At 40.9% G+C, this 144,179-nt stretch overlaps 1 protein-coding gene and 1 non-coding gene across 2 annotated transcripts; one reads left to right on the top strand and one right to left on the bottom strand.

The window, feature by feature from the left end:
• Positions 1–35,559: 35,559 nt before the first annotated feature.
• PRKX (protein kinase X-linked) lies at positions 35,560–141,569 on the bottom strand. The gene is made up of 9 exons (XM_045002389.1): positions 141,157–141,569; positions 88,545–88,713; positions 75,762–76,025; positions 64,127–64,246; positions 57,477–57,572; positions 53,216–53,273; positions 51,069–51,146; positions 41,654–41,803; positions 35,560–39,808 (listed from the first exon to the last, which is right to left on the bottom strand). Exons 1-8 carry the CDS (start codon positions 141,335–141,337, stop codon positions 41,678–41,680), a joined length of 1,092 nt encoding a protein of 363 aa, XP_044858324.1. The 5' UTR covers positions 141,338–141,569; the 3' UTR covers positions 35,560–39,808; positions 41,654–41,677.
• Positions 85,845–85,917, top strand: TRNAK-UUU. Its single transcript has one exon. It is a non-coding gene; the product is annotated as a tRNA-Lys (tRNA).
• Positions 141,570–144,179: the final 2,610 nt, after the last annotated feature.

Raw genomic sequence — 144,179 nt, 5'->3', positions numbered from 1 at the left:
GTTCCTCATTGTTCTTCTTTAGAGAAGTGTTCTCAGGCTTGTAGCTAATATTTGGGAAGCACATGGAGATGTCTGGATGGGAAGCATTATATAAAGATTCATTGTTATTATTAGCTTTTTGCCTTAATTCCCCACTGTAGAGTCCTGAAATCACCAGAGTTTCAAGAAAGGTGACAGACAGATGAACCAGCTAATAAAAAAATAAGATGGCTAGCACCAGCCAGTTCCATGGCCAAATTTAGCAGCCTGTTTGTCAGCACAGATTGTTGTGTGTTATGCTTCTCTGTTCTGGATGAGAAATTGATGTTGTCTGGAATATTGGAAGCAGTATAGTCATTCTCAACTAAATTACAACAGGTACTGCTTGAAGTGTGTAAGGCGAGGACACATGGAAGAGCCATTGCCAGTGTGATGTCATCCTTAAACTAAAAAACATCTGAGCTTTTTTTTACTACATAAGGGTTTTTTGTTTACTAAGCCAAATGTCCTCCTCAGATATCCTAATCCTTCCCACAGAAAGATTTTTAGATGTCTAAGTTCTTTTTCTGCCAGCAATGAATATATTTCCTTCCTTGTGTGGTATGGTAAAATGCTAATCTCTGTTCCTTATTCATCAGTTCAATGATTTAATGCTTAATATTTTATATACAGAGTTCTTAAAAAAAAAAAAAAAACTGTCAGCATTCTGTAATAAAATTATCTCCAGCGGCCTTCAAAATGTTTTACAGCATCTCTTACTGCCATATAATTATAGCAAACTGTAAGAAACCTTTCAAGTTCAGTCAAGTCCTGTGAGTGATAACTGTGTGCTTCATTTCAGGATTGTTGAGGGTGTGTGGGGTTGTTGTTGGGTTTGTTTTTTTTTTAACATGTTTTGATGGTAACTGTGAGAAAACAAATGTTACCACAGTGGTTTAGAAAAATAACTTTAGCTTTATGCAAAGGTTAATCATGCAAATATGCAGTTCTACAAGTCTGTCAATATCTTAGATACCTGAGTTCTCACTCTGAACTTTACACATCTATTTATACATTCAGGAAAAAAAATCCATCCAATTGTTATTACACATTGAGCAGAAATTAGAATGTCTTGCTACCATACAGTATTGCTATTCCAGATTGCAATGTTAAAACCTTTTTTTTTTTAATCTAGGCATTTAATGCTTTCTCTGTGGCTTAGTTATTATTCACCATATTTCCCGAAGACCTGTTCAGCACATATAGCCATAAATCAAAGACTTTTGGTGAGAGACACAAAAGCAAGCATGAGTGTCTACCCATGAGTCCCATAAAAATGCATGCCATATCCAGATCTCATTCCAGAGACTCTTGCCTCTGAGAGGCAGGAATGTAAAAATTAGGGATGTCGATTAATCACAGTTAACTCACATGATTAATTAAAAAAAATGAATCATGATTCAAAAAAATGAATCATGATTAACTGCAGTTTTAATCACACCAATTGAAATGTATTAAATATTTTGGATGATTTTCTACATTTTTCAAATGTATCAATTTCAGTTACAACACAGAATACAAAGTGTACAGTACTCACTTTATATTACTTTTGATTACAAATATTTGCACTGTAAAAATGGCAAACAAAAGAAATAGTATTTTTCAATTCACCTCATACAAGTACTGTAGTGCAATCTTTTTATCATGAAAGTGCAACTTACAAATGTAGATTTATTTTTTTTGGTTACATAACTGCATTTAAAAACAAAACAATGTAAAACTTTAGAGCCTCCAAGTCCACTCTTATTCTGCCAGTCGCTAAGGCAAACAAGTTTGTTTACATTTACAGGAGATAATGTTGCCTGCTTCTTATTTACAATGTCACCTGAAAGTGAGAACAGGCATTCACATATCACTTTTGTAGCTGGTGTTGTAGCCAGGTGTCATACCAAGGTATTTACATGCCAGATATGCTAAACATTCACATGCCCCTTCATGCTTCAACCAGCATTGCAGAGGATGTGCTTCCATGCTGATGATGCTTGTTAAAAATAAATAAATAAATGTGTTAATTAAAGTTGTGCCTCAACTCCTTGAAGGAGAATTGTATGTCTCCTGCGCCATGGTTTTACCTGCATTCTGCCATATATTTTGAGTTATGGTAATCCTGGATGACGACCCAGCATATGCTGTTTGATTTAAGAACACTTTCACTGCAGATTCGACAAAACATAAAGAAGGTTCCAATATCAGATTTCTAAAGACAGCACTTGGCCCAATGTTTCAGAATCTGAAGTGCCTTCCAAAATCTGAGATAGATGAGGTGTGGTGCATGCTTTCAGAATTGTTAAAAGAGCAATATTCTAATGTGGAAACTACAGAACCCAAACCACCAAAAGAGAAAATCAACCTTCTGTTGGTGGCATCTGACTCAGATGATGAAAATGAACATGCCTCGGTCTGCACTGCTTTGGATCGTTATCAAGCAGAATCTGTCATCAGCATGGACGCATGTCCTATGGATTGGTGGCTGAAGAATGAAGGAACATACGAATCTTTAGCACATCTGGTACATAAATATCTTGCGATGCTGGCTACAACAATGCCTTGCAAACACTTGTTCTCACTTTGCGGTGACATTGTCTGAGCAATTGGCTGAACAAGAAGCAGGACTGAGTGGACTTGTAGGTCTTAAAGTTTTACATTGTTTTATTTTTGAATGCAGTACATAATTCTACCTTTGTAAGTTCAACTTTCATGATAAAGAGATTGCACTACAGGATTTGTATTAGGTGAATTGAAAAATACTATTTCTTTTGTTTTTTACACTGCAAATATTTGTAATAAAAATAAATATAAAGTGAGCACTGTACACTTTGTGTTCTGTGTTGTAATTGAAATCAATATTTGAAAATGTAGAAAACATTTAAATAAATGGCATTCTATTATTGTTTAACAACATGCTTAATTGCGATTAATTTTTTTCTAATTGCTTGACAGCCCTAGAAAATGTCATAGTATTGCCAGCCACAAGACATCAAAAATCATGAGTCAAACCCCAAAATATAGTGAGATTTTTTTTTTAAAGTCTATCTTGTGATTTTTACGGTCTACCTTTTGATTTCTAAACTCCCCCTGCTCATCCCCAGTGTGTGTGTGCGATAATTAGTTTGTTGGGTAAGGTGATTTTGGCTCCTGCTGAAGGAGCTCCATGCCCACCTCTGCCTGTCCCTGCCCAACAATTAATCCTGTCCCTACCCCACCCCCAGTCCTCTCATCAGTTCAGGCTTCCTCAGCCCTTACTTCCCTAGTTCTGGTCCCAGACTCACTTCTGCTCCTCCTGAGGTTCTTCACCCATCTATCCCAGGCCTGGGGCCTGAAGAGGTATCCCCTCCCCCCCCTCAAGGCTTCACCCCAATTTGCCCCTGCCCAGGCTGGGTGCTGCAGGGGGGCAGCAGGTAGGAGCAGAGGCACTGTCCTATCCATTTTTCTCATAGGAGCAGAGGGGAAATAATGGAGCAGAGACACCACCCTATACCAGAAACCCACTGACCGCTATACTTACCTACATACCTCCAGCTTCCATCCAGGACACACCACACGATCCATTGTCTACAGCCAAGAAAAGAAAAAAAAATAATTGGAGATATACCAATCTCCTAGAACTGGAAGGGACCTTGAAAGGTCATCAAGTCCAGCCCCCTGCCTTCACTAGCAGGACCAAGTATTGATTTTTTTTGCCCCAGATCCCTAAGTGGCCCCCTCAAGGATTGAACTCACAATCCTGGGTTTAGCAGGCCAATGCTCAAACCACTGAGCTATCCCTCCCACCACATTGTTACCAATCCCTCAGACAGAGATAAACACCTACAAGATCTCTATCAAGCATTCTTAAAACTACAATACCCACCTGCTGAAGTGAAAAAACAGATTGACAGAGCCAGAAGAGTACCCAGAAGCCACCTACTACAGGACAGGCCCAACAAAGAAAATAACAGAACGCCACTAGCCATCACCTACAGCCCCCAACTAAAACCTCTCCAGCGCATCATCAAAGATCTACAACCTATCCTGAAAGATGATCCCTCACTCTCTCAGTTCTTGGGAGACAGACCAGTCCTCGCTTACAGACAGCCTCCCAACCTGAAGCAAATACTCACCAGCAACCACACACCATACAACATAAACATTAACCCAGGAACCTATCTTTGCAACAAAGCCTGATGCCAGCTCTGTCCACATCTATTCAAGTGACACCATCATAGGACCTAACCACATCAGCCACGCCATCAGGGGCCTGTTCACCTGCACATCTACCAACGTGATATATGCCATCATGTGCCAGCAATGCCCCTCTGCCATGTACATTGGCCAAACCGGACAATCTCTATGCAAAAGAATAAATGGACACACATCTGACATCAGGAATCATAACATTAAAAAAAAACCAGTGGGAGAACACTTCAGCCTCTCTAGCCACTCAGTGACAGACTTGAAGGTGGCAATTTTGCAACAAAAAACCTTCAAAAACAGACTCCAAAGAGAGACTGCTGAACTCGAATTAATATGCAAATTAGATAAAATAAACTGAGGTTTAAACAGAGACTGGGAATGGTTGGGTCATTACACTAATTAAATCTATTTTCCCCATGTTAAGTTCTCCTCACACCTTCTATGGGTCATCTCGTTTATCACTTCAAAGGTTTTTTTTTTTCTCCTGCTGTTGATAGCTCATCGCAATTGATTGGCCTCTTATTTGGTATGCATACTTCCACCTTTTCATGTTCTCCGTATGTATAAATATCTTCTGTCTGTGTGTTCCATTCTATGCATCCGAAGAAGTGAGCTGTAGCCCACGAAAGCTTATGCTGAAATAAATTTGTTAGTCTCTAAGGTGCCACAAGTACTCCTGTTCTTTCTGAGCTGCTGTGTTCTTTAGCTCCCTCCTTCCATCCTGGAAGAATGGCTTTAGGTTGCAATGGAGAGGGGGATTGGCTGAAGCATCTCACATCATTGTAAGATTGGCTCCAGCCCAGCCAAAATCATGTCACTCACAAAAATTAAATAAATCAGAAGAGTTGGCAATACTGATGACCTAGTTACAGTGAATAGCCATTGACCTATCTTTTCCAGAAGTATCTCAGGAGGGAAACCCTCCAAATTGAGGAGGTAAGACGATGAACTAAAAGAATACAATTACCTCCTTACCTGACATTGGAGTTGGCCCATCATTCTCTTCTGCTGCAGTAGAGCCTGATTTTCAAACTTGGACATCTGTAGTTTGGATGCTCTTTTCTGCATTTGAGAGCTCAAATATCCATTTTGTGCCTCTGAGTGCCAGTTCTTTTATGCACTAATTTGTATTGAAAACTAAGCTCCTGGAATTATTTGATCTGTTTTTTTCCCCTCATTTTTGATGGAATGTCATTGTGATGGCACCTGGGGCAGTCAGACACCACCCAATGCAGTAAACAAGAAAGTTGATTAAAGATAAAATAATATCTTTTGATGGTTGTGATTCGCCAGCTCCTCTGCATCATTTAAGCTGATGATCTGTTTCAAAAGGCCCTCATCAACTCCCTAGTGGAATACAGAATGGAACATGCACAACCAATTCACTAGTGAAGTGAAGCTGAGGTCCTAGAATTCCAAAGGGATTTCTCTCTACTGCTGAGCTAACGCAGCTGCTCTGCTGGTTCACCCCAGCAAAACGCTGTCAGACATAAATCTGATTTCCTTAGACTTTCCTGTTGATCAAAGTGGCAACTAGTGATAATGCAGAGCAGAAATGGGGGCTTCTTAGCTACTGAATTCAGGCATCATGGCACTCAGCGTGAACAAATGTTTTTGCTTTATCAGAAAATGATCTTAGCTTTTTACACATTGCTTCCACCTACCTAAACCCCTTTTTCTACCTTTTTTTAAAATCAATGGCTCAGGCACAGCTGAGGAGCGTGGGCTGCAGGGAGACAAATATGGCCCTAAGCCACGTTCCCACTCCTCTGTTCCTGGGTCAGCCAGCAGTCTGAACAGCCTGGACATAATTTGGAATAGTTCAGCCCCCTCTTGCCGAGGCATTTCCCTTTCTCCCTATCCCTAGACAGAATGTGCATGTATGCAGGAAACAGCAGAGTGAGTGGCACAGAGATCACTATCTCCCACCCACCCCAGCTTTCTTCCACTGTGTTTTCAGGGCAGCTTTCAAGGCTGCGGTGATGCGTCAGCAAGGCAGAGGACCTGGATCTGGGACTAAGACTCTGGCCCATTATCCAGAAATACAATTTTGATTTGGACTTGGTGATGGGTTAGGGTGACAGGGTCTAACTTCCCTGGAGAAGAAAGTAGTGTAGCCAAAACATTTGTGGTACGCATCAAGTGCAAGCCCCAGAGCTAGAAGGCTTAGAGGGATGGCATTCTCTACTCTTTCCATAGAGGAATGGCAAGTTCCTGTCAGCCTCATTTGCATTAATTATAATGTTGTATACCCATAATTCCACATACTGTGTTTTGTTTTAGTTCAAATTTGTCTTGCTTATGATTATATAAATGGTAGCGGATTGTCACTGTGACCAAACTCTTGACAGGGCACAGGAATTTTGCAGGATGTGCCCTGGACTATAGGGGTCACCCTGATTGTCCAGGTAGTGAATTCTGGTTTGGCAAGAACAGGTAGGAGTCTCTTTCAACCCCATGCTTTGAGTGGATGACAGGGGATCGATCACTTGATGATTGAACTGTTCTTTTCATTTCCTTGGAAGCATCTGGCAATTGGCCACTGTGGGAAGATAGGATATTGGGCTAGATGGACAGTTGATCTGACTGTTCTTATGTTATGTCCTAGAGACCAGGGACTCTGTCCAGTGATCCTGTTTTTGTTCTGGGTTCCCCACCTGGAAATTCTGTGGGAGTGGACCAGGGGTAATGCAGTGCTGACATTGCAGAACTGGGAGATACAGTTGCATGTTGGACCAGAACTGTGTGGTGCAGACCTCTCTAGATTGCAACAGGCAGGAAGAAGAAAGCTGGCCCCTGACTACGAATGAATCTAATTGGACTCATGATTGGGGTTTTAGGTGGCTGCGGACTATGATATTAAGATTTGCAGACCACTACATGCCAGAAAATTAAAACCGGGAGCTGTGCTGTTTGGTCATCCTCCTGATAGACTTACGAGATTTTGTTCATTTTACAGTATGTTGATATTTATATGGTTGGGGGGTGGGTTCTCTTTACCCCCTAATAGAAAGTACTTGTGGTTCCTTATTCCCAAGAGCTTGTGAGTGGGGAAGAAGAACTAAAAAGATGATCAGGGAGAGTCTATTTTAATTTCCCAAAGCCAGAAGTGAGAAGATGGCTTAGGTGCCGCTCAAACCATTGTTTTATGTATTTTATAAAAGAATCCCTAGACCAGGGGTCAGCAACCTTTCAGCAGTGGTGTGCCGAGTCTTCATGTATACACTCTTATTTAAGGCTTTGCGTGCCAGTAATACATTTTAACGTTTTTAGAAGGTCTCTCTGTAGTCTATAATATGTAACCAAACTACTATTATATGTAAAGTAAACAAGGTTTTCAAAATGTTTCAGAAGCTTTATTTAAAATTAAATTAAAATGCAGATCTTATTAGTTTAGTGTGATCCTTGCCCTTGCTTTCCCTTGCTGAGTTTTCCAAAGTCTGGTGGCACCTATTTGGATACTTTAAGCTGCACACAGGCTTCTGAGTAATCAGCTGATAACCAGCTGGCAGGAGGTCAGCTGCTGGAACTCCAGATCGGCAACTGAGGTGAGTGGAGCTGGCGGCTGGTAGGGCTGAGCAGGGCTGGAAGCTTGGACCCTGTCTGGCAGGGGACCTGCACTGGAACTCCAACCAGAAGCAAGGTGAGTGGGGCTGCAGCGGAGACCCCGGCTGGCAAGGGGCCAGCAGCTGGAACCCCAGAGCAGCAGTGGGCTGCGTGAGTTCAGCCAACTGCGGCGTCCACTGGCTGTGGTTCGCCTCTTCAAGCCAATGGGGGCTGTGGAAAACCACAGCCAGCACGTCCATCATCCAGTGCCACTTCCCGCAGCCTCCATTGGCCTGGAGCGGCGAACCGCAGCCAGAGGGAGCCGCGGCCGGCTGAATCTTTGGATGTGACAAGTAAACAAACTGGTCCGGCCTGCCAGAGGGCTTACACTGGTGGGCCACATGCCAAATGTTGCCGATCCCTGAACTAGGGAAATGCAACCTAGATGGAGCTACTATAGGTGGGTACAAAACTGGTTGGAAAACTGTTCCCAGAGAGTAGTTATCAGTGGTTCACAGTTATACTGGAAGGGCATAATGAGTGGGGTCCCACAGGAATCAGGTCTGGTTCTGTTCAATATCTTCATCAGTGATTTAGATAATGGCATATAGAGTACACTTATAAAGTTTGTGGATGATACCAAGCTGGGAGGGGTTGCAAGTGCTTTGGAGAACAGGATTAAAATTCAAAATGATCTGGAGAAATGGTCTGAAGTAAATAGGATGTAATTAATAAGGACAAATGCAAAATACTCTCTTTAGGAAGGAACAATCAGTTGCACACATACAAAATGGGAAATGACTGCCTAGGAATGAGTACTGTGGAAAGGAATCTGGGGGTCACAGTGCACCACGAGCTAAATATGAGTCAATAGTGTAACACTGTTGCATAAAAAGCAAACATCATTCTGAGATGCATTAGCAGGAGTGTTGTAAGCAAGACACGAGAAGTAATTCCTCTGCTCTACTTTGGGCTAATTAGGCCTCAACTGGAGTATTGTGTCCAGTTCTGGGCCCACATTTCAGGAAGGATGTGGACAAATTGGAGAGAGTCCAGAGAAGAGCGACAAAAATGATTAAAGATCTAAAAAACATGACCTATGAGGGAAGATTGAAAAAAAATGGGTTTGTTTAGTCTGGAAAAGAAAAGATTGAGAGGGGACATAACAGTTTTCAAGTATGTAAAAGGTTGTTACAAGGAGGAGGAAGAAAAAAAATTCTTAACCTCTGAGGCTAGGTAGGACAAGAAGCAATGGGCTTAAATTGCAGTGGGGGAGGTTTAGGTTGGGCATTAGGAAAAACTTCCTAACTGTCAGAGTGGTTAAGCACTGGAATAAATTGCCTAGGAGGTTGTGGAATCTCCATTATTGGAGATTTTTAAGAGCAGTTTAGACAAATACCTGTCAGGAATGGTCTAGATAATATTTAGTCCTACCACGAGTGCAGGGGACTGGACTAGCTGTCCTCTTGAGGTCCTTTCCAGTTCTATGATTCTTCAGTGGAAGAACACAACAAAACCTTCAAAGTCCTAAGCCTAATGAGTCTGTCTCATATGAAGCTAAACAAGAAATTTTCCACCTACCTCAGTCCTAGTCCTGAGAAAGTAAAAGCAATTTGAAAACTGAATGCACCAACTAATGTACCAGAACTGAGATGTGTATTGGAGATGGTAAATTGCCCTGGTCAATACCTATAGAACCTTTCTACAGTGACAAAACTACTGAATGAACTCTTAGTGAAACGCATCTTGGCTGTGGGGGCCAAATCAAGAAATTGCCTTTTAAAAAAAGTTAAAGAAATGATCTGAACAGCTTCAGTTCTCAGGTATGATGATGTGAACAAACCCACAATAATCAGTGCGCATATAATTAGCTATGACCTAGTGGTGTATTATTGAAACACCAAGGCTCTGAGTAAAAGCCACTTGCATTTTATTCTTGGACACTCACAGAAGTAAAAAAAAAAAAAAAAAGATATACACAGATTGTTGGCAAATATGTGGGCATGTGAGAACTTTTACAGATATCCATGTGGATTGGATTAATCTACACTGATAACAGACCATAAATTGCTTGTAACCATCATCAATGGAAAAGACCTGGATCTAGCACCACTGAGATGTCAGTGTCTATTGCTAAGGTTAATGCATTTTAACCCACTTACTAAATATGTACCTGGGAAAAATCTGGTACTAGCAGACTAGGACAAGTCATTTCATCATAGAAGTGTATGATTGTCATGGTGAACACATACATTGTGTCATATAATCAATGTGTGATAAATAGATACAAGTAGGATAGAACTATAGGAGTATAAGTGACAAGTATTTAGGAGTGATGAGTGGGCATTGGGTATCAGTAAAACATGGCTTGTAATGCAAGGCCTAAAAGTTGAGGCCTGTAAGGTTTTGGTTTAGCCATATTAGACTTCCGGCTTAACAATGCTTGACATAAGAGGGTGACCAAATAATAACGCTGTGCCAGTAAAGTAAAAAGATTACTGGAAAGAATGGACCAATAATTGATGTTACAGGAAATATGTTGTAGCGTACCCACCTAGATCATAAGACACCTAATTATAACATCACAAAAAATTCTGTTCCGACTGTAGGCTACCCTGGAAACAGGTTTACCCAAATGTTAATGAGATGCTTATAAGACAAAGGGGAGCTAAGCACAACCTATGAAAAGTGGGGCACCCCAAAAGGAACTAAGATGTGGAGCACAAGGTGAATGGGGGTGCATGTGCAGACCACACAGACATTGCTAAAGAAAAATCGCCAGTCCTGGATGCATGCAGTGTTTGCACAGCCTGAAATGCTCTCCACATAAAGGACAATAACTTGAACTTCTTCATCTAGTGAAGTTGTGGTCTGATTCAGACACTTCTGAGGTTTGTACTTTAAACTAAAGAACCTTGAAATTCGAGATAAAGGGCCTGCAAATCAGGAGTTAACACAAATACAAGAACTGTTATGTTGAAATTAATGGAATTACACCAGTATAAAGTTGGTAGAAATAAGGAGAATCAGGCCTAAAATGTCTGACAACAAATTCAACTTTTCATTGAAACTCTCACAACTTTTTAGCAAACCATTATCCTTTCATGGGAACCTAGGCTCTGCCCCAGGAAACTGGTCTGTGCAAGCAAAGGGGTCTGGCCCATGTATACCAGCTTGGGAGATCAGGGATCTAGAACATAATTATATTGTTCTTGCTAAATAGATTATTTATTTCTTCAACTGAGAAAAGGGAAATAAAGCTCAGGCTTCAAGCCCTTTCAACCACATTCTGTTGCCAACTCATTTTGGCCTGGGACAGTTTCCTCTCCTCCCCCCGTGATACTTCAAACTCTTGCATGTTTCTTGTTTTCTCCCTATTAGCTGTCATGCCCTTCCTTATCTTTCTCCGCACTGAGACATCTCTGTGCATCCCCCAGGCCTCAATCTCCATCCTCCAGGCCTTTTCTTATCATGTGATTAAAGTCTCTCATTCTATTAGCATACAATGGGAAAGGACCCTCTCTATTTTGGCTTCCATAATCATGCTACTGGTAAAGAAATGTTGAAAGACAGAGCAGACTGATGTTTGTGTTTTGGACTGGAGAGGGGTACACTTCAGCATTTCATTACAGTTGGATCTATTTAAAATTTTCTTCTCAGGTTCTAGGTCTATGTATGATTAGCAGATTATGACAGGTCTAAGTAATTGTTCATATCTTTCAACAGTTTGTAGGCACATTTACTTATCTATCTGTTGGTTGTTTTTTTATATTCCCACCAACGCTATGGTATTGGAGGAGCACCTTCAATGGAGTTACATATTTCTAGTCCTAATCAGCCTACTTTCCCCAAATATTTTTCACATGTTAATACTTCCAAAAGCATATGGTCAGAAGAAACATCAAAGAGTGGGATTAGCTCACCAGACCTGCAACTGTACAACTTCAGTAATACTGACATGTGTGCTTTGCCAAGATAAAGTAATCAAAGGTTTCTAAATACCAATTTAACTTCAGAACTGCATCTAACGGGAACAATCATGAAAGGTGCTGAACAGCTATTTGCAAGATACTAAGCACTTTACTCCCACTGAAATAAGGGCACTCAGTACCTCACAGAACAGACCCTTTTCTTAGTGGTGTATTTGACAGCACACAGAAAATACATCATACTGTACACCTCAATCGTAATTTTACAGTGTACCATTTTGATGTAGTTTGGATATTGTGCTGGGAAAACCTGACTGCAAAAGGTTTACAGGATTTTTTTTTTTAAACACAAGACTAACATTACGCATGGGAATGATACATTGTTGGTTTGTTAAATCTGACTTTAAAAAAAAATGCTGACGTACAGGACCTGGATGTGAAAATAGCTAGTGGCTCAAAGGTTTTTCTGGTCTGTGAGGTCATGTATTGAAGCAGCCATATGAATAACAACATCCTTAACATATCTTCCAGCTACTCCTTTGGGAGAGTGATGAAAGTGGAAAAAACAGAGTCTGATTCATTGACAAGTTGTGATTTTTTTTTTTAGTAGTGTACTGTTCCATGTATCATACTGTTCTTTAAAGTCCCTGAGTTACTAACATACTCTAAGATTGTTTTATTTCAATTAATAAATGAACATTAGTATGTTCTCACCTTACTGCTGGCAATGAGACTAGCAATGGCTTTTAAGGGGAGATACCTTGTCTTCTTGTTTTAGTCTTTAAGAAGGCTGTAATGCTGTGCTCAAATATGAATCAAGTTTAAAGTGCAATTAATTTGGTGGTCAGTCTATTCTTTAGTGGATATTGGCCACATTAAACTTCCAAGCAAACAAAATGAATCAGCAGAGTGCATCAAGATTAGCATCCTCTTCTCAAAACAAGGTATGTCTATACTGCTGCTGGAAGTGTGCTTCCCAGTGTGGATAGACAGAAAAGTGCTAGCTCTGCTTAGCCACTAAAAATAGCAATGCAGCTTGGGACAAGATGGACAGAGGCTTGAGCAAGCTGTCCAAATATGTACCCAAGGTGTCTGAGGGGGGGGAAGGGGAGTATACTCAGGCCGCTAGCCCAACTCACCGCCCATGCTACCCTGGGCTACACAGCAATTTTTAGCGTCCTAGCTTGAAGTATGCTCCCAGCTGCAGTGTAAACAGATTTAAGATTCGATCATGCAACTTCTACCCACTCAGATAATCAATGAGACTAAGGTTTACTCATGCAATCATAGGCACGAACAGGATCCAGTCCTTGGATCACAGGGTTGTTGCAGATCAGAATTCGAGCTTATTGGAAAATTTCAGCAAAAACAAAATTGGGATGAAAAGCAAAATGAAATGTTGCAAATATTTCTGCAGTTCTTCCCTAGCATCATTGGCAACACTTTTTAGGGGACTTGTCCAGCACTCTCATTCACTAATCCTAATGGGATGCAGGGCCTCCCAGAGGATTCAGCAGGCCTGGGGTCTTCGGCAGTGGGGGCGCCGCCGAAGACCCAGCACTTTGGCAGTGGGTCCTGGGGCGGAAGGACCCCCCATGTGGGTCTTCGGGGCACTTCGGCAGCGGGTCCCGGAGTGGAAGGACTCCCCGCCGCCGAATTGCCGCTGAAGACCCAGAGCAGAAGAAGCTCCAGGGGCCCGGGCCCCGCAGGAGTTTTCCGGGGCCCCCGGAATGAGTGAAGGACCCCGCTCCAGGGGCCCCAAAAAACTCTCGTGGAGGCCCCTGCGGGTTCTGGGGCCTGGGGCAAATTGTCCCACTTGCCCCCCCCCACCCCCCCGGGCAGCCCTGATGGGATGCTATTTGCCACTTCTTTTCAGCATCATTAATATTTACAAAATATAAATGTTCCAGAACTGTTGCCTGCATTTCTAAATTACTTAGCTTATTACAAAAGAAAAGGTTACTGACCTGTAACTGAAGTTTCTTCAAGATGTGTGGTCCCTATCTGTATTCCAGTGTGGACTGCACACGTGCCCGGAACCAGAGAACTTGCAAGTAGCATCCATTGGTCCGTGCATGCCCCCTAGCTCACTTTGTACCTCTGACTGAGGGGATAGAGGATGGGGCAGACTAGCTGCCTCTCTAGTTCCTTTTCTATCGTGAATCAAATCTGATCCAAAGCAGAGGGGAAGGAGGGTGGATATTGGATTGCAGATAGGGACCACACACCTTGTAGAACATCCAGTTACATGTAAGTAAGCTCCTTCTTTTTTGAGGATGGTCTCTATGGTATTCCACTGTGGCTGATTGACAAGCAATATCTAAGTAGCAGGAAGGTGCGAGGATGTAGACAGTAGGGCTGAGAGGAATACAGTAGGGCTGAGTTGTCCCAAAGGAGGCATAAGCAGAAGGGTCCTGCACCAGACCATAATGTTTTGCAAATGTGTCATCGGAGCTCTATATGGCCACTTTACAGATGTCCAGGAGGGGTATCTCCTGAAGAGAGACAATAGCTGTTGCTTGTGGTCTGTGGAATGACCTCTTATCCTATGGAGGCAGGAGAGGTTCAAAAGCTGATAGAGTAGACTGCATCCAGAGATTCACTGGGTGGAGATGGCATGACCTCTGACTCTATTTGCTATAGCGACGATAGTCTCCGGAATTTCCTGAGTGGTTTTGTCCTCTGTAGGTAGAAAGCTGAGGCCCGCCAAACACTGAGGGAGTAGAATCTTCATTTCACTGTGGAAGCATGTGGTCTGGAAAGAACACAGGTAACTGAATGGATTGGTTAAGGTGAAATTCCAAAACTACTTTAGGGGAGAATTTGGGGTGTAGACATAAAGAAACCTTATTCAATATAGCATATGGAGAAACTGCCATCATCATTCCAAGTTTGATAACCCTTCTCACAGAAAATGTTGTTGGAACATACTTTTGTAGTCCTTCCACTGTTTGTTTGGGTTTTAAAATGTTTCATTTAGTGGGAGAACATTCTCTCCGCCCCCTGCAAATTGTCGAAGGTACAAAAATAATTCGGGTTCTGTTGTGTAACAGTGGCTGATCCCTTCTTGACATTGGCAAGCATCCTTTTCATGATCTGTATTTCAGACAAGGGAGGATGCAGGAGGAGATATTACCGATATACATAAATTGCTGCGCAAACAAGAGGATTACTAGAGGAAGGAAGGTACTTGGAAACAACATCCGTCTCCCAGTGTTTTCAGTTAAATATATTCCAGGTCAGTTAGTTTTCAGCTAACCAGGAATGATATGCAAACTCTGTAATAATAAAGGCCAACATATGTAGGCCAGTGATTTGCAGGGGACAGGCAATTCAACCATTTCTTTAGATCAGAGTTAATTAACCATTGCAACTCCAGAGATGAGCATCACAAAAAAACATTCAAGAGGGTTGTGAAGCATTGAAAATGTAATTACAATCTTAAAAAAAAAATCACTCTCTTCTCTCCTGACACACACTTGCCCTTCAATATATTCTCTGCCAACCTCTTGACACACACAAACATATAAAATTATATATTCTTATTATGACTGACACTTTTTTTTAGAAAATGTAAAGGGGTAATGAAAATTTCTAAATTCAAATAAGGGGTTGCCAACCAAAAAAGATTGAGAAAGATTGCTGTAGATGACTCATTGTGATGCTGCTTTCATCATTTCAGATACACATATTTGATATGAAAAATTTCATTTGGATTAGCCAAATTTGGAGAAAAGGAGATGGATTTACTGATGGTTGTGATGGCTTTTTGGGGACGGGGTAGGGGGAAGTTGTTTTCCCAACCGTCACTGGTTACATTCCAAGTTATTGACTTCCTCTAATTCAAGCCTGCAAGATGAGGATCTGTGGGTACATCAAACAAAAGATATCAATGGGACAAAATGACTTTATGTCCTCAGCCCCATGCTTTAAGAACTCTTACTAACTTAGTCATGGTTACTAGAAATCCATTAAAACCTGCCAGCATGATAAGGCCTTTTTTCATTTTTGGTAGGCTTTGGTCTGTTTTCTGTTCATGGCATTTTTATATTGCTTTATGAACGTATTGTTTCAGTCTGTAATTTATTGCTGTTCTTGCCAGAACACCTGGAGAATGAGATGTATAGATCAAGGATTTCCTGATAAAATAAACAGATTTGAATTCCACTGAATGTAGCCTTCAGGGCAACAAAGAAACACACTACAACTTGAATATAAAATAAGTACTTCCAAAATGAAATAAGAAAATAAAGCTTGGGTTTCTTTAAAGTTGAGCAGTTAAAAGGAGCCAGTAAATGTAATAACTTTCTGGCAACTGTGTTTCTATATAGTGACTCAAGCATGGTTTCAAGGTGGTTTGCATTTTTAGATCACATGCTATAGTGCATTCTTATTACTAATAAAAATGTGCAAGGGGAAAAACTTTTGGATAACACATGTTCTAAAACTCACTAGTTGGTTCCATAATCTTGAAGCTTTTGTCTTTTTAGCTCCTCGAAGTACTGCCAACCTAAAATCAACCAAGAAGATTTAGAGGGAAAAAAGCAATGAAAATGGGTTGAATTGTTCTAAATTTCAATGGGAGGGGAACACTGTGTTAAATTGATCAGAAGGCTAATAAGCAGAGTTTCTCCCCCATTCAGATTTTAATGATTGATTAAATAAATTTTCATGAACAGTTTGAAATCAGAAAAATAACAGTTCTGAATATTTATAATTATAGAAAACAGGCACATTTGGACTGAACAGCAAAATTCAATAATTACAAATGGAGTTGTTTATACAAACACTGTGCATGCGTTTGGTCCTAGGATAATACAAAATTTATTCATTATAGTTCTATTTTTAACTGTTAATAATAATTTAACATTAAAAAACCAAACTAAATGCTCTCCATTTGATGGACCTGCACATTTTGTACTCTAAAGTTAGAATAGAATCCTGTAACTGGAGTGTCTATCACCTATAACCCTAAGGAAACTGTTTTCAAGGTGAGTGTTATATCACTCATGTTAAACTGTTCTACTTCACCAATCTTGCCTGCTTTCCTATCTTTCTTACCTCAAACCTTATATATACCTACCTACATAGGAAAAGGAGAGGTTACCCACCTTGTGAAGTAAGTGGGGTTCTTTGAGATGTGTGCCACTATGGGAGCTCCACTTGTAGTCTCTAAGGCTAGCCTGCTTGCTTGCCTAAATATCTTTTCTTATGGGTTTGATTATGTTTTATTATAATAGGTTTATAGATTGATATTAGAGTATGTTTTGGCTGTAACACAAGGGACCTACAGACTACATCCTGTATGTTGAGATAAGGCAAAGTTAGTGTATATATGTTTGGGACCTTTCACCTAGATAGCTGGTGATGAGCTAAAGCGTCAGGTCCATATATGGTTGTAACCTTTAACATAGATAGATATAAAATACATTGAAATAGGTCGGTATGGGGGTCTACCTAGGTTCATACCCCCTTTTAAACTTAACAGGTACACCACAAAGAACTTGGAAAGAACCGAAAAAACTGGGTAGGACAAAAATAACAAATGTGAGAATGAGCTAATGTCATTAATATATATGTGTCATCAATATGTACAAACATGCCAGCCTAGAGTAAGCATACCTCAACATTTCTCTGGGTGAGGAAACTAAGTTTCGACATAGAAGGAGGGCTCAAGTGTTCAAGCTTTACAAGAGGAGTAACCACCATGCCAAGGAGGCTTCTTCAGCCTTAGTTCTTTGTTGATTATTCTTTTGTTTATTAGGCGATTCGTCTGTTAATTCTTAATTGTAAGTTTTAAGTCAGTTAGTTAAGTAAAACTCTACATTAGCCTCTGTAGTCTTCTATACCTCTCAGCTCTTTAGCGTTTCCTAAACTCTCCACCTCCCACTCAAGAATTGAGGAACCTGGACCTGAACTCTCTTGGCATGCCAGCGACAAGGCTGGTCTTTTGTCTCGTACCCCCAGGTAGGGCCCTACCAAATTCACGATCCATTTTGGTCAATTTCACAGTAATAGGATTTTTAAAATTGTAAATTTAATGGTTTCAGTGATTTAAACCTGAAATTTCAGTGTTGTAATTGACCCAAAAAGGACTTGTTGGGGGTTCTCAGGGTTATTGTAGGGGGGATTACCTTACTGCTACCCTTACTTCTGTGCTTCTGCTGATGATGCTGCCATCAGAGCTGAGCAGCTGGAGAGTGGCGGCTGCTGGTCGGGAGCCCAGCTCTGAAGGCAGAGCCGCCACCAGCAGAAGCAGCGCAGAAGTAAGGATGGCGTGGTATGGTATTATCACTTTTACTTCTGCATTGCTGCCTGCAGAGCTGGGCTCTCAGTCAACAGCTGCCACTCTCTGGCTGCCCAGCCCCGAAGGCAGCAGCGCAGAAGTAAGGAAGGTATGGAATTATATTGCCACCCTTACTTCTGCGCTGCTGCTCGCGGGGTGCTGCTTTCAGAGCTGGTCACCTGGCCAACCACCGCCACTTTCCAGCTGCCCAGCTCTGAAGTCAGAGTGGAAGTAAGGGTGACAATACAGTGACCTCCCTAAAATAACCTTGTGACTCCCCACAACCGCCTTTTGGGTCAGGACCCCCAGTTTGTGAAATGCTGGTCTCTCCCGTGAAATCTGTATAGGAGAGGGTAAAAGCACACAAAAGACCAGATTTCACAGTAGGAGACCAGATTTCATAGTCTGATGCATTTTTCATGGCCGTAAATTTGGTAGGGTCCTACCCCCAGGTTATCAAGGAAGGATGTGAGTATATTAATCAAAAGCTTTATAGTATAGTATATAATATCACAAATATCTCTAAAACAATATTATTGCCTTTGTAACTCAGATTATTTTACCATTTGATTACAATTTGATTTAATTCCATTTATCTCAATCCAAGACTTTAAGGCTACATTTGTCTCAGTGTGAGCATCCTTGTCATACATCCCGAGGGTCCTTGCAAACTCTGTGTAGCCTGATTCTGGAACAAGAACCTTATTGGCTTCTGATCAGATTAATTGGCAATCCCTATAACCCATATTATCTAAAATAATAACAACGTCCTAAATTAGGCAACACATTTCAGGAACAGATGTGCCCCCTGCACCTTTGATCAGAGATTTTTTGGTAGCAGTGCCCATTCACCAAGTGCGCACACTCTACACATCCTGAGGATTATAGAATCATAGAAGATTAGGGTTGGAAGAGACCTCAGGAGGTCATCTAGTCCAACCCCCTGCTCAAAGCAGGACCAACACCAACTAAATCATCCCAGCCAGGGCTTTGTCAAGCCAGGCCTTAAAAACCTCTAAGGATGGAGATTCCATCACCTTCCTAAATAACCATTCCAGTGCTTCACCACCCTCCTAGTGAAATAGTTTTTCCTAATATCCAACCTAGACCTCCCCCACTACAACTTGAGACCATTGATCCTTCTTCTGTCATCTGCTACCACCAGAGAACAGCCTAGCTCCAGCCTCTTTGGAACCCCCCTTTTAGGTAGTTGAAGGCTGCTATTAAATCCCCCCTCACTCTTCTCTTCTGCAAACTAAATAAACCCAGTCCCTCAGCCTCTCCTCATAAGTCATGTGCCCTAGTCCCCTAATAATTTTCATTTCCCTCTGCTGGGCTATCTCCAATTTGTCCACATCCTTTCTGCAGTGGAGGGCCCAAAACTGGACACAATACTCCAAAGGTGGCCTCACCGGTGTCGAATAGTGGAGAATAATCACTTCCCACAATCTGGCAATGCTCTTACTAATGCAGCCCAATATGTCATATACATATATATAATGGCTCCATGGGTGAACCACCTTCTCTCCCACAGAGCTCTTCAGAGAAGCCTCTGAAGTGGAGGGGAAGGAGGATGGTTAGTGGAGCACCCATTGGAGGACACATCTCAAAGAACTTCAGTTACAGCACAAGGTGAGTAACCTCTCCTTTTTCTTTGAATAGTGTCCCTGTGAGTGCTCCACTTCAGGTGACTCCTGAGCAGTATCCCCACAGGGAGGAAGAAGCTGCAGAACAAAGTCTAATACTGAAGATAGAATTGCATTGCCAATTGTAGCATCTGATTTTGAGACATGCACTAAACATAGTGGTTGGAGAAAGCATGCACCGAAGTTTCAGCTATGCAAATTTCAGCAAAATTAACATCCTTGAGTAATGCCATAGAAATAGATTGAGATCTTGAGGAATAGGCTAACATACTCTAGAAAGAAGTTCAATATTGGCAGAATCATAACAAGAAATAGTACACCAAGAGCTACTACTTGAGTGTCTCTGGGTTTAGGCTGTGAATCTCTTGGATTAGTCTGCAGTTGAAACAACCTGTCTGGGAGACTTTCAGAAAGATTTGGTTCTGTTCAGATAGAAGGCAAACACCCTTCTGACATACAGATTCAATACAGTATGGAAAGCAGATTCCTGCCTAGTCTGATGTGGTTTTGGGGGAGGGGAGACTGGAAGGATGAATGCTCTGACTAATATGAAATTCAGAAGAAACCTTAGGTAGAAACTTTGGATGTGATAGCAACAATATCTTTTCCTTGAAAAACACTGTAAAAGAGGGTCTACAATTAAAACCCCCAGTTGTCTGATCCTCTGGGCAGAAGTGATGGCCACTAAGGAAACTGTTGTCATGGAAGGGTGGAGCAGTGAATACCCTTAAAAAAGGTGTTTCACAAGGCAATTATGAACAAAATTGAAGTCCCATATTGAAGTCCCCTAATCTGTTGGAAAAGATTCATTAGTCACCTGAGGAATCTTGACATTCTAGGGTGAGCAAAAATTGAAAAATCATCCGCAAATGAGTGAAAAGATGTATAGCTATCAAGTGAACCTTGACAGAACGCACAGCGAGACCTGTTCTTTTTAATTCCCATAGGCTGTCCAAGATGGTGGAAAGAAAAGAATGAACAGGAAAGACTTGTTGATAGGTACACCAGATGTGAAATCTCTTCCATTTCTGAAAGTATTTCATGTCGAGGTTTTTCTGCTGTTTAACAATATTTGTTGTACCTCTGTTGAACAGGAAGTGTCTATCCCTGAGAACCATCAAGAAGCCAGATCTGGAGTTGCAGAATTTCAAGATTTGGGTGAAAAATTGTATTGTCATTCTGAGATGACGGATGGCAACTGATTGGAAGTCTCAGTGATAGAAGAGAAGCAAGTCAAATGAGGCAAGAATATCAAATTTGTCTCAGCCAAGTCAGTGCAATTAAAATGACTTTCACCCTGTCTTGTTTGATCTTGTTCAGTACTTTCAAAAGTAATGGTTTTTGTGTGTATACTCCTTGTCCATGAAATAAGAAGACATTCCCTGGTGGTGGACAATCTAATCCCCGCTTGACCAAAATGTCTTGCACTTTGTGTTGGCAGGGGCTGAAAAAGCGCCACTTCTGGAAAACCCCAAATCCCATTCGTAATTTTGGGAGAAGTACCTGCTGAGGTCATCAGTTGTGGTGTTATGTATACCTGGGAGTTAAGAAGCTGAGATGACTATCTGATTGCATACGTACCAGTTCCAGAGTTTTATCGCTTTGGCACAAAGTAAGGATGGGGGAAGGGGGGCATGTCCTGCCCTGAGAGTTGAGGCAAAACATGTAGGTCACATTGTCTATCAAGATATCTACAGATTTGGCTCTGATCAGGTGAAGGAAGTGAATGCAAGTATTTCTGACTGCTCTCAATTCTAAAAGGTTGGTAAGACACTCTTAGGACAATCATTTGCCCTGGATACTGTGCAACTCTAGATGTCAAGTATCAGAGGGGTAGCTGTGCTAGTCTGGATCTGTAAAAGCAGCAAAGAATCCTGTGGCACCTTATAGACTAACAGACATATTGGAGCATGAGCTTTCATGGGTGAATACCCACTTCGTCGGATGCATGTATTCACCCACGAAAGCTCATGCTCCAACTCTAGATGTGCATCCCTCACCCTAAGAGAGATGTCTCCTGTTATAACAATGGTAGGAAGAACTTGAACAAAAGGGACTTCTGCACAGACCTTGGATGGGTCCTTCCACTAGTTGAATTAGTCCAGAATCCAATGGGTAACAGACATCTGCTTGTTCGGTTAATAAACTGTCCTGAGCCATCCCTGGAAGCATTAAAAATGTAATCTGGCATATTGGATTATGAAGACATAAGCTTCCATATGATCTAATAGCTAGAGACAATTTCTTGCTGTGGTTTGAGGTCTTATCTGAATCCCTGAAATGAGATTTTTTTTTTTTTGTTAGGATTACAAACCTCTCCATCCGTAGGCTTCATGGCTTCCAGAGACACTCCTATGAAATCTATCCACTTTACTGGTTTCAAGGCAGACTTTTTAACATTGAGTTGGAGACCTAAAGTGTGGAATAGAGACCTTGTCATTTGTACTGCCAATAGAACCTCTTGGTAAGATCAGCCACTAAATCAAGATATGGGAAGAGGATTATCCTTAGTTGGTGTATGGTGCTATGATCTTTGACAATACCCTTGGAGCGGAGGACAGGCCAAAGGGGAGCACATGGTGCTGGAAGAGGTTGTGGTCAACTATGGAATGAAGAAACTTCTTGTGAGAGGGATGAATTGTGACATGAAAATACGTGTCCTGCAGGTCAAGAGTTGGAAAGCACTCCCCATAATCTAGAGAGGGAATTATAGCTGCCAGGGCACAATCCTGAATTTCTGCTGTTTCACTGTTTCAGGTATTTCTTTAGATACCTGAGAGCTAATATTGCTCTTCATCATCTGTTTTTTTTTGTTTGTTTTTTTTGGGGGGCGGGGGGAACCAGAAAGTACTTGGAATAGGATTCCTTTCCTCGCTGCTGGACTGGAACCAGTTTTATGGCCCCTATGATTAGAAAAGAGGTGACTTTCTATCCACAACAAACAAGTAATTAATATTCACTCTCATTAAGATCCTTATTTAGTGCAAACATGGGAATAAAAACCTATTAAACAAAACAAGTTAGAGGCACACAAGCTGTAATCAAGTAACTTACTGTACTGCTGTAATATAGCCTCTTCCTATAATTTTGACATGTTCACTTCTGGGCAGGGACTATATATCTTTCATTTAAGTGCCTACACATTTTTGAGTGATGTAAAATATATAATAAATTATAACAAATCCTGACTCTACTCTTCCTTCCTCCCCAACTCCATTACACTCTGCTTTCCTTGATCTGTTTTAGATTTGAAGTTCTTGTGGCAAAGACCTCTGTTTTTAAATTGTCTGAAAAGCACCATGCATATCTATGAAGCTATAGAAATAATCATATTGCTTCCTGTAGATGTTTTAAGCATACTTGCTAGACATTTTACGTCTGATACTTTCACGCTCCCCCTTCCCCCATTCAACTTAATTTTTTAATGGCATGTCTTTATTACTTTCACAGAAAAGTTTGAGATTTATTTGGGCTTCCTTTCTTAATACACCTTTCAGTCCATGTTTAAATCTTCACATAACAAAGAATGCCCAGCCACAGCTCTGGCCATGCTTAGCAAAGATTAGAAAGAGAGAGAGAGAGAGAAAAAAAGTTACAGAATAAAACCAAAGTGGCACCACCCTCTTCTCCCCAGACCTCTTATACAAATTGTGTTGTTCATTGTATCTTACATAGTAAATATTTTACCTCAAAAGCTTCACTCATTTTTAAAATCTCATTCTAAACCGAAATTACATATTTCCTTTGTTCTACTGCCAAGTCAGTTTATGAAAATAAGTAAAGTTTTAATGGATTAAACAACATACAATGTATTGTTTTAACATCCATCATCTTCCACAGGCAAATAAATATCAATGTACAAATAATGGCTAAAGTGAGGAGGGATGTTTATTAACTACTGCAAATCTATGTACTGGAAAATAACAAATTTCCATATCTAAAAATCTATCAGATCAAATGCATGTGTCTGCAGGAAGATTTGACTGCATAGTAAAAAGCACATTTCAGTAGAAAGACATACAGAAATAGCCTTTCTATGGATACACTTTATGCTCTTTATGGAGCAGATAGTGACATTAAGGTATAGTTTCAAGCTCTAGCAAAATTCTGCTTAAATGATCCATCACAAAACTTTGGGTCTTTGGCTGTGAGTGACAATTCATAGGAGCACTGGACAAGGACTTTAAAATGGGTTAAAAGTTTGCTGCTCAAACTTCACTTTACCTAGGAATATATTGCGACAGTTTTGCTCTCCAGTGGGTAGGTACCTCTGCTGAGAACATATGCACTAGTACTATTGACAGTTACTGGAAATGCTCTGACAGCTCAAGAAGTAGAGCTACTGCTTTTAGTCCAATGCTCAGATTACAGCAGGGATGATTTTCTTGTGCTTTAAGGGACTGATTTAATATTGCCTTGTGGATCACAGTGGCACTGCAAAAAGAAACTTACAATATATGCTGAGGTGTGCTTGAAGTTCCAAGAAAAATAAAACCCCTGTGATGGTGCACTAAATCTCTAAAAGAGATGGGTCTGAAGCAAAACCCTGACAGTAACAATTCTCATCTAGAACCAAAACTTTCTTCTCTGTTGTTCTTTAACATGCCCAGAGATGTGTGCCCACGCCAGTTTCATTAGCCTGAAAGGCACCTGAACTTATTTAGCATTATCCTATTTGATTAAATAGACCCTGGGTGCTAATTTTTGAGCACCATTTGTTTTGGTGCCTACTTACTATGACAATGAGTCATTTCTAAATGCATCAGGGCCCCAGTCATGGACAATGCCCATTGCATTAGTCATTGATAAAAATATACTGTCAAGGGCACTCCTGATTGGTGAAGTTTACTGCCAGTTTTCATTCAAAGTTAAATAATGAACGGAAAAATGATTGTATTTTAATAGAGTAATAATCAACTGCTACACCTCTACCCTGATATAATGCGACCTGATATAACACAAATTTGGATATAATGTGGTAAAGCCGCACTCCAGGGGGGCGGGGCTGCACATGCCGGTGGATCAAAGCAAGTTCGATATAACACAGTTTCACCTATAACACGGTAAGATTTTTTGGCTCCCGAGGACAGCGTTATATCAGGGTAGAGGTGTACTTGTCATCACAGTGAATGGTTTGATAGTGTATTTCAGTTTGCCTTAACCAGGATTTTGTTTTTTCTAGATCGGACCATTTCACCTAGTATAGAATAAGTTTTCCTCGTTTGTTTATTTTTTGGTCTGCATTAATACCTTATTTTCAATCATGTTTAGTAACTCATTACAAAGCCAGATTTCAGTCAACTTCAGATAGTCTTTATTGATCTGAAAATAGTCTACCTTTTGCGCCTCAGTATATTGGTGTTATCCATGTGCACTAGGGAGACAAGGAATTTGAGAATCTATAACATAAAACGCAGTCCAAGCATGACGTCCAAAGCACGTAGATGCTGTAGCAAGTTGTAGCCTTGAACTGGCTCTTCAGTTATACTTAATGAGGACCAGAATTCTCTGCTGAGCAGAGATCACACTTGCTGCAGCTGAGGAAAGGGGTCTTTCCTTTCCTGGGCTTGTAAACCCCGCCCCCAGAATAACTTTAAGGTAGTCTGAAGGCTGCTTTAAGTTATGCCAACTCCAGTAGTCTCCTGTTAACTGCAACTGCAGAAGACCCTCTGGAGTATTGTACACCATGGCGCTGGACCTTCCCATCCCTTATGGAGGAAGAATGGGTGTCACAGAGCTGGCTCTGATGACTGATTCATCTCAAGGATTCCATTTCACTATGTCAGTCTTCAGCTGCCCAGTGGGTAAGTTTCTTGGCCTTTTTTCACAGCTCAGGTAGCACAAAAACCAGAACAGAGGCAAACATATGGCCCTAAAACCTCCCAATTGCTATAGCAATGGAGGGGTATGGAAGCGAATACATCCTTAGCAAGATATTTCTGGAAGGAATTCCCAGTTCTAAGCTGTTTCCTTTTTCAATAATTCGGTGTTTCCTTTATACCTTCATCTTTTGTAAACTACAAAGAGTGAGCATCTTTATATCAGCAACATCCAGGAGATTAAAAAACAGGGAGGGGGAATTACAAATGATAAAAAATTAAAATAGTCTAAACTTTGAAAAATGAACAGTGATGTGTTATGATACAGCTGCTATAAGGGTCAGGTGGTACATTAACAGCTCTTTTCAAAAACATATCTAGGGGTCAGCAACCTCTGGCACATGGCTTGCCAGGGTAAGCACCCTGGTGGGACAGGCCAGTTTGCTTATCTGCCGCGTCGGCAGGTTCAATGGACCACAGCTCCCACTGGCCATGGTTCGCCATCCCAGGCCAATGGGGGCAGTGGGAAGCACTGCGGGTTGAGGGATGTGCTGGCTGCAACTTCCCACCTCCCACATTGGCCTGGGACGGCGAACTGCATGTCAGAGGTTGCCAACCCCTGTATTAACCCATATTTTAACAAGAAAGCATGAAGTAAGGAATTAGGATGGCACTTTTTAACTGTGTGGCACTATTGATAATGTAGGAAATGCCTCATACAGGCATGATAAAGGGGGATTAAATTATTATAATAAACTTTAGATCTACTATGTGTTAAGCTGTTTCACTGTACAAAAATGGAAGCATGAGCTGCAATACAGCACTGTCAATTCATTTAGAATTAAGGAATACATTTGCTCTAGTCCTAGGAAACACTTTTTTACTGTAATATGGTACTGGGTCTAATGTAATGAGAAAAAAAGGTTCTCAGACTGACTCTACATTAAAGTAGCAATAAAGCTATTTTTAAAAACCACTGAATACATTTATGTCTTTATGTAAATTGGGATAATTTTTCCCATTTTAAAGAAAAATTACAAACTCTAGAGTCACTATTCACTAGAAAGGTCTATGAACTTCTGCATTGTTCTACCTTATTTTAATACCTAACCGAATAGAGTACAAAGAGGAATATAAAAATAATGAATGGCATAGAGAAGACCAGTAAAACACTCCTTTCATATTTCTGAATATCACCTGTACAAGGAAACATCTCATGAAACTGAAGGGGAAAAAAATTAAAACTGAAAAGAGGCACTTCTTTTCATACAGCACACATAATTAATATGTAATAGGACATATAAGATAGAGGCTAATAATTGAGCAGTATTCAGAAAAAGATTAGCCCTTTACATGAATAGCAGGCTATAAAGTTACATTTGCTAGGATAAACCATTATTATCCAGCACTGCCACATGTGGCTAGCCCGCATCAGCTGACTCAGGCTCACAGGGCTCAGGCTGCAGGGTTAAAAATTGCTTTGTCAACGTTCAGGCTCAAGCTGGAGCCTGAGCCCCGGGACCCTCCACCCTCACAGGATCCCAGAGCTCAGGTTTCAGCCCGAGCCTGAACATCTACACAAGTTTTCAGCCCTAGAGTCTGAGCCCTGCAAGCCTGAGTTAGCTGATGTGGGTTAGCTGTGGGTTTATCATCGCCATGTAGACATGCCCATAGGTGGCGCAGGTAGGGCCACCTATTATTAAAGTTGCCTGACACTTTCTATTTTAAGACCCTGATTTCAGCTACCTATAACATTGTCACACTAACTGTTTGGGTTGAAATTTTCTATGCTCGGTGTATGCATCAGGCTGGTGTTTTCTTTTCTTTTTTATTTCAGGTAGAGCAGTTCAACCACTTCTCAGAACAAGATTAGAGAAACACATTGTTTCACTCACGTTAAAAAATTCTTATAGCCAATATTCCCAGAATGAATTTTGTTGTGTGGATGTGCACCACCAGTAGAAACAAAAACCTAGATATAATATATATTTTTAAAAAGTTACCATAGGGATAATTATGTCAGCCAGGACAAGTTAGGCATCTTAGAACTCGCTACTCAAAGAATTAAATTTAAGCATAAGAGAGAAATACAAATTAGGAAATGCACAGACCAGTCAAAAATCTATAACACACTTTGAAAGAATAAAGTTACAGAGAATATATGTGCATTACAGGAAGTATCAAGAAGTAACAACAATACAAGTGTGTGTGTGTGTGTGTGTGCGCGCGCGCGTGAGAGAGAGAGAGACACGCACACGCTGCCGATTTAAGTAGATCAGCACTCAACAGTCTGAAATCTGCTTGTTCAGACAGCAGCAGTAGCCAGCAAGCTCTATCCCACTCTTGAGCCCTATTGTGTCCCCCTTAGTGGAGATGGGGTAGAGAGGTGGGGGGCAGGACACTGACATCAGAGCCTCTCCTCCCACCCCATTCAGCAAGGAGGCACCTGGGAGCTGCTGGCCAGGGGCTCCAAGGCAGAGGACAGGAGCAGCACTGCAGTGGGGGGGGGGGGGGGGACACCTGAAGTGTGCAGCACTTCAACACCTCAATGCTTTTTGGCACTGATGTGAAATTTGGCCAGGAGGAGGTGGCATTGTCCTGTTGTAAGGGATGTGTCTTTTGCTGTTCCTGTGAAAACCTGCTCAAATGTGGCAAAGTTAAGAGCCTCTGAAAATCTTTTTAGCACATGCTCAGTAGAGACAGTTTGGCAGCTAAGTTCTCCTAAGATACTGTTTGCAGTTGGTACAGCCAAGGCCAGGAATGCAGAAGCTGAATAGGACTGACCTTGCAATTGCACCTCCTTGTAGGCAGCAGTCACTGTAGTGTCAGGGCTCTGGAATTGAGCGCAGGAGAAGAAGAGCTGATGCAGGAAAACCAGGACTGGGACAGCCTGGAGAAGCCAGCAGTAAAAGTGTATAAGCACTAGAATGTTCTCCCCTCAGAACTTGGATTAGAATCCAGGATTTCGGAGTCAGTACCCATCCGCTGTCAACAAATGACTAAAACCCACTAGCAAAATGTGTGCCTCATCTCCCTCTAGTGCTTGGCCCACACAGAGGAGGACAACCTTCTATTGCTATTACTCCATTAGCTTGAGTGGCAAAGGGTCCGTGCTTTGGATCTAAATGCTCCACTGGTGAACCATGTGGAAGTCAGTATGGTTCACTATGACAGAATGGGTTTTTTCAGCTTGCTTTTTTAAGACCTAGGAATTTACAGACAAAAAGCTATGTTGAAAGAACGTTACATTTGCAAAGTCAAATATGCAAAAGTTACAAAATGCCAGAACCTAAGGTTTCATGTGCAAGCGTAATTCGCTCCTCTTGTGTGTAGACACAAGTCTTTAATTGCATGCTCATATGCTACTTCCCCTGCTAGCATATGGATCGCTACATCTTTCAGTGCATAGGAATAACACTGCTCACTTAAGGAGCAGATATTCAAAATTTTATTTTATTCTCGTTGTTTCTATTTGTGGCCCCAGGCCTTATTTACTGTGTACTATTCAAACCCTGCTCCGAAGAGAGAATTAATTTCCTCATCTTCTTTTCTAGGGCGCTCATCCCTGCAGCAACTTAGTACTTCATAAGAAATGAGTAATTTTCACAACACCTGTGTGAAACAAAGGGATGGTATTATTCCCATTTTACAGATGAGGAAATGAGGCATAGGTATCTTATGTCAAAAGTAAAAGGGAAAGCTGACAGGTGCAGAGTAGCATGTGGGTCAGACAGAGATACCCCTTAGAGGAGGATCTATTAACAGAGCTTCTCTATGCCCTAGTAAGGAGGAGAGGATGGAAGATGATAAAATACAAGTAGGATCTGATGAGAAACAGTCAAATGAAAACAGTCCATTCAATTACATCATGTAATGGCAGACAGCTTTAAAGTTTTTAAAGTGCTTATATACCACTGCTAGATGTCTAAATAATACAAGTGAACTAGAGTGCCTCATATTAAATGAGGCTATTGATATAACAGGCATCATAGAAACTTGGTGGAATGAGGATAATCAATGGGACACAGTAATACCAGGGTACAAATCTTAAATGAAACAAACTGCATCATATAATCTCTATGGATAGTAATCCATGCTCTGATAATAAGAATACAGCAGTAGGGGTATATTACCAACCACCTGACAAGGATGGTGATAGTGGCTGTGAAATGATCAGGGATATTAGAGAGGCTATTAAAATAAAAAACTCAATAATAATGGGGGATTTCAACTATCCCCATATTGACTGGGTACATGTCACCTCAGGAAGTGATGCAGAGAGAAAATGTCTTGACACCTTAAACGACTCCTTCTTGGAGCAGCTAGTCCTGGAACCCACCAGAGGAGAGGCAATTCTTGATTTAGTCCTAAGTGGAGCACAGGATCTGGTCCAAGAACTGAATATAACTGGACTGCTTGGTAACAGTGACCATAATATAATTAAATTTAACATCCCTGTGGTAGGGAAAACATCACAGCAGCCAAAGACTGTAGCATTTAATTTCAGAAAGGGAGACTACACAAAAATGAGTAAGTTAGTGAAACAAATTAAAAGTTACATGCCAAAAGTGAAATCCCTGCAAGCTGCATGGAAACTTTTTAAAGACATCATAATAGAGGCTCAACTCAAATGTATACCACAAATTAAAAAAACATAGTAAAAGCACCAAAAAAGTGCCACTAGGGCTAAACAACAAAGTAAAAGAAGCCGTGAGAGGCAAAAAAGCATCCTTTAAAAAGTGGAAATGAGGAAAATAGAAAGGAGCATAAACACTGGCAAATTAAGTGTAAAAATATAATTAGAAAGACCAAAAAGAATTTGAAGAACAGCTAGCCAAAGACTCAAAAAGTAATAGCATTTTTTTTAAGTGCATCAGAAGCAGGCAGCCTGCTAAATCCCAACTAGTGGGGTCACTGGGCAATCAAGATGCTATAGGAACACTCAAGGACGATAAGGCCATTGCAGAGAAACCCGATCAATTCTTTGCATCAGTCTTCACGGCGGAGGATGTGAGGGAGATTCTCAAACCTGAGCCATTCTTTTTAGGTGACAAATCTGAGGAACTGTCCCAGATTTGAGCTGTCATTAGAGGTGGTTTTGGAACAAATTGATAAAATAAACATTAACAAGACACCAAGACCAGATGGTATTTGTAGTAAGAGGAGGTCCTGAGATATAAACCTTGATATCAGAGGCCTGGTATGAGGCCTAAGACCTGAACTAAAGTAATGGTCAAGACTTTGCTAACATAAAGCAAAGTTAAGCTGTGAGCCAGAGGCAGGCCCTGCTCACAGAAGCTGACAAAGAAAGGGCTGATGCTGCAAAAAGAGACATACCTAAAAGGTACTGGACACCAGATATCGGAACATTCGCATACTCGTACACGTCCCACAGATAACAAGGAACAAGCTGACCCATCCCAATGACAGGGCCAAAAGAGTAATATGATGGATAGAGTTGTTTTGTTCGAACCAACATGTACAAGGTGAGAGGCAGCACCTTACTACATAGAGAGGTTGCACCTCAATACGTCAGAAGTGATGTGCAACTTGTTTGTACGGGTGTATAAGAATGCATCCCTGGGGCAGTGTCTTTGTCCAGCTTAGGGGGCAGTGGAAAGTCCCGCCGCTGACTGAGCTGAGTCCATTGCCGGGGGCACATACTCGTAGTATGTCCTGTAAAGTCTAGAGGGAACTATCATTGTGCTTCGTTTGACAATAAACCTGGCCGAAGTGCCTTCGTACCTTACTAGAGTCTGTGGTCATTGGGGGTTCTCTCAGGATCTGCTGTGTCAGCTACCTGCACAGAGCTGGGACAGCACACAGAGGGAACACGCACGCAGCTGATTGATATCAACATTGAACAGAGCAGAGCACCCCACCGGTAGCATCTGACAACAGTATTCACCCAAGAGTTCTGAAGGAACTCAAATGAGAAATTGCAGATCTACTACTAACTGTAGTCTGTAACCTATCATTTAAATCAGCTTCTGTGCCAAATGACTGGAGGATAGCTAATGTGATGCCAATTTTTAAAAAGTGCTCTAGAGGTGATCCTGGCAATTACAGGCCAGGCAAGCCTGACTTCAGTACCAAGCAAACTGGTTGAAACTATAGAATCATAGACTTTAAGGTGAGAAGGGACCATTATGATCATCTAATCTGACCTTCTGCACAATGCAGGCCACAGAATCTCACCCACCCACTCCTGTATCAAACGTGCGTCTGAGCCATTGAAGTCCTTAAATCATGGTTTAAAGACTTCAAGGTGCAGAGAACCTTCCAGCAAGTGACCTGTGCCCCACGCTGCAGAGGAAAGCGAACCCCCCCCAGGGCTTCAGCCCTAGAGGAAAATTCCATCCCAACCCCAAATATGGCGATCAGCTAAACCCTGAGCATGTGGGCAAGACTCACCAGCCAGACACCCAGGAAAGAATTATCTGTAGTAACTCAGATCCCACCCCATCACAAGCCATTGGGCATATTTACTGCTAGTAGTCAAAGACGAATTAATTGCCAAAATAATTGCCCATTATACCATCCCCTCCATAAATTTATCAAGCTTAGTCTTGGATCCAGATATGTCTTTTGCCCCCCCCTACTCCGCTTGGAAGGCTGTTCCAGAACTTCACTCCTCTGATGGTTAGAAACCTTCATCTAATTTCAAGTCTAAACTTCTTGATAGCCAGTTTATATCCATTTGTTCTTGTGTCCACAGTGGTACTGAGCTTAAATAATTCCTCTCCCTCCCTGGTATTTATCCCTCTGATATATTTATAGAGAGCAGTCATATCTCCCCTCAGCCTTCTTTTGGTTAGGCTAAACAAGCCAAGCTCTTTGAGTTTCCTTTCATATGACAGGTTTTCCATTCCTCGGATCATCCTAGTAGCCCGTCTCTGAACCTGCTCCAGTTTGAATTCATCCTTCTTAAACATTGGAGACCAGAACTGCACACAATATTCCAGATGCGGTCTCACCAGTGCCTTGTATAACGGTACTAAAACCGCCTTCTCTCACCTGATGCATCCCAAGACCGCATTATCTTTTTTCACAGCCATATTACATTGGCGACTCAGTCATCCTGTGATGAACCAATACTTCGAGGTCCTTCTCCTCCTCTGTTACTTCCAACTGATGCCTCCCCAGCTTATAACAATAGTTCTTGTTATTAATCCCTAAATGCATGACCTTGCACTTTTCACTATTAAATTTCATCCTATTACTATTACTCCAGTTTACAAGGTCATCCAGATCTTCCTGTATGATATCCCGGTCCTTCTCTGTGTTAGCAATACCTCCCAGCTTTGTGTCATCCGCAAAGTTTATTAGCACATTCCCACTTTTTGTGCCAAGGTCAGTAATAAAAAGATTAAATCAGATTGGTCCCAAAACTGATCCCTGAGGAACTCCACTAGTAACCTCCCTCCAGCCTGACAATTCACCTTTCAGTATGACCCGTTGTAGTCTCCCCTTTAACCAGTTCCTTATCCACCTTTCCAGTTTTCATATTGATCCCCATCTTTTCCAATTTAGCCAATAACTCCCCATGTGGAACTGTATCAAACGCCTTACTGAAATCAAGGTAAATTAGATCCATGCATTTCCTCTGTCTAAGAAATCCGTTACCTTCTCAAAGGAGATCAGGTTGGTTTGGCACGATCTGCCTTGTGTAAAACCATGTTATATTTTGTCCCAATTATCATTGACCTCAATGTCCTTGACTACGTTTTCCTTCAAAATTTTTTCCAAGACCTTGTATACTACAGATGTCAAACTGACAGGCTTTCCCCTTTCTTAAAGAAAACAAAATTGCCAGACACATAGATGAACATAATTTGTTGGGGAAGAATCAACATGGTTTTTGTAAAGAGAAATCATGCCTCACCCATCTACAAGAATTCTTTGAGGGGGTCAACAAGCACGTGGACAAGGGGGATCCAATGGATATAGTGTACTTAGATTTTCAGAAAGCCTGTGACAAAGTCCCTCACCAAAGGCTCTTATGCAAAGCAAGCTGTCATGGGATAAGAGGGAAGGTTCTCTCATGGATTGGTAACTGGTTAAAAGATAGGAAACAAATGGTAGCAATAAATGGTCAGTGTTCAGAATGGAGAGAGGTAAATAGGGGTGTCCCCCAGGGGTCTGTACTGAGACCAGTCCTATTCAACATTTTTCCAGATCATTTTTGAATAAACAGTGATGTGGCAAAATTTGTGGATGATACAAAACTTTTCAAGATAGTTAAGTCCCAAGCAGACTGCGAAGAGCTACAAAAGGATCTCTCAAAACTAGGTGACCGGGCAACAGAATGGCAGATGAAATTCAATGTTGATGGATGCAAAGTAATGCACACTGGAAAACATAATCCCAACTACACATATAAAATGATGGCGTCTAAATTAGCTGTTACCACTCAAGAAAGATCTTGGCATCATTGTGAATAGTTTTCTGAAAACATCCACTCAATGTGCAGTGGCAGTCAAAAAAGCAAATAGAATGTTAGGCATCATTAAGAAAGGGCTAGATAAGACAGAAATCATCATATTGCCTCTATAGAAATCTGTGGTATACCCACATCTTGAATACTGCGTGTAGATGTGGTTGCCCCATCTCAAAAAAGATGTATTGGAATTGGAAAAGGTTCAGAAAAGGGCAACAAAAATTATTAGAGGAATGGAACAGCTGCCATACGAGGAGAGATTAATAGGACTGGGACTTTTCAGCTTGGAAAAGAGATGACTAGGGGGAGGATATGATTGAGGTCTAAAATCATGAATAGCGTGGAGAAGTAAATAAGGAATGATATTTACTCCTTCTCATAACAAGTACTAGGGGCCACCAAATGAAATTAATAGGCAGCAGGTTTAACAAAAAAGGAAGTGTTCACACAATGCAGAATCAACTTGTGGAACTCTTTGTCAGAGGATGTTGTGAAGGCCAAGACTATAACAGAGTTCAAAAAAGAACTAGATAAATTCTTGGAGGATAGGTCTATCAATGGCTATTAGCCAAGATGGGCAGGTATGCTTTCCCTAACCTCTGTTTGCCAGCTGGGAATGAGCAACAGGGAATGGATCACTTGATGATTACCTGTTCTGTTCATTCCCTCTGGGGCACCTGGCATTGGCCACTGTCGGAAGACAGGATACTGGTCTAGGTGGACCTTTAGTCTGACCCAGTATGGCTGTTCTTATGTTCTCTTCTAAGTATCCACTTATTTTTGATACTCAATTTGAGATATCTACAACCTGATTTTTCAGAATACTTACCATTATACAGCATATTATTTCTTTAGAGCACAGCCCTTATTGAGTTCAAGTGCAGCTGTGAGTGCTCATCATTGTGGAAATCAGATTTCTAGGTGTCCTAAGTTGGGCACCCAGAAAATGAGGAACACAATTTAGTGACCACCTGTGACATTTTTGGTTAAGTGACTTGTTGAGCATCACAACAGAACTCTGTGGCAAAGAGGGATAGAATTTCCAAGTGGCTGATCTAAAAGTATTTTGGTTGGTTCAGTTTTAAGTGACTTGCTAGGAGACCATTCTAAAACAGAATTTTAATTTGGATTTCCCCTGCCATTGTATATTATGATCAATGCAACACTAAAGAACTGTAGTCTACTCTAGCAGGAAGTCATCACAACCACAGAGAAGCAGTTTGATACCACACCTACATGAACATCTGTAAAACAGTATGTATTTTTTGGAGGCTCCTGAACACAGGAATATTTAGTTAAAAGTACTTGATTCAGTACATGTGTTTTCACACTTGATTAAATTAAAAACAGCATGGAATGAACTTGGGAAAGCTATAGAGCATTAAATCATGAACACACTGAACTAGATCAGTTTAATGAGAACTTTGCAGACTATGTTTTTTACTATTGAAGATATCCCTGACCAAACAGGAATCAGAACATTTTTGTTCTCCAATATTTCCTGTTAACTCTTCATGCCAGTGGCTACTGAAATATCCTTCCCTACCTGAGTCTTGTGCAGAGAAATCTCGACTTCTGCTTTAAAAAAGGACAGTTAAAAAAACAAAAACAAAACAATTAAGCATTTTCATTTTGAAAGCTGGTGCAAAAGTTATACCCTCTTCCCAATATAAATTGAAGCAAACTAGATTTTAGACACTTATAAAGATAGAAAGGTTTATTAAACAAATCCAGAGTTGACGGATATTACATAAATTAAACAGCAGTAAAATTTTACTAAAGTTTATGTACATATCACAGTGATTTTAATTGTGCAATGAGGGCTGACTTATGACTTTGAACAGTACTTATACATTGGATTTAGGACAAGCAACCAACAACATGTAACATTTGTCTAAGTTAACCTTGGAAGTCTAGCAGTTCAAATTGGTTAAGTAGTACACTGATGCCTGCTGCAACTACCACTACTTACTATCCAAATATTTATCAAGCAGTTAGGTTTGCCATAGAAAAGTGCAATACATGGAAATGTCTGTACACAGTACAGTACAAAAGGAATCATGCTACAGTTCTTGAAAGCTGAAAAATAATTGTATAGCATAGGAAGCACTGCATCACAAGCAGATGGGCTGAATAGTAGGCATATTTTAATTGCTTACAAAATCCCTGTTCATCCATTTAAACATAGTTTAGTACCTATATTTTGATCAATTAACAATGACTTTTCTACAGTGGAAGATCACATTAGTTAAAGCTCAGTAGCACAAGTATTAATCAATTAAGCTAATTTACAGGAAAATCTACAGCATGTTCTCCATCTAAATCATGAAGCATTTTAATCATTTGGTTACAAGGCAATTTAGTTTACAATGCAAGTTCATTCACTTAAAAGCTCATATTGGGCAGTTTAAAAACAAATATATGAACACAAAAATAAAGACAATTTTAATGTTTCTTTTGTAAGGTTCTTGTTCATTGAAGCTGAAGAAATATAAAGGTCTTATAGACTGTTGTGGGAAAACAGCACTAGTTTATATGCAAAAGCAACCATTATAAAAAGAACTTTAGAGAATAACACTTGAGTCAAATAATAAATGAAAAAATGTTTTAAATTACTGAAGAAATCAGAGTCCTTCATGCAGTGTTTCTGAGAACTCCTGGTTAAGCACTGATATATATTTGCAACAGTGTGGTGTGAAATCCCGATCAGCAAAGAGTTAAAATGAAACTGACCCAGCTATGCAAATAAATAAAATGTGTAGGCAGTGGTGCCTCTTAAATTCTATATTGTATAGGAAATAACTGCTCATAATTACAAAACAGTTTTCATTTAAATAATGTTATGAAATTGGTCTATGGTTAATAATCGTAAGTTACCAAAATGTGAAATAAGTTTTATACTAGAAAGCACAAAAAGAGATTATTAGTCTGTAATAATTAGAGCTCAGCAGTTGAGCTATATATGCACACACAATTCCAGAAAGATTGTAAAGTCAATCTATCAACTTAGTTTACCTGCCTGATAAGATTTCTCTACTCTCTGGCACAAAGAGTTTCAGTGCATCCATTGCCAACAATGGATAAATTTCACGGACAAAAATCTAACCCCTGGTGTGAAAACATTCAAGATCAATTACCACCACTGTGATATATGTGTTCAAATGTATTCCCCTCTTCTGGCTTTGAAGATGTAAATGAGGCCTTAGGCAGTTCAGTTTTTTAAATCTGCAAACTGAGTTATTGAAATTCAGCACACTCATTGCAATATGTACATTTTGTAATAAGAAACGGGTTTTGTAGTTCTCCATGAAATACTGTAAACTTACACATTAGAAAGAACTGCACTCTTTTGAAGATACAAGCTCTGTGTGCTGTGTACTTAATTATTCTATCAAATCAGCAAGATAAAGTTATGTCCCTGCATATAAATACATGCCAGATCAAACATTTTACAGAGATTGATATATTTTTACTAAGTAAAATGACTGTTCCTTATGCCAGTTCTGTGTCTTATTTTTATTTATTACCAGTTTCTACACAGTATTTAATGGGAGTGGCACTTGGGGCCTATTAATAACCAGCGACATGTGGCACTTGCATAAAGTTATCAAGATGTCAACAGCGACACAGAATTTCCCCTTTGGTGTCTCAGTTTACTACCAGATAAACACTGTCTGCCTTTCCGCAAGACACTTATGTAATCAGTCACACTCCTGTATTGTGTATAGGTCCAGGGATATATCCATCAATATAAAGCAGAAATTGGAGTTTGACATATGATTAATTCTACAAAATGATGAACATGTATCTGTCAGCTCAGTGCACTTGTGCACGGATGAGAACTAGGTGGGTACAGATGTCAGCAGCTTTTTACTGCTAGAGACTCCTGGCTGAAATTTAACTGAAGTCAGAAGCAGAATTATTTTACTAGCTTGGGTTATGAGCCAAGTGACTATTTGAATATCACATACTATATTGCATTCAGCATGCAGTTCAGAACAATTACCCAACTTAGGCCTAGATTTCAACAATACCTAGGGCACTGCAGGTTACAATTGAGGTGCAGAGATCTGTGGAGAAGTGTCCAAATCATCTGTTTTGGTATTCTTAAACTCTACTTAGAGCCATCAGTATAAGTAGTAAGACTCCAGTGCACAAATGTGCCTTTTAAAAAAATACTTTTGGCCTAACTACAAATTTATCTACAACACAATCATCGGAAGCATGTATTTTTTGTTTTGTTTTGTTTTTAAACCTTGATACTTCAAAATCAATTCCTTATGTTAGCGCAAATATCACAGTGTGAAACATGAAATCAAATATTCTTAAATTATAGCTAAATCTACCTCTGCGTGTATGTGTATACACACACAACACCTGTTAGTATTTGGTGTTACTTAAAATGGAGCATTATTGCAAATATTCCTAAAATACAGTGCTTATAAACTGATGTAGTCCACCTAGAAAACTGATCAGAGTAGATGAAAAACAGATTAGGTTTAAACCTGAAGCCCAATCCTGTACGTGTTAAACTCCTAATGGTGAGGACCTATAGGACAAGACCCTAATAAGTTTAGCCCTGGATTTTCAAATATAGGAGCACAAAGTTAGGCATCTAAACCCATATTTAGGCACCTGTCTGATTTTCAAAAGTACTGAGCACCCAACAGTTCCTACTTAGGTCAATAACAAAAAGAATTTTAACTATAATCAAAGTATGCTTGACACTGCTAGTACTCAACTTGGGGGAAAAAAAAGCTGCTAGGGAGAGCCAGGAAGTTTAAAAAAAAATGGAGCTATTGTACAGATCATTTCCACAAAGTTATTTAATTCTATGATTTTTAGGGAAAATATTCAAAGATAATTCCATATTTTGCAGCATAACCGAACAATAATAATGTTTAATAGCTTTTGGTTGTTTTTTTAAAATCCAGATTTGTTGTTAGGGAGGACTGAGTAGTCTTCACTAACACATTCCACTGTTTCTACTACTGTTCATATCTTTTAGATTACATGTTTTTCATATTTTCTTTGAGTAACTCATTTCTCCTACTTAAATATCAGAATTTGGATAAAGTAGAACACAGTGAGAGCAACAACGGATCTATCCCCAGCCCCTTATTAGCAGTATGCACTGCTTTATATGCCCTACAGTGATTTCACATATAAGGGAAACTCACTATACACAGTGTGTAGTCACCAAATATCATATCATATATATGTAAAAACAGTGCATTGTTTTAACCAAAGTTACTTATGAAGGCGTTAAGATGGTTTTTAAATGAACAACAAAACATGTCCTTTTTCTTTCTGCTTTCAAGTATTATGGTTGCAAATGTGAAGCACTGGAAGTTTTAGGTACAAATTTTTAAACTTAATTATTTTTATTTTTTACAAAGAATTATAAAATGCATATAAGATGATGAAAAACTCATTTATCCTTTTGTGATTTTCCCCCAGAGAACTTCTTGAAAAACATTATTTGAAAAATAAAAATCAGACTCTGCAAAGTACAAAAATTTACATCTTTGCACAGTTCCTGTGCTTTAGTTGTATGTATTCATTATATACATATATACTAATTTGTGCTTTTAATTACACAAGTTTAGTATAAACTTATAAAATTAAGTCTATGCATTAACTATGCAAAAAGGATCTGGGCATAGCAGGAAACTAACACTAAAACAAGTTAAAAAACAAGATAGAATTTTTCATGAGTCTACTTCAGAGTAGACTTTCAGTATCATAATTTGCTAAACTAATGCCAATTCCATACAGTTAAAAGGAGTCTCACTTGCCTGCCAATTGTTTAAATATTTATCTATTAATGTGCACATATGAATGTGATAACACTCTCCTACATGTCAAAGAACGTCTTCATGTATGTACTCAGTTCTTCTTTGCAAACTTGTGAATACCACTTCAATCTTCTTCCAGTTTCCAACATAAAACTAAAAGAAAAAAAAAAAGTTTAAAAGAATGCCAAGTTCCAGACTAGTATAGTTAAGATTACAATGCTGTGAAAATAGGGACATACAAATACTTGCACCACCTCATCTGTAAACTTATCTAGTATCTCTTCATCTACTATGCTACTTATTATTTATATATTTACTATACATTGGTTCAGCTATTCTTTAACAGCAATTCTCCTTACCCTTCTCCATTTTTCTCACCCTAACCAAATCTTAAAAAGAGCAAGGTAAATTTTATAGTGATGTGATTAAATAATCAGAAGCTGTTACCTGTCAGCTCTGTGTTCTTGGGGAATCAGGGCACAGTATACAGCCTGTCTGACTCACGAAAGACCTCCCCCCTCCAGCCTCTGCTTGAACCAAAGCTGATCAGAAGAAAGACTTACAAAAAGCAATGAAAAGGCAGTGGAAGACACACCTAAACCCCTGGGATAAGGGTCACAGGATAAAGGAAACTCCCCTCGCCTCATTTGCATCAAGGATGGGACAGGCAGGCATCCCCATTCACAGACTGAATGGAGAACAGAGATTCCAAGACAAGAACTGCACTGAACCCTGGGACCAGAAAAACTGAGAAGCACTGCATCATGGGGGAGCTCTGCTCCAGATGCTAATGAACCCACGCCTGCACACACCCAGCTCAGTAGTTATCAGACCAATTCTAGTAATAAATCCTTTATTGGTATCCAAAATACTGAAGCTTCCTAACTGCATTGTGAGCTCCCTTGAAGGAACACTGCCTACGGCCAGGAATGATCAGTTTCTATTGTCTAGCCTGAATAATACAATTTTGGTATACTCCCATGAGCCATCAGTTTACCCATAAATAAAATCTAGTGTTCTCCCTTGAACCATTGTTCTGTCCCTACAAAAATCCCACCCATGCTCAAGTAAGTGCTCTGATGCTTGGATCGAAAATCTGCATCAGTTCCACTGGGATTTCATCTTCTCCTGACTGATCATGATGGGGGCTCTGCCTGTCTCCAGCACTCCAGACCCTCAGCTACCATCACCACCTTGGACCCCCGATTGATTCAAGCTTCACATGGTGGTGAGAACCCAGCTCACTCTCCTTCTCTCTCTCTCTCTAGGTATAGCCTTCTGACGCTGACTTGTGTGATCAGTTATAGTTTTTTAAACCTGATTTAGATTAAATTTAATATTATAACTATTTTGTTTGTATGGTTATTACATGGCAATACATAACTTTCATAGTTAAGCTGGCTGCTTCTCTCTGCCCCCCCAGCGGGTGTTTTTTGGCTCCCTTATTCGCTCTGCAGCAACGCTCCTCGTACCTAAGCTAAAGATCCTTGCATCAAGTGGGTTACTACCAGAACAATTGCAACATGAAAGTGGGGATAGGCATGTGCTGAACCTGGGACATATGAGGGTGGCAGCTTGAAAGTGCTGCTCAACCCAGTCTGCTGAGTCCAGGGACATATAAGGGGTCAGCTTGGGAGTTCTGATAACCCAGTAATCTCAGACACATGTGTGTGTGTTGGTCTGATTCTGGGGCTGGAAGAAGGCAGCCCTGGTGAAAATAGGTCCTGCAAGATAGCTCCATTGGGAGGGAACTTGCAGAAGCAGAGCTCCATATGAGAACAAGTGACACAAACAGTACATTAATACAATTACGAACCCCACCCCAGAAGAGTAACGCTAATAAATGAGCATACCCCAAAGTAACGGGCAAATCTGGTAGCACTTTTTCTTCTGCATAAGGCTGTTGTACAAACCGACATTTCCTACTGAATTTCAACATACATAGTACATGCTGCTATTTTACTAAGGTTACTGCTGACAAAGATGAAGGCCAAATACCTTGCCGAATTTGGTTGTCCGCCCTCAGAAGTTCTGGAAAATTTCTAGATCTTTAGGGGCTACAGGAGGGGTTTTGTTCCAGTCATCTTCAGGATAAGCTTCAAAATTAGATGTATCTCCATCATTGGATACCTTCGGCACTATAGGAGGCTGACGAGAAATAAACAACACAAAAATGAAATAGATGTTTCATACCACAATAATTATCTCAATTAATTATTAGTCATCTTTTTGACCACATACTGTAGTAGTGCCTAGAGGCCAATCAGGTTGGTGCCCACATTGTAAACGTTGTATAAACAGTAAGTGACAGTCCCTGCTCAAAGAGCTTGCAGTCTAAAATACCAGACAACAGGAGGAAGAGAGAAAAATGCGGATGGGAGAGGGATGGGGGGTAATGAGGGGAACAGGATAACAAAAATAAGATTGGCTAAAAATTACATAGTCAGGGGCACGATTTACAACTGCCACCTGCATACTATTATCAGGGTGCAATTTACTCAATGCATTATGGAAGAAGTGATTTGTGAGTAGAGAAATGAAGGGTAAGATTTATGGATTCTCCCATTCATGAAGAGTTGGGATGGGAGTGGCTGAGGGAGAAGCAAGTGCTCTAGGGTGCTATCACTGGTAGAAAGAAGGCAGGAATCAATGGCTCAACAACCTAGTAGGCCTAATAGGTCCGGGCTCAATGCTGAAGGACCTTAAAGATGAAGACCAGGAGTTTGTCTAGGATAGGGGTCGGCAACCTATGGCATGCATGCCAAAGAGGGCACGCAAGCCGATTTTTAATGGCATGCTGCTGCCTGCCGGGACTCCAGTGTGCCATTAAAAATCCTGCTCAGGCTGGTCTGCTCTCCTCTGCGCTCCACTACCTCTGTGGGGGCAGGGAGCAGAAGCATAGGCGTGCGCATGGGTGGGCAAATGGCCCACTCTCCTGGCGCAGCAAGCCGTGGGGTCCACGCTCCTGGGCCAGAGCGCCCAGCCGAGCACAGCAAGCCGCTGGCCCCTCGCCCGCCTTCCCCCCTCCCCTGGAGCCCTGCCGCCGTGCACGCAGTGCTCTGAGGGGTGGGGCTCCCGGTGGGCAGCGTATCTGGCTCTGCTTAGAGCCTCATAGTAAGGGATCTGGGACTTGGGGAGTTGGATAAGGGGTGGGGGTAGTCAGGGGACAGAGGGCAGGGTGGGTTGGATGGGGGTGGGATCCCGGGCGGGGTGGTTAGGGGCAGGGGGGCTCTGGAGGGGCAGTCAGGGAGCAGGGGGGGGTTGGATGGGGCATGAGAGTCTCGGGGTCTGTCAGGGGGCGGATAGGGGTCAGGGTAGTCAGGGGACAGGGAGCCAGGAGGGTCCTGGGGGAGGGCAGTTGGGGAGGGGGGTCTCTGGAGGGGGTGGTCAGGGGACAAAGAGCTGGGGGGGGTTGGATGAGTTGGGAGTTCTGGGTGGGGGGGCCTGTCAGGAGGCAGGGGTGTGGAGAGGGGTTGGGACAGACAGGGAGCAGGGGGGGTTATATGGGTCGGGAGTTCTGGGGGTCCTGTCAGGGGGCGGAGAGTGGTTGGATAGGCATAAGAGTCCCAGGGATCTGTCTGAGGGCAGGGGTGTGGATAAGGGTCGGGACAGTCAGAAGACAAGGAGGAGGGAGGCTTAGATGGGGGTGGGGTCCTGGGGTGCAGATAGGGGGTGGGGTCCGGGGGTGGGGTGTTGGGCAGTCACCCAGCCCTCTGCCCTGAGCCCTGACCCCCCCCATACACCCAGCCCTCTGCCCTGAGCCCCGCACCCCCCCCCAGGCCTCTGCCCTGAACCCTTACCTCCCTCATACACCCAGCCCTCTGCTTGACTCCTTCACCCCGCTCCCCACAACCCCAGCCCTGACTGGCACCCCCACACATACCCTGGCTCCCCATCTGCCCTTACACCTGCACCCCCCTCACATGCCCCCAGCCCTGACTCTTGCACCCCCCTCAAATCGAAGCCCCCCGACCCCATGCACCCCCCATCCCCACTCCCACCCTGAGCACCAAATGGAAGCTCCTGCACCACCACCCCATTCCCACCTGCACCCCTCACATCAAATGGGAGAAGCCCAGGTAAGTGCCCCACACCCAAACCTCCTGCCCCAACCCTGATCCCCCCCTCACTCATTCTAGCTCCTGGCCAGACCCTTCACCCCCAGCCCTGTGCTCAGTGCACTCCCATCCTCAGCTCAGTGCACAGAGAGGAAGAGAATGGACCAGAACCAGGGAGAAGGTAGGTACCCACTGTATGTAGGCAGGGTTGTGACCCCAGACCGCCAGTGGGGTGAGTGGATCCGGCAGCCGGGATCCCAGCTGGCAGGAGCCAATGGATGGAACCCCTGAGTAGTAGTGGGCTGAGCCGCTCAGCCCACTGCTGGTCTGGGGTCCCGGCCACCAACCCCGCACAGCCTGCTGCCAGTCTGGGGTTCTGGCTGCTGGACCCTTGCCAGCCGGGGTCCCAGCTGCAGGCCCTGCTCAGCCCACTGCTGGCCGAGGTGAACAGAACCCCAGACCAGCAGTGGGCTGAGCAGGCCGGCAGCGTAAGATCAACATTTTAATTTAATTTTAAATGAAGCTTCTTAAACATTTTGAAAACCTTGTTTATTTTACAATACAACAATAGTTTATTTATACAATATGTAGACTTATAGAGAGAGACCTTCTAAAAAACATTAAAATGTATTACCATCACACGAAACCTTAAATTAGAGTGAATAAATGAAGACTCGGCACACCACTTCTTAAAGGTTGCTGACCCCTGGTCTAGGACAAAGCGACAGACATGAGAGTGGAAGAGGGCTGATGTGGTCTTTGCAATGAGACAGGAAGAGGTTCCTGACAGCAGTACTTTGAATGATTTTAGAGGGGGCATTCATATTTTCAGATATGATGGCTCTATTAACAGAATAAAATTTCTGTGATTTAATTTTTGATAGAAGGATGAGCAGAGCTAAGAAAAATGCTCTGGAATAATGCAGACTCTGAATTAAACCCAAAAGAACACAAAGATTACATAAAGGCTGAAGCTCCATCCTTAACTCATCTGTTTTCTCCTAGAGATTTGATCACCATCAATAGTCATATCTTTTAACTCTCTCTAAGGGTCAATGGGCATCTTAGCACTGACTCTATACCGGGTAATATCCATAAATAAAGTAGGGCCAATTATTACATATGGCAAAATGCCTTGCTCCTGTGGTGGTATTTCCTTAACATTAATGGGGTAACAGGGAAGGAAAAGCAGGAAACAAGAAGAAATGAATAAACATCATGAAAGAAAGGACGAGGTAAAGTAAGTAGTAAGGATAAAAACAAATAAATACTCTCCCGCACCCCTCTTAAAATAATTAGGAAAGAGGGGAGATGATTTTATAATCATTTGTAGGCATGCTCAAGGCGTCTCAATTGTTGCACAGTGCTTGTATACTATGGTGAAGGGCACCTTAGTAATACAGTAAAGAGATTAGATTGTAACAGAACATTCTTGGAAGCTTTGACTAATTGCTTAGTGACTAAAATTTCAGAGAGTTAAATATAATATGACTTTTTCCTGCTGAGTATTAAGAAGTGATTTGGTCACATTAAATATTAATCTATTTTTAATATGTCCTTGCCATGACATCAGCAGGTCCTTTTGCTGGCAACAAATGTGTCTCTTTCCAACCACTCCTCAAGAGAGATTTGTATATTTTGGCTTAGAAAACACCTCAAACCTATTAAACTGATTGCTTGTAAGTTTAAAATGTTTCACTCAGATACTGCACTTCATTAATATCTTATGCTTTTTCTAGTCTGGCAATAAACCCATGCAGGAGAAAGGCTTTCAGCAGTTCAAATTACAGCAGTTCAAATTACTTTTTATTTTAAGAAAAAGTAGCCACATCATAAAATGCTGATTTTACAATGTTTTATTAATAAAAGTATATATTTAATCCCAGTAGAACTTTTAAAGCAAATGTGGAGATATTGTGAGGAACCATCTGTTCTTAGCTTCTCCTGAAGGTCTTTTGCATTTCTAATATTGGCCTGGGAATCCCCAGTCTCCATAGCCTTCCCTGTCTTACATCTAGCACATAATCACCAGCCTACTCTCCTTCTGGGCCTGAAGTACAGAATGGGGCTCCCTTTATCTCTCTCTCATTAGCCAGATGGGTTTGTGTACAGCAAACAGATGTTGCCTTCTCTCACACAACTCCCATCCCCTACTAGCTAGGGAGCAAATTTAGCATTGTGAATCAAACCTGCATCTTTTGCTTGGTATTGCAAAGGCATTGGACTATCAAACCGCCTAATATAAAGCTTTATTCATATAATTTGCTCTAAGCCATTAACAGATCAGAACATTACTATTAATTCCTTCAGGGAAACTTATGAAAAAATTCTGAAATTAACATTATTCCTGTTAGATATGGGATATAGATGGTTTTCCTTAGTTATTTCAGTATTACATCCAAAATCATGTGATCAATATGGAACTGGGGGGGAAAAACGATGGTACTCATATAAGTAAGGCTACGTTTTTAGTCATGGGTATTTTTAGTAAAGTCATAGACAGGTCACAGGCAGGGTGACCAGGTGTCAGATTTTCAACTGAAACATCCAGTCAAAAAGGGATCCTGGCAGCTTCAGTCAGCATTGCTGACTGCGCTATTGACTGTCTATGTGGTGGCACTGCATGGTGGGGCTGGCAGGCTCCTTGCTAGTCTCCGCGCCATGCAGCTGGCAGGAAGCAGCTGTCAAGTCCCCCCTCCGGCTCCTACACATAAGGGCAGCCAGGTGGCTCTGCATGCTGCCCCCGCCCCAAGGCCACCCCACAGCTCCCATTGGTTGGGAACTGCAGCCAATGGGAGTGGAGGGCGGTGCCTGCAGACAGGGTAGCATGCAGAGCCACCTGGCTACACCTCCGTGTAAGAGCCAGAGGGGTGTGTGACAAGTTCAATCACAGAGACCCCCTTGGGACTGTCACCTGATGTGCTGAATTTGCCTCTGAGCCCATTTTTCTTGCCAGCTTGGGCCAGAACCCTGCCTTGTTGAGCCAGACATGCTAGCCAGCTGAAAACATAGACCCAGGTCTGGTCCACGCCCCCAAAGCTGCAGACTAACTGAAAACAGCTCAGCAAGTACTCTTGTCTCCAACACCCAGACACTCAGTTCCCAATGGGATCCAAACCCCAAATAAATCAGTTTTACTCTGTATAAAGCTGTTACAGGATAAACTCATAAATTGTCCACCCTCTATAACACTGAGAGAGATATACACAGCTGTTTGCTCCTCCCAATATTAATCCCTTACTTTGTGTTAATAAAATCACTTTTGTTTATTAATGAAGTATAAAAAGTAGGATTTAAGTGGTTTCAAGTAATGACAGAACAAAGTAAGTTACCAAGCAAAATAAAACAAAACACACAAGTCTAAGCCTCATACATTAAGAAACTCATTACAGATAAATCTCACCCTACGAGATGTTCCAATAAGCTTCTTTTACAGACTAGACTTCTTCCTACTCTGGGCCCAATCCTTTCCCCTGGTACAATTCTTGTTAGTTCCAGCTCAGGTAGTAACTAGGGGATTTCTCATGACTGGCAGCCCCCTTTGTTCTGTTCCATCCCCTTTTATAGCTTTGGCACAAGGCAGGAATCCTTTGTCTCTCTGAGTCCTCACCCCTCCTTCTAAATGGAAAAGCACCAGGTTTAAGATGGATTCCACTTCAGGTAACATGATCACATGTCACTGAAGACTTCATTACCCACTTGCTGGCATACAAGGAAGGCTTGTAAGGAAAACTTACAAGTAAACAGCCATTGACAACCAATTGTCCTAGTTAATGGGAGCCATCAAGATTCCAAACCACCATTGATGGCCCGCACTTTGCATAATTACAATAGGACCTCAGTTATATTTCATATTTCTAGTTTAAGATACAAGAATGATACATTCATACAAATAGGATGATCACACTTCGTAGATTATAAGCTTTGTAATGACACCTTAAAAGAGACCTTTTTCGTAAAGCATATTCCAGTTACATCATATCAACACTTATAAACATATCTTTATAAAACATATGGAGTGCAACGTCACAGTGGGACATGCCGCTGCTTCTGGAACCTGACCGAACCTGAACCCCTCACCCCCTCCCAGCCCCAACCCCCTGGCCCAGCCCTGACACCCCTGATACCCTCCAAACCCCTCAGTCCCAGCCCGGAGCACCCTCCTGCACCCCAAACCCGTCATCCCCAGTGACACATCAGAGCCCACACTCACACCCCAGAGCCTGTACCTCCTCCTACACCTCAACCCCCTGCCTCAGCCCAGAGCCCCTCCCATACTCTGAACCCCTCAGTTCCACCACCCCAGAGCCTGCACCCTCAGGCATAGCCCTCCCACCCCGGCATCCTAACCCTCTGCCCCAGACCAGAGGCCCCTCCTGCATCCCAATCCCTCATCCCAGGCTCTTCCCCAGAGCCCACACCCCCAGCCAGAGCCCTCACATCCCCCTTCAACCTAAACCCCTGCCCCAGCACAAAGCCCCCTCCTACACTCTGAACCCCTCTGTCCCACCCCAGAGCACTCTCCTGCATCCCAAATCCCTCATCCCCAGGCACACATCAGAGCCCACCCCCGCACCCCAGGGCCTGTACCTCCTCCTACACCCCAACCTCCTGCCTCAGCCCAGAGCCACTCCCATACTCTGAACCCCTCGGCTCCATCGCCCCAGCCCTGAACTCCCTCCTGCACCCCAAACCCCTCATCCCATGCCCCACCCCAGAGCCCGCACTGCCAGCTGGAGCGCTCACTCCTCCTGCACCCCAGCCCGGTGAAAATGAGCGAGTGAGTGAGGGTGGGGAGAGCAAGTGACAGAGGAAGGGAGAATGGAGTGAGCAGGGGGTGGGGCTTCGGAGAAGTGGCAGGGCATGGGCAGGGCCTTAGAGGTGGGGTGGGGCAAGGGTGTTCAGTTTTGTGCAAGTAGAAAGTTGGCAACCCTAGTCATGGGCAGTAAACAAACATTCACGGCCCGTGACCTGTCCATGACTTTTACTATATCCCCCTGAGAAAAGTGTGTGTGTGGGGGGGGGTCGCTCAGAGGGAACGGGGAGGGGAAATGGGCAGCCCGAGATGCTCGGTACTGCTCCTCCCCTTTGGCTTTTTAGCTCCACTGGTCAGATTGGCAGGAAAAATGTAGTAGTCCTCTCCCAGGTGGCATCAGAATGAGATGCTTTTCATAATACATTATGCAGATCTGCGAATCTACTGTGTACAAGTTACGTAGCTGAAACCCATAACTTCCAGTCTCAGAATCAAGACAGAATGAAGAAACCTTCTCCCACGAGTCCCAACCCACAGATTTAATTTTATGGGTTCTTCAGAAACAGCATGAATGGATTTCATTTAAGAGGGTCACAGACAAGAGCTTAGCATTTTGATTAAAGGCATAATGAACTACAAAATCCATTCGCCTCCCCTTCAACTTTTTTTTTTTTGGATGAAGGTGAGGAAGGAGTTGCTTGGATTCAGTTTTAGGTTGGGATTTTAAAAGGATCTTAAAAGTGTTATGGGAAAAGAGGAAACAGGATGATAAATATAGAAAAGGGAATTAATTGAGGCTGGGTATTTTAAAGGGGCCTAAGAGATTTAGGCATCCAACTCCCATTGTATTTCAATGGGTTATAGATGCCTAACTCCTTTAAAGATCCTTTTAAAATCCCAGCCTCAATTTACTTTTCTATATTTATTATCCTGTTCCCTCCTCCCCAAACTACACATTTATAATTGATTCTTAGTAAAAGAACAACTCATACCAACAAAGCTTATATACCATGAGAAAATAATTCTCTGTATTCAGATTCTTAAATCAAAAATATTCAAGTGTAAAGTCTTAAAATTTTTTTAGACTTTCCTTTGTCTCCAGAAGAACAGCTGTGCATATGTTAACCCATCAAAAACACTGACGGCAGCTCTACGTTAGAAACTTTTGCCAGTATATTAACATCAGTTAGGGAGTGTGATTTTTGGTGGCATTTTCATACTGGCAAAAGTCCTGGGGTAGACAGAGTTATATTGGCATAAAAGTGATTTTTTTCAGTTAAGGATTACTTTACTCAGAGAACTGGTACAAGCTATACAGACAAAAGTACTTTTTTGCAAACATAAGCTGTGTCTACAGTAGGAGGGTTTGTGATATGGTTGCATCTTTTCTAGTGACAATAAAGTGTAGTGTCAAAGTTCACAGGAACTAATCATGCCTTATTTAGAACACCACAAACTTGGGATTCAGTATCTGAATAGCCCGAACGGTGGGCTATTCGAAGAATATCAAGGCTGTTTGGACTTGAGGCTTTCCTCGCTAACATTCAGTGCGCTCATGTATCTTATCTGGCTTAGTATAATAGGTAAGTAAATGTGTCCTCCTGTTAAAAGTATCTCAGCAGTACAGTTCTCATGCAGACATGTTCAATTCTAAGTACTATATACTTTTAAAAACATTCTCTTTCTGAATTATGTCCCCAAATTCACAGTTTTGCTTGCCCAAAAGTTCTAAAGCAGAGAATTTGAAAAATATGAGATGACAATGTATATGGATAAAACATCTGAAGTTAAGCTTTAAAGGTTCTAACATAGAACAGCCACATATGGTTTCTCTTTAAATAACAACATCTACATGAAACAGAGCAAAAAATCAATCTCTTTGCTCTCAAGAAGTTTCAATGATTCCATCCAGAAATTCTGTCCAGAAGTTTACCGCTTCACATACATATATAAGCAAGCAAGCAGAAATGTATCTGAGTAGCACTTGACTGACATTATGTGGTGGAATAAATCACATTACTAATAATTAAGTGGAATTGTACTACCTGGAACTTTTTTCTTTTTTAAAAGAAGGAAAAAGTTTTACCTGCAAAAGAACTTAAATTAGCATCTTCAAATATTGGTATATTTTACATAAGTTTGCTCCTCTATACTGGCTGAATTTAGTGCTGCTGTATCTATTAGAATTTTAATAATAAATTCATTTTCCCCCTAGATGCTTTAAATTTTATTTAAAGATTTCTCTGCACTGAAATTTAGCAGCAAGACTCATACCCAGAATAAAATATTTCTGATTATTTTTGAAAAACAGCTATTAACTAGTTCTTGTTAAATGAGACATATGTATGTAATACAGGATATAATTTTCTGATTATTTTAGGGATTTTGTAATGTAAACCCACACCAATTTGGAAGATGTTAAATATGAACTAGTGAAAAGCATATCTTTTTAAAAGAATCAATATGCATCATATGACTATACATTTCAAATTATTCTGTAACAGATCTTAACTGAATACACATGCAACATTATACCCCTATATAGTATCAGAAGAAATTTTGATTACCATAGTCTACATAAGATTTTTGTACAAAATACCTTTAGTTTTCTTTGAGGTACAGCATCCCAGTCTATAGACCTGAACCACCGATGCCTTTTCACATCATCTGCTCCATTCTTTAAATAAAACAAAACAAAAAGATTATAAGATAATGTGTATGCCATAAAATCTTAACCTATGTATTTCATTATAGCTGTTCTCCCGTCCACCTCAAGTTCAAACTTTATATTAAAAAAAAAATCACGGAAGCCCAGAAGTCATCCATAACCCTATAATATGAAGGGAAATATGAAAAAACATTTCAAAGCTTTCACAAGGGCATTAAATAACCAGTGAGCATAAAAAATTAGATACTACACAAATTCACACTCATTTATAATATAAGCAGCTATTTTATTTCTGAAAACCTTTTAACCCTAGTTATACACCTTGGACAAGATTTCTCAGTGGCATGAAGGGCCAGTGCAAAGCCCTGTGGACCACATAAGCCCCCACCTTGGGCTGCAAAGGACAGTGGTGAGGAATAGATGGAGTGGTGCCTGTACTCACAGAAAGGGTCCTGGCCTGGCTCTGCATAGGGTATTAAGGTAATCCAGAGAAAGGATGAGGGGATCTGCATTGACAGATCCAGTGGCACCCAAGATCTCATACATGTGGTACAAGGACATGGGAGAGTGTGGAGCATCCCCATAACCAGTTTTGGGTTGAGTGGGTATATCCTCTCCAATATCCTCTCTCTCCTGGCACTTTACCACTTGTAAAAGGTGAACAGAGAAAAGTAAAGTAATGCTGCTAAAAAAATCAGGGTGGATAAAAATCAACTGGATTTTTTTTTTTATTTAAATTGGATTTTTTTTTTGATAAAATGCTTTTTGAGGGGAGGAAAAAAAAAACTATCTAAAGATAGTTTTAATTAAGATACCTTTGAGCTATAATGTATCTCATCATGGAATAGGGATTATAAATTCTAATTCTATCATATGAGACAATATATTCATGTAATGTTTAAGAAAAGTTTTGTAAATGAATGCCAATAGTTCATGGATTAGGGACCCAATCTTAAGGGGTCTCACAGGCTTCTGTATAGATTATTCAGATTAATCTTTCTATCTACCCAATGGGAGTCAGTGCTCAGTCTAGAAGATACCATCAGAGATGCTTAGTTTTGCAGTTCTCAAACTCTGGATTTTTGTCTCCAGAGGTAACATGCTTGTTAACAGCAAATATGTTTTTAAATACATAATATATAGAGGTAAAAAATAACAGAACTCAACTCTATTGTCCCTCTGCAAATTTGTATACACAGAGTCAGTTCCTTACCTCTCTCTAAAAGTGCAAAGTTTCAAAAAGTTCAATGAATAGAAGATTGTTGGGGGCAGAATAGATCTGGACAAGGAGAAGTCTGGAGATAAACGTGAGAAGCAAGGGACATATGCTTGTTTTGTTAAATTATTATATGTCTGCTGTTGAAGAAAAGAAAGCCCAGAATACTTAATGTTGTAGTTTTAGTTAAATAAAACAAACTAAATGTCTGTCTGGTGATGTTATCCTAAAACAGCATGGCAAGAAAATCCTCCAAATATTAATGATTAACCTGTTCAATTGGAGATATTTATGAAGTCATTGGGAGGTGAACTATCTGCTTCAATGACCTTTGGTAAATGAAATAACCAATCAGTCATTCATGTTCTGATATAGCTGTAAAACTAATCTGATAAGTTTTCAAAATAAATCACTGTTTAAAAATATATAGTGTGTACCTTCTAAAAATGAAACCTACATCTATCTCTGACTTGTGAAGAATATGCATTAAGGTATAACAACCAACAAGAATGCACTTTTATGGCGAAAACCATGATTAAATTGAGTCTTCCTGACTACTGATTTAAATCAAAACCACCCTGAAAAGAAAATAAATTAAGAAACCAACATTAAGAACTTTGAAAATATTTTTTTCAGATATACAGTACAGAGATAGCTATGCAAATGATTTTAATGATGGGTATGTACTTCACCGACTAGCAACCCCTAAACTGTGGCCTGCTAACCCACTGGTGGGTTACACAAAAATGTAACTTAATATTTTTCATATGCTAATTCAGATGTTCAGTCCTAAGTAACGCAACAGAAGCACAAGTGGACCTCAAAATTCACGTGGACGTTTTTAAACATATTTAACACTAACCTTCATATTTCCCAATCGCCTTGTCCTGTCAACGACTAGAAGCTTTTTAATAAGGTCCCTGTAACGGAGGATACATTTGTCATTGTTTTATTTCATTAGGATATGCATACTACAGAGCACTGGAAGCACTTTTATTTTACCAGCATAAACATTTTGTGCATTTTAACAATTCATGTTTTCCGTATTTCAGAATGTTTTCCATTCAAAGGGTTCAAGACTGGTATGAAAACAGGTAACCTGTCTCAGAGGAACAGTGGTGAATCTCTCTATAGAGTGTAGTTTCTTAAGAAAAGATTTGGGATGCAAGTTCCTTGCCTGAAACGTCTAACCTTCCTTTGCATTTTGTTAGGCATTCCAAATCTCAAGTCAAAACTGAACTTCCTTCAGAGCATGGTTTTAGACTAGACCTTAAAGCAAATTTTAAAAAAGAGATAATTTTCAATCATTAGGTTTCAGCCAATAATACATTGAATTTTACCTCAGTTAAAAATAGAGAAAATGTGGAACAGCAAGTTCTCTGTTTAAAATATAGTGGGGACTAGCTTGCATTCAGAAGTCCTCTGCAGAAAATGAAATGTATACTTTAAGACATTGTTTTATGAGCTTTGCATAAAGCTAAATTCAACTTTTTAAAAGCTGAGACAACACTTAGAAAATGAAAAGTATTATGTAAATACATTTGTAAGTACTATGTTAACAAAATCAAGGATCACATTTTGTTTTGTTATTCCACTGTAAATCCAGAATAACTCCATTAAGGCCTAGTCTAAACAAATTATCTTACGTTGACCTATGTCAGTGTACACACTACAACCTTGTCCTGCCAATATAAGTGCCCTACTACACCAACATAACTGTTCACCTCCATGAGAGGCGTATGGCTTATGTTGGTGTAGTTAGGGAGATGCCGTCTTACATCTTCTGTTGGCTGTCTTAATTTCATGGCTCTGTGCTGGAGCTGTCAAATTGACAAGAAAGCATCTAAAGCCCGGCTGCCCCTAGGTACATGCTCCCAGCCAGGGTGCTGCCCGGAGGTTCCTCTCTTCGGGAAGTGAGGAGCCCAGAAGGCTGCCCCTTACTCCCAGCTAGGAGCAGGGTGCCAAAAGCTTGGGGTGGGGTGGAGGGCAGCTGTGCTCCCAGCGTGGAGGGCTCAGCACCTCAGTCAGTTGAAGTGCTCCTGGTGAGGACTACCAACAGGGGGGAGGGTAATCATTACTGCGGTGGCTGTAAGTCAACCTAAAATAGATTTCACTGGAGTCCTAAGGCAGTGAAATTACCCTGGATACACACAGGTATTACAGAGAAATTCAGCAACAAATTTCTAGAGTGAATTACATGTGCTCTCAGTGGCTCTATTCTTAATTATCTACAACTTAACCTCTTCAATGAAAGCAAAATAAGAGTTTTGTATGTTCCACAATAATCAATGTCTAAGACAAAACACACAGCTTAGCCATCTTCACTGTTCTGCAGCCTAAAGAAGAAAGAGGTGCTACTGCAATCTTCCTTGTATGAAGGGACTTCAAAACAGGAGTGCCTCAGAGAAAGATTGTGAAGGGGGGGGGGGGAGTCAGATCTATATTTATCTAACCCAGCAAATAAATATACGTTTTTTTTTCCCCTTTGAGAAACCTAGGAATCTTAGTTTGGCATATTGAGAATAGTGAACTGAATAATAAATTTTCTAAACAGCTTGAAAACTGTCATATGTGACAGAGCAAATATTTCTGAAACTCAGTGGAAAAAAAAAACAAAAAAAACTCAGCTGCCAGCTATATGGGAATACAAAAGTGAAATTGGAAGATTTCCTAATCTCCCATAAACATTTCAGCCAGTAAGTGGCTGGATTTAGATTCAGTCCTGTGATTCAGTCATTTGTAGTCATTTCTGAAGGCATTTCTTCTCCTCCCAGGGCATCCCAGAGGACACTTAAGGATGGGTGAGGGAGGGAGAGAAATCTAATCATTATTGTTCTAAACAAACAGACACCCTTTCAAATAGAAGAGTGAAAAGTAAGTCAAATTAGAAATGAAGGGCCAGATCTATTGCTGGATCCCACTGGGTTAGTAACAAGTGTGTGTAGTCGTTTACTGTGTCATTTAAATCAGAATTGTGTTATTTAATTGATGACTCTTAGCAGAGTAAGTTGTAGAGATCTTCTTTTGACTGCTCCTCAAACAGGCCTTGGAAATGCAGAAAATACATAGCTGAGACAGGAACTGACTCAATGATCTTGAATTGTCACTGAAGCTGTGAATGTATCCAAATTAACATCTGCATCAAGAGACAGTGTAGTGCTTCCTTAATGTCCTACTTTATACATAGGATTAAAAAGTCAAATGTTCTAACAGATTATTACATATAGTGCTGAATTCAAGTAGGTGCCGACATCCTAGATCAGACCTGCTCAATAATTACCGGTATTTAGACTGCAATGGCACCCCCATTGTTATGCATTTCCAAAATACAAGATGACATCTTCGCCCTGAAGAGTTTACCCAAAAAACCAAAACCACACACTTTTCAAAACAGAGTGGTCAGGGAGGTGCCTGACACATCTATTAGTAGTTCTATTTTTCAACAGGGAACAGGGTCGGCAGTGGACAGCTACAGACAAATACCTTCAAACCAAGGGATTATTAGATGGCTAAATTCTTGTAATTTGTATCAGAAGTGGACCTTGAATATAGATTTGAACTAGAAAAGGCTAATGGTCAGGGCATGAAAGTTCAGGAAAGGCATTTCACATGTAGGGGATGGGAAGGAATAAAGCACAGACTGTTGCAGGAGAGTCAGATAAACTGGCAACAATGATGACATCAGAGGCAGAGTGAAGAGCGATGTGAAAAAAGACTAGGTTAGAAGTAGAAAAGGCAGAGAGTTATGTGGGGCCTTACTGGCAGTAACAAGAAACTTGAACTTGAAACAGTGGAAGAGGAGAAAGTGGTGTGGCAAAGTCAGATCAACAGTCTACAAAAGCGGCTGTTTTCTCTAAGATTATAGGGAATGGTATAGGCATCAAGAGGGAAAGATAAAAAGAGGCTGCAGTATCAAAGCCTTGCCAAGAGTCTTTAATGACTAGACATTATGGAAATGTTGTGGAGAAAGAATTATTTGGGCACATCCTGGATGTGAAGGGGGAAAAAAGGAAGGGATGCGTCAAAAATGAAAGAATAAGGGTTGAGTTCATAGTAAAAAAATAGGGAGTTCTGTTTAAATTGATGGTGAGAAGTCAAGGAAGAGATGTCAAAGAGGTAGGATGAAATACAGAATTGGATAGTGGGAAACAGGTTAGGAGTGAAATGATAGATTGGTGAGTCAACAGTATAAAGAAGCACTAGATGAGCTCATCCAAAAAGATGTAAAAAGAAAGAACTGAGGGGTGAAGAACAGAGCCATGTGCGACCCCCTCTCCTCCAAAGGTGGGGAGGAAGGAGGAAGATTATCCATCAAGAAAGAAACTACAAAAATACCTAGAGAAGTAGGAGGAGAACGGAAGAGAGAGTATTCAAAGGGTATGATACCTAAAGTAGCTTAACTGCTCACTGATGGCCATCTTTCTCGATTTACAGTGGAACTTGGATACACTTGGGGAGCATGGTGACTAGAATGTCTTTCATGGCATCAGAATTTACCAGATAATACAAGTCAGTGATTACGAGTCAGTGTGACTGAGAAATACAAACAGATGCTGTCAGTACCCTAGGTTTAATTGCTTTTCATCACAATGGCCTAGTTATCAATGACAAAGAAACCAACTTTGTACTGTTCGCCTTCTGGCCATGTACCCAGAAATTACTACAGACAGCACATACGGAGATGTGTACTCTTTGTTGAGACGGATTGTATTAAAACACAATGGACAAGAAGAGGAAACTGCGGGAAACTGGTAGCAGCAGCAGCATTTTGAGGGCAGCCACTGTTCAGAATATGTACAAGTATGGGATACTAGGATCAGTCAGCATAAGCACGTATAATAAGCTGAAGCATGCTCATGAAATCTGCTGATACAGCTTTAATAATGGTCTTGTGAGAAGCCTTGTGCCTGAAGAGGCGTTCACAGGAGATGGTAGAGAGAAACATTTAAATCATATTAAATATGTTTTCACTTTGATTTCAGGACTAAATTTTGTCCAAAATATTTTGCAACAAAGCATTTTAAAATACTGCAAGAAGGTATCCTCCTATGCAGATCCTTTCAAACTATGCTAAAGAGGTAATTAAAAATAAAACATGTCCTCGATGAAAGCCATATACTTACTTCACATACAAATCCAAATGTCTGGGGAAATCTATTTTGCCAGCAAGAATCTTCTGATATATACCAAATGGGTTGTCATCAAAAAATGGAGGAAACCTATTTGAATTAAACAACCAAAACACAGCTTTCTTTAGTTATCTGCAAAAATGTATAATGGCATTATGTTGAAGTAATTTATCTGCTGACCAGATTGTTAGGCACATAGTTATTCTGTATGCACCGAGGCATTGCGTACTGAAGTCAGGGTTAACCACACCTCTGTAACCCAGTTAAGGTAGCTATTCTGCAAAACATAGAATGTACAGAACACATTGAGAATCTATTAAAATTGAAATACTGAGAACTATTTTTAATATTACAACAGAAATGTCAGTCACACATAGTGACGGAAGATTTCCCTTAGAAAGTCTATGCTTTGGCTTCTTCCCTGTTGGTGAAATTTGAGAGGCACTCACCAAAACCAGTTCTTTCCTTCTAGTCTGGACACTACTGACTTTCCCTTCACCTTGGCTGCCAATTCCAGAATTAATTAAGAAGCTGTAGTTCCTTACCTTTAAAAGACAATATAAAAATAAGGAGCCAGTTGCCTCTATCTTTTTTTTTTTTTGCTGCACCTCTTGCAACAACTAAGAATTTGTATCCCCTCTTGGGCTTCTCTTTCTACAGGCTGACCTGTTTGCTCACCAGAAAGGATACACGTATCACTGTGGAAATATACCAGTTCAGTAGGTTTAATAAATTGAATTCTGGACTCCATACATTTCCTGGAATTCTGGACATCCACCTTCCTAAAAGTTACCCAGGGGAATCTTTTTTTACCAAAAGAAGCTACTGTGTAACTACTGCTCTTACAGCCACCGCCCTTGGCCTCCATACATGGAATGTGACATCACTGTTAGCAATGCTTATGCTTCTAAAATTGAAAAAGGTTGCAGCTCCTCATCTTCACTGGTGTCAAGGCTGTAGGAGGACAGAACACCACCACTATTTTTTACTTTACATTGAGTCTTTAGTAGTGTAATGCCATTTGTAGACTAGGAAGAAGGCTGGTGTTTTTAACGTATTAGCTAAAATGTTTTAAAGAACTGCTGAATAAAACCATGTTAAATCCTATCTACATTAGGTTCTAACACCTTTAAAAGCTAGTTTCCTCCCTACTGCTTTAACACGCTTAGCTCCTTTTTTTAAATGTGTACATTAGGTCCTAATTCTTTGCAAACACTTGGTAGTCTAGACAAGACCTTAGTGCCAGAACAATAAATATTTTCCTCCTACATGACTTTTCTTTCTGCAGGTTTTTTTTTTTTTAAATTTTGTCTCTTGTTCCATAATTACTGTATGTCAGGTAGATACTAACTGGACAATTGTTTCAATATACCAGAATCTTCATGTAACATATACCTGCCACTGGAAATTTCCACTACATGCATCCGACGAAGTGGGTATTCACCCACGAAAGCTCATGCTCCAAAACTCCTGTTAGTCTATAAGGTGCCACAGGACTCTTTGCTGCTTTCATGTAACAAGTACAGTAATTGGATTAACATTCCTCTTACACTGTAGTTACCAAACCACAGTCACAGGTAACAACCAAATTCAGAGTTTCCCTAGATGCTGTTTGAGTGTCTAAGAAAAAAAAATGGCCATACCTTCACCAAAGAAAAGAATGATAACTAAAATATTTTTGGTAGGAACAGACAAGAGGGTAGATTTTTATTTATTTATTTTTTCCATAAAGGCAAAAGTAACAATGAACCTCGTTTGGATGATCTCACCATGAAATAGCGGAGCTATTCGTCCAGGAAAGTTCAGAACATACAATCACAAGTTTTTCTGAAGTCTAAGGCCCAGATTTTTAAAGGTATTTAGGCATGGCTATAGTAATTGATTTAGGAACCTAAGTCTCATTTTCAAAAGTGATTTAAGTACTTCAGAATCCAGATGTCAGTGGGACTTAGGCTTCAAAGTGCCAAACTGTCTTTTAAAAATGTGCCTAAATAGCTTTAAAAATCGGGGCCTAAATTCTTATCTCAGACAACTACAAGAACAAACAAGGTAGCAAGAGAGGGTATCAAATTTTGGAAGGGCTCAATTTATTCTCCACTTATATGGCAGAGAGACTGAATGGATGTCCTGTTTCTTATTTAGGACAGCCTATAGAATTGTGTTGCTTCTGTGTAATATTTTTATTCATCCAAATGATACTAAATTCTAAAAAAGTTTCAATTTTGTATTTATGATTAAGATTCATAATCCTATTCTCGATTTGGTGCATGAATTACAAAAAGGAATGTTAGGTGCCTGAGAAATCTCTATCAGGAAATTGTTAATCCTGCTTTATTAATAATGTAAAAGGAAAGTTGAATGAATTTTATGCAAGATGTTTTTTTGATGGAAGTTACTTCCATCTTATTTCTCTCAAAAACTTTTTTTTTTTTAATGACTAGATTCTCTCCCAGGGAAAAGACCAGGTGAGACATTGAGAAATATGATGGAGAATTAATGAGTAACAATCAATACAAGTTATTACACTGACACAAACTAAAAATGCAATTTCTTTCTGCAAAAGTATGCCATTCAAGTCTAATTGTAACTGCTACTTAGGACAGATGTGTGCTCCATCAGTTGCTTAGAGAGCTTCTGGAGCAGAAAGCAATGCTGACATCTGGATTCCATTCAGTTAAACTACAATGATATTGGAATGCAAGTTTGTGCTTCAATAATTCCCTACTGTTGACAATTGCAGACACATTTTATAAGCAGTATCCTATTGTTGGAGTATATACTTGTTTTCTCTTCCAAAGACTTAATTGCTTACCAAAGCTTTGACCTTTAATATTAATCTCAGAGAAAAACCAAGATGGCAGCATCTTAGAAGACTGGTCCTATTTATAAAATGCTAAATGCTCAGTTATGGTTAGAAAGCACTCCATTGTATTGTGTTCATTTTATAGGATACTACTCTAATCAGACTTTCCACTAGTGATGTGATTAATACCTATGACTAGCAGTGGAGCAGGGATTTTGTTTGTGACTATATATAAATTCAACCCCTTTTATTCAACTCCTACATATCAAATACATTCCCAGAGGCGGAGTTTCTTCATCTATTCTTGAGAATATTGACATCTCAGGGCTATTGACATGGGGACTATTACATGCAACCATATTCTGCATGAGAGGAAAATCTGATAGCACCCAAGTGGAACTATTAAAAGAAAACAAAAGAAAGACTAAGCAACATATGATAGGACATTCAGCAACTTTTAAGAAGGTTAGCATGTTTTCCTTGTAAAGCTTGTTAGCCTTTAAAAAAAAAACTGCAAAACAAAAAAGTCAACATTATAGTTATCTGATGAACGTCCCTAATAAGTTTAAAAGGAGCAGACAGCAAAGTTAAATGGGATACCACACCAACTTGAAATTAGTCATTAAAAAAAGATGCAGATACCTCACTTGCCCGAGTGTCCATCAAATTTGTGATTTTACAAACATCTCCCCCTTCATTTTTTAAAAGTTTCTCTCCCCATTGCTGTGTTAAAGACTCATACAAACATAAGAAAAATCAGTGAAATCGATGAGTTATAAAATGTATAAAATGAAAAAAAAACCTCTATTCTTTTTCAGCTTCTGTAATCTCAGTATGACCTGTCACAATAATAGATTAAAAAAAATCCAGATTTTTTTTTTTTTAGTATTATTATTAAAGTTGACCATGTCTCTTCACAGCGTAGGCCTGGCCAGAATTTGAACCCACTGCAGATCACTGTTCACCTGGAGTTCTCATTGCTTCTGGATACCCCAACAGCCATAGACATGGTAGGCACCCTTTTCCATCTACAGCTGGCAAGCTGGCCGTGTCCCTTCTGTCCTGTTCAGACTTTGTTATGGTGATTCACATATTTGTGATCTCCAGGCTTGACCACTATAATAATTCTCTAGCTATTAATGAAGCTGCCAATCTTAAAAAACAGCAACAGTTGACTTAGAATACAGTAGCACTGTCTGTTTAGGAACGAAGGCTGACAAAAGTACATCCCCTGCATTGCTCTCCTCACTGCCTCTCTATAAAATACCATGTCAAATTCAATGTTTCAGTCTTAAACTTCAAAGCCACATAAGGGATAGGTAAAATTTCCTGGGGACTGCTTGACCCTGCTTCATTATGACTTCCCATGGCTTCTGTGTTCCACTATGTACAAGAGTCAGAACTTTCTGCACAACTGCTTCACAAATCTGGGGTTAAGTCCCAGAAGATATTAAAATGATTACAAACCACACTGATTTCAGATGAAAATTCCAAGTCCACTTTAAATCACCTTTTCATCATTGATATTTTCAGTAAGTCAGGGACAGTTTCTTTGAATTTTTCTTTATTGCCTATGACCTGTCCATGGACTTTTACTAAAAATATCCATGATAAAATATAAGCCTTAATCATAGGCGTGTTGTGGCACTGAAAATTTCGATAGAAAGACAATTGTAAACCACTCCCTTTGTTGACTGATTTCAGTGCCATCCCATGGATCAATCTCATAGGATTAAATATGGATTTTGCCACTAAAAAGGTACTATAAAAGCATCTGCCCCTCCTCCCCATAATTTTTTTTTTTTTAAAAGGATAAATCCAAGTGCTGACAATTGTAGGAAAAAAAGAACAGTAGATAACCTACTGCCCTGTATATTTAGGTAAGCTCCAGTATCATGTAAAGCTACCTTATAAAAACAACCCATAATTCATGCCAATATCCCTTCATTAAAAGAGAATTTTCATTTTGCAGCATAACTGATGACATGACTACAGATCGACACATCTAACTTGTTAAATAACCAATATTTGACATTAGGCAGAAGAGGTATCACCTACATCTGTTCTTGAAGGGGATTAACCCATTACAGGATAGGCAGGGTTTGAATCCTGAAGTTTTAGATTCCACCATGAAGGCACGGCAGTTTCGTGTGGTGTGCCTTGCCCTCCTATACTAGGTTGTGTACAGGAGGGTCCTAGACCAATGTCTTAGTTTGGATTTTCTTTATTTTTTCTTGGGGGGGGAGGGGGAGGAGGACATCTTTGGAATGGAAGTATGAGATAAGATTTTGTCTCCTAAAACGTTTAAAAAAGAACCTGTTTAAAGTCTCGGAAGAGAGTGGTAGGTCAGATACTCGGTGGGTTCTGTCTTGCTGCCACAGGCAGTAAATGGGAAGTGAGGGAGGGTTACAGCCATTCTACTCTTCATACCCTTGTACAGGAGCACAAAGAGGCACAAGACACATGTGCGGCCCAAAGAGATACCCTTTTATACTGCTGTATGGCAGCATTAGTAATAAAATTCCATCAGTCCTCATTTTTTTTTCCAGTATACTTTCAGCAGACATGCAGTGCACATGCAAAGAAAGGTATAATTTTTAAAAACATTTTTGAAGTCTTTATATATAATATACAAGTAAATACTCAATTGGGCTTTTATTTTCAGTATAATCAAATAGCTGAAACAGGAAGTACTATATTAATTTTCCTTTTTTATTTTTCATTTTAAAAATTGCATTGATTAAAAACCCAACATAAGAGAGTTTCAATTTTCCTCCTTAATATTTAACTGAAATACTTAAATGAATGTATTTGTAATGTCAAGAAATATTTCTTTAGTGGCAAAGATTTTAAGTTTGTCTTCTGAGAACACCGCCATCTAGTGAATCCCAAAATATTGTTGGAAATAAAGTTTATAAGCATGTGAACTCAAGAAAGAATCCCTAGATAGCTTTTACTTTTTTACCCCTCTCCTTCTTCTCCTGCATCTTTTTGGAATTTACTGTACTAGTAATAAACTTTTCATCCAAAGAAGTAAAGCACCATAATAGAGTGCACAAAATGAAATAATGCAGAATCTGTTTTCCAATTGCCATGTTCCAACTTCCATAAGATAGGAGAGGGTTTTGATATAGTTGTTAAAGTCTCAGTCTTAAAGTTAAACCAGGCTCTTTAGAGCAAACTAGTAGCCTTTCTCTGCACAAGAACAGTCCATGCACAAAATCTAAACTCTAAAAAAACCTTAAGCTTCCAACTGAAATATAAGTTAGAGTGAGAGGGTAGAAAATAATGAAGTTTGATCATACCTCTGTTTATTTTTTTTAAAAAGAAAAAGAGAAATGTGTTTAAATATGTACATATATTTTCTTAATTCTTGAACTGTAAATCAGGTGAGTTACCCTTTATGAAGCTTGCTCACTTCTCTTCAAAGAATTGCCAAAAAGACAAGTTACAGTGCTAGTTTGCAGGACGCTCAACCGTTGAGAAAGGTATAATTGATTATTAAATAAATACTTTATGGAGGCTCAAACTGAACTCCATGATGGGAGAATATAGAATTGCAGAATTTTGAGCAGAATATTTTCATAACTGTAAACTGGGATTTTGCCTCAGAATCTCCAGTCAGGTTACTGGGAGTTGTATGACTAAATTCTTTTGCATTCCTAATAGAGTACATCTTTGCAGTCTCTCTCATAGGCTCTTAATTCTTTTCTTCACAGTAAGACAAGATAATCTAATTAGTAGTAGACTAAACATATACCCAAGATATTTCAAACTTGTTATTCGGAATACTGAAATAGAGTGAACGTTATGTACTTAGTATCACCAGAGAAACACTTACCCTGACAGCATCTCAAATATCAAAATTCCTAGAGCCCACCAGTCCACAGCTCTTCCATGACCTTTACTCTGTATCACTTCTGGAGCAAGGTATTCTGGTGTGCCACACAGCGTCCATGTTCTAAGAGAAACAAAACAACAAAAACATAACATCTAAACTTTAATTTACTGTTTTTAATGGCTGGATTGAAACTAGAATTAAAATTAATACTATAGGCACACTAATGTTTGGAACAGTGAAGTTCACAAAGCTCTAAATGTATATTACAAGTGGCAAGTCAAGAATATTGCTGTTTTTAATCATTTCATACAAGGTCAGGAAAGGCCATTGTAATTATCTACTCTGAACTCCTACAACAGAGGTATAGGGAAGTGAAATAACTTGCTCAGGGTCACATAGGAGGTTAGTGATAAAGATAGGAATAGAAATCATGTTTCCTGATTCCCAGTACAGTGCTCTATTAACTAGACCAGTGGTCACTAACACATCGATTGCAATCGACTGGTCGATCCTGGAGCCTTGGCCAGTCAATTGCGATCTCCGGGGCTAAAAGTCTGGTGGCGCAGCGGGCTCAGGCAGGCTGCCTGCCTGCCTGCCGTGGCCCCACACTGCTCCCAGAAGTGGCTGGCTGCTCACATATCTCTGCAGCCCACTCATGTAGCCCCCATTGGCTGGTTCCCGGGCAACATAAGCAGTGGGGGCAGCACTTGCAGGCACAGGTAGCTCACAGATACCCACTACACACACACACACACACACCCGGGGCCGCACGCAAGACATGCCAGCAGCCAGCCACTTCTGGGAGTGACATGGGGCCACGGCAGGCAAGCAGCCTGCCTGAGTCCTCTGCGCCGCTGACCAGGAGCAGCTTGTGGTAAACACTTCCCAGCCGGAGCATGCACCTTGCAACCTTGCCTGCACCCAAACCCCCAGCTGAAGATTTTTAGAATCATGTTGTTCATTCTACTTATCCATTTATATTCCTATGTTTGCATCTTATTTTCATGCTAGGAAATTTCCAATATTTATAATTAGAATTTAACATTGAGTATAAACATTATATTTTGTAAGAAAAAAGGCAGAGAAATAGGCAAAAAAAAATCAGTAAGTACACAGCTTTCATCTAATCCTGGATACTGCATCCACCCTGCCAGTTTAACCCACAAAGCTTGCAGTTCATATGGAAATGCAAATTTTGTTGTCTTCTCAAAAGCTGAAATCCTCCAAACTAGCTTAAATATGCAGTGAATAACTTTTTAGACAATTTAAAATTAGGTTCCTTATAGTGCATTGTAGTCCTGGGTCTGAGTCACTTGTACAATGCGGGCACTTTTGATCAGTCAAGAATAGTATTAGTAATACTAAGAACAGCAATAGTAGTAACTTCAGCATCATGCAAGGAGGCATTTGTGTAATGCTGCTACAACCTCCAGTAAGCTCCCGCCACTGACAAAACCCACCTTGAATCTGCTGATTCAGTGTTTAACTTTGTACTCAGATCTCTGCTAGTCATCAGGTGCCCTACAGCCCTATCCCTGTGGCTATTTAAGGCTCCCCACATGTCTGGAAATGACAACTTTCAGCAGGATCCCAGCCCTCTCCTTTAAACACATCTGAAGGACTATACCCATACCCATCCCACACCACAACCCCACTGCCCCAGCCCAGAGCCTGCTCCTGCACCCAAACTCCCTCCCAGAGCCTGCAGCTCTCACCCTCTCCTGCATCCCAACACTCTGCACCAGCCTGGAGACCCCTCCTTCACCCAAACTTCTTCCCAGGGCTTGTACCCCTCACCCCTTCTGCACCCCAACCCTCTGCCCCAGGCTCAGCCATGCACACCCCACAGCTGAGAATGCTACACTGATTTGCAACAATCCCAGAAGGATTTTGGATCTATAAACCACAAATGACACTAATAAAAAGTAAAAGTCATGAAATGTCCAGTGGATTCTAGGAGATTGGGTGCAGGCGTCATATGGTCACACTGCACCTAAACTCGCTCCCAGAGCTTGCGCCCTCACTCCTGCCCCCCAACACCCTGCCCCAGCCTAGTGAAAGTGAGTGAGGGTTGGGAAGTGCGAGCGACAAAGGGAGGGGGGAATGGAGTGAGCAGGGTGGGAGGGATAGCTCAGTGGTTTGAGCATTGGCCTGCTAAACCCAGGGTTGTGAGTTCAATCCTTGAGGAGGCCACTTAGGGATCTGGGGCAAAAATTGGTCCTGCTAGTGAAGACAGAGGGCTGGACTCGATGGCCTTTCAAGGTCCCTTCCAGTTCTAGGAGATTGGTATATCTCCAATTATTACTATAACGAGGGTGGGGCCTCGGGGAAAGGGCAGGGTAGATCCTGAGTTGATCTTAAGCTCCAGAAGTGATCTTGTGTGTAAAAAGATGGGAGACCCCCGGCACTAAACTATATGGCTTTGAACTTTGTTCCAGTCTAAAAATAAATAGGGATCCATCAAACTTGTGTTTGATTAATTTTTAAAGCTCAGTTTGCTTAGAAATATTTATTGTTGTATACTCTCTCCACAGATACACAGGTCCGCTAAAATTTGAACACTCTGCAATGTAATTCAAGCAAACACTTGAATTACACTATATTACATATACACACACATTTAACTATCTGCTTTGACTCTGGGCTCATTTATTGTTTTGTCAGGATACATTTCTAGCCATTCAAAATTTATCTTTACTATCCAAGGTTAAGCACTGTTATTAAGGAATGTTATTAAGTGGTAATTCAGCTGCCTATGCTATATACAATAGATAACTAATTGTTGTAATGAACTAGAACTCTGAACTGTTCTCTGTGAAACATCTGTGCTGCATCTCTTTCAGAGTTTCTTTGGCTTCACTAGCTTGAGATTCTTTTTAAGTGTGAAAATAAAAATCCTGTTTTCATTTTTGAAGACCTGCACTTCCCTGAAATTAAGTAGTCAAAAGAATATTCTTGAGTTGAAATGGGAAAAGGGGGCATCTCCATCACAGAAGAGGTATATAGAGTCTTACTCCTTGTCAAAATTTGACAAAAGTACTCCTAGAATGAATGAGAAAAGTCATTTCAAAGCTTTGTATCCCACCACTATAACTGCATTTGAAATAAAAAACAACCCTCCACACACACAAATTATCTCTCTCTCGGGGGGGGGGGGGGGAAGGAGGAATAGTTTTTTAAGAGTCAGGCCTGAGATTTTAAATTGAGTGTTTATTAGAAAGGAAAAGGCTGTTGAGGCAATCCTTTAAAAGAGGGCTCCTACTGTAGGAGTTTAAGTTTGTTAATGTTTTAAATGTGGCAACAGTTAAAGATGTTTTGCTCCAACAGAACTGTCAGAATATATTTTCAAACACTCTCCTCTACTTGCCCAGCATTTCTTGAAACTGTTCATTCGCCTGAAGACACTCCATCAGTTTTTACCATAAGCAGCTTGGGGTATTATTTTTAAAATTTAGAAAATGTCTGATTTTTAGAAGATACAATCTAACACCCAAATATCCAGACACAGCACTGCTTTACACACTAGTGCCATCTAGCAGTAGCCTGAAAGATAACTATAATGCATTACAAGGTATGCAATCAGTCTTAAAAAATGAAAAATTCAAAACAAAAAAATAGAACCATACCATTTTAGGGTTTGATTTTTCATTCACATTAATTAGTCAAGTGCTACAAACTGAGCCAGATTCCAGCATTTGACTATGGACTTTACAACAGAAAACAATGCATGAAGCACATAAGAGAGCTGGAATCTTCTTGGATTCTGACCTTCACAACTTATTTGTGGCCAGATTTTTCAGATAGAAATGTCTTTATGAAATATTAGAGCATTGCTTCCAGTGCACAAGAGATTACATATTTTACTGCTAACAATAAGATTAAAATGAGCTGTTTCCTTAACTACTTAATAGTTTTGTAATGGATAAAATTACTCAACTTGCAAAAAGAAAATTACAGGTGTAGGGAAAATTAATTAGAGAGTACCTGGTCAAACATGACCATCAGGTTTTACTACTACCCAACAGGCCACCTGTTTTTACTGCTAATTTTATCGCAAACTACTTATATTAACTGATTGCCCACACATTTGAAGGAGAGTGTGTTAACTCTTCATCATGCTGGAATCATTAGCGTATCTATTTTTCCTCACACAGTATTCTTCTGTATATACTTGTGCTTTTACCTTTTTATTTTTCTAGTTTTATAAAATACATCCATTCCACGTTTCAGGAACCTAAATAATTTTATAACGTTCTCCAAAAAAAAAAAAAAAAATCAAGTTGCTCTGCTGAGATCAATAATAAAGTTCACCAATTTCATAAATAGCAAGTCCCTCCCCCATACAAAAGTTCTGGGAAAAGTGACCAGTCTTACAGAATATTTATTGGCTGCATGCTTCTGTTTTCTCTGAAAATAAAACTGAAGATGAAAGAGGAAATTAATCTTTAATAGAGTAGACAAATTATTTTAAAACATTACAAGATTTTTCATATCTTGGGTTCACAAGGTAGGAATTAAAATAAAGCAGGAAACTGAAGGGTACAGAAATTCTCTGTGTAGGATTGCAGCCTAAGTTCCCCCTCAGCTGCGTGGCCATGCAGCAGGCTATTAGGGGCTGTGCAGGCATGCAGAGGGGAGAGGTGCCTCTCCTGTCCCCCAGCCCCGGGCTACTGCAGTGAGAGAGGGCTGGGGGGAATCCTCTCTCCCTGCCACAGCTCCAGGGCTGCCACAGCTCCAGGGCAGCCTGCGCCCCAAACCCCTTATCCCGGCCCCACCCCAGAGCCTGCACCCACAGCCAAAGCACCTCCTCCCCTGGCCCTTGCACCGCAACCCTCTGGCCCAGCCCTGAGCCCCCTCCTGCATCCCAACTCCCTAATCCCCAGCCCCACCTCAGAGCCCGCACCCCCAGCTAGAGCCCTTAACACTCCCCCACACACCACAACCCTCGTCCCCAGCCCTGAGCCCCCTCCCACACTCCAAATATATCAAATCTATTGATTTCAATTACAACACAGAATACAAAGTGTACAGTGCTCACCTTATATTTATTTTTGATTAAATATTTGCACTGTAAAAAACAAAATAGTATTTTTCAATTCACTAAAACACAAATACTGTACTGCAACGTCTATCATAAAAGTTGAACTAACAAATGTAGAATTATGTACAAAAAGTAACTGCATTCAAAAATAAAATATAAAACTTTAGAGCCTTCAAGTCCATTCAGTCATATTTTTTTTCTGGCGAAATCGCTCAGACAAATAAAGTTTGTTTACATTTACAGGAGATAATGCTGCCTGCTTCTTGTTCACGTCACCTAAAACCGTGAGACCTGGTTTTTGCATGGCACTGTTGTAGCCGGCGATGCAAGATATTTACATGCCAGATGCACTAAACATTCGTATGTCCCTTCATGCTTCAACCACCATTTCAGAGGACATATGTCCATGCTTCTGATGAGTTCTGCTCGATAACAATCCAAAGCAGTGCGGATTGAGGCATGTTCATTTTCATCCTCTGAGTCAGATGCCACCAGCTGAAGGTTGTTTTTCTTTTTTGGTGGTTCGGATTCTGTAGTTTCTGCATCAGCATGTTACTCTTAAGACTTCTGAAAGCATGCTCCACACCTCATCCCTCTCAGATTCTGGAAGGCACTTCAGATTCTAAACCTTGGACTGAGTGCCGTTGCTGTCTTTAGAATTCCTCATTGGTACCTTCTTTGCATTTTGTCAAATCTGCAGCAGAAGTGTTCTTAAAATGAACAACGTGCTGAGACATCATCCGAGACTACTACAACATGAAATATATGGCAGAATGTGGGTAAAATAGAGCCAAGACATACAATTCTCCCCCAAGGAGTTCAGTCAAAAATTTAATTAATGCATTATTTTTTTAACGAGCATCATCAGCATGGAAAAATGTCCTCTGGAATGAAGGGGCATACAAATGTTTAGCATATCTGACACATAAATACCTTGCAATGCCGGCTACAAAAGTCCCATGTGAATGCATGTTCTCATTTTCTGGTGACATCGTAAACAAGTGGGCAGTACTATCTCCCGTAAATGTTAATAAACTTGTTTGTCTTAGCAACTGGCTGTATAAGAAGTAGGACTGAATGGACTTGTAGGCTCTACAGTTTTACATTGTTTTATTTTTGAATGCAGTTATTTAACCAAAAAAAAAAATCTACATTTAAGTTGCACTTTCACGATAAAGAGATTGTACTAGAGTACTTGTATGAGGTGAATTGAAAAATATTATCTCGTTTTTTACAGTGCAAATATAATAAAATATAAAGTGAGCAGTGTACACTTTGTATTCTGTGTTGTAATTGAAATAAATATATTTGAAAATGTAGAAAAACATCCAAAATATTTAATACATTTCGATTGGTATTCTATTGTTTAACAGTGTGAATAAAACTGTGATTAATGTTTTTTGAGTTAATCGCGTGAGTTAACTGCAATTAATCAAAATCCCTAACTAAACAAGTCAAAATATTAGATAATTAAGATTGTAGGGTTTTATGCTGGCTCTCATCACCATAGTATCCAAATGTCTTTATTGAAAGTCAACAGAGAACTAGCCAAATCCTCAGTATGTTTAGTCCTGGCTGAGAGAACAAGAGTGAAAAGATAGATAATCAGGAAGTGAAGCGAGGACACACTACTTTGGCGGAAGCCATCAACATAAAGTGGAAAACTGGAAGAAAACAGTTGAGTGATAGAGAAGGAAGAAAAGGGGACAAGTCAACACAAGAGAAGCAGAGAAGAGATAACTCCTTGTTTTCTAAGGAGGGTTGGAGAAAAGAGGCAGGAGAGAAGAGAAAACCAAAGAAAATCTTACCTGCCAGAAATCACCACCGTATCATTCTCAGACTGAAAAATTGCTGTCTTAGGGCAAAAGTGTAGCATGGAGCTGACTCGCTCCATGGAAAGCTCAGGTAGACCCGAGAAGCTTTGCATACAGGAAGGACTGTGCAGATTGCGCAATCACGGAGAATGGAGCAACTTGCTCCATTACACATTGTGACCAGGCAATCAGTGAGAGGATTTGGGAGGGTTTAACCTGGCCCATGTCTTCTTGCTGTTTGCCTGGGATGACAGTCTCCACCTTTTGAGTTTACCAAAGCAGCACCCCTTGTACTCATTTGAATACAGCAACTACAACTGTTTAGACCAAGGCAGGGGAAACACTGTGTGGGCTCACTCATCTTCTGTATGCTGCACGTGGGCTTGTCACTATCTGGCCTGTGACAGCCAATTCATTCGGCCAAAGGTAGGAATGACGAAAAAAATAAAATAAAATAAAATAACCCATAAACTAAAGGGAACAGAAGAGTGAGAAATCAGTCACATTTCATGTGAAACTGATACCCTCCTGAACCATTATTTTTAATTACTCCTTCTTTAGAATACTTTGACAACAATTTACTTCAGGCATTTAAGAGGAAATGTCAATAAATTGACATTTTTGCCATTTTTGAAAGGGAATAATTCTTTACATGCAAAAATTATGAAGCATGAACCACTTATAAACAAGCTTGTCATGTTTTATAGGGTATTCTAATCCTTAGGAAGATGTCAGTTTAAGTAACAGAATAATCTAAAAGCCAGATTACAAGCCCTAGGAATGGTATAATTCTATTTAATTCCTTTTTGAGGGAGGAGAGAAACAACAGAGATAATCTTGGGGTACTTCTGCTTTAATATATAACCTGGCCGGGGCAGTTTCTTTGTAGCAGCTGTGTTAGTTTCCAGAGTTCTGATTTGTTGTACTTATATTTTTGCACAGCTCCTACTTTGGGGTAAGTGCTCTATAAATTTTAAACATAATTATAGATATATAGCCACTACTTCTCTGCAATAATTGTATTAGAAGAGCTCTCTCTTTTTACAGATGCACAATAATACATATACATTATATATATATATACACACACATTATAGCTATAAAGTCACTACTTCTCTGCAATCAATTGTGTTACAATCACTGTTTTTATAGATGCACAATACATAGCAGGAGCGAGCAAACGTTTTGGTTCGAGGGCGACATCTGGGTGGGGAAATTGCAAAGAGGACCATGAATATAGGGCCGGCACAGAGGTTTGGGGTGCAGTGTGCAGGAGGGGGCTCAGGGCAGAGGGTTGGGATGCAGGGTGCAGCCAGGTGCTCAGGGCAGGGGGTTGGAGTGCAGGAGGGAGTGCAGGCTGTGGGAAGGGTGCAGTGTGCAAGAAGGGGCTCAGGGCAGGGGGTTGGAGTGCAGGAGGGAGTGCAGGCTGTGGGGGTTGGAGTGCAGGAGGGAGTGCAGGCTGTGGGAAGGGTGCAGTGTGCAAGAAGGGGCTCAGGGCAGGGGGTTGAGGTTCAGGAGGGGTGCAGGGTGCGACAGGGGGCTGAAGGCAGGGGCTTGGGGTGCAGGAGGAGTACAGTGTGCAGGAGGGGGCTCAGGGCAGGGGGGTTGGGATGCAGCAGGGGTGACACGGGGCTCAGGGCAGGGGGTTGGGGGGGGGGAGGAGGGATTCGAGGTGCTTGAGCAGCTCCAGGGTGGCAGTGGCGCACAGTGTGGCTAAGGTAGGCTCCCTGCCTGCCCGGGCAGGGCAGGGGGAGGAGGGAGCAGAGGGCTCCACATGCTGCCCTTGCCTGCGGATACTTCCCCCGAAGCTCCCATTGTCTGCAGTTCCCTGTTCCTGGCCAATGGGAGCTGTGCAGGGCAGTGCCTGCAGGCGAGGGCAGCCGCAGTGCCGGCCGCTTTCGGGAGCGACGCGGGGCTGGCAATCCCGTGAGCCAGATCCATAGCCCTGACAGCCTCGATCCAGCCTGAGGGCTGTAGTTTGCTCACCCCTGATATATAGTTAAAAAAAAAAAAAAAAAAATTAGGAATTTTAAATTCAGAATAATACAAAGGGAGAATTAGTTTTACTCTCTTTCTAGTGGTTAAACATAGCACCATGAGTTTGCTAAACTACCATCTATGGCCTGTAAATACCACCCACATTGCTGAACAGTGTACTTTGCATTACTCTCCTTATCTCTTTACAGTTGGAGTAGCTATAAATTACACACCACTCTACCATACTCAAGTCAAACCTAATGCAAAGTGCCAGACTATAATCTTATTAACTACTTTTCTGAAATAGGAGAGAAAATGTAAACAGTATACAAAATACAGGAGCGGTATTACAGTATAATATTACAGAATATATTCAAATTAACCCACTTCCTCTTTGTTCTAGATTTTAAATTGCTCAAATCAAAGTATATTGTTCAGTCACACTGTTGATGCTGAGTTATACCCACTATACTTAACCACACCAAACACCAAATTTAGATCAGCCACTAAGTGGCAGTATCTACATTTAAAAACAAAATCATGGGAATTAGTGCAAATACAATACAATTCATAATAAGACCCCCTAATTTACTACATGCAATAAAGGTCTGTTTCTTGTTAGTCAGCAGAATTCAGTGAATTGGAGTTTTATGAATTTCTGAAGTAAGAACTGCCACTGGGTTATAATCACTTGGGTAAATCAGGCAGTCTCCATAATTGTCTATAAAGACTGCCATTAAAGACAAGAAAGATCTTGCATTCAAAACAATGTTTAAGTTAATTTATTCAGGTAGGGAAGGAGCAATCATTTCTATAGTAATGTAAAACAAATCCAGACAATCCAGTGAAATGTGGTGCTCAGAAATTAAAATTAACCTCACTTTATCACAAACCTGACCTCCAATGTTCAAGAACCTTTACCATTACAGGACAACCTCAACACATGAGATTCATTCATATTTTAAAAACAAGAGCTACTAGATTCCATATATACCCAGCATTAACTGAATTAGGACAGAATCAAATACATATTTGATCATCACATTTTTCAACTGATCTTTAGCCTCAATGTGTTTCAGGTATTCACAAAAGTTGGAAGAATCTTTTATAAATAACCTCAATTTGCTGGTGACTTGTTATGTCCAACCAGCATCATCTTTAGCCAGCACAGGATTGGAAAGATGCAAGGAAAAGTTTGTTTCCCAAGCGACCTTCCTGTTATGATTCAGCCTGCCATATTCTGTTTTTGTCACTTTAAGGTGTATGTTAGGGTAGCTGCAGCTGAGCCACTTCTATTTGGGTCCCATTTGTAAAATCCCCACATATGCTAAAGTAGAACAAAAGTGATCAAAGAAATCAGCATGATCTCTCATCAAGTTTGTGTCTGTCAATTAAATATTGTTAGCATTAGTATTGTTAGCATTAGAATATGATCCAGTCTAGTTTTTAGCATCCCAATCAAATGAGGTTTCCCTTATCCTGCAGGCCAACAGAGTCCTCATTGCAGGGGCGGCTCTAGACCCCAGCGCGCCAAGCAGGCGCGTGGGGCGGCCCTTTCCCGGAGGGGCGGCATTTGGCTCCGGTGGACCTGCCGCAGGTATGCCTGCGGGAGGTCCACCGGAGCCCGGGACGAGCGGACCTGCCGCAGGCATGACTGCGGCGGGTCCCCTCTTCCCGCGGCTCCGGTTGAGCTCCCGCAGGCATGCCTGCGGCAGGTCCACCAGAGCCGCGGGACCACAGCACCCGCCGCAGTCATGCCTGTGGCAGGTCCGCTTGTCCCGGGCTCCAGTGGACCTGCCGCAGGCATGCCTGCGGGAGCTCAACCGGAGCCGCGGGGAGAGGGGACCCGCCCCGGGACCGGGAAAGGGCGGCGCAGCGCACCGCGCTGCTTGGGGCAGCCTACTTTCTAGAGCCGCCCCTGCCTCATTGTCAGGGATTGTTCTCTAATATTCAGGTTAAATTGTTCCTTCTTAAATTCATCCTCACATGGCTAATAGCAACCCTCCCCTTTCCACCTAAATATATTCTTTTACACTGTTCCCATTAGCATTTTTCCAATGTTTATGGATAGGCCAAGAGATACAAGATACACTATTCAGACTTCACCCTTACATGATCAGCAAACTAATGCCCCTTTCTACCAGAAAAAGGCAATAGATGTGTTTCACATAAAATATACACAGCAGCATATCTACAGGGGAGATAGTATAGGCCATAAGGTTTTTCAACAAAACTGTCCTTATGCCTTCAGTCTAGTTTTTTTTGTAATTTTATTTCAATAATATAATATGCTAATGAATTACCAAATTTTCTTTAATCCAAATTGAAATGCCCTCTTACGGCTCCACTTTCAAAAAGTCCCTCAAAACGTAAGGGTAACAAGAAAATAAAGTCAATTATAATGCATTCAAAAGTTAAACAACTTTTACTTCCACGTCTGAAAGGTTAATATCACATTTTAACACTGATGTTCACAGATTAATGTTTGCTCATTTCACATGAGTCACTTGGTGTTTTGCAGTGCATGCACTGAAATATCCAGTGCACAAGAACATCCACAATGTTTTTTAGAAAGCGATTCCTTAGCCACGGTGGCACTATTTGCTATAAATGTTGCTGAATACTATCTAATGTACAGTAGTTTCAGTATTCCTTTCCTCCTGGTAGTAAGGGTGTAATGTGGTTCTCTCAGATGTCAACAACACTAAGAGTGAATGAAAAATTGAGCACTGAAAATAAATGTTACTTCTCACCCAAACTTAATTATGTTTTACTTTTTAAGTGTGATTTTAAAAAGTCTTACCTATCCACCAGCTTTTTAGCAAATCCAAAATCTGTAAGCTTGATATGCCCTTCTTTATCTAACAATATATTTTCAGGTTTTAAGTCTCTGTAAACGATTTCTTTGGAGTGCAAATATTCTATTGCACAAATAATCTCCGCAGAGTAAAACAGTCCTGTGCTGTTGTTGAAACGCCCCATGTTGCGAAGATAACTAAAAAGTTCTCCTCCAGGTACATATTCCATTAACATGTATAAAAAGCGTTCATCGTGGTAGGTCCAAAATCTGTAACAAAAAGTCTTTATTAAATATTGAGCCAATAAATCAGTTGTAAAACAAATAAGATATTCTGTAAACTGGTGGTGTTCCATTGTCTCAAGGAAAGAAGTATTCTAAAATAATGTGTAGTTAACTTGTGGATTTCACTGCACAAGATATCTCCAAGACCAAGAGCTCAGTAGGATTTTTAGGTACCTATGATGGATATATGGATAAGATTTCCCAGAGTTAAATCAGGTAGGGGAGAGAGACCCACCCCTGCCTTAGACAAGATATAAACTTTCACTCTTCAGGGTACAAGCCAACAACTAACTGGCCAAGCTTAGAAATAAAGCTTCCCTTTGTAGGTAGGTTTCCCCCATAATTGTCTGTCATAGGGTTTCTTGCACATTCCTCTGAAGCATCTGATTCAGGCCACTGTTACAGACACAATGAGCCACTGTTCTTTATCTATTAAGACAATTCTTGTGTTCATATATTGTACTCAACATAGTGAAGCCCAAATGAAAAATAAAGTGTGATCTAAATCATTTTTTCCCCGTCATTTAAGTCATGTCTTAATAGAAGTTCCATATCTCCATCTTGCACTTCTGTAGTGTATTCCATTCAAGGTTCTCAAAAGGATATTTCACAAACAGAAATGTGAGCTAGTAAAGGATTATAGTTCTCATTTTAAAATTTAAGGAAAGTTGGGAAGAGAAGTTTAGTGGCTTGCCAGAAGTTTGTGGCATAGCCAGAAACAGAACTCCCATCTTTTCACACCCAGTACTATGACTTAACCATTAGACCATCTTGACATCATCCGCATCATAATTTTGTTGTGCAACTGCTGCATCAATGCAAACAAAGGGATTAGCTTTAACAAAATCCTCAGTCTTGACTAGGGCCTCTAAGCACTACTATAAAGAAACATCTGCACCCAGATATTAAGCTGATAAGTACCTCCATCCTACAGATTCTCTTTCCTCTTTCAATTGAGAAATACTGTTTTTTCAGTAGTACTACTACACCCAGCACCAGACAGTGAAAAACAAGCTATGCAACATTAAGGAAATGCATTCCAGCTCATTTAAGTCAGAAGGAAGAAAGAGGTTGATCAAAACATGCTGGCTACTATTAAGTAGAAGTCAACAACTAACAGTGAAGGCCAAGAGACAGAGAGAGTGTATGTGTACATGTGTATGTGTCACACACACTCATTACATAAGCATACTTAGCACAATGGGGCCACACTCCTCAAACATGGGCTCATAGCATTAGACAAAAAGAATTAATAAAATAGCAAGTATAAATTAGAACTGCTGCCTCACAAAAAGTTTTGTACTGAACGCAAGATCATAATCTAGCATATGCTAGAAAGGGAAGATAATTTTTTTTCCACCCATAACGAACAGACCGAATACCACACTTGTATCCAACCTGTCAGCCTAAAGAGCAAATCCGTTAAGAAGAAAGTCTGTATTGGAGTAAACTGAACAGGTATTCTGAGACACACCCTGCAATTTCTAAACTGAATTGTCCCCTGACTGCTTCTGCAGCATCAGCAACACTGCACTGTAGGGAAAGGAGGAGAAAGGCAGAGTTGGCTGGAAAATGGAGATCTCTACCCATTAAAAAAAAAAAAAAATTCAGAGAAAGCTCTGCCTCTCAGTCTCCACACCCTAGCTCTGGGGCCAGAGAGGCAAAGAGCTTAGGCACTCAGCCTCATTAGCCTTAAAACAGGATGGGGGGCTAAGAAGCAGAACCAGGGTGCATCACCACAGCAGCCCTACCAAGATAAAAAGCTTTTGTCAGTTTCACAGGCAGAAAGTAAAATTGACAAATGCCTTCTAGACAAGCAGCAAAGAAGCCCTCATTTCATTATTCCCTATGGGAAAAAAAAACAACCAAAAAAAACAACTTTTCATTGTGTGAAAAGGGTATTTTCCCTTCAAAAATTGGAATATTTTTGATCTCTAAAAAAATAGCTTTTGCTGCACCATTACCTGCTTCCCAGACAGGCTGCAGGAGCCCCAGGAAGAGCAGAATAGTAGCTCAACTGGTTCTTCCCAAGTCTGTGGGAGTCTTGAGCAAACTAAGGCTTCATTCCTTGATACAGGAATCTGAGGCCTGGTCTACACTAGGCGTTTAAATCGGTTTTAGGAGCCTAAAACCGATTTAACGCCACAACCGTCCACACTAGGAGGCACCTTATATCGATTTTAATGGCTCTTTAAATCGGTTTCTGTACTCCTGCCCGACGAGAGGAGTAGCGCTAATATCGGTATTAACATATCGGAATAGGGTTAGTGTGGCCGCAATCGACGGTATTGGCCTCCGGGAGCTATCCCACAGTGCACCACTGACCGCTCTGGACAGCATTCTCAACTCGGATGCACTGGCCAGGTAGACAGGAAAAGCCCCGCGAACTTTTGAAATTCATTTCCTGCTTCCCCAGCGTGGAGAGCTCATCATCACAGGTGACCACGCACAGCTCATCAGCACAGTTAACAATGCAGTCTCCTGAGAATCGAAAAAGCCCCAGCATGGACCGCTCGGGAGGTAATGGATCTGATCGCTATATGGGGAGAGGATTCAGTGCTAACAGAACTGCGTTCCAAAAGACGAAATGAAAAAGTATTTGAAAGAATTTCTAAGTCTATGACGGATAAAGGCCACAGCAGGGACTCCGTGCAGTGCAGAGTGAAAGTTAAGGAGCTCAGACAAGCCTACCAGAAAACCAAAGAAGCAAACGGAAGGTCCGGGGCAGGTCGAAAAACATGCCGCTTCTATGCTGAGCTGCATGCAATTTTAGGGGGCTGCGCCACAAGTACCCCACCCCTGACCGTGGATTCCGAGGTGGGGGTTGTAATCTCTGCCATGTCAGACGGGGAAGATGAAGATGAAGAAGAGGAGGAAGACCTCGCAGAGAGCACACAGCACTCCGTGACCCCCAGCAGCCAGGAGCTTTTTATCACCCTGACGGAATTACCCTGCTCCCAGCCCTCACAAGCAACTATTCCAGAGAATGACGCCATGGAAGGGAGCTCTGGTGAGTGTACCTTTGCAAATAGCAAACAGTGTTTTTTAAGCAAGCCTTTTTTAATGATTGATTTGCCCTGAGGACTTGGGACGCATTCGCAGACAGTATAGTTACTTAGAAAAGTTTGTTAACATGTCCGGGGATTGAGAGGAAATCCTCCAGGGACATCTCGATGAAGCGCTCCTGTAGGTACTCCAGAAGCCTTTGCAGAAGGTTTCTGGGCAAAGCATCCTTGTTCCGCCCACCATGGTAGGACACTTTACCATGCCATGCATGTAGCAAGTAATCAGGTATCATTGCGTGGCAAAGCATAGCGGCGTATGGTCCCGGTGACTGCTGGCATTCAAGAAGCATGCGCTCTTTATCTTGTTCTGTTATCCTCAGCAAAGTGATATCGTTCAGGATAACCTGGTTAGAAATCAGGAATTTAAGTAAGGGGGGGTGGCCATTTTTCTACTGGGTTCGTGGAATGCAGCAGCTTAAAAAAAACACTTTCCTGCACGTAGCGAAGCGGGGGGAGGGGAGGAGTGAAATGCCGATGATCTTTTCTGTTTGGTCACCGGCGAGGCGATCTTCCCCAAGCTACCGGACAAGCAGTGGGTGGGGGGGAGGGGGAAGGTTGTTGATTAGCAGGGAGCTAGCGTGGTATTAGCCATGCGTTGGGGGGGGAGGGGTAAATCACTGAGACAGTGGCTTACCATGGCCGCATGCAAGCTGAATCCTGATGCCTGGACCTGTGTCTGAGATCTGTAACCCAAGAGTTGCAAGCAGGCACTATTAAGATGAAAAATGCGACCTTGTAGGGAAATCACATGTGCTATGTAAGGTGAATAGTGCTTTTCACTGTGAAAGAGTATAACCATTGTTCTGTAAAATGTATCTTTCTAAATATTTATCTCCCTCATGCAGCTGCAAATATTTCAAGCGTCCCTCCTCCATCCCAAAGGCTAGCACAGATAAGGCGGAGGAAAAAGAAGACGCGAGATGAGATGTTCTCGGATATTATGGAAGTTACACGCAATGAAAGAGCTCATCTGAATGAGTGGAAGGACGTGGTTTCAAATTACAGGAAAGAGGCCAGTGAACGTGAGGACAGGAGGGATGAACGTGAGGACAGGAGGGACAACCGAGATGAGAGGTGGCGGCAGGAAGACCGGCAGGAAAATCAGCGGTGGCGGCAGGAAGATCAGCGGTGGCGGGATGCAACTCTGGGGCTGCTGCGTGATCAAACTGACATGCTCCGGCGTCTTGTGGAGCTTCAGGAACGGCAGCAGGATCACAGAGTGCCGCTGCAGCCCCTGTATAACCACCCTCCCCCCTCACCATGTTCCTTAGCCTCCTCACCCAGACGTGTAAGAACGCGTGGGGGGAGGCTCCGTGCACCCGCCCACTCCACCCCCGTGGACAGCCCAACCAGAAGGATGTCGTTACTCTGAATTTTATTTTTTTAATGGCCTTCTCCATCCCTCCTTTCCTCCTCCCAAAGCACACCCTTACTTCTCTCCCTCTTTTTATAATGAATCAATAAAGAATTCATGCTTTTTAAATGAGTGACTTTATTTGCATAAGTAAGCTGTACTCGAAGGGGGAGGGGGAGTTGCTTACAGGGACTGAGTCAATCAAGGGGGTTGGGTGTTCATCAACAAACACAGCAGTCACACTGTACCCTGGCCATTGATGAAGCTCGTTTTCAAAGCTTCTCTGATGCGCACCGCTTCCTGGTGTGCTCTTCTAATCTCCCTGGTGTCTGGCTGCGCGTAATCAGCGGCCAGGTGATTTGCCTCAGCCTCCCACCCCGCCATAAAGGTCTCCCCCTTACTCTCACAGAGATTGTGGAGAATACAGCAAGCAGCAATAACATAGGGGACATTGGTTTGGCTGAGGTCTGAGCGAGTCAGTAATGTGCGCCAGCGCGCCTTTAAACGGCCAAATGCACATTCCACCACCATTCTGCACTTGCTCAGCCTGTAATTGAACAGATCCTGACCACTGTCCAGGCTGCCTGTGTATGGCTTCATGAGCCATGGCATCAAGGGGTAGGCTGGGTCCCCCAGGATAACGACAGGCATTTCAACATCCCCAACTGTTATTTTCTGGTCTGGGAAGTAAGTCCCTTGTTGCAGCCGTTTAAACAGAGTAGTGCTTCTGAATACGCGAGCGTCATGAACCCTCCCTGGCCATCCCGCGTGGATGTTTGTGAAACGTCCCTTGTGATCCACCAGTGCTTGCAGCACCATTGAAAAGTACCCCTTCCGGTTTACGTACTGGGTGCCCTGGTGCTGCGGTGCCAAGATAGGGATATGGGTTCCATCTATCGCCCCCCCACAGTTAGGGAATCCCATTGCAGCAAAGCCATCCACTATGGCCTGCACGTTTCCCAGAGTCACAACCTTTCGTAGCAGCAGCTTAGTGATTGCTTTGGCTACTTGCATCACAGCAGCCCCCACAGTAGATTTTCCAACTCCAAATTGATTCCCGACTGACCGGTAGCTGTCTGGCGTTGCAAGCTTCCACAGGGCTATCGCCACTCGCTTCTCTACTGTGAGGGCTGCTCTCATCTTGGTATTATGGCGTTTCAGGGCAGGGGCAAGCAAGTCACAAAGTTCCATGAAAGTGCCCTTACGCATGCGAAAGTTTCGCAGCCACTGGGAATCGTCCCACACCTGCAACACAATGCGGTCCCACCAGTCAGTGCTTGTTTCCCGGGCCCAAAATCGGCGTTCAATGGATAGAATCTGCCCCATTACCATCAGGATCTCCAAAGCGCCGGGGCCCGCGGTTTGAGATAATTCTGTGTCCACGTCCTCATCACTGTCATCGCCGCGCTGCCGTATCCGCCTCTTACTCGCCTCGGTTCGAAGGTCCTGGTTCAGCATATACTGCACGAGAGTGCGCGAGGTGTTTAAAACATCCACGATTGCGGTATGGAGCTGAGCAGGGTCCATGCTTGCTGTGCTATGGCGTCTGCACGGTTCACCAAGCAAAAAAGGCGCGAAACGGTTGTCTGCCGCTGTCAGGGAGGGAGGGAGGGGTGAGGCTGTACCCAGAACCACCCGCGAAAATGATTTTTGCCCCATCAGGCACTGGGATCTCAACCCGGAAATGCCAAGGGGCGGGGGAGGCTGCGGGAACTATGGGATAGCTACGGGATAGCTACCCACAGTGCAACGCTCCAGAAATCGACGCTAGCCTCGGACCATGGACGCACACCACCGATTTAATGTGTTTAGTGTGGCCGCGCACACTCGATTTTATAAAATCTGTTTTACAAAACCGGTTTATGCAAATTCGGAATAGTCCCGTAGTGTAGACGTACCCTGAGAAAGCCTAGCAAAAGGCAAATTTGAGACAATGAGAACTAAACCAGTATAGATCCTAATTCTCAGCACCAGCACAGGTTAGCCTGGGGGAACAGGGCACAGAACTCTGGGCCATGCTTGATGTTAATGATGCTAACGTCTTTTTTTAACAAGGATGTGAAGGGCTGCCACTGACATCTTTTTCCTAAATAAAGCAAAATCCTAACAACATTGTTCTGCCAATAAACATCCCTGATAAACCGTTCCCACACCCAGTCACAGAAGAACTGTGCTATGGAACACACTGAATAACTCGAACATGCATACTCTGAGTTGAAAAATGCATTTTAAGTAGGGCTGTCGATTAATCGCACTTAACTCGTGATAAACAAAAAAAATCATGATTAATCGCACTGTTAAACAATAGACTACCAATTGAATTTTATTAAATATTTTGGATTTTTTCTACAATTTCAAAGATATTAATTTCAATTACAACACAGAACACATCATGTACAGGAGTCACTTCGTATTTTTTATTACAAATATATGCACTTTAAAAATGATAAACAAAAGAGATAGTATTTTTAAATCCCCCTCATACAAGTACTGCAGTGCAATTTCTTTATCATGAAAGTGCAACTTACAAATTAGGTTTTTTTGGTTACATAACTACACTCAAAAACAAAACAACATAGAACTTTGGAGCCTACAAGTCCACTCAGTTCTATTTCTTGTTTAGCCAATTGCTCAGAGAAAAGGTTTTTTTACATTTACGGGAGATAATGCTGTCCATAAAAGAATGATGCTTGTTAAAAAAAAAAAAATGAATTAATTAAATTTGTGACTGAACTCCTTGAGGGAGTATTGTATGTCTGCTGCTCTGTTTTACCCACCTTCTGCCATATATTTCATGTCATAGCAGCGTCAGATGATGACCCAGCACACGTTGTTCATTTTAAGAACGCTTCCACTGCAAATTTGACAAAATGCAAAGAAGATACCAATGTGAAATTTCTAAAGATAGCTACAGCACTCGACCCAAGATTTAAGAATCTGAAGTGCCTTCCAAAATCTGAGAGGAATGAGGAGTGGACCATGCTTTCAGAAGTCTTAAAAGAGCAACACTCTGATGCAGAAACTACAGAACCGAAACCACCAAAAAAGAAAATTAACCTTCAGCTCGTGGCATATGACTCAGATGATTAAAATGAACATGCATCGGTCCACACTGCTTTGGATCGTTATCGAGCAGAACCTGTCATCAGCATGGACGCATGTCCTCCGGAACGGTGGTTAAGCATGAAGGGACATATGAATCTTTAGCACATCTGGCACGTAAATATCTTGTGATTCTGGCTACAACAGTGCCATGCGAACGCCTGTTCTCACTTTCAGATGACATTGTAAACAAGAAGGCAGCATTATCTTCTGCAAATGTAAACAAACTTGTTTGTCTGAGTAATTGGCTGAACAAGAAATAGGTCTCATCGGACTTGTAGGGTCCAAAGTTTTATATTGTTTTATTTTGGAATACAGGGGGTTTTGTACATAATTCTACATTTGTAAGTTAAACTTTCATGATAAAGAGACTGCATTACAGTACTTGTATTAGGTGAATTGGAAAATACTATTTTTGTCTTTTACAGTGCAAATATTTGTAATAAAAAATATAAAGTGAGCACTGTACACTTCGTATTCTGTGCTGTAATTGAAATCAATATATTTGAACATGTAGAAAACATCCACAATATTTAAATAAATGGTATTCTATTATTGTTTAATCGCATGATTAATCGCGATTATTTTTTTAATCACTTGACAGCCCTAATTTTAAGAAATTAAGCCGAACAGCCATATAGTAGAAGAGTAGAAAAATCATAAAAACAGACAACTCATCTTTTTTTAAAAAAAAAGTACTGTGACGTGAGGCAAAATGTGGCCAAAAATGGAAGACCTGGATGTGAACACCAGTTTATTGTTTTTTGTAGGCATCTCTTAAATCATTTAGCAAAACATTAAAATAAGTGCCAACAGCTAATCCATAATCTAATAAGGCTGGGAGTCTTCTTATTAGTTTTTAAATTAAGATGTCACTGACAATGAAAAAAAAAAAAAACCAGTACATACTGCAAGCCTTAAAGGAGTTTATTTTCACTTTAAAAGTTATTTTTTCCTTTAAATGAATGCAGCATCAATAACTCAATTTGCTTACAAAATCTGAGGCGAAGTCAAGCAGCATTATTTTAATATGAAGTTAGCTCTTGGATCTTATTATGTTTACGGGGCCAACTTAAGACTCCTATTCTGCATTCTTACAACCAAGCAACTAGTTGATATTAATGGGATGATCAAACATAGGGCTCAATTTTATTCCTAATTATTTTTCTGAAAGCCATAAATACAAAAAGTTACAGTTGAATTCACTTAGGATACATCCTTGTTTCTGTAAGACTGGTTTTTACCTCAATATGCCCACTGAAGGTAGCATACAAGATTACACCGCCTGGCTCTTGCAACAGTATAAAATAAGCATTTCCTAAACAAATGTCACATTTGAGCATGTAAATGGAGACTCAGAAGCACAAATTGTTAATTGAGCAATCAAGCACATATCCAGCTGAAATTTTAGACAGACACTTCTACAAGTTGAGTTCAGGTACAAGAAGGAACAACAGAAGTAGATGTGTGTTGAAAGAGTAGCAATGAGGTGATATTCTCTTCCATTCATCCATCAAGTAAACATTGTGCATGTGCACAGACACACCCACAGATCCCTCCTAAAATTTACTAAAAATTATTTTGCCTCTGAGCACGATTATTCAAGAAGCATATTTAAATGTATATCCACACCAAGTTCCATTACATTTCAGATCTGAGAGATGATACAGACAGTCATCACTGTACAGTATGTATTTTGTGTAAATAACTAATATTCAGATCCGATTCCACCATATTATGAAAGTGAGGGCTGCAAGTTTTATCTTTTTCTTTTGTTTTAAGAGAAGACCAAATTCTGTTCTCTCCCTATAGTTAAACACATTTGCTTACATCCATTTCCTTGTACAAGGGTCGCTGTATCCTCTCTCCAAACTACCATGGGATATTTCTACTAACTTTATATATTGCAGGAACATTCAGAGATACCAATCAAGATTAGGTCCCTATTGTGCTAGACAAGGTTAGGTCCCTATTGTGCTAGCAAACAGACTATTGCTGGGGGAATTCTGTGTCAAAAAATTAAAAATTCTGCACACAGTTTTAAAATTCTGCAAAATTCAGCATATTTTATCAAAAACAACAACATAATCACACCTGGGGCTGCCAGCAGGAGTCCCAGCTGATGATGCTAGGCCTGGGTGGGAGTGGGGGAGAAAAGGGAATACCAAATTCTGTGTGGAAAAATAAAATTCTGCAGGGAACATGAATTCTGTATTGTGCAATGGTGCAGAATTCCAACAGGAAGAACATACAAAATTGCTGTCCTCACCCCTTAGCGTATGAGCCTGGCTAGCTCAGTTGGTAGAGCATCAGACTTTTACTCTTAGGGTTCAGGGATCAAGTCCCTGGTCAGGCAGAGGGACACTTTTCTCCTGTGATATCCCCCAGAATTTCACAAGGACTCTCCTTGACTTCCATATTTTAAGACAAGTGACATACAGAGGAGGGTGGGGGAGGGAGAGAGACAGGGACACATTTTAATGTACAAATTGCTTTTTTAATTATTAAAAAATGTCACCTATCCTCATCTGCTCCTCAAACTCTAGTCACCATTAGCTTTTCTAGTCTCACTTTAAAACTTTAGCTCCCGCAACCTCTCTAAAAGCAGAGGAGAATAATTCACCTGCTAACAGTAGCACAAGTTTGATTTCACCCCTTAGAGACCAAATGCATCAGCTCTGCCACACTTATTTTCCATCTGACGCAAAAAGTCCTGGCATCTCACCATGCTAATGAGCCAGCTGTAACACTTTAATGAATCATTTTTTCCCTGTTTGAAAATTTCTCTAGAGCAAACAGTATTGGTGTAAAAGCAAGAGACACTTATTTCAGCTGCAATCATCCATGATCAATTAGCGGCTGAATGTTTAAATTATGCTTTTTGACCTCAAATGTCTAATGCTTTTAAAGTAAATATGTGAGCCCATATGTCACTAGCAGACCTGGCTTCTGGAAAACTACATTTTGGTTCTGCTTATGGATTCAAGGAATTCCAGTCAGCCCCTGCACCTGATTTGGATTCATTGCTTTGCTCGCATCATATATATCAAAGGAAGCCAAGAAGTGGTCTAGTCTGATTGGAAGTGGGTAGAATTAGTACAGCAATGCTGAATTCTATTATGCTTTCAGAAAGAGGCAGATATGGATGGCAAACAAGTATAGATTAATGCTGACTTCGGCTGCATTCACGTGTGTACTCACTGGGAGCAGCCTGGCTATATATGTGATTTTACAAATCTGCAGCTAAAACAAAAATCCATCATTCAGACATTATGTATTTGCACTATTCCTGGAGGACTTGAGGTTCATAAATCAATTTAAAATAACAGTGAGAATCATACTAGGAAAGGTGGCAGATTAGTCTCCCATATGTGCTTTATCCACAGTAAAGGCATATTAAAGGCAATAATGCAATTTTTTTCTATTCCATGCCTGTTCTGAGGAAGTTACTACTGGATGTGTGAACACTTAGGGCTTATCTACATATTGTGGCAATGTAAACTGAAGGGGCATAAATTGTAGAGCGCTCTAAAGAGTTGCGCTGTAACAGCTCCGCGTGGATCCTGTGGACGTGCTCCAGAAGGTAGAATCATCTAATTTCACAGATAAGGGCAATGCAATACAATGGGAACAGCTTGTAAACTTCATACCTTAAAGCAGGGGTGGGCAAAATACAGCCCACGGGCTGGTTCCAGCCCAACTAACGTTTCTCTCCGGCCCACCAGGCTCTTTGACTGCCCCCTAGCGATCTCTCGGCTGCTAAAAGTCACACGGCGCTGCAGGTTGCTCAGGCTGTTGGCATGGCTCTGTGCGCCCCTGGCAGTGGGGGGAGGTAGCTCTGTGCGCACTGCCCCTTCCCCCAGCACCATCTTCACAGCTCCCATTGGCCAAAAACCAGCCAATAGGAGCCGCGGGGGCGGTTCTTGAGGGTACAGGCATCACTCAGAAACCCGCTGCCCCCCTCCCTCCAAGGGGCACGCAGATATGCACCGGCAGCAGCTGGCCGCAGCCAGCTCCGGGAGCGGCACAAGGCCACGGCATGCAGACAGCCTGCCTGAACCCTGCTGCGCCACTGGCTGGGAGCCACCTGTGGTAAGTAGCTCCCTGCCACAGCCTGCACCTCGCACCCCCTCCGGCACCCCAGACTGGAGCCCCTTCGTGCACTCAAACTCCGTCCCAGACCCCGCACCCCCTCCATTAATATAGTAAAAATGTGCAGCTCGAAACCCCAACAGGGCAGAAACCTTGAGCCCATGAGCAGAGTTGAGGGGCCCCAAGGGTGTTGGGCTCCCAAACTGCAGTCTCTTACCCAGAGTGGGGCCGTCTTGGGGGCAGCTCCACCCCCGCACATACCACCTTCTCTCCCCCAGCCCATCACCCCACTGGCCAGGTCCTAGACAGGAAGTTAGAGCCAGGTGGTGCGGAGCAGCTGTTCCTATGACTGGTGGTGCCATGTAGTGGGCAGCCATGGCATTCCCCCATCTGCTGCTGGTACCCAGTATTGTGGCTGCTCCTCAGCTCCCAACCCCTTTTGACTGCTCATGCAGCCGGTCAGAGTTGCCTGGGCGGTTCCAGGCCCAGCAGAACCCTCAGGGAGTAGCCACCAGCACACAGCCCCAGAAATGTGGGTGGCCTGCTGAAGTGAGTTGGGGGTAGAGGTGGCGCTCCCTCCGTGGACCCTGCTGTGCAGAGCTGGCCACAGCCCCGCCAGTCGTTGCTGCTCCTCCCTCCTCCCCAATAGAAATCAAACACCACCTATGCCCAACTGTTTCCACCCCTGACCAGGAGCCCCGAGCCCCCTCCTCCCCACTGAACCCTGGAGTTTTTCTAGCATGTTGAGGGGGGGCTTCAGAAAGAAAAAGGTTGAGAACTCCTGACTTAAAGGACACTATTTAAGCCAATTTAAAAAGTTCGTTGTTACTCAATATCTGGTCCCAAAAATAACCACGCCAAAGAAAAAGTGAAGGCAGAAGGAAAACTTACAATCTGATCAGAAATGGGTGATTGACCTCTTTCAAGACTGACTTCTCATTGTGTACATGCTGTTCTTGTTTTAGCCGAATGACATCTGGAATGCTCATTACTTTCAGGGCAAAGTAACGTTTGGCCATTTTTTCTTTCACCAGATGAACCCGCCCAAAAGTACCTGTGCCTGAAAATTAAAGAACAAAAGGTCAAATGAACCAACCTTTTCTATAATTGTACATATAAGAAATGCAGAAATGCAATAAGTTTGTTTAAGTAACAGTTCCTGCCCACTGAAGCAGGGTAACTGAATTCCAACTTTTCAGCTGTATTTTTTACTTCCCTCCCGCCCATACACACACACACACACACAGACATCTTCACAGCAATTTCTTATCAGTATTTTGTTGCAAAATCCTATTGAGGTCCCTTCTAGACCTACACTTCTATGATTCTACAAAAACTATAAATGTTTTTAGATAAATGTCATCAAGTACAGGTGAATAAGACAGTCCATATTTTTCTTGGTTTCTCCCTTTCAGCACCATTACATTTTAGCACATTAGAAAACTATATAAAATGAAGTATGTTTTACACAAACAAAATGGGTTGGGGAAAGGAGAAAATGAAATCTCAAAACATTGGCAGAATTGCATAGTGCAGATAAAACATAAAACATGGTCAAACTCAACAAATTTGATACTAAATTGTTTGTGGTCTTGTGTCTCCATACCACATGAAAAAAAGCCAATTTTTCAGTGGCATGCTCTCTTTTGCAGATAGTGTATGTTAGCAATGAATTAGGGGTGAGGAGGAAAGACTCCTGTAGAAATACCCCCCCACACACACACACACGTGTACGTGGTTGCACTTCAGTCATGCATTTACCTTTTTTTTTTTAAATTTAGTATATACCTTACATGATGTCCTTATTAAAATTGATATTATAAAAGTAAATCCATCATGAAGTGATTCACATCTACAAATCTTTTTGTCATTACACACTTCAAATATACCTTTCATCAGAGTATCACTACACCCATTCTTAAAATTATAAGCTTAAAAACCATGCACATAGATGAAGAGCTTTAGTTTGCTTATGAGAGGAAGGTAAAGTTATAATTACTATACAATACTTGTGCTTGCATTGTCTGTTCACTCATTTTACAGCACTGACTAAAGTTAATTGAGGATCTAAGTGAAATGACAAGTAAATATCTTAACATCGCAAATTATTTTAAAGAAATCAAGTTAAAAGGTAAAGGTATTTGTAAAAATATTCAGTCACTTGCCAATCTTGCAAACTTCTCTCCATAACTCCAATCTCCCTTTGACAAATTACAGTTACTGGAGAAATAAAGAACAGGGCAAAATGACTAAAGTTAACATTTCGGACTAGTGTACTAAAATTAGTAATGACAATTCATTTTTCCCAAAGCTGCCTCAAACCAAAGTTCATACTACCTATCAAATTTACTATTTTTTTATTAATGTTTATATACACTGTGCCAAAATTTGAAAAGGCCATGCTTTTGCATGGACACACCTTTAGATAAGCCTATAGTTAGAATTCAAGGATTTGATTTTTGTTGACAAGCATCCATTATACCATGTATGCACAAACTGATGACTAAATATCTTCATCGATAACTGAAATGCAGAGATGGTGAAAGTAAGAAAGACACTGCTTGAAAATTTATTTGAATTTGATTTAAGGCTATTTACTTTTGCGAAAGTAGGAACCTATACAAGAAGGATGGACTCCACCTAAACCAAAATGGAAACAGATGGCTTGTATGTAAAATTAAAAAGGTCGCAGAGGATCTAAGGGCTGGTGGAAAGCAGAAAGGTGAGTAGGAAGCACACGATTCGGGAGAAGACATCACTTAGGGATGAGTTCATTATAGACTAGTAAAGAAGTTAGGAAAGACGTTCGTAAACTACAGGTAGAAGCTAGTGAGAAACAGTCAAACGTAGGAGAGTCCCATTTAAATAGTACACATAAAGGCAAGCAACTGAACATTGACAAAATACAACCGCCACAAGTCTAAATACTAAGAGGGTAAACTAGAGTGCCTGGTATTAAATGAGGATATTGATATAACAGGCATCAAGGAAACTTGGTAGAATGAGGATAATCAATGGGACGCATTAATACCAGAGTACAAAATATACAAGAATGAGAGTAGGTTGTGACGGTAGGGTGAGCGACACTACGTGTGAAAGAAGGCAGAGTCGAAGGAAAAATCTTACATGAATCAAATTGTACCATAGAATCTATGGATAGAAATTCCATGCTTGAACAATAAGAGTATAGCAGTAGAAATATATTATCAAGCACCTGACCAGGGTGGTGACTGTGAAATGCTCAGGGAGACTAGAGAGACTATAAAGGCTGAAAATGCAATAATAATGGGGATTTCAACTATCCTCATAGTGACTTGTTATAGGCACCTCAAGAAGGGATGCAGAGATAAAGTTTCTAGACTGCTTCTTAGAGCAGCTTGTCCTGGAACCCACAAGGGCAGAGGCAATTCTTGATTAAGTCCTAACGGAATAAAGGATCTGGTACAAGATGTAAACGTAAGTGAACTGTTCAGTAATAGTCATCATAACGTAATACATTTAACATCCTTGTAGGGGGTAAAATGGCAAAACAAAAATAAATAAACCCATCATAAAAAAATAAACCCACTTAACTTCAAAAGGGGAACTAGGCAAAAGTGAGGAAGCTAGTTACACAGATATTAAAAGGAACAGTCACAGGGGTGAAAAGTCTGCAAACTGCATGGAGACTATTTTAAAAACACCATAATACCGACTCAAATTAAATGTAACCCCCCCCAACCAAAAACAGCAGAAAGACCAAAATACCTTACCACGGCTAACCAGCAGAGTAAAAGAGGTGGTTAGAGGCAAAAAGGCATTCTTTTAAAAGTAGAAATCAAATCCCAGTGAGGAAAATAGAAAGGAGCATAAAGTCTGGCAAGTCAAATGTAAAAGTATACTAAGGCAGGCCAAGAGAGAATCTGAATAGCAACTAGCTAAGGACAAAAAAAATAAGAGCGCAAAAAACAACCCAAGGCGATGGATCACTCAAAATTGATGTGTTCTGTTCATGTCCTCTGAAGCCTCACTAGTCACTGCCAGAACACAGGCTACTGGGGTAGATGGACCATTGATATGACCCAGTATGACCGTTCTTATGTTCATGTGATGTTGACAAAGTTTTGTAACTGTTCAAACTTTCTGAATCTCACTGTCACTAAATAATTGTCCAACACTCCCCATTGTCTGCATGACCTCCCCACCATAATTTCTTTCAACCGGTACAATTTAAGCCAATAAAAATAAAAAATTGTATCCATCAAAATTATAAAAAGTAACAAAAACCAAATTCTACCAAGCCTAGATACAGCTAATAGACACAAATTACAAGACCAGAAGGAACCACTGATCATTTAGTCTGATCTCCTGTGTAACACAGGCCATAAATCTTCCTTGATATAATTCTTAGAGCATATCTTTATTTAAAAATTGTCTGTGATGGAGAATCCACAATGACCCTTGGTAAATTGTTCCAATGGTTAATTATTCTCACCATTAAAAAGTTGCACCTTATCTCCAGTCTGAATTTGTCTAACATCAACTTCAAGCCATTTGATCATGTTTACTTATCTCAGTTACACTGAAGACCCCATTATTATTATAGACACACCTTAGCCTTCTCTTTGTTAAGCTAAATAGACTGAACTTTATCATTATAATGAATGTTTTCTAATCATTTACTCATTCTATCACAAGTTGATAGAAAATGGCTAATTGTGTGAATTAAATGCATGTTTTGTGCATGCCTCTAAAGGAAGCTCATTTATATATTTCAGTGCTATCAGCAAGTTGAGCTGAACTCGCACTACACTGATCTCTCATGAATGGCCCACACTTGAAGACAGTTGCCTACAAATGCCAAGGAGCCTTTATGGGGTAAGAACTGAGTTGTCTGGGCAGCTTACCAGCAACAAAGGATAAAATAAAATGCAGAATCCTTTGGCCTTTTGTTGGAGCTAGAAGCTCCAGTTTACCTTCCACACTACATATGCAAGTCATTTTACAAATAATTAAGTTTTTCTGTGTGTTTACATGCTTAACATTTTCCTGTTTCATTTAGCTATTTTTTCAAGTGTTTCTAACTGAGAACAATAGAGACAAGGCATTTGCTAAAACAAGCAACAATCTGTAAAGTAGTCAGTTTGTTTTTAAAATTATCTTCAAGAACATGAAGTGCAAGTCACTAACCCAGTTTATAGGAGCACGGTATGGGAGTTCAGCTGTACTCAGATACAAATTTCAGAAATATGCAGACAAATTTTGTAGCAGAGTAAACCCATGAAAGGCTTTTGTGTCCAAACACAAAAGATTTTAACAAAACAATTTGTGGTCACACCTAGCCTGAGTTACAGTGCTTTCATTTAACCACCAACACTGTAAACAGAGGTCAGATAAGGCTTAGTAACATATTGCGTATGTCACTAAAGTTACCCTGGGAAATTTATCATGTGATTAAATCCCTTAATGAGGTCACATTACATGACTATACGTGTAAACAACCTTGTTTTCAGGTGGGCTTATGCAGTAAAATATGATTCTAATCAAAGCACCATCATCCCCAACATATTTGAAATATTAATGATCTGTGTAACAGATACTTTAGACAAATCTAAAATCAATGTTATTTTTTTAAAATGTAGCAGCATGTCGTTTTAAATAGATGCACTGGGAGCTAAAAGAGACACCAAAACTAAAGTTACAAATGCCCAGTGAACTGTTGACCAGAAGTTGTCATATTATGTTTCTAAATTAGGTCAGTGACAACTAGAAAAAGTTATTAGAAATTAATCTGAGACAGACATTTACATTTCCAAATATGAACTCAGTATAAATAAATAAAAAATGGCATTAACACAATACAAGTGAAGGCTATTGTGTGTGTTTTAAGTTACCAAATGAATACAAATTTTTCTAAGAGAAGGGAAGGAAACTTGTTTCTAAGACCCGGTGGCATTTTTCATCTCATGTTAAACAAAATTGTTGAATCTTTTATTTTGGATTTTATTATTTTCAATACTCCTGCTAGGTTTAACTTTACATATGATGGGATTCTCCAAACAAATCAAATCAGTTTCAAGACAGGGTCTCATGGACTCATTCAGTAATAATCTCACTCAGGTAGCGTTGCCTCAGTTGTAGAGACTGGCAGGTTATTCCAGACCTGTGGCAAATATCTAATCTAGAGTGCCCCAGGGGGGAAAAAAGACACACCCACAGACAGGCAAGAATGTACAACCTCCCTAACCAGTTTTATTGTTCAACAACTGATCTTAGTCAAGGTCATCTTTGTGTAAACTAATCCATAAGCTATTATAAGAAAGAAGTTATGATCCAATCAATGATCCTTCCTCTCTACTCAATCAGGGAAACATCTAATGTTTGTTTTTGCAAAGCACAAGTCATTTTTTTATGGTATTAATTTTCTTCTATTAGAATTTCACTAATTATGTTCAAGGCTTCTCTCTCAGAAAATACCTAAGGCAATTACCAATGACAAATGGAAGCACACAAACCTTCCAGGACTTGTGATGGATATGCTGTTCTGGAGACCCCAAACAAAAATATTCACTGTTTTGAATTTGAACTAAAGTTTTAGTTGCACATTTTAGATTATCCAACATTCCTTAAATTAGTTTGCTCTCTTTTAATCATTTTGCAGTCAAGAGCAATGATCGTGGTGAAATTTCATGTAATAAGCAGTAAATATTTAGTATTCAGCAAATATATTGCTATACATAATACAGTGTGAATGTACAAAGTGAATGAATACTTGAACAATGATTTTAAGCTATATCATGCAAGTCCTATTCTTTCAATTTTAGTTCATATGTTGGCCTCTCCACTATAGGGTACTGAAGGTCTTCCCCTCTAATTATCTAGGCTTTTTGTAAGCATTAATTTCTCCATAACATGGTACTAAACATGAGAATTAATGCTGATTATTAAAACAGTCCTCATGCAAATTGCACTCAACATGGACATATGAAACACTCTGGCTTGATTGCTGATTGCCAGGCCACCCTCTCAAGGCCATCAAGGACTGAAGATCCCCACCCCAACTGTAGAGAGCAGAGATGTACTGTAAAGAAAGTCTCCTTCAGGCCTATTCAACCAAGAAAGATTAATGTAATATGCGGGAGGGAAGGAAAGTCCTGTCACTACTGATAATTTTTAAAATGATTGTTAGTCTCTTGTGCATACATTATCGAGAGACTATTGTTTAACTGGTGCATGTGCACATGCATTTAGAGGAGTCTATTCTATATTTTCCTACTTACAGCGTTCTTCAGGAGATGTGACAAAGTGTATACACAAGGATGATATACAAGTATTTGTTATTGCAGCTCAAACTTTTCATACTGTTTGCCTTGTTAATTCTTTTCACTCCTGTATTGACTGCACCAGAGGTGGCCAACCTGTGGCTCTGGAGCCACATGAGGCTCTTCAGAAGTTAATATGTGGCTCCTTGTATAGGCACCAACTCTGGGGCTGGAGCTACAGGTGCCAACTTTCCAATGTGCCGAGGGGTGCTCACTGCTCAACCCCTGGCTTTGCCCACAGGCCCTGCCCCCATTCCACCCCTTCCCGCCCCCTCCCCTGCCATGCCCTTGCTCCTCCCCCTCCCTACCAGAGCCTCCTGCATGCCACAAAACAGCTGATTGGGAGGTGCGAGGAGGAGGGAGGGGAGGCGCTGATCAGCAGGGCTGATGGTGGGTGGGAGGTGCTGGGAGCGGGGAGCTCATGAGGGGCTGTTAACATATTACTGTGGCTCTCTGGCAACGTACACTGGTAAATTCTGGCTCAGGTTGGCCACCCCTGGACTACACAGTTAAATCTGATCACACTCCTAACTCGTTCTTCCAAAGTCAGAAACTGTCATTTGGTTGTTGCTTAGCATAAGCTAAACAGGAGAGAGAAAATTATGGTTGTAAATAATTCTCTTGTAATTACATTTTGGCATTGTAATATTTACTTGGAGAGAAATTCTGGCCGTAGCTTCATGGGTGCCGAGAATCCCAAGAGCTGAAAAAGCCAGGCTGAGCTGCACAGAAGAGAGGTAGTGGGTGGGATCGAGAGGGGACTGTGCATGGTATTCTTATACCCCATGCATCAGGGAGAAACTGCACAGGCTCTCACTGCAGCAGAAGACAGGAGTTGGGACCAGACTGCCAACACGTTGACTGGCTCTTGCTCTCCAGTAGCTTCTTGGAAGCTACTGGAGGGTGTCTCTTGCTTCCATGGGAAGGATTATTTACCCCTTCCCATTATCACCTCGGTGTCCAGCTACCCAGGCTGGTCACAGTTAAATAGACTTGTCCCTTAGCAACGTGTGTTTTACGTACTACTTTGATAAGTACATAGTTAGGATTGCTTTAAAATAATGGACACTGGTCCTGTCCATGATAAATGCATTCCCTTAGATTACACAGTATTTGGAGATCTGTAGCCAATATCATTAAAATCCTATATTTAGTTTGTACAGGACAACTTTAGTAGTCCCAAGTACTGTTCTCCATGAATCTTGGGAATGTTACAATGAGGCAATAATGTTGCCTCTGCAGGACAGTGACTATGCATGTACATTGCTTGGTTACTGCAACTAAGTGTTGCATTTTTAGAACAAACAAAGGAGTTTATATAGCATAAAAATGGTACTTAACAGTTTTTCTGGGACATCCCCCTCTTTTGAATGAAAACATACACCCATCAAAATAACGTATGGTAAATGAAGGCCCACAGATTCAGGTAAGCAGTGAAGTGTGTTTCTTCAGGGAGTAAAGAAAACTTCTGCTGTTTGGGAAGTGGGGCAAGACAATTCCAGACCTTCAGAGCTGAAAGGGCAAATATGTGACTAAGTACAGAAAATGCTAACCATTAATCCATTATCATCTGTTTCCATGAGAAGAACACACTCCTGGAGCCTTCTGCAAATTTAGTTAGATTGCAGAACTCTGAGGAATCTCAACTATTTCCTTGATCAGATAACCTTAACATATTAGAATCCACAGTACAAGTGAGTCCACAGGAAGGAGTGTAGAAATACTAGACCAGCTTGGCTGAAGTGTCATTGAAATTGAGGATAGAAAAGGATTATGCATACCCAATTGTACAAACTTCAAACCAGACTGCCTTGGCCCAGGCCAGAATTACCACATCGGGCTTCCAAATTTTGCCATCCTCAAAGTCTTGCTAGGAGAAAACCGTAAAGGAAGTGGGAGTATTTGTTTCTTCGTGCAATTTTATATAATTGTAGTGTGAAAAGTCTATAATTACAGCTGTTGATCAGCCAAGACATTTGAGTGAACAGTTTCCTACATTAATAGTGAGGAAGCAGAAGATATGGTATTTTCAGGCAGGGGTCATTACCAGTAGCCTTTGCGTCCTCTTTCTGTTCATCAGAGCCAGTATTCATTGGCATTCAGATCATGCTTTAAAGTCTGGGAGCAGGAGATTGAGTGTGGGTAAAAAAGAGCCATATTTTTTAGCAGAAAGGATTTGGGAGGTTCCATGTTTCAGAGAATGTGTGTTATATATTGTATATTCAGAGATTCTGTACATGCACCAAAAGCATTAGGTGAATAATTCTGAGGAAAAAAATATTAAAATAATGCAAGTGTATTTAAATATCCAGGTACAACAGAACAGATTTAAGAATGGATTCTCAGTTTATAGAGACCGGCAGTTCTGGGTTTTACTGATTAAATGGTATACTCTGTGTTAATGTATTTACTTTTCAGAGATGTTTGGGGAAAAGTATATTTTTCTCTACAAAAAACTGACAAGAAAAATTTTAGTTTTTGTGGTTGTAAATTTTTCAAAAGAGTTCCATGTAGTCAAAAAGCCATCTGCAGTCAAAGTTCCAATGGAAAATTTTTCACCATCTGTTATATTATGTTAAAACTTACTTGGCTTAGCCAAAAGTCTCATGGAAGAACAAATGTTATTAATGACATGTTTTACATATGTATTTTTTTCACAGCAGCCCAAGTTTTGTTTAAAATATAATGCAGACAAACTACTGAAACAAAACTTTGTCAAGGCAACTTCTGATTTTTCTGTATGTCTCAGGATTGTGGGTTTGTTTTAAGCCTTAATCACTTCAATAGCTCCTCCTCCTCCTCCACTATATCAAGACTGAACTTCTTGCAGCTATTCAGTGCCATGAAGATAGGGTATTACTCTAATCTTAGTTTACCTTGAGCTTTCTGATCTGACTCATACTGTACCAGGTTGACCCTAATCTAACACTTTGGTGGAGATACTTCTGTTTTACTATAGTATGAGTATGATTCAGACCCCCTGTCTCTTGCAAGTCCCTACCCCCTACACTTCTCTAATGGCACCTCAGAGCCCCATCTGTCCATTCATCAAGTTACCATCAGTAACTTCTCTCCCCACAAATCTCACGATACACTTTTTCTAAGCTGGTCTATAAAGTCATACCTCTCAAGACCCACTTTGTCAAGACAGGACCCAGTTCCAGAACCACATTCAAACACACCAAGAGATGATCTATTTCAATGAAAAACCTTCTTGAGGCAGCAGGGGGAAGAGAGGTCAGTTTAATAATAAGCAAATGCCTAATAAAACCCTCCAAAAAAAAAACCCTAAAAATTCACAGAGTTAAAAAACAAAACAAACTTCCCGGAAAGTTGATAGATATTTCGCTTTAGAGAAGCAGCCGCCACCTACCTGTTCCGTCTACCATGACTGGGTCCAGCCCCTTTGGCTTCCTATCCTCTCAATCCTTGAAGGAACTACTCTTCTGGATATCAAGCTCCCTCTACTCAGACACACACATTGCCTGTTTTTAACTATGGGAAATGAGGACAAGCACAAGTCAGGACCCTGAGGGCTCCCATATCACAGAAGTCTACTCAAGGCAAGTCAGAGACACGGGTTTTATTTATGGTTTTTAAAAGTGTTCCCCACTGTGCTATGTGCTAGGCTTTGCAGAGTAGCCACATGCACTATTACTGTAATTCCACTCTACTATTTGGTTAACCAATTTGGGTCAAAGGCAATGTCTTCTCACTGTGAAGTGCTGTCAAATCAATACATACTTGAAAAGGATTCTCTATTTTAAGTTCTGTATGAAAATGTATGCATTCTGCACCTTTGGGGGGCATCCTGTAACCCCCATATTCCGCATTTTTATATAATTGTGATCTTACTTATAAAGCATGCCTTGTAAGGTGTCAGGGGAGAGATCATGATCTGCTGCAAGTCACTTCTCTATCCATATATGTATATCATTAATGCATATGAAGTTATGAGAATTGTGTTGTATGGTGGTCAGTAAAATATGCTGTAAATTGGGGAATCAGCCAGATATTAGCTCCACAGAGGCAACAGCAAGGAAAGTAGCTAACACCCAGGCGGGGTTTCAATCAACCCATCATCATCAACAACCACTGTCCAGCAAGGGAACTACAATGCAATGACTCATCTGCATGAGGCTACACCAGGGGAATTGCTCAATCTTGCCTAGAGATTCAGCAATGCACCCAGACATGCCTGGACTTGTTTTTTCTAAGCACATGGACTGAGGGTATAAAACTGAACACAAGGGGTCCATGCTGGGCCTTTCTTCTTCACCCACCTACGCTGCAAGCAACAAAGACACTCTGAAGACTCCAACTGAAGGGCCTGGCCCAAATTTCAAGTGTGAAATCTGTAAACTATGGACTGCAATATCCAGTGGGGTGAGAAAAAACACTGCTTAATCTAGATGTTGCCCAGTCTAATAGGGTTGAGAGTTTAGACTGCATGGTTATATTTTCCTCTCTTTTTGTAACTGTGACTTTTTGCCTATCACTTAATATCACTTAAAAGCAAGAGGAAGACCAAGGACAGGGTAGGCCCACTGCTCAGTGAGGAGGGAGAAACAGTAACAGGAAACTTGGAAATGGCAGAGATGCTCAATGACTTCTTTGTTTCGGTCTTCACCGAGAAGTCTGAAGGAATGCCTAACCTAGGGAATGCTAATAAAAAGGGGGTAGGTTTAGGAGAGGAAATAAAAAAAGAACAAATTAAAAATCTCTTAGAAAAGTTAGATGCCTGCAAGTCACCAGGGCCTGATGAAATGCATCCTAGAATACTCAAGGAGCTAACAGAGGAGGTATCTGAGCTTCTAGCTATTATCTTTGGAAAATCATGGGAGACAGGAGAGATTCCAGAAGACTGGAAAAGGGCAAACATAGTGCCCATCTACAAAAAGGGAAATAAAAACAACCCAGGAAACTACAGACCAGTTAGTTTAACTTCCGTGCCAGGGAAGATAATGGAGCAAGTAATTAAGGAAATCATCTGCAAACACTTGGAAGGTGGTAAGGTAATAGGGAATAGCCAGCATGGATTTGGTAAAGAACAAATCATGTCAAACTAATCTGATAGCTTTCTTTGATAGGATAATGAGTCTTGTGGATAAGGTAGAAGCGGTGGATGTGGTATACCTAGACTTTAGTAAGGCATTTGATACAGTCTTGCATGATATTCTTATTGATAAACTAGACAAATACAACTTAGATGGGGCTACTATAAGGTGGGTGCATAACTGGCTGGATAACCGTACTCGGAGAGTAATTATTAATGGTTCCCAATCCTGCTGGAAAGGTATAACTAGTGGGGTTCTGCAGGGGTCTGTTTTGGGACGGGCTCTGTTCAATATCTTCATCAATGACTTAGATATTGGCATAGAAAGTACGCTTATCAAGTTTGCAGATGATACCAAACTGGGAGGGATTGCAACTGCTTTGGAAGATAGGGTCAAAATTCAAAATGATCTGGACAAATTGGAGAAATGGTCTGAGGTAAACAGGATGAAGTTTAATAAAGACAAATGCAAAGTGCTCCACTTAGGAAGGAACAATCAGTTTCACACATACAGAATGGGAAGAGATTGTCTAAGAAGGAGTAGGGCGGAAAGGGATATAGGGGTTATAGTGGACCACAAGCTAAATATGAGTCAACAGTGTGATGCTGTTGCAAAAAAAAGCAAACGTGATTCTGGGGTGCATTAACAGGTGTGTTGTCAGCAAGACACGAGAAGTCATTCTTCCGCTCTACTCTGCGCTGGTTAGGCCTCAACTGGAGTATTGTGTCCAGTTCTGGGCACTGCATTTCAAGAAAGATGTGGAGAAATTGGAGAGGGTCCAGAGAAGAACAACAGAATGATTAAAGGTCTAGAGAACATGACCTATGAAGGAAGACTGGAAGAATTGGGTTTGTTTAGTTTGGAAAAGAGAAGACTGAGAGGGGACATGATAGCAGTTTTCAGGTATCTAAAAGGGTGTCATAAGGAGGTAAGACTTTGAGTCATTAAAAGCTCTTGTTCCTGAGACGTGGCCTGCTTTAAAGGACAGGGTAACAATCGATCAAACAAAGTCAGAGCCATCTATGTGAGCAGGAGCCACGTGCCAGACTAAAAGCTGTTGTGGGAAGTAAGAGGCAAAATTACAGAAAAATCCACATAATTGCTTCTCTTGTCAATTAAATCTTTTAGGTTTTAGAAAATTAAGAAATCTCTAATGCTCAAAATCTGAGTTTGAGACCTAAAGACACTAAATTTTCTGCAATCTGTCTAGCCTGCAAGTCTCCAATAATGAATGATGTCTATCATTCATGTCAACTGACAGTGACAACAGGTAGTACAGTACTTGCATCTACAGTTCAGCTTTCCTAGCAGTCCTCTGACAGATCCTTGAAGGTCAGCTCCAGTTTAGCCACAAGCCTTCACCTTTTTGCAGTCCCCAGTTTCCAAAGATTTTGGAAATGAGGTCAGTTTCTGCTCACTTCCTTCTTGTCTCATTCAGCAAAGGATGTCCTTTCAGCCTTCAAGACAACTTGAATTGTCTAGGCTCTACCCACTTCACCTGCAAGATTTCACATGCCAGAAAAATATAAAGCTTTTTTTTCCCCAATCACACCACCACTTATTATTCTTAAATTATAACTTTTAGGAATAAAGAGTATAAGAATTACCAGACTAATGAGGCCAACTGTATATCTAGTGCAACATCCGGTCTTTCATTTGGTTCAAAGGAAGGTTATTAGACTCCCATAATGAACAGTGAGGTAACAAAAAGCCCATGAGAAGTTCCTTCATAACCCAAAGTAATTAGTAGTTGGCTTGTGACCTAAAGCATGACCTTTGTCACCTCTAGTGCTCCTTTAACAAAGCACCTTAAAAAAACAAAACATTATTTCTCCCTGACAATTTTAGTTCAGTGTCCTTGAAACACCTCTCCAGCTTCTTCACCTCTTCGTAACTCCTCTATGGAGATGACAGAGTAACAGCAGCCAGCTGAGGAAATTTTCCATCAAACTGCATGTAGAAGCCCTTATTTCCTTTCAATCACCAACATTTTCAGCTGCGCTTAGGATTTGAGCATGCACTTAATGTCTTTCATAGTAACAATTTTACCGCGTTATGAGCACCCAGGTGCTACAAAACAACATGCATTACAGAATTTCACTTAAACATTGAACAGGCATATCTTGGCTTGAGTAGTACATTAAGGACTCTTTCCCCCTCCCCTCTTACCCCCCTCAACAGGGACTCGGTACATAAATACATACACAGTACAGTTTAAAAGAAAGGTTTCAGCCAAAATGGAAATAGAACCCTCCAAAAAGAAAAAACCTTACTGAACTGTTATTCTTACTTCAGCCATTTTACAACTAACACCACATTTTGGTAGGACTCAACTATACTTTAAATGTAAATTAACTGCAAAATCCTGCAGAAATATGTAAAATTAATATGTAAAAATAAGTTAAATTAATACTTTAATATTAGCAAGCTACTGCTGCTTTACCTAACAAATAAGCTCTGTATTATCTTATTTAAACTAACAGGTAACTGTAAAAACAAGGTGTTTTAAAGGACACTAAGCTCAGGTTAATAATAAAAAAATGTGTTATCTTAAGATCAGGCAGACAAATACAAACTCAGCCTGCCACACATTAGAACCAAAGAAAATTAAACAGAGTAAAACAGGATGGTGCCTGGCTGGTTGGCAGTCCATCATTTAGCTATCTCAATTTACAAAAAATATCCAAAAGTAGCAATGGTATTTTTAGTTCAGTTATTTTGAGAGTTAGAAATATACACACAAAGCTTACACAGACTACTTCTGGACATTTTCATGTTTTTTTCCATATCCACAATGTAAAATTTCATTTCAGTCTTCAGAACCATAGAATTACTTTAAAATTAGCATTTGAATCTCTCTCTCAACACAAAAGCCAACAAGTTACTCAAGAATCATGTTACAGTGCAAGCCTCAAGCTGAGGTTTTCAAAAGACAGTACATCTAGACACCTATTTCCCATCAATTGGAAGTCCAACCAGGGCCGACGCAACCCATTAGGCGACCTAGGCGGTCGCGTAGGGCGCTAACATTTGGGGGGCGGTGACTGTGGCGGCCGGATCTTTGGCCACCCCGGTCGTCGGTGGCATTTCGGGGGTGGGACCTTCCATCACCTCTGTTGGGGGCAGCATTTCGGGGGCGGGACCTTCTGCCACCTCTGTCGGGGGCAGGACCTTCCACCAGCTAGGGTGCCAAAAAAGTTGGCGGCGCTCCTGAGTCCAACTCTGAAAATATCAGGCTCCATATTTAAATGTATTTTGTGCTTAGGAATAATTTGTTCAAGTAATAAAAAGGGGACAATACTAACAGAATCTGAGTTCTACATAATCAATCTCACACTTTCACTGTAATGAAGCCTGACATTCACCTACATCAAAACATGTGCTGGCCTCACAAATATACCTCAATCAAAAGTGTCCTGAATCTATAGGAACTGTTGTACAAAAGTACCACTACAGTACTCATACACGGTCATCTTTATTTTGTGTACAATGTGTGGGCTGGAGGGGAGAGGGAGAGGGGGGAAGGAGGGTAAGGGAAAGGAGGAAAAATCAGGGAAGTTAGTTTTCCACCCTAGGCTGGTTGTAATTAGTCCCCAATTTTAATGCCATTAAATTATATTTAGTTCTGGTATAATGGATACTACTATGACAAAAAGCAGTGTCAGAATATGACCCAAAAAAAGGAAGGACTTTCCCTGATCTCCTTTGAAGTCTCAAGTCTCTGTCTCCTAGTCGCTCAAGTCTCTATCTGCTTTGGATTAACAGAATGGCCAATGGTTACGATTGCTGTTCAGGTTTCCCAGTGTATCCTTTGTAAATCAGAACTAGAATTTAGATTTGGATCTGGTAATGCACAAGGAACCAATTGCAGCATTGTGCAACAATAAGTTATTTTGTTTGTTCCACTTAGGAAATGAGCTACAGAGGTTTATGATTTTTTTCCTCTCTGAGCTAACTGATCGGATATTGCTGTAATCTACTATAGAGGAAGTAAGTGGATGAACTGCCATGACTAGGGTCTGCATCCAAGTGGATGGTATAGCCTTCTTGCTTTGTTTGTTTTATGTTTATAAAGTTATTTTGTTGATATTTATATGGGATTTAAAGATCGGTACTTTTCTCCCCTTGTTCCCATTGACAGGAGATACAGACTACTACTTTTATGTATCTTAAGCATAGAACTTTTCTTTATAGAAGTTAGCATTTTAATGATTACTAGGTATTCCTTTATGAGAATCTTAAAAATGCAATAAGTCACCCAGGATATTACTTGTTCCTATTTGCAGAAAGTGAAGTGAGATATAGATATATACACACACACACACAGATCATATAAATAGACCTAGAATTCTTTTTTTAAAAAACAAATTCAGCACTTGGAAGATTTTTTTTTTTAATTTTTTTAAAAGGACTACCTGATGTGAATCATTCCTAAATTAGAAGTCTACAAGGCAAGGAAAGTATTTGGCCTACCATCCCTGACTCCTTTTAAAAAGCAAACAAAAAAAAAAGTCTTATTGAAGTTCGAAAGTTTATTATCGCTCACTGAGTGCAATAAAAGCTACATTGTTTATACTTGACTGATTTTCTCCTTCACCACCGTTATACAGACGCCTTCAAGGGACTGGCACTTCTTGTAATATAGTGCCTTACAATTACCTCTCGTTTCCTTCTTCATTTAATAACATACTGAAGGAGGAAGAAAATGGCGGTGGGAATACACTTAGTGCAAAAAGAGCATTTACTGAAAAGTTTAGACACAGATTACCTGTTAACTACTTGATTAAATCTGTAGCACTTAAACTGTCCTAAAGCACAAAATTGAACAAAATATGCTCAAGAGCATATAAACTACTGGATGAACACTCTTTGATGGTACGTAATGATCTAATTTTAGTTGTAGTTGAAACTTTCCTCATTCCCATCCAAATGTTTCACATACTTAAGAAACAGGCATGGTTATATGAAAATGTTCAACAGTAACTCCTTCCCAGAGCTCTAGGTGCTGCCTTAGAAATATGACTGTGAAAGGGACCAAGACCCCAATCCTACAAACACAGATGCATGTGTTTAAAGTTGAAGACATGAGTTAAGTTTTAGCAGAATCACGATGTAATTGAGCAAGACAAACCTAAATCCAAAGCTTTTAATGCCCATAAAGAACAAAACCTATGAAAAAAATTTACTGTAGTACTAAAAAAAAACCAAAAAAAACTTTCAGTGAAGCAGAACAAAAGACCATGATAAATGATCCTGCAAGTTCTCAAATATTCAGATAAGTACATGACAATATTTCTACTGATTTCCACCAGGAACGGAGTGAGGCCAATGCTGAGTACTTTTGAAAATCCCAGTTTAAGGAAAAACAGTTCAGACTGCCATACCAGACTTCTATTCTTCCACCGCATACAGCTCACCAACATAGCCAGAGTTGATGGCCAAAAACAGATCTGAAGAATTTCAGGTTTAATGAACTGGAGGACAGCAATAGTGTTCAGGATCAGCTTTAAACTTACTATAATTCACAAACTATAAGAGCCAATAATAAATAATTAAAAGACTACTTCAATAACTTGAATTTAGGGTTGCACCTATGTATTCATACCAAGGGAAGAGAGAGAAAACAGACCACTGAGAAAGTTGATATCCACTCTCCTGAATTAGGATCAAAAAGCTTTCAAATACACATTCAGATACTTGAACTTCCTCTTATATACTTATGTATTGCAAATATAGACGACGGTTTCAAATTATATTGCATAAATTACACAATAAAAAACTGAGCAGCTTTCTACCAGTCACGATAATATAAAGTGGAAAAAAGGTTACCGAAAGTATTACTGTAACATGAAAGCCTCTTTCAGTGAATACAATCGCACATCTGGAGCAGTGAATTGTACTGCAAAGAAAATATTTTCAAAATTGATTAATTGGGCAGGTAAGAACAATACACCAACAAATTCAGTTAATACCTTAAGGGTACGTCCATACTACCTGCCAGATCGGCGGGTAGCAATCGACTTCTCGGAGTCTCTCTCGGGGAGGGAGAGAAAGAGAGAGAGAGAAGAGGTTGCAGGCAACATTTATGGGAGCAGTAAGAGTGGGGCTCTCAAAAATCCATTTCTGTTCTTCTATTGCAACTCCACTCTAACTGTACAGAATGTGGTATAGATACAAAGAAAACAATCAGAAGATTATAGTCCTTCTAAGGCCTGTTCTACACTTAAAATTTAAGTCAACATGGCTACAGTACTCAGGGGTGTGAAATATCCATACCCCTGAGCCGCATAGCTATGTCAAGCTAACCTCCAGTGTAGATGCAACTAGGTCGACAGAAGAATGCTTCCATCTACCTAGCTACCATTACTCAGAGGGGTGGTGTTTCTACAGCGGGGTGGGAGGAGAGGGGGAGTGTCGCAGTAGGCTGCACCTACATGATAGGAATATAGCAACATAGCTACAGTGTCATAGCTATGTCACTCCAGTCCCTATAGTTTAGACATGCTAGAACTTTCAGATGACATTAATAAGCCATGCCAGTAGTCACTCTGAATACTGTTTCTTGTACACCATTACTCCATCTTCTTTTCCCCCCCCATTTAGATTTAGATTTTAATCTCTTTGGGTCAGGGGTTGTCTCCTCCTATATATTTCTATAGTGCCTACCACATTTTGGGCACCAACACAACAATAAATAAAGTAGTGTTATATACTCTCATGTTTTGTCTAGCCTAGTTTTAGTGTCTCAAGCCACAATGTTTCCACACTCCCATTTCTCTTCTATGGCCTAAGATTCTCACTATAAGGAAGATTTTTTGGGGTGTGGGCTTCTCTTAATTTCATCCCAGCACTCTTAAAAAACCCAATAGTAAACCTCCATCCTTAGTTTGTATCCTTCAAATATCTGTATCACTTTTCAAAACAGTGTAAGTTTGGCTAAGAGAGACACAAAACATGTCCCATTAGTCATCTACTGAATTTACTCGTTCATAATCCAAATTGTTTTTTTTAGTTAAAAAGGGAAGCACCAGAGAAGGGGGTCGGCTTATGAACTGGTATAGAGAGGGAGAGGTGGGACACAGCACCTCCCCCCAACAGAGGGAGCAAGGAGAGGCAGCACAGACAACAGACACAGAAGGGAAGAGGCGGGGCCAGAGTCTCTCCATTTCTGGCCACGCTGCTCTCCCCCCAGCCTCCGAAACAGCTGCAGCTCCAGGGCTGGCAGGCTGCAGCCGTGCTGCTTGGCTCCGCCCCCCAGAGCAGGTTGCAGCGGTGCTGCTCGGCCTGCCAGAGCTCACTGTGGCCGTGCTGCCTAGCCCAGCCTGCTGGAACATGCTGCGGCCGCACTTTGAGAGTCAAAGTTTGCTGACCCCTGAATTATAGTGACGGCTTATGAACAGGTTATAAAAAATGTCCATTTTTACTTATCCATCTTGGGTGGGGGGGTCGGCTTATAAACAAACCGGCTTATGATCAAATATATACGGTATTTCCTTATCAAATTTGCTCAATTTATAATCAAAAATATGTTTGCAGGCTCTTTCTTAATTGCCAGCATGTCAAGCAGGGTTCTCTCCTTCTGGCACATCATCAGTGAAAGCTTCTGCAGGCAAAATGTTGCTGTCATTGACACCAGTGCAACTCTATCCCTTCAATGGGGTCATGCAGACATAACGGACTGAAACAGTTCTATTAACGCACAAGAAAGAATTCAACTCACTCTGAGCAGAGCTAGAAAGAGTAAAACTGCCATCACTAATACAAGCAGACATACTGCACACAAGATCTACACGTCAGAGTAGAAAACACTAATTTTATTTCCTGATAAGCATTTCATTAAGGCCTTAATGCTCCATACATCACCACAACTTTTCTACATGTTTAATATTTGATGCATTATGTTTGTGTGACTGAAAGCTTAGATGTAGGCAGCTAAAGAAAAGCCGTTAGAAAACGAGAAACTGGAAAGCTACATGGTTGATCCTTACTTTCATAACTTTTATTTAGTTTGATCTGTGTTTTATTGTTATTAGGATGGAGCATATGGAAAAAGATATAAAGCCCTAGTTGAAAATTTCTGCATAACTTTAATTGACTTCTCAATTAAAAGCCCTTTATAACATGAAAAGTCTAAGTATATCATCCACAAAGTGCACATGACTAAGAGATGACCACATGTAGAGAAAGATTCCTTAATCTTGTCTGCAAGTAGAATGGATGGATTTCCAGGAAGTCTAAATGGCCTGTCTTTATTTTATGTATCGTAAACTAAATTCTGCAAAATAAAGCAAAAACAAGGTGAACACGTATCACAATCCTCTCCTAACAAGCTATTTTAATCTGGAACTCCAACTGCAAATGGGTTTATTTATTTTGGTTAACTGTTAACAAGACCATTGACAATTAGCCGATGGGACAAAGTATTCCTCAAAGGGAGGTTTTGTTTATGTTCATATGATAGTATTATCAGATATTCCTTTGAGAATTTTGAGAGAGATATCAAGTGTCTGAAATTTATTTCAGGTGGCCTTTGCATTTCCTAGATTCCTCTTTAACCCTGCCACACAGAAGGATGTGAAATATTCTCCCAAGGAAAGTGGTGGCAGCCACATTATTTGGAAGTTAAAATTAGAATTGACACAACATCAGTAATTTTATGATGTATGGAACAAAACCTGCAGAGGCAGAAAAAGAAGAGATCTTTTTATTCTGTGTTTGTACAGAACCTAGGCACAATGAGAACCTGGGGTTCCGAAGCAATATAGTAATACAAATAAATATCCCAAGTAATACAATTACATTCTCCATAGAACTGGAATAAGTGTGTGAACAAAAATACTAAGTTTTCCAAAACCTGGTACTTAAAGTCCCATTTTCAGAATGACAACTGTTAACTGACAGTAAACTTAGGAGAAAATGTCTCAGTGTGAATGTAAGCAAAATTAATGTTATTGACAAAATATCACAGGCAAAATATATTGTTACTTATCAAAGTCAAACATTATTAAAGACTTGTTATCTCAATGTAGTAAAACAGTTGTAAGTACAGCATGTTCACCGTAAAACTGCAGCTGAAATAAAGCCACTGTACTGCAGTGCCTAAGGCCATTCAGAATTGTATTGAACCATTTAACAAGTTCTTCCCTACAGCACAGATATGAAAACTTAAATTCATTAAAAATTCCACTAGTGCTTTATGATGCTAGTCCCACCAGTTTCTGTTAATATTGTGCTGAATAGTAAATTATCCAGCTGAAGAAGATACAGTAAAAGCTTTTTTAAGCAGCATGCTGGGAATGAGGGGTGCTGGTAAATTAAAAATGCAGGTTAACTCAGAGGGAGGGGTTTGGAGTGCGAGTGGGGCAGGGGCTGCAGGACACAACTCTGGAAGGCAGTTGGGGTCTGGGAGGTGGCTTGGGTCAGGGGGTTGGGGCATGGGAGAGGGCTCAGAGTGCTGGATTGGGGGTTGGGGGGGGGCTCACCTCCAGCAGCTCCTTGTCCCTGCTACTCCTGGCGGAGGCGCAGCGAGAGGGCTCTGGAAGCAAGCACGCTGCCTCCATCTGCAGGCGCCACCCCCTGCAGCTCCCATTGGCCTCGGTTCCCATCAATAGGCTGGGAGCCGCGGAGTCAGTGCTCCTGCAGAGCCGCCTGGCCACGCCTTTGCCAGCACCCGCAGGGACAGGAAGTTGCTTGTGGGAGCCACCAGAGGTGAACCCCTCCGCCCCCCATCTGCCACCCTGAGCCCTCTCCCACGCCCCAGCTTCCTGCTGGCCCCACACCAACTGCACTATAAACCAGACTTTCAATGCAGATCAGAGGTGCCAGTTTATAGATCTTGCCGGTTGGTGAAGTGCTGGCTAAAAGAGCTTTTAGTATATAAAGAAACAAGAACATTAGAAAGAAACTCAGAATACTTGGCTTAAGGAGTCATTCCAAAATGGTGCAATAAATATCTACTATAACACGACTAAATCATTTTGAGACAAATGATCTGATAAATGCAAAGTCTTAGGAAAAAAAGATGTATAGATTCCAAGGCCAGAAGGGACAACTGTGATCATCCAGTTTGATCTCCAATACAACACAGGCCATAAAACTTCCCCAAATGATTCCTAAAAGCGCATATCTTTTAGAAAAAAGCATCCAATCTTGATTTAAAAATTGTCAGACTGAGAATCCACCATGACCCTTGGTAAACTGCTTCAGTGGTTAATTAATTCTTACCATTAAAAATCTATGCCTTATTTCCAGTCTGAATTTGTCTAGCTTCAACTTCCAGACATGTACTTTTCTCTGCTAGATATAAAACAGCCCATTATAAAATATCTGCGCCCCATTTATACATACAGGCTGTAGTCAAGTCACACTATAACCTTTTCCTTGTTAAGCTAAATACACTGGGCTCTATCACTATACGGCATATTTTCTAATCCTTCCATTAGTTCTTGTGGCTCTTCTTTGAGTCCTCTCCAATTTATCAACATCGTTCTTGAATTATGCGCACCAGAACTGGACAAAGAATTTCCGCAGCAGTCATACCAGTGCCTAATACAGCGGTAAAATAACTTATCTGCTCCTACTTGAGATTCCTCCGTTTATACATCCCGGGATCGCATTAGCTCTTTTGGCCAGTGTTACATTGGGAGCTCATGTTCAGCTGATTATCCACCACAAACTCCCAATTTTTTCCAGAGTCACTCCTTCAGGATAGAGTCCTGCAACCAGTAAGTATCGCCTACATTCTTTGTTCACAAACATTTACATTTACATTAAGCAATATTAAAAAACACACTGTTTGTGCCCACTTTAGCAAATGATACAGATCACTTTGAAGCAGTGACCTGCCCTCTTCATCATTTACCTCCCCCAACTTGTGTGTCATCTGCAAACTATCAGCAATGTTAGGGTTTTCTTCCTATGTTTTCTTCCAGGTAATTGATAAAAATGTTAAATAGTGTAGCACCAAGAATCGATCTCTTCAAGACCGCACTGGAACATATCTGCTCCATGATGATTCCCGGTTTACAAATTACATTTTAAGACCTATCAGTTTGCAAGTTTTTAACCCATTTAATGTGTCCCATGTTAATTTTACATCATTCTGGTTTAAACAAAATGTTGTGCAGTACCAAGTCAAATGCCTTACAGAATTCTAAATACACTATGTCAACACACAATTACCTTTATCAATCAAACCTGTAATCTCATCCAAAAAGGGATATCAAGTTAGTCTAACAGGATCTATTGTCCATAAACCAATATTGATTTGCATTAATTACATTACTCTCCTTGAGTTCTCTATTAATCAAGTCCTGTATTGGATGCTCTATTATCTTGCCCAGGATCAATGTCAGGCTGCCAGGCCTATAATTACTTGGGTCATCCTATTTACCCTTTTCAAGAATTAGTGCATTAGCTGTCTTTCAATCTTCTGTAACTTCCCCAGTGCTTTAAGACTTGTAGAGAAAAAAAAAATCCACACTAAAATTCCAGCAAGCTCCTCAGCCAGCTTTTAAAATTCTTGAATGTCAAATTATCTGAACTTGCGGATTTAAAAGTGTCTGGCTTTAGCAGCTTCTGTTTAACATCCTCCTATGATACTAGTGGAATGTAGCGTTATCACCACGATGAGACTATATAATCTTTTCTCCCCACAAATATGGAACAGAACTGTTTACTGAATGCTTTTGCTTTTTGATTATTGATAATTCTACCATTTCCATCTAGAAATGAACCAATACCATTATCAAGATTTTTTGTGTTCCTAGTATACTTAAACTCCTCCTTACTGTCCTTAATGCTGCTGGCCAGAGTCCCTTGTCTTCCTTTATCAATTTTCTACAATTTCTAACTTCTGATATATATCAGTACTTTCAACTTACCCTTTCTTTTATTTGTTTATATAAATTGTGATAGACCCAGGCCAGTTGGGAACAGCAGAGTAGTCGAAGGGAGATATACTGGCCACTGGATAAGCAGTTTTCTGTTCCCTAAGTGACCAGAGCAGGGGCTGCCCAGGCTAATGAGAACACCTGACTTCAATTAACCTGCTAAGAGTCAGGTGAGGCTGTTAAGCACCTGACTCTAATTAAGGCCCCTCTGATGCTATAACAAGTGTACACGATAAAGTCATTAGTGTCAATTTATTTGGTTTCTGAAAGGAAACTTTATTTTAACAAGGCAGATATTAGAAAAATATGCAGCTTTTATGTATGTAAGCAAAAAGTCACAATATTGAATATTTGCAATGAAGATAGTTTCAGTAAGCCTACAGCTAGATTTAAGCTCAATAAATTGCCATAGTCAAGCTATATTACAGTGGAATGAAACACGCTGTTAGAAGAAGGGCAACATTCTAGGTGAACCTACTCCCAACTCCAAATGGATTTCCTATAATAAATTATCCCTCCAAAACTCAAAGCAAACAAAAAAACCTTAATGCTAACGTAAGAATGTGGCAACAAATCTCACTTTGGATAACTGAGCTGTTTTAAAATAAAACTATATGTCTTAAAAAAAAATTTTTTAAATAGATTATAATCTACTAATTTATCTGGTTGGAAAATATGGACAAAAGTCACAAATCAACACAAAGAACCTTGGACGCTGATACAGAGAATTTCCTAGATTGTTTTGCAGTGGGGAGGAACAGAGGACCAGGCCTGGCACTAAATGCCAGAGAAATCTCTTAGCCTTTAATCTTTCCACGAGTAGAGCAAAACAGCTTTTAAGTCTTTAAAAGGCAGCACCTATTGTGACAAATGAGCACAGTTTATCTTGCCTAAGTTAAAAATAACCTTCAGCATTGGAGAACCTCTGTACTCCCAGCTAGTACTGCAGAAGAGCTCATCTTTTGATTGTTCAGCTTTACCTCGGTAACTTTTTAATAAATTTAAAATCCATGATTATGCTACTTGTTACTAGCTCCACAGATAATACATCAGCTGTTCCTTCACCACAAAGATGCAGTGCTCTAAGTGAAAGGCATTAAATTGGATTTTGTCCTCAAGCTTGTGTCTCAGACTCTAACCCTGTGCGGTAAACAATGGATTGCTAAAGGGGCACAGTAAATGCTCTTTGTCTCTTGTATTGTCCTCCAAAACAATATAGATCTCAGGAATCACTGACTACTTTTGACAAGATGTTCCATCATTTCTAGATGCTATGAGTTCTGCTTTTGGACTATGTGGAATCCAAAGTCATAATATGAGACTTGGATAATACTATAGACATGCGGAGTCCTTCTAGAAGAAGGCATTAAATCAAGACAAAAACACTGATTAATGCAATTAAAAAAAAACCCTACTGTGTTTCTAAACTCTGCCAAGAAAGTTATGGTTTGAGTTCCCAGATGTAAGTATTTTTAAATGAAGATTCTAATTGTTTTGTGTGTTCACAGCTGTTTAGGCTTACAAACTTTGAGACAACATAAGGATAACTACCAAACCTCCTTTAATTTAATGGGAGTCACAGAAGGTTTAAACACTAGATTCTTGGGATCCAAGCCCAACGTCAGACCTTCACTCATCGGATAGCCACTTACTGGGCCCTCTGCTCTGTCACTATCTCAGGGCAGACTATGTTTGCTGCCTGATAAACACAGAGGAGAAGGGACAACTGAAACACACTCCAATACCATCCCCTTAGGTCAAGTAAATTTGTGATCCCCAGAGAAAGGGATGCAGAAGGAGCAGCAAGCAAAGGGTCTACCAGACAACTGCTAACAGCCTGCTGCTAGAGCTGCAATCAGGCTTAAAGGAATAGTGTATCATCACCATCCCCCCATCGGCCACATGATATTATTGTATAACCTGCAAAGGACTGGATGGTGGAGGAAGCAAAAGCTGACATTGGCTTCTGTCAGCAGCTTAGCCTCATGATCAAGTTTTCATACTGAACACACTGCTTTGACTGAGGGAGCATGGACTGGCTGACAGCTAAATAACCAGCACAAAGAATGATCATTCTACCAGCACCCAAGGACATGACTATCAAAGGCAATGTTTTTAAATTCAATATCATGCTGAATAGTCAGAGAAGCAAGTTGAGACCAGGCTTGGGGACCTCAGAAACTAGTCTGTCCAGGGTGAGATGGATAGGAGTAAGTGGCTGGGCTGAAAGGTTATGTCCAGGGTGTTTTAATGCAGGGGAAAAAATATGCCTGTTGCAAGTGTCCAGGGGTCCCCAAACTATTTTTATGGATTCAGGCCTTGATTAACCTTAATCAGCCCCTGATCAGAGCTGTTGGGCTACAACAGCACTTTTTTTTTTCCGCTTCAGATTTAGGGTTAGTGTTTTACATATGGGCAATTTACAAATGGATTCCATTGCAGTCAGTCAAATGTTAGAGACTGATCATTTACTCCATCCTTCTGGCCATGCAGGATTGTTCTCCACAGTGCTTTGCAGATGACACTAAACTGGAAGGAGTGGTAGATATGCTGAAGGGTAGGGATAGGATACAGAGGGACCTAGACAAATTAGAGGATTGGGCCAAAAGAAACCTGATGAGGTTCAACAAGGACAAGTGCAGAGTCTTGCACTTAGGACAGAAGAATCCCATGCACTGCTACAGACTAGGGACCGAATGGCTAGGCAGCAGTTCTGCAGTATAGGACCTAGGGGTTACGGTGGACGAGACGCTGGATATGAGTCAATAGTGTGCCCTTGTTGCCAAGAAGGCTAACGGCATTTGGGGCTGTATAAGTAGGAACATTGCCAGCCGATCAAGGGACATGATCATTCCCTTCTATTCAACATTGGTGGACTGTGTCCAGTTTTGGGCCCCACACTACAAGAAGGATGTGGAAAAATTGGAAAGAGTCCAGCGCAAGGCAACAAAAATGATTAGGGGACTGGAACACATGACTTATGAGGAGAGGCTGAGGGAACTGGGATTATTTAGTCTGCAGAAGAGAAGAATGAGGGGGGATTTGATAGCTGCTTTCAACTACCTGAAAGGGGGTTCCAAAGAGGATGGATCTAGACTGTCATCTGGTACCACTGAGAACAGAACAAGGAGTAATGGTCTCAAGTTTCAGTGGGGGAGGTTTAGGTTGGATATTAGGAAACACTATTTCACTAGGAGGGTGGTGAAGCACTGGAATGGGTTACCTAGGGAGGTGATGGAATCTCCTTCCTTAGAGGTTTTTAAGGTCAGGCTTGATAAAGCCCTGGCTGGGATGATTTAATTGGGGTTTGGTCCTGCTTTGAGCAGGGGGTTGGACTAGATGACCTCCTGAGGTCCCTTCCAACCCTGATATTCTAGGATTGTAAACTCCCCAAGGGGACAGACTATTTTTGTTGTTTGCACAGAATCTAGCATTACAGGGCCCCGATCCTACTTGGGAGCCTATGGGCATTAAAACAATACCAATAATGTTTTCCATTAAAAAGTACTTTTGAAGCATGATGCTCAAAAATTGTAAGGACACAATAAAAGGGAGGGGAGTTAGCATTTCCAGACTTTTGCAATATTACATCAGTATCCAAATTAGCTTATGCCAGGAAATGTATTTCAGAGAACCAAGGAAGCAGGTTAGCAATAAGTGGAATAATGTATATGTTCACAGACATTTTCCCACACCCCTCATCCAGAAAAAGCAAGAAGTAGGTATAAATAATTTAGAAAAGAGACTACCAGTCTGCTAAAGGACCTAAGAGGTTTAGGTTACCTGGATTTCTGAATATCTCACCAAAGATACTAGCTAACTGCAACTAGGGACTTTATTATTAGGGAGAAAAATGAATGCCCAAACACATGACAATCAGAGAGTTTTATCAATAGACTTCATTATGGCATATAGATTGGCAACATTCCATAGATCACTGCCAAGCTTTCTGATTATCAGGGAACCAGTAGCTGGCTTATTTCCAGATGAAGCATTAATGTAAAGCACTGACCCACCTCCCAATTAATACTAGCTAGTGGTCAATACAGGTTAAAATATTCTTACCAAGTCATCATTGTGAAAATGTGCCCTTCTGAAAAGTGACCTACAAACACCACCACCACACACTGCTCCTTGCCCAGAATGCCATCTGCTAGACTTACTACCTCATTTCCCTCTGCCTATAGAACAGAGAATATCTAGTGGAGGAAGGTGGACTCAAGGAGAGAGTGTAGGTCTCACTTTTTATTTGTTTATTTATTATTAAAACCCTCCACCTGCTCTGCCTTCCTTTAAAAAACAAAACAAAACACACTTTTCTATGCAGGCTCATAGAACGTAGCGTCTACTGATTTTAATGTAAAAGATTGTTTGGGAAAATGTATTATGTTTCTTTTTAACTGCATTAGAATTTTCTTTATAGGGTGTAGGACCTCTAACATTCCAGGTGAGGCTCACTGCTTCAGTCAGGCATTTATCTATTTTTATCTGCATTAGACAATCTTTTTTTTCCTCCCTATGAAAGGAGAAAAAGATAGTTCAAGCAAATTCAATTTTCACTGAGAAGCCAATTCTTTTTTGCACACTTGTTATGTGTTTTTATTTTTAATGCAGTTGCTAAAAAACAATCATTTAAAGATGTGTGTAGCACTCTTGGTCCTGAGTATGTTCCTAGTAACATGTAAGACTACAAACTTTAACTCAGTCCTTTGGATTTAAGGCAAACTACACCCACCAGCAAGCTATTATGATGTAGGCTTATACAGATCTCCATTAAAAAAGGAGCATCTAGCATATGTTCTAAGCACAGCCTGACAATTCTTAAAACTATATCATAGGACAGACCCCTCCTGGAGCTTTTGTTTAATTAAAGTTTGGGGACAAACTCTAGCAAGGGCTTAAGATAAGATTGCCAGAAGATTTTAGAGGACTAAAGAATGAGAATCAGCTGAGAAGAGTAGTATAGCCAATTATTTTCTGCCTTTGGCATTTCACAATTTTGTAACAGTCTCTTTACCCACCCCTCTTTACCCCTTTTCAGAAGATAAATATTTCCCCTATTCAGGGATTCAGTGTAGAATGTACTACTATGGAATGTTTTTACCCAAAACAAAACAAAATTGTGTAACAGGATTTTTGAGAGGCCTTTTCTTTCTCAATTCTTCTTGGCCTTGTGCCAGGCTTAGCTTTCAGAGAATTACATCTCAGTTCCTTATGTATTTTTAAGACACTATTCTGACCCTCACTTTGTACGTGCAGGAAGAAGGTATAGTGAACTTTTTTGGTTTCATGGCCCCAACCATAGGCATTACATTTCTTGGTCTTAGAACAAGAACAGTTTTCTGAGGAGTAAGTGACATCAAAATAGATTTTACAGCTGATATGAGCAAAATAACCTGTACAAATGCTGTTACTCTATAGACTGTAGCATGGGGGGAGAGATAGCTCAGTGGTTTGAGCATTGGCCTACTAAACCCAGTGTTGTGAGTTCAATCCCTGAGGGGGCCACTTAGGGATCTAGGGCAAAAAAATTGGTCCTGCTAGTGAAGGCAGGGGGCTGGACTTGATTACCTTTCAAGGTCCCTTCCAGTTCTAGGATACTGGTATATCTCCAATTATTATTATGTAACCCATCAGATTTTAATTTCTCCCACTGCATCTTGAACTACAGATTACTTAAAATTCTTCAAAATATACTTCCTACAATCCAAAATTTTTTGTATTGCTACATTCTGGCAGCCCTTTTCTTATACTGGTCAATAATGCCACTCTTTTATATTTACTCAGTTCTGCTGCATCAGCAAAGAGGTAATTCAGGATGCCTTAACCACTTCATCAGAAAGTCTGAATTTTCTAAGTTAAGCATTGACACACATTTGGGCATGTGTTAACCATCCTACTCAAGGTAGCAAAAATGTCCCCTATAAACATGGTGTCCCATGAACTCAAGTTTCTTGAGACCAGGTCCACTGATTTTTCATTCCCACTATCATTCAGTCCAGGTGATCTACAGATGTCCAGGATAATTTTTCCTACATTGTTTCTTCCATTTTTTCCCATCTTTACAGTGATATGTGGCAGTGAAATTCTTTGAGCATGCACTTTTGACATATTTCCATTTATCACTAAGCAGACTCTACCTTTCTCTTGACATTCCATTTATAAGAATGATTCCACTAAGCCTTAATGGGCATTATGACCTACTAAGCATCACTTTCACTTTATGTCCTTACGCCTTGTGTTTTATAAAAACTATTTTATGTTTGTGTGCGTGTTCTGGAAGTACAGCCACTTATTTGAGCCAAGAGAAAGATCCCTATCTCCAACGTTCCTGTTTTATGTCGAGCTTGCCTAACAAGTCTTACCAACACAGGTTTTCATCATTTATCTAAAGAGGAAACCCATCTACTTCAAAATCTCCTAATCACAGGAGGCATTTCATTTCTTAGCAATCCCCAAATCCTCCTTAGGTGTAAGTTTTTCACTCGTGCTGTCTCTTCGAAACAGAAGAGACTCTAAGATCACCTTATCACTCCAGTCTTTTTTCAGTTTCCAGACCCCTGAAGTCACAGCCTAAAACTCAAACTTCTCTTCACTCTGCTAATTTGTCTCAATGTAGAGACGTATACTATTATATGCCATCTTTTCACCTGTTCATTCTGACACTCAAGAAGGCATACTATTCTGTTCTCTCCAGTTGAGTTCCAACGCTTCAGACAGTTTTTTCACTGTAGGGATCAGGATTTTAGGAGTCTCCTTGTAGAGTAAATCTATAAGAAGCCTGGAATCATTAGCAGGGTAATTGTCCATTTTTGATGTGTTCTCAGCCTTATGAACAGCAAGATACACCTGTTAAGGGTAAACATGTTGAAATAGTGCACAATTATTTTGCTATGGAATAAGGTCAGTGAAAGTGCTGTTTCTGCTATAAATCTGTAGCCTCCTACATGAAACTTGGCGGAAGGAGCCTAGGCTGCAGGAGAGCAGAATTTGGAAGAGGCATCAAGAAGCCAGTCTGTGTTCATATGCACTTGCAGAACCTCTGAAAGTAGTTCATAATAAAGAGCCAGTTTAAAGAGTAAGAAAAAACATGGAGTCCTCTCATGTAATTCCCCAGTATATGGTACATGAAACATGTTCCAAATCAAACTGCTGCATATGGCTGATATGTATTTAGGTTTTAAAGTAGTAGAGTTTTTGTATTGTATAAAGTTACAATCTTCCACACAAATTCAAGCTACATGTAGCATGACATGCAAGATGCACCAGCCTTTGCATCTTACAGTCTGACAATGCACCACAAAGTAAAGGCACATGAGGCATGAGCTGAAACATTGTGCATGGCTATCTTTGTAGAAGCTTGGAAAGAACGTGTGGGTAAAAAGCCATAGCTACTTGTTCTGTGCCCAAAACAGATGTAATGGAAAATCCTACACAGTTAAGTTTTATACCATTTAAGTTTCACTTAAAATTTCATTTTCTATCCAGTTTTAAGTGCTAGAAATGCTGATGTAATGAAACTTCATCCCATGTTCTGGCATTGTCCTGTGATCTTTGTTTTTTGCAAGTATAGTGGAACCTCAGAGTTATGAACGCCAGAGTTATAAACTGATAGGTCAACTACACACCGTATTTGGAACCAGAAGTACACAATCAGGAAGCAGAGACAAAAAAGCAAATAAACACAGTATGGTACTGTACAGTAACTGCTAAAAAAAGGAAAGGTTTAAAAAAAGATTTGACCTGGTAAGAAAACTGTTCCTGTGCTTGTTTCATTTAAATTAAAATGGTTAAAAGCAGCATTTTTCTTCTGCATAGTAAAGTTTCAAGGCTGTATTAAGTCAATGTTCAGTTGTAAACTTTTGAAAGGTAACATTTTGTTCAGAGTTACGAACAACCTCCATTCCCGTCGTTTGTAACTGAGGTTCTACCGTACACTTAGAGTTCCCATTTTATAAATCATTGTGAAATCCTTCTCTCAAATGTCCTTTAAGTTTTGCTACTGTATACAGTGGTTCTACATAAAAAATATTTGTTTACTGCTTAAAATTGTAACTCAAAAGGAAAATTCCTAATGCATATCCATTCAGGAAAGGATTGTATTGGCATTATAGGGCTATCAACAAATTGCAATTTATTCAGTTTCAAAAACTGACTTGGAAATGGTAGTGGTGCCTGAAACCACCTCCAAAATAATCCTGTTAACTTTATGGTTTTTGCAGTCATGTTTTGCTTTTAAACAAATAGCCACATACAGACAAATGGGAACCAATTAAGGGTCTAAATCTGCACTCATTGAAGTTCACAGTATAATTTCCAATAGGTGACTGCCATAACTGACAAAAATAAGTGGGAAACAAACAAACAAAAAAAAGATCCTCTCCCTTCTGCAATCAGACTTAAAGGTGTTTTAAGTGGAGAGTGTTCTTTTAAGATCATTTAATATTTGCATATACAAATTAATGCATGACAAGTAGATACATTCCCAAGCAAGGAAAAAAAAAAAACTTAGCAAGTGGAAAAAGGTCTTTTGGTTAAAAGAAAACAAACAAACAAAAAAAAAACCTTCACTACTTCGGTTCTCAAGGACCCTGGACTTTAACATTGGGGTGGGGGGGGAGGAAACAGTTACATTTACACTTTAAATGGCAATGCACAAGAGCCTGCCTTAGCTTTTAGAGTGACATGTTGCTCTGGCTCAGACCTGTCCCTAAAATGTGAGGTGTGCCCCCCAGGAGGGTGTAGAGGAACGTCCAGGGGGGTGAGGGACCCAGGCCAGCCTCCACATTTCTTAGCACTGCAGTAAGCTGAAAAACTATTGATTCTTTCCTAGTGAACTGTGGGAGAGTTTGCCTGTCCTTTTGGGAACACAGAGGGTAGGGGCAATTGTGGGAAGATACTGGAGGACTAGCAGCATTCAAGTGGAGCTAGCCTGCATCCACACTGCACTGGTCATATGAACAGCTGACAATTTCTGCTCACTCAGCTGTAACTTTACTCTCCTGACAGGCCGGCCAGCCAACTCAAGTTAAGAGCATCATCATGAACAATTAAAGGGACTCAAGTTAGGAGCGACAGTCAAATTATAGGTAGAGTAAACTTTGCAGGAAAACCAGATCCTGGACTCCTTTCCTAACCAGATTGTTTCCCCATGTAGTAGTTCACACTCATGGTCCCACATGGTTGGTCTTCCTGCCCCCCCATGTAGCTTCTTGCCATCTGCTCCTCATCAGTGCCATGGGCACTTCGGTACACAAGCCCATAAAGTCTACATAAAAACTGTTTTTAGCAGCAAAATAATTCCACCAAAAATTGTCAAATTCTTGTCATGATCAACAGTAAAATAAATTTAGACTTTTAGGTTCAACTGTGATGAACCAGAAGCACTGAGCAAAAAAACCAAGCAGCAAGATTACCCTTAAACTCATTATCTTCCAGATGTTTTTATTTACTTGCCAGAAGAATCTTTCAAAAAAAATTCTACAATAGATCAAGTTCACATTAACAAAATTCCTAGCAGATATGTTTAGTGTTGATTAACAGAGGACGGGGGAGTAACTACTGTTCATTTAATACAAAGTTTTACATTTATCTCTCTAAGGGCTTGGCTACACTTGCAAGTTGCAGCGCTGGTAGAGGCTTTCCAGCACTGCAATTAGTAACTGTCCACACCTGCAAGGCACATCCAGCGCTGCAACTCCCTGGCTGCAGCGCTGGCTGTACACCTGGCCAGGTTGGGGTGTAGCGATTGCAGCGCTGGTGATCCAGCGCTGCTCATCAAGTGTGGACACACACCAGCGCTTTTATTGGCCTCCAGAGAATAAGGAGATATCCCAGAATGCTTTAAACTAAATTACTCCCTTTGTTTTGTTATGCAGCCTCTCTTTGTTTTGTTGTGAACCTCCGGAGCTCCCCGTTTATATCCGGAGCTGCTTATCAGCTCCTGTTTGCTGTGATCAATCTGTGAACAATCAAATGAGATCCTCCTCCCTGTTGTGAATGAGCTCTGTGGAGCTCCTCCGTTGCTGCTGCTATCTAAACAAACACAGCTCCTGTTTGCTGTGATCATCTGTACCTGGCTGTAAACAATCAAATGAGAGGCAGGCAGGGAAACAGCGGGGAGTCGTGTTGCCTGCATGCTGTTTGCAATTAAGAGTTAAGACTAAGGGGTCGGAAAAATGTTCTGATTTTTCAAGTCAGGAAGCTAACACACAGTGTTGGCTCCAAAAATCCACTCTCTCTTTCCCCCCGCTCCCTGTCACACTAGACCCCACTCCACCCCCCTCTTTTGAAAAGCACGTTGCGGCCACTTGAATGCTGGGATAGCTGCCCATAATGCATCACTCCCAACAGCGCTGGAAATGCTGCAAATGTGGCCACACACCAGCGCTGGTAGCTGTGAGTGTGGCCACACACCAGCGCTGCTCCTACACAGCTGGATGACCAGCGCTGCAAACTGTAAGTGTAGCCAAGCCCTAAGCTCTGAGTAACAGTTGGATTGTTTAAATAGAACTACGTTGCAGAAAGCCTCCATGGGTCTTGCATGCTCCCAGGTTTTCTTCCATGGGACCTTACCTACCAGAATTGACTGTCTACTTTTTTTAACTCCATTTTCCTTTTTCTGCTACTCTCACTCCTCCTTTCTTTCCGTAGAATAATGATTTCATTATTCTACGGAGTTCAAAAAAGTAGACAGTCAATTCTGGTAGGTAAGGTCCCATGGAAGAAAACGTAAGGGATAAATGAGTTCAGGAGAGCTGGCAGCTTCTCAAAGAGAAAATATTAAAGGCATAACTGCACTATCCCAAAGTGAAGGAAACAAGAATAGTAAGAGGCCAATACAATTCCATCAGGAGCTCTTTAATGACCTGGAAATCAAAAAGGAATCCTAAAAAAGTAGCAACAGAATAACTGCTAAGGAGTACAAAGAGAAGTGAGTGAGGTAATAGTTTACTGGACCAACTTCTGATGGTGAAAAACAAGATTTAGGCTTTGGCTACACTTGCATTTCAAAGCGCTGCCGCGGCAGCGCTTTGAAGCGCTAAGTGTAGTCAAAGCGCCAGCGCTGGGAGAAAAACTCTCCCAGCGCTGTCCGTACTCCACCTCCCTGTGGGGAATAACGGACAGCGCTGGGAGCGCGGCTCCCAGCGCTGGGGCTTTGACTACACTGGCGCTTTGTAGCGCCGCAATTTGCAGCGCTGCAGAGGGTGTGTTTTCACACCCTGCTGCAGCGCTGCAAATTTGTAAGTGTAGCCAAGCCCTTAGAGCTACACCAAGCTTTTCCTCAGGTCTGGGAAAGGTACTCCCAGTTTCACAGCTGCGAGTTTTCACAGCTAAATACAAGATCAAACACACAGTTCAGCACAAGTAGTTAGCACATGTGCTAAGGGGCCATTCAAGGTGATGTGGCCTGCTAAATCAGACAAAGGAGGGTTAGTGGGTTACAGATTGTTATAATAAGCCATAAATCCAGTGTCTTTATTAAGACCATGATTTTTAGTTTCTAGCAAAGCTATGAATTTAAGCTCCCAGGCTCATCTTTCTAAAACTATCAAAAAAACAGATAGCCATCCAACAACAACAACAAAAACTATAACTACTCCACAACCCACAGACCACCACATCTGGGAGAAACCATGGGACCAGTACCCACCACATGGGCACTAAACAACATCCAATCATCAGTTTATCAAGACTGGAGCTGAATTATCCATGCTCTAAGGAACCGAACTTCTGCCCTACCACAAAAACTGATTTACTAACATGTGGAGAACTAGAAGAGGTTCTCTAAATACATATGGAGCGAGGAAAAGTGGAGGTCCCTCTACTTTGTGGGGAAGTAGAAAACTGATGACATCAAAAAAGCTGAGGTGTTTAACATCGATTTTGATTCAGTCTTTACTAAATATTAAACACAATATTAACAACAACGAGGAAGATGCACAAGTCAAACAGGGGAAGAACAGATTAAAGAATATTTAGCTAAATTAGATGTATTCAATTAGGCAGGGCTGGAGGAAATTCATTTTAGGGGGACTTAAGTTTCTTAACAGTTCTAAGATTGATTAGGTTATTTTTGAGACCTCTTGGAGGAGGGGTGAGGTCCCAGAGGGCTAAACAAGGGCAAACCTTTGCCCTGGTACCTATCTTTAAAAAGGGGGAAACAGAGGACTCAGGAAATTACAGAACAGTCTAACTTAGATGTGTGGAAAGATACTGTACTGGAACAAATTATTAAACAATCAATTTGTAAACACCTAGAGGATAACAGGATTATAAAACAATAGCCAGCATGAATTTGTCAAGAACAAGTCATGTCAAATAATCATAGTTTCCTTCTTTGACAGGGTTACTGGTGTAGTGGATAGAGATTTTAGTAAGGCTTTTGACACGGTCTAGATGAAATTTCTGTAAGGCAGGTTGAAAGAGTATTCCCAAGGCTGTCAAAATGGGAGGCCTTATCTTACCACACAAGAGTCAATCCTGGATCTGGTTCTATTGGTTATTTCCATTAATGACTTGTATAGTAAAACAGCAACTATGCTTATGAAATCTACAGTTCACACTAAGCTGCACTGTAGGGCTGCAAGCACTTTGGAGGACAGTATTAGAATTCAAAACAATCTTGATAAATTGAAGGATTGGTCTGAAATCAAGATAAAATTCGATGAAGACAACTGCAAAGTACTACACTTACGAAGGAAAAAATCAAAAGCATAACTACAAAATGGCTCAATGATAGTACTGTTGTAAAGGATTGAGGGTTACAGTAGATCACAATTTGAGTATGAATCAATGAGGTTGTTGTGAAAAAAGCTATTATTCTGGGATGTATTAACAGGAGTGTTGTATGTAAAACAGGAGGTAACTGTCCCGCTCCACTCGGCGCTGATGAGGCCACAGCTAGAGTACTGTGTCCAGTTCTGGGCACCATACTTTAGGAAAACCATGGACAAACTGGAAAGTGTCTAGAGCAAAAAAAACACAAAAACAAAAACACACAAACACAAAAAAGGTCAGATTTTCTAAACCCTTATTACTAGGAAAGTTTTTAGTCTTGAGACAAGACTGAGTGGAACCTCAATCTTCAGGTATGTGAAGAGCTGTGATAAAGAGGACAGTAATCTATAACAGGGGTTTTCAACCTGGGGTCTGCAGACTATGTCTAAGATTTCCAAAGGGGTACACACTTCCATTTGATTTTTTTTAGTTTTTTGATCCTATAGTAAGGGAGAATCAGGTTAGAGATATTAGGAAGAGGGGAAAAGCAAATGATAATTAAGCTCCAGAATAGGCTTCCAAGGGAGGCTGTGGAATCCCCAGCATTGGATATTTTTAAGAACTGGTTGGACAAATACTTGTGAGAGATGCTCTAGGTTTACTTGGTCCTGCCTCAGCTTAAGGGGCTGGACTTGACCTCTCAAGGTCCCATCCAACCCTACATTTCTAAGGTTTGATAATGGTATCCAGACTCCCACAGCACTGGAATGTTATGTTTTTGTAGTAAGAAACCACCTCAATGCTCTGCAATCATTAGTCAGAAGGTATTTGTTTCATTTTAAGAGTGTGTATAAACAAAATTATTTTTCCTTTATAGATTCCACTGAAAGTTTTTGGATTTTGAATTCAGTGACATTTTCTATTTATTTTAAATTCAACTAAATTATTTCCTTACATACCATTTTAATATGTATCAGTTGTGCAAGATAAAAATATAGACTAAGTTACAGGTTACACTAAATATATTTACTTACAACTATAAACAAATTGATTCCTCCAACCAGTTCCAATATCAGATGAAACTAGGCTACTCGAGTTGGAGGAAATAAGTTGTTCCATTTCTCTCATTCTATGTCAGTTACAATGTAGAACAGGGGTCGGCAACCTCTGGCACATGGCTCACTCTGGCAGGCCAGGCCAGTTTACCTACCTGCCGTGTCCGCAGGTTCAGCCGGTTGCAGCTCCCACTGGCCGCGGTTCGCTGCTCCAGGCCAATGGGGGCTGCGGGAAGCGGCGCGGGCCGAGGGATGTGCTGGCTGCGGCTTCCGACCGCCCCCATTGGCCTGGAGCAGTGAACCATGGCCAGTGGGAGCTGCAGTTGGCCCAACCTGTGGACATGGCAGGTAAACAAACTGGCCTGGCCTGCCAGAGTGCTTACCCTGGTGAGCCGCGTGCCAGAGGTTGCCGACCCCTGGTGTAAAGTCTAAATACAGATTAGATATGTCCCTTGCAAGGAAAGTGAGTTCCAACATTACCAAGCAATGGCCTACTTATTTCTGCAGCACACAGTGAACCAGTAGTACCAATGATGAACCAGTAATTCCTTGTTTCTGCAAGCAAGTGTTCTAGATAACTAATTATGAAATCCTATAAATGCTCTGATAGATAAGAAGTCTTGTCATTATCTAATGTTTTTTTACTTGACCTTCTTTTAACTTGCAGAACCCAAGAAGTTACATACAATTTCCATAAAGCTCTGTGTTCCAGTACAGAAAGCTGTGATCTGTTATGATACTGCATAGTCAGATAGCAAGGCAAGAGCAGAGCAGATCTTACAATAAAACTGGCTGAAAGCTAGAGCCATTGGCTTAAAAGTCCTATAAATATATATTTAGTGAGAAAAAAGTAAACTCTTCCAGTGACCAAGTTTTCCCAATAAATAAAATAAAGCTCAGTTTCATTTAACAAAAGAAACTCCAAGATTATAAATCTGAGTACTTTATACAGCATTAAATATTACCTACACAGAACAATTAAGCAATTGTATATCAGTGTGCTGTAAGGGTGGGTAAGAGGCAGGAAGAATTCAATGACAATGCACAATACCACTACCAACCCCAAAAGGAATTCATCAGTCAGCCTTGACCTTAATCCTCTACTTATCTATTATGGTAGATATACCTATCAGCCAATCCTGTTTCATGACAGTAATGCCTTATGAATTAACAGTGAGTTTCATATTTAAAAGGACATTCGTCACAAATTAGCTGAGGTCAAGTGTTTCATAGAAGACAAACAGACTCCATTGGAGCAGGTGACAGCTGTCTTGTTTCACTAGCACTTGTTTCCAAACCAATCCACAGAGCAGCCATCAACTACTCTGCATGGAGATATGGGTAAAGAAAAAGAAGGCAGAAGAATGGAGAGCTCCTTAATAGGATAGCATAGTAAAGTCACAGCAGCTGCTAGTACAACATGAAAGCTGTCAAAAAGGGTCAGAATTCACTGACTGCAAGTAGGTTTGGAAGGATTTGATTTTTATTTGTAAAGGTCGATTTTTCCATATGCACACAGACTGACAAAACACATTTCCATCGATAAAACTTTTACAGATAGGCAAAGTAAGAAAAATATTGCTGAGTCTTAGATTCCCACCTTACAACATGTTTTATATGCGTTAATGGAGGCTACATAAAGCATGTATCTACACTCTGCTAAAACTGCTGGCTCTGGTGTTAATGTTCGTTACAGTACAGTTAATGTACAGTTACAGGGGTCAAAGTTGAGGAACAATATAAATGCAATTATATTTGCGGTCTGCAGCTCAGCTGCACATGTACAATAACAGAGGCTAACTTTGTTGTTTTATTTCTATTACAAGTTGCAGAAGAAAATCCCTAAAGGAATATTGCAGCAAATACACTGACCTCAAATTCAAAACAGTGACAAAGCCTGGAAAGGGACAGAAGGACATTTTGTACTGCAAAGTTTATAAAACAGATCTCTCATAACAGGCAAATTGTACTGCTGAACATGTGAATAGTAAGGTTCATGATATTAAAAAATGTCATGAAAATATAAACAACGCTTTAAGAAACTTGTTAGGGAAGAATGAGACAAAAGAACCAAGAAGCTACAGATTTTCATGCAATCTGGTACTCATGTTGTGCTTTGAAGCAATTTGAGTGAATTCAGTGCATGGTTTGAGCTTTTTATTAACTATGCTTCCAGATCATCATCAACTGGAAAAAAATACCTCCCTGAAGTTTTCACTCACCATGCTGCAACTAGGGATCTTTTGAGTGGTGGGAAATTCTCTTTAGTAACTGATGCAATTCCACAGCTTGCTGGACACCCAGCAATTAACATTCTTGCAGTGTTCTTCAGTGACAAATATAAATCAATACATACCATTTAAATCCTCTGTTGCTCCTCAGCGCAGTGCAGGAGTCATTTCAATTTGGATTCAAGACATTTTGGAGAGTACAGCCACACATAGGAAAACTGTCAATCAACAATGCTCCACAATGCAAATGCAATGCTTAATGAAAGACTTGAAAGAAATGTATCCACATCTGCTGCACATTCCATGTATTGCTCATCTTCTCCATGTAGGCTTTGATAAGGCAATCAGAACTGATGAGTTCCGCGACATCAATGAATTTGAAATACATTTTCCAGCAATATTTAAACATACCAACAGGCAAAGGTGAGCATTTTTTAAAGTCTGACAACCAATAACATGAGCCCATTGGATGTGTCCCCACCCACCCCCCATTGTACAATTGCGCTGGTTTTTCTGGCTCAAGGCAACACAATTCATTCATGCACACTGGGACAGAGTGACACTCTCATTAAAGGCGAGGATATAGTCAGCTCAAAGAAGGCAATGAAACTATACTGGATTGTTGAGGACGATGGAAACCTGTGAGAACTGTATTGCAAGTTATCTTTTCTTTTTGTATTTTGAGGGGAAATCCATGGGGTTCCTTTGCAAATGGAAACAAATGCACCTCAATGCATCACAATGATCTGCAGCTTAACCACTATTTACAAGTTGCGGCTGATGTAGATAATGCCTTTAAGAAATAGAAGGCAAGTCAATATGCTCCAAAAGTGATCCCTTTCATCTGCAATGTGTGCTTTCACACCAGAATTTCTAAGCCAACTGAAGGCAACCATATCCCACAAGGTACTCTGACTCTATGGATCGGGATTTCAGTTTGATCCATTTGTCAAGGCCCAGATGTCACACAATTTTAGCAACTACAAAAATATTCTGTGTATTTCCCTTGCTAGGCAGACGAGTTCAAGCATGATTTTGACTCGCATATGGTGTGCAAAGTGCCATGTGATGACTTGAACATTAGATAATGGAAACCCAGCCATTGCGTGTCATGTCCAGTGCATCACCTGCACTCAGAATGCAATGTCTGTGGAAAAATCATTGCTTTGAACTTTTCAACAGACAAACATTGCATATGCCTCTGTGAAAACCAAATTGGACAGCTCAGCGTTTTGTACTGTAAGGAAATATGTTCAAATTTAGAGATCTTCTGAAATCTAGAATCATCTGCTGACTACCAAATAACTAGGCATTCCAGTAACTGTAATAAAAGGCCTGAGGTGGATGAGTGTGCACATATGCATACACGTGTTTTGGTGGGGGGGGAGAGTGTCAGGGTGGGGGTGGGGAAGGAGCCTCACTTAAACCTACTAGTCATACCAACCTTATAGGCAAAAATCTAGTAATTTTGACTTTTCAATTAGACTTGAACTAGCACATGACTAGTAAAACCAAGTATGATGAGTTGATGTAAGGATATTTACTTTTATATATTTCTATATAGGATGTTGACAATTTGTGTTTTAATGGTTTATAAAGCTTTAACGTTTTCGATCTGAATGTGGCTTTAGTAGAGATGTTCCAGTTGAGGAACCTCATATTAATGAAGTCTGGATAACACATTTTGGCCAGGTCTTTATTGACTACCCCGAAATGGCTTTTTAATCTAATTCAACCATAGTTGGTGCAATGAGGAATTCGCTCTTTAATTTACCACTCTGGCCTTCAGAAACAGACAGTGAACTCTAGTCATTTATTTTAGCCCAATGATAGAAAAAAGTTCCAGGGGAAGATTTTTCTCCCCACTGATGTTTTTCAGAAGAATCTTGACTGGTGTCTCCAGTCGTGGCTAAATTATTTACTGTCATTAGTCATGCTGGAAGTGCAATATCACAGGGTTTTTTTTGTTTGTTTGTTTTTTGTTTTTTTAAAGGGGACCAAAAAAATCCTGATTGATATAGACCTATTAATCTGTTAAATGTGGCAGGGAAAATGTATTCTAGATTTTTAATATCTAAATTTGAAATGTGGACTTGAAAGGCTAATTTACTACACAAAGAGCAAAGTGGCTTTAGGGCTAGTAGAGCCACACCTGACAATTGTTTATTTTATCCTATATGATTTATAAATATACTGCAGTTAAGGGTACTAGATTGTATGTGGCTTTCATAGATCTTAAGATGGCATTTGACTTTAACAGAAAAACTGTGCGTAAAATTAAGAAGACTTGGGTATCGATCTAAGACTTCTGTATATTTTGGAGGTTTTACACCAGAGCAACACCTCTAGGGCAAAAACTAAAAATCAACCCAGACTGCACTATTTTCCCTACTTCTAAGGGAGTATGTCAGGGATAACTTCTAGTGCCTCTTTTTAATTAATTTTATTAATGACATGGTGTATGTTTTAAAAGACGGTAATGCCTCTCTGCCACAAATTAAGGGTAGACCTATCCTGTTATATGCCAGTATATTTGTTTTATTGCAAATTCCAAGAAGGCTCTGAAGGCTGTGATTTTTCTTCATACTATAATTCTCAAGACCTGGTTGTCAATTACGATTTTGGGAAGAACCCTCTGCAAATTGAGGGGAAGACAGGAGGCCACCTTGTAGAAGAAGGCTCTGCTTTTATGCATTTAGGGATGAAGTTTCACCATGTGGGCCACTGATCCCCTTATCATAAAGATTTAAAACAAAAGGCCCTTAGCTCTGCTCAGGGAGTGCCCTGTTTTACCCACTCATATGGTGGGAACATAGCTGGTGCAGCACTAAGTTTTTAATGCTACAATAATATCACAGATGCTTTAGGGGGTCAAAATTTAGTTTAGAGACCAAATGTCAGCCACAGAGATAGTTCAAAATAATTTTGAGGAGACAATTCTCCCAAATTCTGTACTTGCCTCATTTTTACATACCGAGGTGGGTTTTTTTCCCTTGTAAGTAGAAGATCTTGAATTGCTTTTTTTTTTTTAATTTTGGTCTGAGTACTCCTTATTTCCATGGTATAAGACCCTCCAATTGATTTTATTTAGGTTGGGTTTTTCTATTATTGACTTAGTCAGTATTGTTTAATTAACTCAATCAATTACTCAAACAGAACCACAGATATTACCCAGCAAGAAGATGTGGCTATGATACATGATTCCAAGTTTGCCTTTTGGTTTTCTACTTTGAAGACAGCCCATGTTTTTGAACTGTATTTGAATGAATTATCAAAGGCATATACTCAATTAAGATTCCAAACCATGGTAACTGCAGTCCTCAAAAGTTAGATATGGAAAAGTTCCTTCAGATCTTCATTTTTGCCCATGTGAATCTGGAGCACAGGAAGATTTACCTCATCTTTTAGATTATTCAATTTTCCAATTTCTGAGAGAATCACTGATTTTATCTTTTTTGTATAAAAAGAATCTTTATCAGCTCAAAAGATTTTTTTTTTTTTAGTATTTTCTTAATGCCTGGTAGTAAATAAATTGATGGTAATTTTTGCCCTTTTAGCATTATGGCTTAGAAGAGAGACATTTTAATATATTATGTGGCTGTTGGTATAGTTTTAGATCATGTATGTTTTCTGTGTTTACAAGAGACATGTCATAGGTTATCTAATAAAATTGATTAAATCTCATTGTCTACAGTCATTAAATAATTATCTGGCCCCCTTCCATAATTTCATGGAACTGTAAAAATTTAAATTAAAAAAGCTTAAAAATAAATATTTGTTGGAGTTATGAAAAATAAAAATCAGGTTCCACCAATCCTAAGTATAAGGGCTAAACTGTCAGTCATGTAAACTCTTCCATGCAGGACATACAATTGGATTTTTTTTTCTTTTTTAAATTTTGCAGTAGCCTGCATTACTGGCTCTGTTGTGCAATGGGACAATAGAACAGTAGAGACTCTCGGCAGGTACTGCTAATATATTGCCACATTTGTCTCTAACCCCATTTCCCCTGCTCCCAAGTTTCTTTCAGCATTGCAGTGAAGCAGCCTTTCCAAGCATTTAGGGAGAAGTAACCATATGCCCTCTCCTTGCCCGAAAACTCTAACCACAAAATCCAGATTTTACATAATCTGAGGGCCACAATTTTAGTTATAGCTATACCAATCCCAAATTGTTTTACAATTGTGAAATTATTGTTGCTCTTTCAGAGAGCTTTCAGAGAGCTCTCTAGAGTGAAAAAGTGAGGTGTTTTCTTCATGTTCAAAGAATCTTCCTGAAATGATGATCTATTTATAGAATGTCAGATGCAGTACATGAATTTTTGATCTCTTGAATTATATAAAGGTAGCACAAAAAATACATTCATTTCATACACACACACAGCTGCCTCCACCTTTCACAGAAAAACAAAAACCCCACAATCTCCTCTCCTTCAGAATTGACCATAGCATTTTTAGAGTGGGAATATGAATATTTTCACCACTCATTTTACCCAGTTGTAATTATACCAATCACAGACTGACCTCAAGATTTTGGAAAAAGTCTTCACAATTATTTTGTCTCCTCCCCACCCTCCATCACCGGGGCGGGGGTGGGGAGAGAGAGAGAGATCTGGATCAGCAACAGTCTCTACTGATAGAAGAGTAGCTGCTCAGAATAGTGACAGCTATGCATGGATCCTATTTAAATATATAATTTGGTATATTTCCTTACAAGCTCTAAGGAATTGGACTTCCTTTATCAGTCAGAGGTTTGCCTAGACAATCTCCTTTTTCCTCCCTCCCCACCATTATTTATCTACAGAAAGAAGAGTAACAACAACCTTGACATAAAATAAGCAGAGATGCTCCCCGGGTTACGCAAACCCGACTTACGCAAAAAGTTCTGTAAGCTTTTCTTTTTTTGGAGGGGGGGTGGTGCTAATTGTCGGGTATACATCCTTGATTTACGCAAAATTCGACTTATGCAAGGCGTTCCAGAATGGAATGCTTGCGTAAGTCGGGGAGCGTCTGTACACAAAAACTCATCACTTTACCTACTTTAAAAAAAAAAAGACAAACATGCAGGAAGTTTCCAGGTACAGTAAATGTGATAAAGGAGAAAAAGGTTTAATAAAATTCACTGTCCTAGGAGTTGTGTGCATATTTTCCTATTTATTCCTTTTTTCCAGTTACGTATGCACATCTCTCCTTCCATCCATCTCCATAACATTCCCACGCTTATTCCCACTATTGTCTTCTTTCTCTGAAAGACAGCATCACCTTTCTTCTCTACTAACTTTCATAATCACATCCACTTCCTTGCTCTTCCATATCACTGTTTCATCTTCTAGTCTATTTATGTCCTTTCTGCTCCCCAGTGACTCATGTCGCCTTTGCTCCCTCCTATATTTCAGTCTTTAAGATCCACCCAACCTTTCTCCCTTGTGTGCTCCATGCACACACTTTGCATTTATAAAACGTAATGCCTTCCATCTGACCTCTATACATTTTAAAAACTAGTTTAGTCTGAACTCCCCAGAGAGATTACATCAGTATTCTTACTCTCATTTATTATAATAAAGAAAGATTATGGGTCTGATTTGCAGAGGTACTATACACCCAAAGCTCCATATGAAGTCAATGGGAGCTTCAAGTGTTCAGTGCTTTAAAAAGTCAGGCCATAACAGAGGATTTAGTAAGTTCCTAGGTGCGTAACTTTCACTGAAATGAATGGGATTTAGGTGCCTAAATACCTTTTAAAAATCTGGGCCTAAGTGACTTACCAAAGGTAACACAGGGCTTGTCTTCACTACCACGCTTCAACATAAATGGTGAAGACATGCTATGATAATGGGAGAGCGCTCTCCCATCAACGTAATTACTCCACCTCAACGAGAGGCAGAAGCTATGTCAGTGGGAGAGCGTCTCCTGCTGACATAGTATGGTGTAGATACTGCTTTAAGTCTATGTAACTTGCGTCATTTGGGGGGGTATTTTTTCACATCCCTGAGCAATGCAAATTACATCAACTTAAGCAGTAGTGTAGACAGGCCCCAAGAAAATTCATTCTCATTTCCATTCCTTAAGTATGAGGCCACTCTTTCTCTACTGCCATCACTCCTCTTTAAAAGATTACGAGAAAATAGTAACTATCCCATTGCACTTAGCTATCAAACAAAAAATTTTGTTCATAATATGAACCTCCAGATTTAGCCACACAAGGAATACACCTCAAATGCACCCCTAATGCTCTGGGTCAGTTCCCTCAGCACTTTAAGGGAGATTTCAAAGTTCTCAAAGCAACAAAAGGGACTGTGCTGGAACTGGCACAATGATTTCTGATGTGCTCTTAGTATGCAAGAAGGATCAGTTGAGACAATGACTTTTTTTTTCCAAATCAACCTAAGCAACTCCTACAGAATGGGAGCACAGATATTAGCACTAGCTAGTTAAAATGAACTTTGAGCATTAACGTAAAGGCATCAATCTTTCAATTCACTTGAAAGATACTACTTTTCCCCTCAGGAACACTGAAATTTATTTCAATCTTGTAACTAAAAAAGGAACTCTCTCACATCCCTCCCATTTGAAAAGCATATGTGAAATACACCTTACTAAGCAGAATTTTATTTACAGAATTTTCCTTGTTTTTGAAAAAGTGTACCACCACCTTAGGTCAAGTCTACAATTCATAGGGGGCTTTTTGTTTTTTTTACCCATATATCTATTTTGATAAGGGATATGATTTTTTTTTAAAACCAAAACAGTTACACCAATAAAAGCTCTAATGTGAATACAGTTATACTAGAAGAACTATTCCCCTGGTATAAACACATTTACACCAGTTTAACTGCATCCACAATAAGGGGTTGAATAGCTTTAGTTATACCTGAACAGTGAATGCTGTGCTACTTTCTAGTGTAGACAACCCCTTACAGTAGGAACACAAATTTCCTGTCTTTCATTTAATGAAAGACAATTCTTGGTTGCTTTTCCTAGCTTACCACTCCCAACAGCTAACGGAACACATACATAAATCGCAGTGTCCATCCCCCTTCCACTCCAGACATGCTGTATTTCACAACTAGCCTTGAACGAGAATCCACTTGTTCTCACGTCTTATTGCTCTGAAAGGAAGACTGATTAAGAGGCTCTGGGGCAGTAGAAGGGTAGGTTGGATGGGGCTCTCTGTCTCCCCAGACTTGCTAGAAATCAATAGGTTTGAGTCAACAACTTCCTTGGTGCTCAATTACTGTATTTACAAACAGGGCCGGCTCTGGCTTTTTTGCCGCCCCAAGCAAAAAAAAACAACAAATCAAAACCTGCGGGCCGGCCGGAGCAGCGAAGGGGGGGGGGGGGGGAAGGAGAACCACAAACCTGTGGGCCGGCCGGAGCAGCAAAGGAAACAAAAAAAAACCTGCCGGGCTTGCTACGACCTGGTACCATTACCAGCAGGGCGCTCCCCTCCTCCGTGCTGCTGCTCCCTACAGGGCGGCCGGAGCAGCAAAGGGAAAAAAAATGACGCCCATTGGAATCTGCCGCCCAAAGCACGAGCTTGCTCAGCTGGCGCCTGGAGCCGGCCCTGTTTACAAAGTTCTCTGTTCCAACTGAACGCCATTTCTTTATCTGCTCAGGTTAAGTATAAACTTTCCATCTTCCCAATTTCTAGTTGTGACTTACCACTTTGTGGTGGAGAAATCCTGTAATGATAGACCTCCCTGTCATGCTTGTTTATGTTTTATTTGTAAAGGGAAGGAATTATCCTACCTTTTATATGCTTCATCTGTCTGCAGCACTGGTATGAGCTGGATCTGAGATTATTCAAGCATTCATACTACAATTGACACTTTTAGGTAGCTTTGTTGACAACCATAGTACAGGCCTAACTGCAGAAATCAGATTAAAAAGACATTAAACTATATCCATTTCCCTGGCAATGCAGGATTATTCCCTAGTAGGGCTGTTGATTAATTGCAGTTTTAATCAGACTGTTAAATAATAGAATACCAATTGAAACGTATTAAATATTTTTGGATTTTTTCTACATTTTAATATATATTGTATTCTGTGTTGTAACTGAAATCAAAGCGTATACTACTTTTAGTATAAATATTTGCACTGTAAAAATAGTATTTTTCAATTCACCTCATACAAGTACTGTAGTGCAATCTGTCATGAAAGTGCAACTTACAAATGTAATTTTTTTTGTTACATAGTGGCACTAAAAACTAAACAATGTAAAACTTCAGAGCCTACAAGTCCACTCAGTCCTACTTCTTGTTTGTCTGAACAAGTTTGTTTACATTCGCAAGAGATAATACTGCCCTCTTCTAATTTACAACGTCACCAGAAAGTGAGAACAGGCATTTGAATGGCACTGTTTTAGCCGGCATTACAAGATATTTACATGCCAGATGTGCTAAAGATTCATATGCCCCTTCATGTTTTGGCCACTATTCCAGAGGACATGCTTCCATGCTGATGATGCTTGCTAAAAAAGATAATAAATGTGTTTAATTAAATTTGTGACTGAATTCTTTGGGGGACAATTGTATGTCCCCTGCTCGGTTTTACCCACATTCTGCCATATATTTCATGTTATAGCAGTCACGGACGATGACCCATCACATGTTGTTGCGACTGAAATCAATACATTTGAAAATGTAGAAAATACCCAAAAATACTTACAATAAATGGTATTGTTTAACAGTATGATTAATCGCGATTAATTTTTTTTAAACCACTTGACAGCCCTATTCCCTTGTTTATTCTTCAGTGCTTTTCCTTGGGTGACTATTCCCTAGATCTCACTGTGAGGAAGTCTTCCCCAATATTCCACCTACATTTTCTTCCATTTCAGGGCATGGAGACTGGATTAACCTTGCAATGATCCTCTCTAGCATAAAATTTGAAGAGCAACTGCTATGGGGATTCATTTTATTTTGTTTTATATCAAGGTAACTTCCCTACCCACACACATTTTCAAATACAGTCAAGTCCATGAGGGGGGAGGGAGTCTGAGCTTGCCTCATACCAATTAACTACTTTAATACAATTAGTAGTCCAAGGAAATTTAATAATAGGGGGTAACACTGTACTGAACCCAGACATTTCTTTTCTTCACCAATTTCTCAGATTTTACAAATCTCTCTTTACCACAAACATTTTTCCTACTCTGTCTGTATCCTCAACCCCCAGTCTGTGCATGCTTTAGTCATCGCATACTCCCAGTTTGGAAAAAGAATCTTTCCTTTTGGGTCCGCTTTTCCTTTTGAGGAAAGAAGAGTTTTTCATTTCTCCCTTTTATTATTCACTTACCAACCCATTAAGAACAAGGACTCTCATGGAAGAGGCCCTTCTTCTGGCCCTGTAGGGTTTGATTTCCCTCTCTTCATAATCTACCAGTAGTGCTTCTTCAATTACCTGTGGAACAATCCCACTGTAAAGTATTGCAGGAGCCACACAGAAACTGACACACACCTGGTCATTTTCACTCAAACTGCAGCTGGGTCATAGCAGATTGTTCAAGGACAGGTGTGAATGTGTGAGAGAAGGAGGTGAGAAGAGGGAGAAGGAAATAAGAAGGTGAACAAAGAAAGTATTTGGAAAGCAAGTATTTCCTTTTCTCCCTCCCCTCCAGGAATGAAGCACTCTCTCCCTTCATTCTGTTGTCTTATTCTACTTCTTTATCTGAGTTTTCATCCCTTTGTTAAGGCTTAGAAAAAACTGACATATACACCTCTACCCCGATATAACGCGACCCGATATAACATAATTCAGATATAAAACGGTAAAGCAGCAATTGCGGGGGGGGGGGGCTGCACGCTCTGGCAGATCAAAGTAAGTTCGATATAACACAGTTTCACCTATAACATAGTAAGATTTTTGGCTCCATTATATCAGGGTAGAGGTGTACTATAGAAATGAGAATACAGAAAAAGATAGACAGCCCCACTGCAGAGGTTCAAGGAAAAAATCCCCAAGCAACTCCAGCTGTTGGGAAAAGGAGAAGATGCTTCAATTCCTTCAGATTATTTTCTCCAGATTCTCCTTCAGGGCTCCATCTTTTGTATCAAACAATGATTCATTAGTGTTAGAAAAGGATGAGGAAGGATGGTCCAGCAATTAGGGCATGAGCCTAGGACTTGGAAAACTGGGGATCAGGTCCTTGCTCTGTCACGTACTTTCTATGCGACTCTAGGCAAGTCACTCTGTTTAGTTTCCCATCTATAAATGGGTATAACTACTTCACCTCACAGGGGATAAATGCATTCAAGATTGTGAGGTGCTCAAAAAGCTACTGAAATGGCCCCCATTACTGTAGTAAGACAGTCCAAAGGACCCCAGATGCTGTTGTCTCTTCCCCTTTCTTCCTTTCCCATACACAAACCATGCAAAAAATCAGAACTTCCTGGCCTGCAACTTCCTGGCTCTCCTCCCACACAAATGACTCCCATGTTCACCTCTGATACCAGGCCTAGCTTTCAATATCAGCAGCAGACTAAAATTGACCATTCTTGACAATTTTACTGAGGTTCTAAATTGCAGTGGTGAAACTAACCATAGTATTGTTAATTTCATGCTGATGATGCTTGGAGGGAAGAGGTGTGACAAAATCTATCTAGTTAAAGCAGTTTAAAAGACTGTTTGGATACTCAAAACAATACAAATCTGGATTATACTGCTTTAGCAATGTAAGGAACACGTTTAAACTCAACACCCATGATCTTCTGCACTGGTTTAACAAAATCAGTTTAAAACCAATTTAAGTTAAACCACCTCAACTTCCATGTTTAGACAAGGCCCTAGGGGTTTTACACCAACAGATTTGTACACTCTTCTCTCCTCCCTCTCAAGTTTTGTAGTTTCTGCTGTAGCACTTCAGTGAAGATGCTACTTTACCAACAGGAGAGTTTCTTCCATCAGTGTTGTTAATCCACCTCCTCCCGTCAACATAGGACAGTCTACACTGGGGGTTAAGTCAATATAACTGTCGCTCAGGAGTGTGGATTTTTCACACTTTGAGCAACATAGTTACACTGACGTAAGTTTATAGCATAGATCTGGCCACAGATAAGAGTTGGCCAACTGGCTACAAATACCCAAGCAACAGCAAAAGGAGGGCAACAGGAAAAAAGACAGAAGTGCATTGTCAGTGCACTGCTAAACAGTGGGTTGCTGCTCCTACATTCTTCTCCCCACCCTTCCTGAGCACTGTGCCTTCCGCTATCAGACAGAAAATAGAAATGTTTTAAGGCAACCCCCTCTCTTCACACCTCCGTTCCATCAGCATTCTTTACAGAATCCCGACTTTTCAGAGCTTAACGCTTAAGAAAATGGAAAGATGTTTAGAAATAATTCTTGTGCCATTTTTTGCTTTCCTTGTTATTTCTAGGGACATTTGCATGACAATTATATCTGTGTGTCTTAAGAGTTAGTCTTTTCATGCAGTTTGTGCCCTACTACTTGGGGGCATAATCCTCTGTGATGACAACTGTTTCCACAGCAACTAGTTGTGATGTCACAAATGAGATTAATCACTTCCAAGGGAGTGCATCAGGGTGTTTTATGCAAATATCTATATTAAAACTTGTTCACACTTCAACTTTTAAATAATATTAAAGAAAGCAATACATTTTAAGATTGGCTAACATGGTTCATATCAACTATAAAAGTCTTAAGCCATTCAACAACCATTTTTAAAGAACCATGTTTAAACTACAATATTAAGAATCGTTTTAAATATTAAGCGAGCTGTGACAATAAAATTTCTCTCTATCCAGCTTAGGGGGTTTGCAGCATTTGCTAGAGAGCAAGTCCATCCAAGAAATCAACCTCTTTGGCATTGTGTTGGCAAGTATAAATAAAGGTTAGGTATGGCTGCATACACAACCATTTGAACCTAGTACAAGAACATACAGATTCACACATGCACACACTGTTGAAGTACATTGCATCTACTGATTTTAGACTAGATGCAAATACCATTCAAGTTACTGTAGTTGTATACAGTGTGCCAAATGTTGAAATAAATGCTACTATTTAACACACACCGGAATGGTGGTTCTCATAAAAATGGAGATCTGGATAAGGTGTGCTAGAAATCAAAAGATGCTACTTTACCTTCTTCCACAATTCCATTCAACACAAAGCTTTTTTTGCACTAGTTACCAAGAAGGCAGTGTGGATTTAGATTGTGAAATATATTTAACTGGGTGTCAGTCAACCTGCCCTCCTCAGTGGCCCACAAACTGCATTTAAAACTCTAAATTTGTATTTTAACATGATTGTGGTGAATGGGCTAAAGCTAAACCATATAAAACAGTATTACAAAAAGAATGTACAGTTCAATGCCATTGAACACTGATTGCCCCATCTCCACACACAGGCCCAAAATCATGTTATTAACTGGTTCAGTTGTGACTCACACATGACTATGCAGCCAGCAACATCCAGCTCACCTCACTTCTGTTTTTAAACCATGCTCAAAACCCTTTTCAGACAATCTGAACATAGTTAGTATCCACACTACAGTGATGTCTACAGAGCTCGGCTGGAGAGCATGCCCTGGAGTAGGAATGCTGCAATGTTTAGGCTAGGAGAAACTGAAAAAAGAAGGTCCACAGTAATGCACCAATTCATGCGAACTACAGCTTTCATTCAAAAACTGGGTCTAATGAAAACAGCTTTCAAAGGTGGCTGAAGTTCAAAGCAATATATTGTTCTGAGATTAACAGTTTGTGGTCTTGTCTATCAAGAAGAGAAAAGGCTTAACTTTATGCTTGACATAGATGCCGAGCAAAATAAAACTTATAGGCACATAAAATATCGCAATTCCCCACAGCGTCAGTAGGTTTTTCAGTGAATGGCACCTGCCAGCCATTACACTGACATTTACAGAGCTTAACTCTGCTAGCTCAGACACGGCACCTCCAAACGCTCAGGAAATACCCAGCAGGCACTGAAGTCTCCAGAAAGCCACGGGAGAGGACCAGGGCAAGGCTGGCGCCGGGCATGGAAGATGCCCTCTGGGGACTAAGCGGAGGGGAGGGCACAGCAAAGAAGAAGGGTAGAGCTTCGGCTTTGGGAAGGGGCAAAGCGGTGCCACTGCCGGCTGCGGAGCCAAGAGCTGGTGCCCGGAGCCCAGCGCCCCCAGCCCCGGCTGGCTGGCGGGTACTTGGGCAGAGAACGGGGCAGAGGGACGCGGCTCCTTTGTTCGCCCCGAGGGCGCAGTGGCTGCGCCCCAAGTCGTCCCCCCCCCACTCACCCACAGTCGCCAGGGTCTCCAAATCGTCCAGCTTGCAGGCGTGGGGCTCGGGCGGCGCCGGGGAGCCGGAGCCCGCGGGGCTGGAGGAAGGGGCGGGCTGGGGCTCGCCCGTCCCCGCCGCCTCGCAGCCGCCGGCGCTTTTCGCCCCCACTTTGGCCTTCACGGCGCTGAGCGTCTCCATGGGGTCGGGGGCGCGAAGTTCGCGTCTCCGGAGCCGGCGCGGCCGCTCCCCCTTCAGCAGCAGCAGCAGGGGCGGCTGCCCCGCCGGGCCAGTTCCTGGTTCAGTCTCTCAGCGGCTGCCGGGCTGCCCAGCATCGCGCCCCAGCCGCCGCCGCCTTCCTGCCCCGCACCACAAGCAGCAGCGGCAGCCGCCCCCGCTGCGCGCCCTGCCTCGCTCCCCGGGCCGCCGCCGCTCCCGCCTCCCGGAGCCGCCGCGCAGACAATGGGCAGCCCGGGCGGGCGAGGCGAGCGCGGAGCCGCACACGGGGCGGGAGGAGGCGGGGCGAGGTTGGGCTTCCTGCGGCTGCGGCACAGACAGTCCCGGCGAGGGAGGGAGGCGCCCGCGGCACCAGAGCGTGGAGCGGGGTCTCTGCTCGTCCCCGCCGCCCTGCGCAGAGCCAGCCCCCCCTGCCTCGCCCCACCTGGCGGGACAAGGCGCCCTCGCTGCGCTTCCCCCACCAGGGGGTGGGGGCAGTAGCTGGCTGGTGCCTTCATAATCCAGATGCCCGCCCCGCCCACACGTTTCAAACTGCGGCTCTTCCTCCTAGCTGGCGAGCCCCACCTCCGGGGACACCTGAGGCCGCCGCTCAGTCTTTCACCGACCCCGCCACCTGGTAAACCAGACAGGACTGGGCAGGTTCGGGGGGTGGGGGCTTCCCTTGCGGCGCCCAGGCTGCGAGTTGGTTTCTCACCCCCGCATGCTCCCCCCGGTCAGAGAAGTGTCTGGGAAGAGAGAAGTTCTGATCCTGTCACACGGGGACAGCAATCAGTCCTACTAGGCACAGCTATCCCCACTTTCTATGTTTTGCAAGTGTGCATATGGTGTTAAACGATTGCATAGTGTTCAGTGGCAGACATATTTAATCCTTGACATGCTTTACACATGTAAGTGGGGGAATGGTCCTGCTATTGTGGGGAACTTTCCTGGCTTCCGCACTACCCCGGTGAAGTGGGCTGGCGAAACTATCTGAGTCCTCGCTCCCACTTCCTTTACCCAGAGGCTTCCCTGCCCTTGAGTACTACCCTTGCACTCTCCTGTCTGGCAGAGTCCTCATAACCCCAACGAGGCTGGGCCCAGGATTCCAGGGGGGGCTCAACCCCCAACCTTGCTGTGGTCACCCAGGACAGGGGCTAGGGTGTCCCCACTCCAGGGTACTCTCTCTGCACTGGGCACCTCCCTGACCCACTGATCATTTCATACAATTTAAAGCAAATACAAGTTATTTAATTAACAATTTTAAAAAAGAATAAGGAAAAATGGGAAAGGTTACAGGAAAACACGTCACCCCGCTCTGTGGCAGGGAACATCACAAACAGTGTCTCTAGAATGTCAGGGCAGTTCACAGTCTGTTCCTTGTAGGTCCCAGGCCTCCGTCTCAGGCCCTGGCTGTGCTGCAGGGACGCTGCGGGTTGGACACTTGCTCTGGTGGTGGCCACACACTCTCAGGCTCTAGGCAGCAGGACCCTTCTCCCCAGCGTCACCACACCCAGCTCCGGACGGCTCCAGACCCAGCTCCACTCTGCCTCAGCACGGCTGCTGCTGCTGCTCTGCCTTCAGCTCCCTGGGCTGCTTCTCTGGCCTCTCTGGCTCCACTTGCTACAGCTCTGCTCCCAGGGCAGGTCTGCTCTGCAGGCTGCTTCTGTGACTCTGCTCTCAGCTCTCACCTGCTTGTCTGGCCCCTCTGGCTCTGGTTGCTGCAGGTCTGCTTTCTCTGGGCTGTGCTCTGGCTTTTTGGGCTGCAGCTCTGCTCCCAGCAGCTTAGCTTGGGCCCCTACTCTCTCCTTAGCTCAGCCCCACTCCATCTGACTCAGACAATTCCAGCTCACATGGAGGACGGGACCCTCCTGACTCCTTGATTAGCCTGCCTGCCCTGTCAATCAGGCTGACCTGGAGCACTGGCCTCTCCACATTGTTCCTGGAGACTGTCAGTCTCAGGCTCCTGATTTCCTATCGACCCCTCCCTTTTTAGTGCTGGGAGCTAGCAACCAAACACCCCCACTGAATGTTAGTAAGGGGGCAACCGTCCCCTTACACATAGTCGGGGGTGAGGTATTGCAATAAATGCCCTCAGACATGGACTAGAAAGGGCCCTGACTTCTCTGGCTGGCACAGGGTTAAAATATTTGTCTGCAGTGGGTACTATCAAAGGTACAAACATTTCTCCTTGCAATTGTTTTCACACTTAAAACATTATGAAAAATTAACGCATTCATCCACATTAAAATACACTATAATGTATGTGTAAATTAACTACTGTATAATACTTAAATTGGATGCAGGTGACTACACAAGAAGAATTAAGCCCATTGCCTTTCTGCAGGGATAGACCTCAACATTGATACAAAAATGGTTACTAATTATAATAAAAGTAACTTTAGGTTATTACAAACTTTTCTGCATCTTTGCTGAATTTTAAGAGCTATTTTGTTATTTTCATACACATGATGCTGATTATTAATATAGTAAGCCACTTCCTTATACATATATCGATATTAATTGGACATTAATTGGTAAATAGTTACCTGCCAATGCTTAAGCAACTCCTTACTATAAGAAGAACCTCTACAAGGATTAGTAAGGGAGGGGGGGGGGGCACAATATTTTCTTTGATGACTATTTAAGTTTAAAGACTCTCTTAAACAATAATTTGTTTAAAAATATTACCGGTATTTTGAAAGCTGAAAAACCTTTACATAGGAAATAGGCATATTTGGACTCATTTAAAAAAGAATTTCAACTCTTATTAAACCCAATAGAACTAAAGGGATCTCAAAATGAGGGGAATAAAAGAGTTAAAACTCTA

Source organism: Mauremys mutica, chromosome 1 (assembly GCF_020497125.1).
Source record: "Mauremys mutica isolate MM-2020 ecotype Southern chromosome 1, ASM2049712v1, whole genome shotgun sequence".
NCBI classification, from domain to species: Eukaryota; Metazoa; Chordata; order Testudines; family Geoemydidae; genus Mauremys; species Mauremys mutica.
This window is presented reverse-complemented; position numbering and strand designations above follow the sequence as displayed.

Excerpts from the sequence above, each read along its gene's own strand:
- PRKX (XM_045002389.1), bottom strand. The coding sequence starts at position 141,337 with ATGGAGACGCTCAGCGCCGTGAAGGCCAAAGTGGGGGCGAAAAGCGCC. Across the intron at positions 64,247-75,761 it reads GCTAAAAAGCTGGTGGATAG|AACATGGACGCTGTGTGGCA; the intron begins GTAAGACTTTTT and ends TGTTTCTCTTAG. Across the intron at positions 53,274-57,476 it reads CATTTGGATTTGTATGTGAA|GGACCTTATTAAAAAGCTTC; the intron begins GTAAGTATATGG and ends CCTCCGTTACAG.